General features: G+C 39.5%; 1 protein-coding gene across 1 annotated transcript; it reads right to left on the bottom strand.

The window, feature by feature from the left end:
- Nucleotides 1-16481: 16481 nt before the first annotated feature.
- Nucleotides 16482-61444, bottom strand: LOC124775897 (protein jim lovell-like). The gene is given in 8 exon segments (XM_047250731.1): nucleotides 16482-17206; nucleotides 24124-24255; nucleotides 28273-28345; nucleotides 28433-28618; nucleotides 47898-48089; nucleotides 51366-51683; nucleotides 57435-57606; nucleotides 61287-61444. Coding segments are annotated over 8 exon segments (1956 nt in total).
- Nucleotides 61445-124040: the final 62596 nt, after the last annotated feature.

The raw sequence follows: 124040 nt of genomic DNA, 5'->3' as shown, positions 1-124040 counted from the left end.
TCCAACAGTATTTCTCATACTAACAAAATGGATTTATTACCAAGGGGGCCTCTTGTTGTATAAGCTATATTGAAATCTATATGCAGAAATAAACATGTTCAAATATTTCTTTTTCATCCTCCAGTAGTCATGTGACTTTCTGTTACATTATTGGTTGTGTGTGTGACAGCTTTCATCCAACACTGTTTTCATTGTTATTTTTACAACAATGAAATGAAACAGGATATACGCTTGCATAATGACATAGGATTCAATTAATTACTCAACTCCACACTTTAATGTGCTGTATTTGTTATAAAATCCATTTATAACATTTTAATAAAAACAAAGAAAAGTATAGCAGTAAAAATGAATAATAAGTGCAGTTTCTGAACCATACCCTACAATACCCGTATATGTGCCTCACTTTAGAATTTACAAACGCAAATGGCATTTATTGCAGTTAAGTTTAGTAGACTGTAAAACATTACCATAGGCTAGTACCTTGCATTTTAAACCACATCCTTTTTTTGAGGCAACTCATCAATCAAGTTCACACCAACTTTTATCATGTTGTAAAATGTTATGAGCTCAGACTTTTTTGCATCCCCTGTATTTGTTATTGCCCGCAGTAATGGGCTCCACCATTCTTATTACTACATCCTATGGAGTATTGCTTTGTTATAATGTTCAACAGGTTGTTATCTGACACAGGGTTCTAAATTTACTGTATATGCTGTCTTAGCGTCAACAAAAGAAAATGTTTTCAGCAAAACATGACAGTTACCTCTAAATGCTAATAGTTGTACAGCTACAGTAAAGAAATTACTTAGAAAGAAGTGTTTCTGGACCTTATATGCTTTTACTCCAAATACTTCTCTTATGGCACCTAATTTATCAATTCTCTTTCTTAGGTTTCTGTCTCTTACATCATGCACACATAAGCATCGTAAGAGAAAGTGAAGTCTTTGTTCACTCATTGATAAGTAACATGATTCTATGCCATTGCCTTTGCAGTTGTCCCACATTTAATAATTGTTTTTGTTAGATAATCTCATTGTGCTCATACGAGACAGAAAACCCAACAATGCTCTGGTTTCTCTTTCATCCATATTACGGGCATTTGGTCCCTGCCAAAATGTGACCTGACCATTTCCATCTAAATACTCTTACTATCAGTTATTATTCTAATGACACTATCAGTATATAAAAACCAAAACAAGCCAGCTTCAGAATTTACTTATTAGGTTCTGTTTCTAGGTCCAGGCAGATTCACGATTATATTGTGTGCCCGAGTGTGTAAGCTTGTTGAGGGCTTCTGTTCCGGCCATTTTGTGGTCTTATCTTTACCCAAGAAATATCTTCCATTTGCACCATAAAATATCCTCTTTCTGATCCTCTGACATCTCTTCCACAGAAGATGAATGGTGGTCACTGAGCACTACGTTGTCTTTTTCACCTTCCGAATCATCATAGATGAGATTCTCCTCTACATTACGAAGTTTGTTAAACCAAGTCGACAGTGCTGCTGGGTCTGAAGTTTTCTCAACATTCTTCCTTTTATTTGACAGAGAAATTCAAATATTACCAGCAATATTTACAATCTACTTAACTTAACTGCAATAAATGCCTTTTGCGTTTGTAAATTCTAAAGTGAGGCACATATACGGGTATTGTAGGGTATGGTTCAGAAACTGTACTTATTATTCATTTCTACTGCTATACTTTTCTTTGTTTTTATTAAAATGTTATAAGTGGATTTTGTAACAAATATAGCACATTAAAGTGTGGAGTTGAGTAATTAACTTTGAGGTTCGCCAATGACATTGTAATTCTGTCAGAGACAGCAAAAGACTTGGAAGAGCAGTTGAACGGAATGGATAGTGTCTTGAAAGGAGGATATAAGATGAACATCAACAAAAGCAAAACGAGGGTAATGGAATGTAGTCGAATTAAGTCTGGTGATGCTGAGCGTATTAAATTAGGAAATGAGACACTTAAAGTAGTGAAGGAGTTTTGCTATTTGGGGAGCAAGATAACTGATGATGGTCGAAGTAGAGAGGATATAAAATGTAGTCTGGCAATAGGAAGGAAAGCGTTTCTGAAGAAGAGAAATTTGTTAACATCGAGTATAGATTTAAGTGTTAGGAAGTCATTTCTGAAAGTATTTGTGTGGAGTGTAGCTATGTATGGAAGTGAAACATGGACGATAAATAGTTTAGACAAGAAGAGAATAGAAGCTTTCAAAATGTGGTGCTAGAGAAGAATGCTGAAGATTAGATGGGTAGATCACATAACTAATGAGGAGGTGTTGAATAGGATTGGGGAGAAGAGATGTTTGTGGCACAACTTGACTAGAAGAAGGGATCGGTTGGTAGGACATGTTCTGAGGCATCAAGGGATCACCAATTTAGTACTGGAGGGCAGCGTAGAGGGTAAAAATCGTAGAGGGAGACCAAGAGATGAATACACCAAGCAGATTCAGAAGGATGTAGGTTGCACTAGGTACTGGGAGATGAAGAAGCTTGCACAGGATAGAGTAGCATGGAGAGCTGCATCAAACCAGTCTCAGGACTGAAGACCACAACAACAACAACAACCAGTAATCATGACTAAAGATTCAAAGGAAATGCAAAAATAAATAGAATTACAAAAACAATTATACAGTATTAATACAAACCCAATAATACAGACATTAAACACTGAAAAATAAATAACTTACCTATTCAAATAGGAACCAAAATGGTAACACGAATGGTCACAAGAGTGACAATTGTCAACCAGAGCACACAAGGTGGATAGATTCATTTTTGTACTCCCTAAAAATAGCCACGTTCGAACAACAATGGTGACATACTGACCTTTAAAGTGGAACTCAAAGCCACACAAATTCACATCTTTGTACAACCCATACCAGCGACAATATAACAAAAAAGAAATCACTTGGGATTTATGTCACCTACATGACTATTCGAGGGTTAAATTGGTCACTTTGTTTTACCTTTGTTCCCATGCACCTTTCATTGAGTTTCTTTCTCATCTACATACACTGTTAGGTACTCATCATATCCTTTACATTCTTGTTAGTCCCTTATGTTGCCCACAAGTCAGAGTATTTTTCCAGTGATCCATGGTATATTTTGACAGATGCCTCTATGTAAAAATAACAACACTTTTTATCACAGGATGTTGTGAAACGAGTAACAGACACTAGCTGAAGTCACACTGATTATTTGTTACACATTTTATTGTTGCTCATCACCATAGGATAGTGCTGCAGGGTTACACATGTATACAGAGCCTCAGAAAAAATTGAGATATTTCACTGGCACCATGACATGGTAATAACATTAACAGAGTCAGCGGCTTGCCATCTTATGGTTAGCAGTGCTTTCTCTTGATCTCCATGTCCTGGGTTCAATTCTCAGCTGGCTTGGGGTTTTCTCCAATGGGGACTGGGTATGTGTGATGTCCTCATCATCATTTCATGATTGGTGTGCAAATCATTGAAGTAATGTCAACTAAAAAGCCTTACACCAGGTGGCCAAATCCCCAGGACGGGGATTTCAACCACAAATGCCATATGCACATTTCAGCATTAACTGACAATCCGTATCTCTCATAAAAAGCACAGCAGTTATCTGAGAATGAAATGATTGTTTGGTGCTACTGGCATCAATACAATCATTAAAATATTTTGTAAATATTTTTTGTGACTGGAAATATTTTCACAAAAACTTATCTTACTACACAGTCATGGGCATTCTCAATATGTCACTCACACATTTAGTTCTGCGCTATAGTTCTGTCATCTATGCAGTTGTTTTGTTCAACAGCTATTGCATATGGTACTTTCAAATTAATAATTTTTTAATCTATTACCAGGTGTACCGGTATGAAATGAGCATTTTTTTTTTGTGAAAATGAAATACTAATTTTGAATTGAAAAGTAAAAACATTGTATTCAAAGTACTGACCATTGCTTTCTATACATTTTGACCACCTTTCTGGCAATTTGTGGACACCACGGCAATAGAAATGTTCGTCTTTTGAAGCAAACCAATCAGACACCCAATTTTCGACTTCTTCCTAGGAATCGAAGTGTTCCTCAGCCAATGTGTGTCCCATTGATGAAAACAAATGGTAGTCAGAAGGGGCCAAGTCTGGTGAATATGATGGGTGGGGTAGCAGCTCCCAGCCAAGTATTTTGATTGTATCCTGAACCAGTTTTGCTTTGTGTGTAGGTGCATTGTCATGTAAAAAAATTACTTTGCCATGTCTTCTGGCCCATTCTGGTCTTTTTTTTATCAATGCATAGTTCAAATTGATCATTTGTTGCCTGTAGTGATTAGTATTCACAGTTTCACTGGGTCATAGAAGCTCATGATACACCACACCTTTCTGATCCCACCAAACACAGAGCATTGTCTTCTTGCTGAATCGATCTGGTTTTGCAGTCGATGTTGATGGTTGTCCCAGATTAACCCAGGATTTTTCCCATTTAGGATTCTTAAAATAAATCCAGTTTTCATTGCCAGTAACAATTTAATGCAAAATTGATTTTATTTCATGTCTTTGAAGCAAAATTTGACAAATGGTTTTTCGGTTTTCCATCGTCTTTCATTCAGTTCATTTTTCACCCATTTTCCACACTTTGGGATCTTTCCCATAGCTTTCAAACGGTCAGCAACTGTTTGTTGTGCAACATTTAGCATTGCTGCCATTTGCTTCTGACTCAAAGTATCATCTTCATCCAATATTGCTTGCATTTCGACATCTTCGAACTTTTTTGGTGGTCTTCCACAGTCTTCATTTCTTACATCAAAATCATTATTTCTGAACCACTGAAACCATCTTTTGCATGTTGCTTCTGATAGAGCATGATCACCATATGCCTCGACAAGCATTCGATGTGACTCTGCAGCCCTTTTTTTCAAATGAAAACAAAAAATTAATGCTTTCTGCAAACCATCACTTTCTGGTACAAAATTCGACATTGTTAATAGGATGAAAACATATGATGTTTTTTCCATGACTTGATGTATACTAAATATCTTTAACAGATCTCATACCAAAGAAACAAACAAAAATTAAGGCTCGTTCACAACAAATGTTCCCTATCGACACATTTTTATCTTAACGCTCATTTCATACCGGTACACCTGGTATTTGTAGGACAGTGCTTCCCTTCCTCTATCCTTTTCAACTTCAGCCTTGCTTTCTTATTACTAAATTATGGCTTGTGTACTATCTCATCACTGTACACTTTAAAGTACAATAATGTGTTCCTAAATCCTCATCCAACAATGATTCAGTCCAGCTGTTACTATTCAGACCAGTAGACAATGAATAATGAAAATCATGTCTGTTAGAATACTCTGTCAACACATCTGCTCTCTGACTAATTATTGACATCAGGAGAGTGAAACATTTAAGAACTCAATACTTCATTACCTATATCTGTTTACAACAATGTTTATTGGTCTATATTTATAGGAAGTAAATAAAATTAGCATTTAATTTCTTATTGACCCTAAGGTCATTAGAGATAATAATTAGATTAATTAACCAAGCACTCCTTTGTGAATCATTTCTCTAATACCATTTTATTGATTTTTACTTATTTGGAGAAGATAGCATAATCATCCTGAGGCAAATATTATATAAAACATAGAATTGTTGGAATGAATAAGTGTATCTTGAAATTTAAATGCTGGTCATGTGAATCAATGGTATAGTTTTAACATAACAATGTACTTTTGGAGCAATAAATTTGTGTTTTGTCACACATGAAATGAAAAATAACTTTACATTTCTCAAATTAAAATATGTTTTTATTTGATACATCATCATAAATAGAGATTTTATACATTTGGAAATCATCGACAAACAAAATAAAAGGAAAAAGATAAATTACAAAACTGACAATCAGTATGACTCAATACAATACATACTTTCTTGCAGACCACTCAATTTAGTAACCAAGTAGTGAAATAAAAGCTAGCTATATTTCACATTATAATCATATGAGATCATCATCTCAACATAGGCTATTAAATAATATTGCTGATGCATAGTTTCAAATAACATTCATTATACGTAATTAATGGTCTTATATGCCTCCATTTTAACCCCATAGTCATCCCTCCTGTCCCTCTAAGATGTGCATAATAATGAATTCAACATAGATTGCATGATATAGTCAAGTATCAATGCCCTGCATGTCTTTGCTCCAATGCAAACAACCACTGTACAGGAACTACAAACCAATCACCTGTTTACTTTACTCACACACACACTTACATATGTATATCTATATACTGAGTCTGCTTCACCCACAATCGCAATTCCAGTACACAGTGACGATAAAACTAGACTGATATGAAAACATAGTTACATTTTATGAATGAGGTATGTATCTATAACAGTGACACACTCCCAACAGATTTAAGATTCTTTAACAATTTTCTGCTCCCTATATTGCCATTATGTGAAAAATGTTTTGATGCAGCAGGAGTGTTGAGGTGAAATTATGTGAAGTCTTAGCTAATCTTGTAGCAGACTTAGCATTAGTTTGGAGAAAGGAGTATTAAAAAACAATTTATCAAGCAACATATTTCTTCCAAACATCATCTGAGCCTTTCCTGTGATCTGAGACTTATGTTTTAATGGTATGGATAAAATATAACAATAACAGTTACAGAGAGAGAAGAAAAATCTTAAAATTTCCCTGCCAATTTTCTAAATGTAAATGCTGGAAATCTCATCCTCACAATGTATGTTTGTCGTAACTAACTTAATATTCTGATGATAATCGAAACAAGCCAGTTAAAAGCATACAGACATCTTAAACTGTTTCAAGTTCCTATTTTTGAGAATCACAGTGAAGCTATTGCACTGTTATGAGTGCAGAAAATTGTTAAGGTTATATAAATCACTATTTTTTTATGTGGAACATTCTTCTGGATTGTGCACAGCATTTTTTTCAGCAGTATCTTAAATGTTGTACGCTGATCACACAACTCCTGAGAGAAACAGGGTCACAATAAAGATATTTTGAGGGTGTGATTGGTTAATTATAGATAGAAAATACCCAAGTACAAAAAATAGGAAGATACTAAAATTTCTAGAAACAACTAAAATAAACTAAATCTATCAAAATCTGAGGAAAGGCCCATAGAGAGAAAGATGTGTTAATGATAGCAGTTTGGGAGGGATTATGGGAAGATGACTGCTAATTCATTTCATGTCATAACATGATTTTTAAATTTTTCATTACAAAAATTCATCTAGAATGTCTATACTAAATCTGATATGGCTATCAACAAGTGCAGTGTAAACCACTACTTTCTTTGTTGATTGTATATACGAAAATTTTCTGATATATTATTGGCATGAAATCAGACCAAAACAAAAAGAGTTTTAGAGATGTGAGAGGTTTCTGTCTGCCATCACAGTAATAAAATTAATGTACTGTATATTACTAATGCAATATGTGTTCTGGATGAAGAGACTCTACTGTGTATAAATTCATTCAGAAGAATGATAGTGAAAGCATTACAAATAATGCCGATACACCCAACAGAAAGATTGTATGGCTTCCAGCATATTTAGTGGCATGTTGTAGATTCTATGACAATGAGTTATGGAGCGAAAATAAAGGTTACATGTCACCTTACTAGCAATCTTCATTGCTCATTCATTGACAAATCAACATCGCACTATATGTATATTACATACATGTTACAAGAAGTTTTTCCAGCTGAGTGGAATCATGATATAAATAACATGAATGAAGAATGTCACAAACTGATTAAAGTAGGATGGCACTACAATGGAATGAACAATGACACTGAGGGAAAAAATCTTTCATTTATGTCATAAAATTTATGAAATATAATTTCTGGTAATAAACCTCTTTCTGCACTTTTGTAAGTACTGTCTTCTAGGAACTACTTAACAATGTCTGTATGAAACTAAGCTGAGGTAGAAAATCTTTATATAATATGAACTGTCTCTGCATGTTGAATACCATATTTCTTGTATATAGTGTGTGTAATCACCAACATTTTTGCTGTTGTAGCTATGTTATGATACATTTTATTTTTTTTACAGCACAGTTGTCAGCAATTATAATGTTATAAGAATTCTACAGTATATGAGATATTACTTGTCATTATGAATTTGGTACTGGCATTCAACAGCAGAGATTTTCTATATTTTATTGTGAAGCGTAGGAAACATTACAGTCTCAGCTGCTGTAATAAGTAATGGCAGTTTTGCAGGTTTCCACCTGATAAATATTTCTTAAACATTTCAATTACCTAGACAGGAAATAGGAACAGCTCTATGGCTACAGCAGAGTTCCTGAAATATTTCATGAATGAGTCAGAAGTGCTTGATGAATGTATTATTACTCTCAAATTAAGCAATGGCACAGAAGTAGTTCCTAGTTCATGTCATGAAAATGGAAAATAATCTATCTATTATTAAATATTATATACAAATACTCTGATGGACATTCTGTGTACTACTAATTTAAAAATATGTCCATAGCACTGCTGATTCATCAACAATTTCATAACAACACCAATAACAGAACACACATAACATGTATTCAACTGTCTTCCTATTTTACAATAATTATCACTAGACCAAATGTTAACATCTGCATACATGCTGAAACATGGGAAAAATATATAAGACAAAAAGCTGCATCAATCTGATGTAATTCAACTACATGCAGCTTCTTTCAATGACCTGATAATATAAAGTAGGAACTGGATGTATGTAGTATTTCATGGCAGAATGTTTCATTCAATACTCAGCACTGTTGAAGCATGGGCTGGTTTGTTAATCTAACTTCTATACAGAAACTTTTAAGATTATCTGTTCAACATCTATTAAAATGTAATTTCTTCTTCAGCTGAAGCAGAAGAAGAGTTAAAAGGAAATCTGTGAGGAACTTCACCATTTTCCATTAATATTAACACCCATATTTCTTATTTCCTTCATTATTACAAACATAATAATTTTCATTGAACTTGACTATATCTTGCAATTTTTGTAAAATACATGGGAAAGCATACACATTTTCAGTGCTTCATTAGTAACTAGAAAGTTACAAGGAGCTATAGACACCACGGTGTTCAAAACATCCATTGTGAATGGCAGAACCTCTGTGTACAGTTCTATGTTGATGATTAAAATACTTTAAAAAAATACTTGTTTCTGCTGTTAAATCATATAGAGGCAATACCACAATTTAATGTAAGATGTTTGTATAAAGAACAAACAATTAAACAGTGAACATAATAGAAACTGATGTAAGGAGATGCAGCAATCATATATTTAACATTGTAATTTCAGTGGATGGCAAACAGTCAAAAAAGAAAATCAGTATTCTAACAAGGTAAAATCGTGATATGTCTCAAAAATGTGTGCTGGTGCCTTGCGGATTCACAGTGATGTAACTTCATGAATCGACATGCCATTTTGGTCATGCTTGGTAATGCACCATAACAAAGTTTCTGGATCAAAGAACAGTTTAATAACCAGTAAATATCATGAAAGAGCGCAAAAAAATGTTAAAATGCAAATTACAAAATCTTATAGGTCTACATCATAACTGATGAACAGAACAATTTTATGGAGTGTTACATGAAAGTCAGTAACAAGCAAAAGATTACACTCCTTTAATTCAGCACTGTACTGCACCAAAAGTGGGAACATGATACACAAAAATAAACAAAAAATCCCTGGCTAACCTTAAAAGAAGAGGGCAGAATACACAAACAAGCTGAAATAAATTCAAAGGTTATAAAGTTTTGAAACACAGTTCCCAAAAGAATAACAGTGGTTTCAAAAACTGAAAATAATTGTTATGTAGAAGTTGGCAGTGACAACAAATATTTCAGTCTCTTGCATCCCTATGTCTGTCACAGCAGACAGATCTCAAAAAATTTCAAAATGGATTAGCATTTGTGACCTACTACTTAACAGTTTTTGTGAATTCCCTGTAAGTTCTACTGACTGTTAACAAAATCACAAAATGGTGTTTCTGTGGCAACTTCACAATTTCAGGACAACCAGCTGTAACATAGCTTATTACATAACTGTTTTTTCAGATGTGATATCTATTTTTTCTGTACTATAATTTTTCTTGGTGAGTATATGGTAACATGTATGGGGGTCTACATTATCTTCAGTTATTCAGTTTTATAAAAAGTAATTGACTTTTACTACAAAGCGGTAATAAATAAAGTAATGAAGGACTTACTTTTAACTTTTTTATAGTTTAGATAAAGTAATTTTCATATGCTGTGATTTATATGACAGGCATATTATTCACTTACTATGAAATTACTGCACCCCCTTAGCTATGTGACCTATCTCAAAAACAGAAGGGAATAATTACAATGTGGGTTGATTAAATCCACAAAAACTCCTTAAGCTTTAATGTTTTTTAATTGCATTTCAGTCTATCACCAATACTATGTTTTGCACAAATATGTACGTTTGTGGAAAAAAAGCAAACACAACTATTCTTCCGCATATGGCATTAACTTTCATTCTGTAATATCATACAATAACAAGTGGTTTGGCCATGGGGTCACTGATAATATTATCGTATATAACGGCAATCAAACAGGAGTCCACAGCTTACTGAAAATATGAGTAAATACCCTGATTCCGAGTCAATGGATGTGAAAAACAAGCCTCAGTTGATGTTGCAACAGTGTTGGTGTAAAAACTTGCAAGATGTCCTTTGGTGACGTAATTATTATGAAAACATGTGTACAAAATGATTCCCCTTACTGCTATGGTGTATAACACACAGAAACATTACAAAACAGTATTACACTTTAACTTTCACAGATTAACAGTTACTGCACTCTGGAAGTACATTGGTGTCATACTGAAACTGTAATATGTAACTGTCCACAGTATGTATATTGGGTTGCATTCCATTAAATAATTCACTGTTGAAAATCAATCAATACAAACCGGTAGAATGGATAAAAAAAAGTTGAATCATATTATCCGAGCATTTTCTGTGAAACAAAATAGACGCAGCTTACAACAATGAGGATTTAATGTCTGCCAGAGTAGATTTAAAGTTGCAGCTTATTCATTTTCACTGAATATGAGGTCCCTACTTGCTTATTAAGTGTCACATTCTGGAACAGCAGAAGAGATATAATTGTAAATGATAGCAATGACTGATAACCCACAAAACTGCGCAGCTGGATCAGTCCATTACACATTATTGCTAGCAGTATACATGCAAAACAATACCTTTAAAGCAGTTGTTTGCCAAATATGATAGAAATTAAATTACGTTAGAAGGTGCCGTAAAAACAAACTACAGAGTGGCAGCTAATGTTTGCATAAATTACATGAAATTCTGCCACTAAATGCAAATGCTTGGAATGTTTCATTTAATACTGTTCATTTAACACAAAAGACATGTTTAACATATTCTATTACACCTTTCCCCATAGTCAATATATCCAGAAACAAATACAGAACTGTAATGTTGTACTTATTATGTAAAGGAACTTTACAAACGTGCTTCATGCGATGCCATAGGATCAAAGTAATACAAAGCCTCATACAGATAAATTATAGGTAAATGTTTACACTCAGTTAAATATATCTACAATATATATTAAAGTGCACAACCTTTTATCAATCTTCACTAAGTATCGAATGAAAACAAAATGAAGAGGTATACAAATCTAAATGGACACCATGAAAACTTGCAATACTTTTTCATCAAGTGACCTGAGTGAACAAGTAACATAAGAAAACAAACACATTTTATTTATACTGTGCTGGGCAGTTTACACTAATAAGCAATCATCCATACTCAGAAAAACTGCCTTACTTCAGCTAACATTAATGGCCCATTTAAGAAGCAATAAATCATTAATGCAAATATACATAAATTTTCATTTATAATTACAATAAATATATCTTGAAATGAGAGCATAATAAATAACTATAGACAATTTTAAAACTTTGGTTAGTATCAATAAATTATTATTTAAAGTACTGTGAAGTATACATATAACAACGCTTCATATTTCTCTTATTTTATCAATATACAGAAATAAAAATTAGTGTGTTCAAATTAAGAATAATTTTAAAAAAAATGTATATACAAGTAACTGAAAGGCATCAAACTTACATAATAAAGTCAGAAAGCTGATGCCAAGACATCATCACTCTTGATACATGAAGTTATTTGGGGAAGAAACTTGGACAGCTGGAGGAAACATAATCTCCATTTTAAAACTCAGTAAATTTCAGCACTAATAAATCATGTAACTTGACTATGATAGGGAAAATGTCTACATCAATAGTGAATTACTGCCCTGTTTCACAGTAACTTGTATGCAATTACAACAAAACAGAATAGTGGAGAAAACAGCCTGTAGTGTTTAATGGGAAAAAAAGTTCAGAATACTCGGTTTCACAAATCACATGTAAATTAATGTGAAAACTTGAACCACACTTTTCAACAGTAAAAACACATCATTATTAATATAATCACTGTTTCTAAAATTGCATGCCCTTAATCTGGAAGCCTGAAGTAATGTCATGTGTAAAGTTCCTAGAACAGTCAACTAACATTACTTGATGTGTCATGTATTTATATACATACATATGCACACACAATGTACGTGTATGAAAAGCTGTTCCTTCTCAATGGAACATTACCCTGCAATTGTTTTGGGAAGTAAGTAATTAAAATATGTTATCCATGAAAACACTTCTAGATGCAGATTAATGTCTGTTCATGTGAAAAATCTATACCTCATATAAAATGTTAAAGCATCCCACATTTGAAACTGTTTTAATTGTCAAAAATATCCACATTAAAATTCAGTATTTACTCTGTACCATGATTAAAATTTTGTGTGAGAAAAAATTAATTTAACTGATAAATGAATTATGTCACAGTACATGCAATGTTCCTTCTATTTTGCAATTTTGTTGGCATCATGAATACTGCTTGTTTCTGCAGACGGAAAAACTGCAGTACATTGATGCATCTTATGTCAGCATACATTTTAAATCTCCTAACAGAATAAAATTAATGTTTCCATTATACACTGGTTAATTTACTCAATTTTATCAGCAACCATCCATACTTTTTTCTTGTGATAGTGAAGAATACATCCTCACATATTAACTGACATATTCAACTTCCTAAAAAATAGACTCCCAAATTGTAGTTCAGGAAGGTGGCAACACACAATTTTGGGAAGTTTTATATAATTTTGGTAATAGTTATGAGAAGTGATACTGAAAATCAAAGGATCACTCAATTTGCCTTCAAATGATTACACCAATGGAAAAGAAAATAAGGGAAATCCTCTTTGACATTTTCAGCCATTCTTTTACTCTGCAATAACATGTCCATTGCATTTACTGTGAAAACTGTCACAAAACATAACTGTCTCCTGAAAGAATAGTCTATATGGTATAAAATATGTTCTGTGGACAATGAAGTATTCAAATCAGTCACTATAATGCCAACATAATTTAATGCCAATCATTTTATCTCCCTTAAAATTTTAGCATATGTAAATTCTTATTGTGATTATTGATCCAAATTTCATCAGTTCTAGTTCTTTTTTTCATAAATTAAACCTGATTGTAGTGAAAGAATTTTAAGATTCAAAACATTCAACAGACTACATACAGTAATTTGTACAATTTGTTCTCTCAAATCTATATACAAAAGGGTTCAACAGAGGCCGATGTAAATCAGGCAACATAATACATGTCATATAAGCTTCTTGGAAAGAGACAATTTATTATTTAGTGGTCAGTTGTATATACTCGACCAAAATGTCAGTTTCAAATGCTTGAAAATTGTTCCATAGTAAAAAGAATATTTTCCAAACAAAATAGTTTAGCATTTAAATGTTTGTTCGTTGTAACAAAGAATATTTGAATTTAAATTTTTAATTACTTCTTGAACCACAATAGCTGTGAAACAAACATATGAAAATCTTGGATAAACTTATTATGTCCTCAGAAATCTTTATTAAAATATTCCTGAGACTATATAGCACTTTAAATAATTTGGCCTCTGTTTATGCCCTTATTTTACAACCACACACACGTGTGAAACATATTTTACTGTAAATGACAAAGAATTTGGCTGAAAAATGGAGGAATGCTGCATTTAAATACACGTCAATAAGCTGATTCCTTTTTTTCTTTTTTTTTAAGTAGAGCCTCATACTCTCAGCATTTTTCACATACAGTGAAATCCAAAATCTCACACTTCACTGCTGCCACTGAAGTGTCAAGAGACATAAATTAAATACCATATTTCATTTTCCTGCATACATACTGTGATTGTAGATGAAATGAAAGTAATGCATTTTATGTATGAAATGAGGTTTGTGTTAAGCCCTTATTAAACTGTACAATAAAACAGAACACATAACCTATTTCTATTTATCAGCCAGAATCTTCAAATTTTTAATAGTGGTATGAAACAGTTATCATAGAGAATCTCTTTCACCTTCACAACCACATAAACCTTAAGACATTTTATTGTTTTATATCACTTCGTAGTGACAGATTCAAAATGCTTAAATGTTGTGCTGGAAAGTCAAATGGTATTGGAATAGGGAATTCACATCACAGTGTACCATAATCCATAGAACAGAATGCAAGCTTTGCTTTCTGCACAGCTTTTCAGTGGCTAGCACACTTCAATATGACAATATGGATCATTTCATGCTATAACAAAAATACTAGTAGAGTAAAAGAGGAGCTCAGGTTGAAGAAATTAGAAGAGGACTGATAATGAAAAATCATCTTAATTCTGAACAATGCAGCATTTCAGTAGATGTACTTGAGTGTCTGTGTGAATGGGTGTGTAAAGGTATTCAATTACATTAGAAAAAAAGGTAGCAGCTTGAAAACTAATAAATTCCTTGTGCTGTCACAGATTTGTGTGTATCATGCATCACTCAACTACAGAATAGTACCTTCAGTGACAACAGTGTTGTGAAAAGCAGATATGTCCACATAATTAGCTAAAAAGATTTAGTTCCTTATGAATATTGTACTTTTAAAACTTATTATACAGCATTCAGCACATTTGTTCACCAAATACCTTGTCTTTACATTAAACTTTTTCAAAAAAGTGTGAATGTTGATTTTTTTCTCTCTGTGGGCAGGAGACAGATATCAGAAAGCAGATTTCCAGCATGGTCAATTTTAAATGGTACTTACATCTTTTAGTCATCAAAAAATACTCTAACACTAATGCTATTACAATCTATCATATTTTTTTAGCAAAACCTGGACATAAAAGAAAATTACTCTATGAATCATGGTACCTAAAATAATGTGTTTTGTGTATGTGTGCATATAAGCAATATTCATTTTCAGATGTGTTTTCCTATTTTCTAAAATGTCTATAAGAATTGCATTTGTGGGTAGTGTCATTCCATCCAAAATATTCACATAAGCCTTCACAATTGCCTATGGAAGCTTGTTCATATACCACAAGCTCGTGACATTTACAGATAAACTTTTTAGCACATGTCAAGTAACCACATTTTCTTGATACCTTGCTGATAACAAACAACAGTTTTACAGTTAAAGCAATGTTTCAGATGCTTTTATAACATTTATCACAACAGTAATAACGCTTCCGTTTCACTTGAAAATCTGTATTATCCATAATTATGGAGGAAAGATTCTGTTAATCATCCCAAGCAATATATTAGCACTTCCATACGCTGTCCAACATTTCTTAACAAGCTTTTTCACTTATCTCACCACAAAAAAACTAATATAAAAAGGATGTTACCTCTACTATGTATTTACTGAAGTATTAATATAGACTATAAAAGCATTTCATATTTGTCTTCAAACTTAAAATTATCAAATATTTGGTATAAATCTCTGCAGGAACTGTTGTTTCTGTTATTATGAATTAACTTAATTAGGATGCATTAATTATAATTAAATATAAGTTACTTGGAACATTGGCATTTGAAGTCAGTCTTGTAAAGTAAACAATCAACCATGGAACATGACAATTTCATGTTGACACATTTTCTATCTTTTTGTCTGATTGTGTGTACTTCCTAACATATATATAGAAAGCACAAGAGAAAGACAAAAATCTATCAAAGTGTTTCATGTTGCACCAAACCCATCACAATATTTCTGCACCTCTTATGCACACCATTTCTTTTCAGCACCCAAGTTTATTGTGGCTGTGAATAAGCTGGATTTCAGTCAAATGCAGAGACCTCCAGGTTGTGAGGTAGGCTCATAGATTAATTCCATTTAAGCAGAAAATGTACTTCAACAGCTACAGTAATTTCAAGACACACAGCATTCTGTACAAAAATGTGATGGTCTCAGTTTCACATCCAGGAAACATATCTTGAAATGACTGCCCTACGAAAAACAGTAAAATGGCCATGGGAGCACTCAGTCACTACCTAAGATTCTTAGTTTTGACCATTCTGTTCCACAAGTTGTGCAGTGTCCTCTCTTGGCGGTGGTGGTTGTTGCATCACTTCATGTTCTTCATCAACGTTACTATTATTGTTCTCTCTTGATTTGCGTCCACTACCACTTTTGCAGTCATCCTCCCTATTTGCAGCTGTGATGTCCAAGGGAAGGGGCATTGATGGGCCAAACAATTCACGGTTCTTTTCTGACTGAGGGAGGAGATGTATCATGCTGACAGGTACAGGAAATGATGCTGCAAAATCAGGGTAGAAATTTGCAGCTGTGTATGGGTTAAAACTCGGTCCTATTGAAACCAAGTCATGCTCTGAGACTGGAGGTCCCAACATGTCTTCTGGGTTGTTGGACTTACCAGAAGCATTATTGTTGTTATTATTATTGTTGTTGTTGTTTCCATGGCTTGGTCCCATAGGTCCAAGGCCTAAGAGTTCCAAGGGACCAGTTGGCCCACCAAGGCAATCTTTCTTGAGTTGTTCCAGTTTCAATGATTTTCCATATTTTCCACGAACATACATCAGCAAACTGTTATAAGGAATTCCAAAAATTCTGGAAGCTTGAGAGGTTGTCATTTTCTTGTTCCATACATGTTGCAGTGCTTCAGTTAATTCAGCATTCGTCCAAGAGCGTGGTGGTCCACCTCTAGGAGCACTGTGCTGCCCTTTTGGTCGGCCCACTGAATGTACACACAACAGACATTATTGTACTAAATTAAAGAATAAGCATCAAAGCACATTTTTTCACAGTTAAATAACATGCACAACAACATTAACACCTTTATGATTATAAAGAGTTTGGTGCCATTCATTGCAAACTTTACTCTTTGAAACAAGAATTCAGAAACATGAGATTATTAAAGATTTGTTTAACTATGGAGAAAGTACAATCCTTTTATTCAGGAAAATCACTGGCTATCTTAGCATGTTTCACATGATTATCTTGATAACTACTTTAGATCTATTTTTCTTTATCACTCTAAATGTTGTAGTAGACACAAAAGGTGCCGTTCTGTTTTCAGCCAACAAGTGAATCCTATGTATGTTAAGTATGATTTAGATCTCGAGAACATGTTAGCAATGACATGTGAGTAATTTCTCCATTAAATCATGAGTATTTTCATGTATGAAATAAAAGAAAAATACTAATAACAAAGCATACACCAAAACAAAAGTTGGAGGGTCTTATCCTCCATTATTCAGTAATTCTAGGGCCAAATTATATGACATGGGAAAAGCCCCCCCCCCCTCTCTCTCTCTCTCTCTCTCTCTCTCTCTCTCTCTGTGTGTGTGTGTGTGTGTGTGTGTGTTTGTAAACGAATTACGAATTCAGATCTGCATCAACACTCTACCATCATGATGTTGAAATGTTGTATATGTTCTACACATCTAGATACTGTGGTATTTTGTTATTAATGAGCCCACCTCAAGAAGCTAACACGGTCTGAGATCACTTTCAACAATATGTGAACATAGTTCACAGTGATTTACTACATCATGTTGCTATTTGCAAGGACTGATGCAGTGATACTGTATTTTGCTGTCCATTCCATTATGTTGTTAGAAAAAGGTAAGGATAATCCATCTAAAGTTGCTCAGGGATGATATTTCCCAGTCTTGTGTGTACCTTGGATTATTTTAAGGCTTGTCAACAGTCATAAAATCACATACTGAAACAGTCCATCACGATCTTCCATTCAACACAGAGACTGACCAGGTTTTATTCTATCAATAACATGCACTACCAAACACCCTGGTAAATCACATGGCTTAGGCCTTTATTAAAGAGGTAAACTAATTCAATAGTATCTCCAGATGAGGACTGCTATTAAGAAGTTAGCATGCGTAATATGAACAGCTGAATGTGATTAGGTCAGGCTATTACAGAGAAAATTATAGAACCCATCAGGAGAGCAGCACAGGCTGCAGTTAGATGCAGAAGATAATTATTCAGTTAGTTGGTTGGGAGATATCATTAAGTACCACAGAAGTAAGAGGTGTAAAAAACATATGAACTATAATAACTAAAAGCCCCATGCACACAAAAAATTACTATTAACAAGAGAGTAGCAATATTCATTTATGACTGTAATGAAACCACCATGAACCATGATGCTAAACGTTTGCACAGTGACCACAAATTGTGGTAACACAGTAGAGTGACCATGGGTCAGTCGGCAGAGGGGTTACAAGAATCTTTGAGGTACTGCCTAGATTTCAAATTCCAACAGTCTTCATAAATCACAAAAGAAGGAACATATTAGGAAATGTTTTCAATAAACAACTACGTAAGCACCAATGCTGACTACACACCATAATGATCTACAAATAAGGCCTCAGATAAGAGATGGTTCAACCTAAGAAAGCAGGAGGAATACATAAACTACGTTAAGAAGAGGTATATAAACAGTTCACTAAATGGAGAAAGTAGCTACAGTTTTCAGTGTCTGGGTTGCTAAGCTGAAACTTAGATAGTTTAGTACATGAGTAATGGTACGTAATCACGACAGAAAATATTACATGTATGCAAACACTATTGCCATAAGACATGGGGTCAGTTTGGACACCGAAAAAGACCACAGATAATTAATGAAATGAAAATATGCATAAGCACACATAATATGAAGAAATGCCACAGCATAAGCAAGCACGCACGCACGCACGCACGCACACACACACACACACACACACACACACACGACTGCAATGTCAGGCAACTGAAGCTACACTGTGAGCAGCAGCACCAGTGCATGATGGGAGTGGCAAATGGGTGAGGGTGATGAGGAGGCTGGGGCGGGGAGGAGGAGGGATAGTATGGTGGTGGTGGACAGTGAAGTGCTGCATGTTAGACGGAGGGAAGGGGAGAAGTGGGAGAGCGGGGGGGGGGGGGGGGGGGGGGGGGGGGGGAAGTAGAGGAAATGGAGAAAAGTAGAAAGACTGGGTGTGATGTGATGGTGGAATGATGGCTGTGTAGTGCTAGAATGGGAACATGGATGGGGCTGGATGGGTAAGGACAGTGAATAATGAAGGTTGAGGCCAGGAGGGTTACAGGAACGTAGAATGTATCACAGGGAAAGTTCCCACCTGCGCAAATCAGAAAAGCTGGTGTTGATGGGATGGATCCACGTGGTACAGGCTGTGAAGCAGTCACTGAAATGAGGGATGTCATGTCTGGCAGCAGGTTCAGCAACAGGGTGGTCCACTTGTTTCTTGGCTGAAGTATGGTGCTGGCCATTTATGTGGACAGATGGCTTGTTGGTTGCCATGCCCACATAGAATGTAGCACAGTGGTTGCAGGTTAGCTTGTAGATCACATGACTGGTATCACAGGTAGCCCTGCCTTTAATGGGATGGGTGACATTCGTGACCGGACTGGAGTAGGTGGTGTTGGAAGGGTGTATGGGACAGGTCCTGCATCTAGGTCTATTACAGGGGTATGCCCCCAAGGTAAAGGGTTGGGAGCAAGGGTTGTGTAAGGATGGACGAGTATATTGTGTAGGTTTGGTGGACGGCAGAACACCACTGTGGGAGGGGTGTGAAGGATAGCGGGCAGGAACAACAACGAGAGGTAGTGGACAAAGTAATTCATTTGCTCCAGTCCTGGGTGGTATTGAGTTACAAGGGGAATGCTCCTCTGTGGCTGGATGGTGGGACTTTGGGAGATGGTGGAAGACTGGAAAGATAAAGCACGAGAGATTTATTTTTGTACAAGATTGGGAGGATAATTAAGGTCTCTGAAGGCTTCAGTGAGATCTTCAGTGTATTTTGAGGGGGACAGCTTGTCACTGCAGATGCAACGGCCACTGGTGACTAGGCTGTATGGAAGGGCCTTCTTGGTATGGAACGGGTGGCAGCTGTCGAAGTGGAGGTACTGCTGGTAGTTAATAGGTTTGATAATGGACAGAGGTACAGATGTAGCCATCTTTTAGGTGGAGGTCAACATCTAGAAAGGTGGCTTATTGGGTTGAGTACAACCAGGTGAAGCAAATGAGGGAGGAGTTGTTGAGGTTCTGGAGGAATGTGAATAGGGTGTCCTTACCCTTAATCCAGATTGCAAAGATGTCATCAATGAATCTGAACCAAGTGAGGGGTTTAGGATTCTGGGTCTTTAAGAAGGATTCCTCTCAATGGCCCATGAATAGGTCGGCATAGGATGGTGCCATGTAGGTGCCCATAGCCCTACCCCAGATTTGTTTGTAGGTAATACCTTCAAAGGAGAAGTAATTTTGGGTGAGCATATAGTTGATAATGGCAACTACGAAGGAAGTTGTTGGTTTGGAATCTGTTGGGCACTGGAAAAAGTAGACTTCAATAATGGCCTAGCCACACCTGGTCATCACATCTGTAGTGACCAGCAGTCCCTCTCAAAATATACTGAGGATCTCACTGAAGCTTTCACAGACCACAATTAACCTCCCAACTTTGTACAAAAATAAATCTCCCATCCCTTATATTTCCAGCCTCCCACCATCTCTCAAAGTCCCACCGTCTGGCCACAGAGGGGCATTCCCCTTGTAACTCAGTACCACCCAGGACTGGAGCAACTGAATTACATTCTCTGCCAGGATCTTGACTACCTCTCGTCATGCCCTGAAATGAGAAATATCCTGCCCACTATCCTTCCCACCCCTCCCACAGTTGTATTCCACTGTGCACCGAACCTACACAATATACTCAATCCATCCTTACACAACCCCTGCTCCCAACTCCTTACCTCATGGCTCATACCCCTGTAATAGACCTAGATGCAAGATCTGTCCCATACATATTCCCACCATCACCTACTCCAGTCCGGTCAGGAACATCACCTATCCCATCAAAGGCAAGGGTTACCTGTGAAACTAGTCATGTGATTTACAAGCTAAATTGCAACCACTGTGCTGCATTCTATGTGGGCATGACAACCAACAAGCCATCATCTACATAAATGGCCACCGACAAACTTCAGCCAAGAAACAAGTGGACCACACTGTTGCTGAACATTCTGCCAAACTTAACATCCATCAGTTCAATGACTGCTTCAGAGCCTGTGCCATATGGATCCTTCCCACCAACACCAGCTTTTCTGAATTGTGCTGGTGGGATGGTGGGAACTTTCCCTGCAATACATCCTACGTTCCTGTAATCCTCCTGGCCTCAACCTCCATTAGTCACCATCCTCACCCATCCAGCCGCTTCCCTGTTTCCATTCTAGCACTATACATCCATCATTCCACCATCACACGCAGTCTTTTACTTTTCTCCTCTTCCACTACTTCCCCCCATCCTCCCTACTTCTTCCCTTCCCTCGATCTAACCTGCAGCACTTCACTGTCCACCCTCCCCACCATACTATCCCTCCCCTCCCTTCCCCAGTCTCCTCCTTACCCCCACCCAGTCACCACTCCTATCATGGAATGGTGCTGATGCTCACAGTGTGTTTTCAGTTGCCTGAGACTGCAGTAACGTGTGTGTGTGTGTGTGTGTGTGTGTGTGTGTGTGTGTGTGTGTGTGTGTGTGTGTGTGTGTGTGGCATCTATTGTTGAATAATGCCTTAATGGTGTGGCATCTATTGTTGAATAATGCCTTAATGTCCGAAAGTTTTATTTGTGACAGTGTTTTTGTTGTGCCTATCTGGGACCTAGCATCTCCGCTATATGGTTAGTAGCAACTCTGCTATCTGGTTAGTAGCAACTTTCCTTTACATAGTGTAGTCTGACTTTTAAAGAATATGTTAACATCTGATTTCAAACAAGAAAAGGCATTGTTAATATGCTTCAAAAAGGTAGTTTTTGAAGAAAGGAGGAAAGACCAGTGTTTAATGTCCTGTTGACCACAATTTTTTTTTTTTTTTTTTTTTTTTTTTTTTTTTTTTTTTTTTTTTTTTTTTTTTTTTTTTTTTACATGGGGGAAGGAAAAGGGGTACACTCTTTGCAAAGGAACAATAACAGCATTGGCATGAAGTCTTTTAGAGAAATCAAGGAAATCTAAGATTGGGTGGCTGGATCCATATTTGAACCATTGTCCTCCTGAATGAGAATCTTGTTTCCTAACCACTACACCACCTCACTTTGCTATCGTTTCTGAGAAATTCTGGAGTTCAGTTTGGTGAAAGTAGACAGATTCACAGAAAAGCATTATCATTAAGGACCACAGTAGGCATTAGGAGATAATTATGAGAACTATACATAATAAGCTTAATTTATTCATTCTGGTGAACTGGCCAATAAAGTAATATACCTCTTGTGACAGAAAGAAAATTTGAAGAAGTGCTTGTTGGTAATCAGTTTGTCTTTAGAAAATATGAGGCATGCTGACAGCAGTTTCCACTTTCACAGAGAATTTAGGCACATCTGGTTATGAGATAAAATTTGCAGGCCTTAGAAAAACTGTCAGTAATTCCAGCACCGACATATTTATGATGAGAATAGGAATAAAGTGCATCAGAGGATACATAATTTACAAAACCTGAAATAACTATTAAGAATGATAAAAGTGGAATATGTTGAAAGACAGCTTTGAATTCAGGTAGTGTCAAGGAAATTTTAATTAACCTGTACGTTGAAGATAGAATGAAGGAAGGGCAAAATATGTTCAGAATAGGAATGAAAATTAATGTAAAGTCCACCAAAAACTGCCAGTCCATTTTACACATGACTCCAGATTTTCTTCAGTGATTTTCAGCTCTCAACAGTCATTCTATTATCTATTTAATGAACAAAATGTAAAAGCATATGTGATAGTTCAAAGTAGCACTGTGTTTAACAGATCATAAAAACCTCTCTGTGGTCCCAACATGAGGCTATAAGACTTAAGACTAGCGTTGTTAGTTGCAGAAGTAGCAGCATGAGAAGTTCATCTTCATGATTTTGCACACACATAATGTGTGTAGAAGTATGAAAGGAAGAACTAAGTACCTGAAGAGTAGAATTGTTGAAAGAAATCATATGAACTCAAGCTTTTGCCCAAATATCACACTTACCTGACCTTGTGCAATCTGCAGCAGCCCATAAAAGTTCAGAACTGATCTCAGAAAGCACTAAATGACAACAGCAACTGAGATGGTTCACACAGTCTCATTGCAAGGCTATTTTATTTTGTAAGTGATCACATTTCATCTTAAGGATTAACTGCAACGTTTCCACTATTTAAAAAATGGGCTCTCTGAGTAGCATTATTTTCTCTCTGAATTTTTATTTGTTTCAGTTATTTCCAACATTACATTGACCATTTGTCATGAACACTCACTAACAAAAACTTTGAGTACCATAAACTGGAGTTTTCATTACATAGCAACTTACCACTTTGATTACGTGTAACAATTAGTAATCTGAAAGTTTGCAATTAAAGTCCTTTTACTTAAGGTGATGCTCTCCTATGCCAAATCTTGTGAGTGTGTGTATGTGTGCGTAAAATTAATTGTTCCATGGTTTGGATTCTACACCTGACTATATGTATGTCTATAACTGGTTGACAAATCAGTTCTAAGACAGAAAGAGGTGAGATCACATGCTGCTGATTCTTTTATTTCTTCTTATTATTCTTTACATGAGAAGGAGAGACAGACAGAGAGCAAGAGGGAAGGTATCAGTATGAAGTTATACATCATAGCTACACAAATACAAGAAACATGATTGTCATTACTTACACAGGTATTTGCTCTTCCTTTTGCCCATTATATGGTGGTTTTCCGTCCTCTGTTCTGGAATATCATTCAACAGAGGTGTCCGGCAACTTTCAATCCCAGGAAAGAAACCAAGTTGAGAATCAAGAGAAAACACTGGAAGGCAAAAGATGTAAAGGTGGGTTAGTTGTATATTGCTGTACAAAGTGCAAATAATGTGTAAAATGTACATAACATGTTGATGATCATAATTACTGAAATATTAAAGACCAATCCTCTTAACATTTTACAAATCTGCCAAAAACCACTTTATACAGGGTGAAGTGAAATTTGCACACTCAGGCTTCACAGACCAAACCCTCAAATGCTAGTGATAAAAAAATGTCTCTCACAAAATTTTGTCTGGTGAGTACATCCGGCAGAAAAAGGACGTTAAAGAGTGGCAATCTGGCAACACTGTAACCATGTGTGTGGTAACTACCTCTGTTAGCACATTTCAGCTGTGCAGTATTGGTGCAATGGATAGAGTTTTGGGTTAGCATGTAGGAGGTCGATGGTTCGATCCTGGGTTGGGGTGCATTTTTTTTTCTTTTTTTTCCATACTGTAATATACACTATTTCTTAGGTCACATGTATAAATTTACAGCATTTTGTAATGCTGAACATAACAAATATGTGGTTAGACAAATAAGAAATAGACAGTTGAAACAAATGACCTTCACAGGACAGAATAACTACAAAAACAATATCAATTTTGAGATGCTAAAAATGATAGCACAGTACTTTTTATTTATACTACATGTAATATAAGCACTAAGATGTTTCACATTAACAACCAGTGAAAATAAAAGTGTCCATATTAATGATTGCATGACCTTCACAACAGAATACATTGTAACCAGAACAACAGATGCTCAAAGTGACCTCCCTGTACATCCAAACTTTGTGCAACCCACCAGATTATACAGCACCCTTCACAGCAAAGCTGCATCCACAGTAACAAGAGTAGCATGAACACATGCTACCAATTCTTTCACATTCATTGGCGGAGTAGAGAACACGAGCTCCTTCAGGTGTCCCCATGGGAAGAAATCCAGGTGAATGCGGTGGCCATACAATTGGACCTCCACGTTCAAGCCATTTCCCTGGAAATGTTTTGTCCAAATACTGTTGCATGTTAATTCCAGAGTGTGGAGGTGCACCATCATGTTGGAACCAAATCCTCTGCCAAATATGTAGTGGAATATCTGCCAGCACATCAGGCTGATAGTTTGAGAGGAATACATCATACCTTCGTGCAGTCAACCAGACAGACAACAAGTAGGGACTCAGACACCTGTCGCCCAATATTCTGGCCCAGATGTTGATACCAAAGTGAACTTGATATTAACAGTTATGGGTGATGTGCGGGTTAACCTCACACCAATAGTGGGCATTGTGCATATTGAAGACACCCTCACGAGTGAATGCTGCTTCATCTGACTGTATTACGGTGTTCATGAAGTCACTGTTGGCTTCCAGTTGTTGTTGGAACCATTCACAGATTTGTCTCCGCTGATCGTAATCTGCAGGATGCAGGTGTTGCGTGAAAGCATAATGATAGGGGTCCAGCCCATGCTCGTGCATCATGTTAATGACCATGCCTTGTGAGACACGTCACTGCCTTGCTATGTTACATGTACTTATTGAGGTTCTTGGTGTATGACCTCCACAATAGCTTCCTCAGTAGTTGGAGTACAATGCGTCTGTGGACGACCACTGTCACATGATGGTGGAAGGAGAGAATCTGACTCCCAAAGGCGCAGCCCCAGATGACGAAACACACTTTTATCTGGATGGTGTTGATGAGGACATCTAGCAGCCCAGTTATCAGATGCACCAAGGACCAGAAGCATATCCACATATTCATCGTTTGTGTATGCCACACATCTGCCACATGGTTTAGAGGTTTACAACGAGAAAATTTGATATGTGTACGCAAGTATGCTGGAGTCTGTCACGGGCGCATTACTCCACTCGCAACAAGTCCCTGTCTGGTGGACAGTGCATAAAGTATAAACACACTGTCAGTCCTATGCACTGTTCCACCTAAAGTGCATTACCCCTCTGACAGATACTGCTCTGCATGATTCATCCCAACACTGCTAATTGTGAAATGTTTGGTTTCAAATTACACTGTTTCCCTAATGGTAATAAATGTGATCTTTCCACTATCCCATTGATAGAATAACAATTACAACAATAATAATAATTCATCAAGATACATGCTAAACAGTATGTGGTTACCAGACTCAATGTTGAAAGGCATAATTAGTGGGACCATGATGATAACGTGTACAAATAGTAACAGAGTTTGGACATTATTTACAAAGCACGTTGCTTGTCCTACTGGTAACATAAGGCCCTAACAAAATGTAGTGGAGCTGAACGAGGCAAGAATAATAGTTGGTAACAATCCATGGGACCATTGGAGGAGGGTACAAAGAAAACATAAATTCACACCCACAAAGTGGAAAGGGCTTCTTTCAAAGCTGACCAATCCTCCATTTCTACGACTGTAGTATGTTTTCTAGAACACCCACTGCAATCGCTGTTGATGATTGAGATGCCAGATACCGTACTACCAGGACTACATTTACCAAATAAAAAACATATACCTCAACCCAGGATCGAACCATCGATCTCCTGCATGCTAACCCAAAACTATATCCACTGCACCAACTGTACAGCACAACTAATGTGTACTGACGGAGGTAGTTAACATGCATGTGGCTACAGTGTTGCCAGATTGCCACTCTGTAACGTCCTTTTTCTGCCGGATGTACTTGCTGGACGCAATTTTGTGAGAGACATTTTTATATCACTGGCTTGGGGGGAGTCAAGCTGTGAAGCCTAAGTGCATGAAATTCGCTTCACACCGTATATAATTATTACACATATTGGTAAATCACTAAGGAAAATTCAAAATGTGGAAGTGAAAATGGAATATGAATATTATATGGAACAGAAGAAAGAAAGGTGTGCACAAACCCATGTGCACGCACATGGCCACACACACACACACACACACACACACACACACACACACACACATGAACAGATAGTTGTTTAAGCGCTAACTTGTGTAATACACAGGCAGACTCTCCATCATAAAAATCAGGAAGATAGGTAATACAAAAGAAAGTTGAGGCTTAACACATTCATGTATAGAAGAGAAGGAAAATCTTTTCTTGTCTGTAAAATAAGATGTAGATTTTATTTAGCTAACAATGAAAGTGTGTGTATGTGCATGTAAAATTAATTGTTCCATGGATTGGATTCTACACCTGACTATATGTATGTCCATAAGTGGTTCTAAGACAGAAACAGGAGAGATCAACATGCTGCTGATTCTTTTATTTATTTCTTATTATTCTTTATATGAGAAGGGCTCAAAAGACAAATTTTATAATTAAAACTGAGAAGAAAAATCCTAACATTGCTTGCAATGAGCAATATTGGAAACAAGAAGAAAAACTAAGTAAAGGATACAGTAAAATAACATGCCTGTGAAAAGACAATAAGTGTATATAAACAATAAAATCACAATGTCAATGGAGTAAAGATACTGGTATGGGACTTAAGGTGAAGAATGGAACAACTGAACTGTGTTTGAAATTAATGTGCCAAAAAATTCAAAACAAATCTGTTTATTGTTTGTGTGGCAGTTAAAACAATTTAAACATGCTTTGGAAACTTTAGATGAATTTTTAGGTATTAGTTTTAAAATTAGGATATTTGTTGCATAGACATTTTCATTACTGATTACCACCTCAACTGGTAAAGAGACATACATTTTGAGAGTTTACATCATGCTTTGTTATTTTTGATGAGAAGTTAGGTTGTTTTTAACTTACTTGACAAATGAAATACTTATTATCAGGAAATTTGTTCTCTGACTTTGCTTCTGGACTGATAAAATCATGAAATGTTTATTTTAATTCTTCTTATCAAGGGCACAATTGAATTTTCAGAGCAGATATTTCAGAGAGAGCTGCATATAATTTCATTACAAAGTTTTGTGAAAGATGACACTTTACAATAGGATTTAATTTCAAAATGAGAAAATTTGTAACAGTCTGCCACTAGAACTAATATATTTATTGCAGCTTGAAAAGAATAATATGCACTTACTGTGTGGTGGAGTTAAAGACAGTGCAGAAACAGATGAGAGTGGTGGGAAACTAGAATTATCTAGTGATGCATCCTGAAACAGAACATGTAAATTCAAATATCAATAAAAATAAGGAAAGAAAATATTAGTGTTTCCAGGCAAGTTTAATAATCTACTTACTGGCGGTGGTGGTGGTGGTGGAAGATTGACAGATTCAGTGCTGTTACAGAAGTCAAGTCTATCCCGATCCCTTTCCCTGTCTCTTTCTCTCTCTCTTTCACGATCTCTCTCCGGAGTGTGTATCTCTAAACGGCTGCATTCAAGGTTTTGAGTCTCTTCACTTTCCAGTTTGAGAGGAGGTGGATGCTGCAAAAAACAAATAAAACTTTCTGTAAGATTCTGCTTAAGTAGTGTTACTTCAGAACTGAGACAGTTATATATTTCACAAAAAGAAAATTTATCATTTTGCTGATGGGAGACATTTATGGAAAACTGCATAATATATTTCTATGATGTTGGAGAGATGCAGAAACATGCACATAATGAAGAATAGAAATATCTTTCAATTTTAGGTGCTTTGAGTTAGCAAGCAAGATAAAGTAATTTCTATCATACATAAAAAGGCTAAAATAACTAGACAGTTCAATCAGAATGCTTACAATTTATAACTAGTGTACCATAAATCAAAATATATTTAGATACAGTGTGGTGGATGTATTAACTTGAGAGTAATAATAACATTACTTTATGGACAAAAACTGACAAATAGGATAGAAAGTCTGTAATTCTCAAGTATACCACCATCTAATCATTTGACATAGTATAATTTGTTCAAATGAGTTAAAGAAACCACAATGAAAACTAAATCCTTGTAAATTTATCTGCCTACATTCACTCATTATGTTGAGAAAGGGAGGAACATTGGTTGAATAATAACTGAATAATAACACCTTGTCATAGGTTTCAGATGTTTCTGAAAGGACTGCGTGAATCAGATTTTAATAATCTTCCAGAGAAAAAGAGTAATCTTGAGTGAAGATTAACTGGAGTGGTAGAGAACAGATAGAAGAGATGAGGAGGGAAGAAAAGTTAGGCAAGGACATGAGGGAGCTCTTCTTCTAGTGTAAGCAGATATTATCATGCAAACAACCAAACATACCGATCAACAGCTGTAGGTGGGTATGTTGGATGTCGTGGTTGTGCCTGAGAGTGTGTACTTATACTAGAAAAAGAGAGGTAGCTTCAAAGCTACTTATATCCCTATGCTGTTATGTGTGTCTATGCACCCCACCTAAATCAACTAGAAGTGGGTGCCACTGTGAGATTGATTTGACCAATTAAAAATGCAGAACTGCCTGACATCATCAATGTTGACTTCATACTGTACAGCAGCCAATCAACACACAAGTTTATGACAACAGCGCGAGTTCAGCTGATTTCAAATCACTCATCATCGGGGTAAATTGACATTGTAAGTATTCATTAAAATATGTGACAGTGAGTTATTCGACAGTGTTTTAGGTGTTGATGGACACGGAGTGAATATTGTGAATGGACATGAGAAAAATAGTGTTCTGATGGAGAGAATGGAGCAATTTCACTTGGTGGGTAGACATAAAGTAATAATTAAAAACTGAACCTGAAGACAATAATGGACATAAATCCAGGCTAGGCTTATCTTTGTGTGACAAACTGGATGACAGATCTCCACTCACTGCTCACTGTAGTGTGAATGAGGAAGTGAACAGTTCTGTATTGGCTGAACAAGTTAATGTCGAACAAAAATTGCATGAGGGGAGTAGTGAGTGCAGTAAAGAGCCAGTAAATGGGAATTTTCATTCCAAAATGTTGAAGTTAATGAGAGAGCTAAATTCAAAAATGAACTGAGCTAAAAGTGCTATTAGTAAATTCAAAAATAGATACAAGTAGTGGTGACATTAAAAAATAATTTTAAAAAGAAATTAGTAAGTAACAGATTGAAATGGAAGACACTAAGAAAAACGTTAACGTGATTAAACTAATCTTATGAATTTGGATAGGAAAACTAAAACTGTAAAAATTGACTTTGAAAATAAATTAAATGAAGTAGCACAAGACATAGAAGCTAAACTGAATAATGTTAACGATAATCAAAATATCCACGGGTGTACTGCCGGTCTACAGTGTCCAACGGGCACAATATTTCAGCGATCATACATGTCGCCATCATCAGGTGAACTGACGGACTGAGCTCCTGTGAATGTGCCGGCACGGAGATCCGTACGCTATGGCTGCTCAGAGGGAACTGGATTTGGTCGCAGCGACAGCCGATTTAAATACCCTCCGCCCACGGCGCACGCCGTCCACGCCCTGCACCACGGTCGGGCGGTGGAACAGATTGCGACGGCATTTGAGATGACGTCGGTGTGATGGCTCTGTCCGCCGTGGTCGGCACAACTATACGTTTGCTTGATTTACTCTTGATTAACCCAATCGCTGCTTCCCAAGCCTTGCTAAGATTATAGCCACAGTCACGGATTATGAGGTCGTCATTGGTGCGAATTTCGATGGCCTCTCTAACAACGCTGTCCCAGTATCTCGACGTCTGTACCAGATCCTCGTGCGTTCATACTCCATAGCGTGATTTTCCGACAAACAATGTTCAGCGACCGCCGACTTTCTCGGATACATCAGTCGAGTGTGCCTCTGGTGTTCACGGCATCGATCCTCGACGGTACGCATCGTCTGACCAATATGCGACTTGCCACATTGACATGAAATCTGGTACACGCCGGCTTTCCTCAAACCAAGGTCATCTTTGGCGCTTCCCACCAGTGCACGAGTTTTATTGGGAGGACAAAGCTCAGTTCCTACCCGGTGTTTCTTCAAAATGCGAGCGATTTTCCCCGAGAGTGCGCCTGTATATGGAATAAACACAGTGCCTACCTCCTCCCTCGTGATTTCATCCATCTCCACAGGTTGTGCTGTAGTGGTTGGGCGGAGAGCACGTTGAATCTGCCACTCTGAGTACCCATTTTTTCGAAATACAGTTCTCAGATGTTCCAATTCCTGGGGTAGACTCTCTGTGTCAGAGATAGTGCATGCCCTATGTACTAGAGTTTTAAGTTCCCCATTCCTCTGTGAAGGGTGGTGGCAGCTGTCTGCGTGCAAATACAGATCAGTGTGCATTGTCTTCCGATACACCCCATGACCTAGGGTGCCCTCAGCCCTTCTCTTGACCAAGATGTCAAGGAAAGGTAATTTACCCTCCATTTCAGTCTCCATAGTGAATTTTATGTTGGGGTGTATGGAGTTTAGATGTGTAAGGAAGTCAAGGAGTTTATCCATACCATGTGGCCAGATGACGAACGTGTCGTCCACGTAACGGAAAAAGCAAGTAGGTTTACATTCGGATGACGACAGGGCTTCCTCCTCAAAGTTCTCCATGTACAAATTCGCTACCACCGGTGAGAGTGGGCTACCCATGGCGACTCCCTCCGTTTGTTCATAGTATTCTCCATTAAAAAGAAAATACATGGAAGTCAAGTCATGCCTAAAAAGTTCTGTGGTCTTCTCATCAAACTTTCGACTAATCAATTCTAGTGACTCTCGCAGGGGTACCCTTGTAAACAAGGAAGCGACGTCAAAACTCACCATCATATCTGACTCATCCAACCTGAAGCTATCAAGGCGTTTAACAAAATCCACGGAATTACGGATGTGATGAGGGCATTTACCCACATAAGGACTTAATATTCCCATCAGGTATTTGGTCAACAAATATGTAGGTGCCCTGATGTTGCTGACAATGGGGCGTAGTGGTACCCCCTCTTTGTGAACCTTCGGGAGTCCATATAGCCTAGGCGGTACCGAACCTTGGGGTAACAATTTCTTAGCGTCACCCTCCGGCAAATCTGCGTCCTTGAGAAGCAACCTCGTCTTGTTCTCCACCTTCTTTGTAAGGTCAATGCTGATCTTCCAGTAGGAATCGTCATTTAACAGGCTCTGCATCTTATCAGTGTAGTCCTTATGGGAGACAACAACTGTAGCATTGTCTTTGTCAGCCGGTAAGATAACAATTTCAGAGCCCTCCCTAAGATCACGAATGGCCGCCCTCTCTTTACTGGTGATATTTGACTTCATTGGCTTGGATTTGATCAACGCATGACAAGTTTCACGACGTATTTCCTCAGCTGATTCAGGCAGAAGTCGAGCTGCAACTTGTTCAACAGCACTGACAATTTGATAGCTTCAGGTTGGATGAGTCAGATATGATGGTGAGTTTTGATGTCGTTTCCTTGTTTACGAGGGTACCCCTGCGAGAGTCACTAGAATTGATTAGTCAAAAGTTTGACGAGAAGACCACAGAACTTTTTAGGCATGTCTTGACTTCCATGTATTTTCTTTTTAATGGAGAATACTATGAACAAACGGAGGGAGTCGCCATGGGTAGCCCACTCTCACCAGTGGTAGCGAATTTGTACATGGAGAACTTTGAGGAGGAAGCCCTGTCGTCATCCGAATGTAAACCTACTTGCTTTTTCCGTTACGTGGACGACACGTTCGTCATCTGGCCACATGGTATGGATAAACTCCTTGACTTCCTTACACATCTAAACTCCATACAACCCAACATAAAATTCACTATGGAGACTGAAATGGAGGGTAAATTACCTTTCCTTGACGTCTTGGTCAAGAGAAGGGCTGACGGCACCCTAGGTCATGGGGTGCATCGGAAGACAATGCACACTGATCTGTATTTGCACGCAGACAGCGGCCACCACCCTTCACAGAGGAATGGGGAACTTAAAACTCTAGTACATAGGGCGTGCACTATCTCTGACACAGAGAGTCTACCCCAGGAATTGGAACATCTGAGAACTGTATTTCGAAAAAATGGGTACTCAGAGTGGCAGATTCAACGTGCTCTCTGCCCAACCACTACAGCACAACCTGTGGAGATGGATGAAATCACGAGGGAGGAGGTAGGCACTGCGTTTATTCCATATACAGGCGCACTCTCGGGGAAAATCGCCCGCATTTTGAAGAAACACTGGGTAGGAACTGTGTTTTGTCCTCCCAATAAAACTCGTGCACTGGTGGGAAGCGCCAAAGATGACCTTGGTTTGAGGAAGGCCGGCGTGTACCAGATTCCGTGTCAATGTGGCAAGTCGTATATTGGTCAGACGATGCGTACCATCGAGAATCAATGCCGTGAACACCAGAGGCACACTCGACTGATGTATCTGAGCAAGTCGGCGGTCGCTGAACATTGTTTGTCGGAAAATCACGCTATGAAGTACGATCGCACGAGGATTCTGGTACAGACATCGAGATACTGGGACAGCGTTGTTAGAGAGGCCATCGAATATCGCACCAATGACGACCTCATAAACCGTGACTGTGGCTATAATCTTAGCAAGGCTTGGGAACCAGCGAGGGTTAATCAAGAGTAAATCGAGCAAACGTATAGTTGTGATGACCACGGCGGACAGAGCCATCACACCGACATCATCTCAGACGCCGTCGCAATCTGTTCCACCGCGCGACCATGGTGCAGGGCGCGGACAGCGGAGGGAGCGCGCCGCGGGCAGAGGGTATTTAAATCGGCCACCGCCGCGACCAAAGCCAGTTCCCTCTGAGCAGCCATAGCGTACGGATCTCCGTGCCGGCACATTCACAGGAGCTCAGTCCGTCAGTTCACCTGATGATGGCAACATGTATGGTTGCCGAAATATTGTGCTCGTTGGACACTGTAGACCAGCAGTACACCCATGGATATTTTGATTATCAAATATGCCGAGAGAAACTCCAGAATCACATCAATGTTAACAATGCTTGTGCTGATAACAAAAATATAATTCAGAAGTATGAGGAAAGAAAATGGTATCTGTTGAAAATTTGTGTAAAAGTAACAAATAGCAAACTGAAATCTGTCATAACAATAGAGATGACCTTTAAAGTCAAACTGATCAGCTTAAAACAGATATGGAGGGCAGATTTGAAACAGAAATAGAAAATAGATGTACAGCTGTTAGTGGAAAGCCTAAGCTTGTTGAAATTGAAAAGAAAGTCAGTAAGGTGCAAAGTATTAAGTATGGTTTTTGTACTGTGTCTAGTGGAGTTCCTTTTGCTAGTTGTAAGAAATTTAATAGTTTAGAACCATCTGGTGATGTGCTGCCCCTTAACTTTATTAAAGAGTTTAATGATCTACTTGAAAGTTGGGATGATAAGGAGAAAATGTCTACTGTATAACGAGTTTTGAAAACTGATTCTTGTGGTTGAGCATCTGAAGTTGCAGAATCTTGTTGTTCATGGGAAGAGTTCCAAAAATAGTTTTTGAATGAATATTGCTCTAAGGATGAGCAGCAGAGAATTAGTCAGTTCTGGGGTGGTGTTCGATATCATCCTAGGAGAGAGATTGTTAAAGGTTTAAGTCAATTTTGGATTAACAAATTAAAGTATTTAGATAAAGAAGAGGGGAGTGAGTCAGTGATTATGGGATTAGAAAACAAACTTCTATAGACAATTAGAGTGTTGCTTTTCCCTAGAACTAACATTAATAATTTTTTGAACTATGTGGGAAAAGTAGAAAAGAGGTCCACAGGTGAAGATAATGGGAGAAACTTTGAAGATGGGAACCACTCAAATAGAGACCACCATGTGAATAGAATAAATAGAGCAGATTCAGGAATGACTAATGGTGGTCCTAGGAATAATTGGGTGGACAATGGTCCCAAGGAAAATATAAGGTGCAGGAGAAGACGTAGAGACATAAATGTGGGAAATGATGGTAACTTTGGATCAGATAATTTAATCTAGGATTTGCTCCAGTTGGGGCTCGCACTTCAGCAAGACATAGGATAGACCCATTTGTAAATAATTGTACTGTAATTATGGAGAACGTTAATGTAAATAGCAGTAACAAGGTAGGTGAAGAATGTAGATCATGTTATGTTCTGAGAAAAAGTGTTTCTAATACTGTAAATTCTGTAATACAAAAGGAATTAGGCACAATAACAGACCCAATTAGTGAAGCAGGAAGTGTTTCAACTCTTCAGTGTATAGAAGATTACAGGAAAGAATGCCAAGAAAAAATACACACAACTGAAGAAAGCAAAGCAAATCAAATATCTTTCTTAGTGGTCAAAATTGGTATTTGAAGTACAGCAAATCCATACTGCTGATAGTGAGAAGGTGGAGGTTGTTACAGAGAATTTAGGTGTATATACTTATACAGATAAGGATAGTGGAACAGAATATGTGCAAATAGTGGATGAGTCACTGATGATTGGAAATAGTGAAAAGGAGGAGCTCTTAGTTGAGACAGAGGAGTTAAATGAGGAAGGTGTAAATGAAACTGAATAAATGTGAACTAGTGTGAGCAGTTCTGATTAACAGGCAGGTGTTAATGTGACTGTTGAAATCTTGAGTGACAATAAAGCAGAGTGCATGCAACCAGTGAGTGATGTTCTTGCCAGTGTATACGACATGTGGATGAGTGTCAGTTTGAATAGGAATGTAGAACTTCAGTAGTGGACAGTAATGTCAATAAATTTCAGATAACTCAACCTGAGGTTATTAAGATTGAAACAGAATGTATCTCTATGGTAGGTGAAGATGTACACTATGTGGTAAAAAGTATCTGGACATCCCCAAAAACAAATGTTTTTCATATTAGGTGCATTATGCTGCGCTACCTACTGCCAGGTACTCCATATCAGCGACCTCAGTAGTCCTTAGACATCATGAGAGAACAGAATGGGGTGCTCCACAGAACTCATGGACTTTGAATGTGGTCAGGTGATTGGGTCTCACTTGTGCCATATGTCTGTATGTGAGATTTCTATTCTCCCAAAAATCCCTAGGTTCACTGTTTCCAATGTGATAGTGAAGTGAAAATGTGAAGGAGCACATACAGCAAAAAAGTGTATAGGCCGACCTCGTCTGTTGACTTACAGAGATTGCCAACAGTTAAGAGGGTTGTAACGTGTAATAGGTAGACATCACTCTGAACCACCACACAGGAATTCCAAACTGCATCAGGATCCACTGCAAGTACTATGGCAGTTAGGTGGGAGGTGAGGAAACTTGGATTTCATGGTTGAGCAGCTGCTCATAAGCCACACATGACACCGGTAACTGCCAAACTACGCCTTGCTTGGTGTAAGGAGCATAAACATTGGACAATTGAACAGTGGAAAAATGTTGTGTAGAGTGAGAAATCATGGTACGAAATGTGGCAATCTGATGGCAGGGTGTGGGTATGGTGAATGACCGGTGAGCGTCATTTGCCAGTGCGTGTAGTGCCAACAATAAAATTCAGAGATGGTAGTGTTATGGTGTGGACATGTCTTTCATGGAGGGAGCTTGCACCCCTTGTTGTTTTTCAACACGATCGAAGATCTGTTCATAATGCAAGGCCTATGGTGCAATGGTTACATGACAATAACATTACTGTAATGGACTGGCCTGCACAGAGTCCTGACCTGAATCCTATGGAACACCTTTGGGATGTTTTGGAATGCTGACTTCATGCCAGGCCTCACTGACCAACATTGATACCTCTCCTCAGTGCAGCACTCTGTGAAGAACGAGCTGCCATTCCCCAAGAAATCTTCTAGTACCTGATTGAACATATGCCTGTCAGAGTGGAAACTTGTCATCAAGGCTAAGGGTGAATCAACACCATATTGAATTCCAGTATTACCGATGGAGGGCGCCATTAGCTTGTAAGTCATATTCAGCGAGGTGTCCGGATACTTTTCATCGCATAGTGTAATTAGTACATGTAGTGTAAATGACGGTTTTGATCAGGAAGAGGTTTAGAATGATGCAGATAAAGATGTGAATGATTCTCTTGGGAAAGTTGATGGCTTATCAGAGGAAGAGGACATGCTTTTCATTAAGTTGAAAGAAGTAAATAAAAATGTGAATGAAGTTTCCAAATTTACCTTGAGTACAAAATCAAATTATATTCATAATCTGGTTATCAAAAGTACTCAGAAAAAAATTTTAATGAATTATACAGTAACACTTTTCTGTGCAAAGTGTGCATAAATGTTGGAGATAGACTATTTACTGATTCAATGTGGAGAAAATTGGTAGTTTTATGCAAAAGAGTTTATCCGAATTGGTGGAAGGAAAAGTTGATGAAATTTATAACTTACATAAGAGAGAAGTAGGAATAAATAAAAATGTGACTTATTTTTGGATAACTCATGTAATGACAATAGTAATATAAGTGATAGTACAGTACAATACAGTACATTTATCGTTTTCCATGGATCTCTTGGAGAAGAGTCTCTAGGAAGTGGAAAGTGTACAAACAAAAAGGAAAAGGTGGCATAAGATGTGATAGTGGAGTCAGTTTTAATAATTGACAGTAAAGTAAACAATTTGCAAAAGGTAGTATCCAATATAAATGCATAGACAGTAATTTTTAGTGTGCTGCCAATGCTCACTATTTTTGTGATTACGGGATGCAAAATGGTCAACACAATCATATCAACTGAGGTAGAATGTACAGAAATTCTGTTTTGTTTTGTGCTGATCTGAAAAATGTTGTGAAAGATGAACTTTGGCTTTCAACCAATAACATTAAATTATATGGAAAAGTAAATGACAATAAGCAAGTACAAAGGTACTTGGAAAGCTTTGCAACACTATGCAACAGTAAGTTGCAGGAGTCTGATTGTTGCTGTGTTCTGAGAATACTTCATACTTGCATTTTAGGATATGTGACAAGTCTGTGAGCACAGTCGTTCACTAGCAGGGTTAGTTTGGGGTGCTTGCAATGGCATCATGGTCATGAAGTGAGATTCAGACAGTTTTGTGGTACAACTTTGCTCCTAATTTAAACTTAGACCAGTGGTTTGAAGAAATGACTTGCACTCGTTGATGAGTGTCCACATCGTACAACTATATTCAGGTGGTGCAGAAAATTACAAAGAGGAAATACCACTCTAGAGGACACTGAGAGGATGGGAAGGCACCAATCATCAGATAAGAAGGAAAACATTGATGCTATGAGGAAAATGCTAAACAAAGACAGGTGAGTGACCTACAAGCAGATAGAGGATGCCTTAGGGCTAAATGCAGCAGCAATTTGTTCAATTCTGCATGATCACTTGTGAGTAAATAAACTTTGTCATCTCTGGGTGCTGCATAGACTGACACAATGTGTGGCTTGGTGCCAGGAGATGTTAAAGAAGTCTTCGAAGGGAGAATCTCAGTATGTGAATAGCATCATGACAGGGAACAAGACTTGGCTGTACTATTATGACATGCCGACTAAGACTCAGAACAAAGTCTGGGTCTTTGAAGACAACGACACGCCTGTAGGAAAATCCCTATCAGTAAAGAAGAAAATGATAGCTGTTTTTTTTCTTTTCTTTTTTTTTCAAATGGAATGAAACTGGGGACCATCACAGCTAAGTAGTACACAGAGCAGTGTTTGCCCAAAGTCATCCAATCTTTCGAAAACTTGCAACCAATGTCAAGAATGGACACTTGGTTCCCCCATCATTCAAGCTCACTGTGCCAAAGCATGCACAAAATATTTGTGAGGTATAGGACTGAAGCTTCTTGAGCAAACTCCTTACAGTCCAAACTTTCTCCTTGTGACTTTTCACTTTTCCACATGTGAAAATGAAGCTGAAAGGAGTGCAGTTTTGAAGTGATGAGGGCCTCCTGAAAGCTTGGGACAATGAGTGTGCCTTACTCCCTACAGAAACTTGGGAGAACTGGTTTATTGATTGGTTTCAGAGCATGGAGAGGTTTATTTAATGGGCAAGAAGTTACTTTGAAAAAACTAAATAGATAAAGCTGTATTTCAAAACTTCCCTAGTACCCTTTAGGATGTTTAGTGCTCTGTATTGAATTCATTATGTAGTGGTAATGCTTCCCCATGCTGGGTGATTTTATTCTTCCTTTCATAGACCACTCAATCCTCTTCTACTATTCTGTCTGTAGATTATAAGTGAACAGTAATTACCTTCTACACTGCTTAGCTTAAATGTATATAAATGTTCACTATTTTGGGATTGGATTTTTGTATACCAATAAGAGCTAGAATAGAATGAAATAATGTGAAGCATATACAGTACAGGAAAATTTTGCTAAATTTTATGAAGTTTTTTTTTTTCAGTGCATAGTAATAGCAAGGAGAATTTTGTGTCAATAGTAATAAATTTTGTTCAGCAAAAAGGTAACATGAATGGAAAATGAGAGGTGAATCAGGATATGTGAGAAACATGAAAAAATCTGAAAATCATATATAAAATCAAAAGTTAATCAGCTAATGTGTTGAACCAGTAGGAATTTGTGCAGTGGCAGAAGTAAAGAAAGAAAGAAATAACATTTTGAGTATTTGGTTTAGTACTATAAAAAGTACGTACAAAAAGTTTTGTACTCAGTGCAATCGGTTATGGAGAGGTTTGCTCATATGCATTAAACTGTGTCAATAGTATAGCCCTTCTGGCATTAGTAAAAGAATACAGTTAAGAAATAGCTGCCTTCAGTAATGTATATGGAATTAAAATGCAAGACCTGTATATGTGTAACTCTTAAGCCTCACTTTAAAGTAATATGATGGAATCCAGTGAAGTGATGATTTCAGCAACTGATATTTTGTCTGGTATGTAATGTGCGTAAATTTTGTATACAACACTAGGATTTGTTATTGCGGAGTGTAGCTCTGTAGGTTCATTTTTTGTATGTGATGAGCAAAGCAGGTGCTTATTTCTTAGATAATGGAGTAATGAGGTAATAATCATGCAAGGATATAAGGTATAATGATGCATCTATAATAAATGCAGTAGAAATGAAGTAACAAGCAGAAATGTATTAGGTAAGGAATGAATGAGTAGGGAGCCTGACTTTGCAGTAGAATAATTGTTGATAACACATCTAACAGGGTTTTTACAAGAAATAAGAGTGAAAGCAAATCAGTACTGCTGATACTGAGCAGTAAATGAGAGAAATAACAGGCATAAGTAAGTATAACACGTGAATTGTGTACAGATGCATATGGCTTTTGTGCAATGGAATGTCTTTTATGAGTGAGGCAACATATTTTGTATATACTCTTGTATAAAATTGAATACAAGAGTAATATTTTGATGTAGCACTAATCATGTTTTGCTGCATATTCAATTTTCTTGCCATTAGTAATTGCTATTTGTGTTTCCAATAAGGATAATGATCAGTAAAGGACAAAAGTTCCATTAATTGAGTAGCTCACTGCAATGAGTAAACATTAATTCATACATGCTGACTGGATTTGACATTAATGAAATAGAAATTGGGGTACATGAAATATTTTGTAAATTGGACTTTTGAGTGCAGTGAAGTGAGTAAGTGATTTGAGTTAAGGTATAGGAGGAGATGAAACAGATTCCATTCTCTATACATTGTGAAAGGTGACCTGTTATGTCAACATGAAAAATTAATACTTAAGTATATATGTAATGTTACATGATGGATGTGTCTTTAAAAATGAAACATTTTGTTATAGATTCAGTTATCATAATTATTTGTGTACTAGAGTGGGATGTTTTGTTTTCCTTTCCACATACAATAATGGAGAATAACCACCTCCAAGGGCATTGGTCAAATTAGAGGACATGGGACAATCATTTGGAGCTGAAGGAGGCATGGACCAATCTTCAGCTAAGTACAATAACGAAAAGTGTATTGGTGACCAATAAGTAGTGAAGTGACTGGAAGATGGGAAGTTCTTCCTATTGTGAATAATGAAGAGTGTGTAGACTTCCCAATTTGTTTTCTTTTGCTATTAATTTCTGACTTTCAGAGCCACTAAAACAAAAATCATTTGAATTTAAAAAGAACTTTTGATAATTAAATATGGTTTCTCTTGTATGGTGTATGACACAGTATTTGAATGTGTTTTGGGACAGTTTGTGTATCTTTGGATTGTGCATAATGGTCAGTTTTGATAACCAAACTGATTTTGAATTTGAATGAGTAAAATTTTTTGTAAACATTTTGTAGCTAATTGTCCAGATATTGGATTATATAGTTAGCTATTTAATAGTACATGTCTACAAAGCACAATGCGGGTGGCAATGAAAAAAAGAAAGAATATTCCTTCCAATTTTTATGTTTCCTCCCATCTGGCAAATACTGACCCAGGGCTTATCCAACTTAATTTTATTCTCTGTTACATTTCTTTGGTCATCATGAGTATAATGAACTAGTTAGTTTGCCAAAAAACTATGTTTATTACAAAATATCAGTAATTTCAGATTTTGCTATCATTGCTTATACGTAAATAAATGGTTTGTTACTAACTTCCTGATTACATAAATGAAAAAGCTACATAAATAACTGAAATATCTCTACAGCTAATCATGAAAGTATATTAGCAACACCTGCACTCTCTTAGTTTCAGAGTAACTAAATTATGTAGTTAAAATATTGTTACTGAAATAGAATCCCATATTTTGGCAAACTAACCAGTGTAATTCAATTGGAACTGCTAATGTACCTGAAAGTTAATTTTCAAATGAATATCCATTCACTATTCGGTTACTCAGAAATGTTAATCTATAATGGTAATTTATGAAAATTCAGAAAACAATAATAGACAAATTCAGTTTCAGTTATTTAAAAAGTATAAAGGATGCTTGTTCGAAGCCATTTTAGTCAGTCTGCAGAGAGCTATGAAACGTACATAATCTACGTTCACCAATACTGTGAAACATATCACAGATGAATCAGTTCAAGTTACAAATCAGAAAATGTATCTTGTTTCATCAAATAACAGGACTTTGTTCAATGATTTATTGACTGTTTAAATGATTAATTGGGAAGTGAATGTTTAATTATTATTGCAGAGGTTGTAAAGCTTCAATTATGTTCACTGTGACAATAGGATCAGACTGTGAACTGTGTTATTTCCAAATGATAATAGAGCATCTACTTAAATTCCTCTGCATGTGTCAAGCACTTAACAGTTAAGTTTTTTCCATATTGGTCTCCTGCGGGTCAAATGAACCTGCCATCATTCAGGCTGCCCTTCATTGTGTACATTTAATACCGTCTTTTAATCTCATTTTGTCTGGGTCCCACACATGCAAGCAATAACCAAGGACGAGCCAACCATGAGTTTTGTTAAGTATAGTGATGCCACTAGACATCACTATGAAAACTGATTAGCTGACACTATATCACTGTTGACTACCACAGTGCCACTATCCAGATGAAACTTATCAGCAAGAGCGTCCTCTGATGGGGCCACAAATACCAGAATCCTGCATACAAGCTGGCTTGAGCCAGTCTGAACTACTTAATTTTATCATTGTGTTGACACAGGGAAAGTGTGTATCTGTCAGTCTATGGTTTGGTTCTCAGTAAGTATGTGGTTTATGTCTGGCTACTCTTCATATCATGTAAGTAACTGTACAAACTGTACTTCATTTGGATTCATACTTAAAGGCTCTGGGGAGTGTCAGTAACATATATCAATTAGTCAAATAAGCCAGAGGAAGTACCCATTAATTTCGTAGCACACCTTTACAAAAGCAAGCATCCTCCTTTGCAAACTCATTAAATTTTTCAATTACCCTATCAACGAACCATATCTGTCTCCTCCTTTGTCTACGATTGATCCTAAGTGATCATATCATCCCAAGACTGTTACACTCAGGTACTTGTATTAGTTCATGCCAATTTTGACTCATTCATCATAGGATGGCATGTGTGTGTGTTTTGTGAAGTACACAATTTTACATTTCTTAGCATTTAAACCATGTTAACAATCTTAGCAAAATTATGAAACATATTAAAATCTGACTGCATATGTGGAGCTGTTTTTCGATAATCTTTCATTATAAACAGCTACATCATCCACAAAACTCTTGAGGTTACTATTAATATTGACAAGGCCATTAATACCCTGCATTAACAAGGGCTCCAACACATATGGAGGCACTGCTGAAGTTACTTCTAAATGCTATGGTTATGGTTATTTTATAACTAGATTCCTTTTTCTTCTTCAATTTTAACTTACAGTAAGAGTCCTCAACATATTTCTATTCTTATTCATTAAAATGAAAGCAAATTCTTAAAGTCTCAGATATGCTCAGTAATTTTGCACTGGCTTTTTAAAATATGTACACAAGAATGAAAATATAAAGCATGCAGTGTGCTGTCAGTATGTTTATAATATTTTTTTTTTAAATCTATTATTGTGCAATGCATCACTCATGCTGAAATGTACTATGTTTACACAGTTATGGTTATTTTGTAACTACCGTATTTACTCGAATCTAAGCTGCACTTTTTTTCTGGTTTCCGGTTTTTGTAATGCAGCCGGCCGCAGTGGTCTAGCAGTTCTAGGCGCTCAGTCCGGAACCACGCGACTGCTACGGTCGCAGGTTCGAATCCTGCCTCGGGCATGGATGTGTGTGATGTCCTTAGGTTAGTTAGGTTTAAGTAGTTCTAAGTTCTAGGGGACTGATGACCACGGATGTTAAGTCCCATAGTGCTCAGAGCCATTTTGTAATGCAAAAAACCGCCTGCGGCTTAGAATCGAGTGCAAAGCGAGCGGAAATTCTGATAAATGTTGGTAGGTGCCACCATAACTAACTTCTGCCGTTGAATATATGTAGCGCTACACAGGCATGCTTTGCGGGCACAAAGATAAATACTGGCACCAAAACCTCTGCGTCAGTAAATAAATTTAAAAAAAGGTGGAAGACGAAGTTTTTTCTCCTCCCCGAGTTTCGACCACTGCATTTTCATACATTATCCAACGAAGTAAATACAAAGTCCGTATTGTTCATCTTCGAATGTAGCAGCATTTCAATGCACTACGAAAATCCACTGGCAAGACTGTCTGGGACGTTTGACAATATGGCCAACTCTATGTTCTGAATTTTTTCCTACCTGTGAGAAGAGATGGTTGCTAACAGGAACTTTTATGAATTATGAATCACATGCAGTATTCTCTTCACCGTAAGAATAATACGAATATAAACATTTTGCCATGTATTGTTTCGTGTTTGCTGCTATCTCATTTAAATCCTGTCTGCCTAATAAACTACAAAACTAGAGTGAGACAACAGCAAACGCAGAAGAATATACATATCATGTCATGTTTATATTCATATTATTGTTATGCTAAATAGTGATAGTTAGAAATGAAGCATGGCAACTAACTAGATTTTTGAATCTAAGATGACTAATTTCTTTGCAGAATGTAATGTACTAAAGAGGCGCCTGCAAAGATTTTCAAACGGAGAAAAATTTTCGCTGAATTCTTGTTCAGAACATTTTCTATCACACGCAGTCTATTATTTGGTTCTTGTTGATCATTATCAAAGAAAGCAGTAGTGTAAGTAACAGCAAATAGCAGTCTCTTGCCATTGTTTCGCTAATGAGACAAGTCCTCTTTTTTTTTATTACAAGCGGCGGCAGCACGCACTAAAGCAACTAAGCAAGCCATGCCGCGAGCGGCAACAGGTCGTAAGCACTCATCATCAGAATGCGACAAACAAGGATGACACAGTACAATAAGGCATTTTCAGCTTAGAATGACGTAAACACCTATAACAAAGAGAACGGCACTTATCAGATCAAAGAAAAATAAGCAATGAATTCAAACGAGAAGAAGCACGTGAAAAAGGAAGGGTATCCGTATAAATATGGACAGAGTGCCTGACACATAGCAATGGCTACCTGGTAAAGCTTAACTGCTAAGCTTACGTCTCGAACCAAACTACTGTAGCTGTATCGTCATTCATTTGACTTAAGTTGTGTCTCATATTACAATGGACCAACTTTGTTTCGATTTGGAGGTGCAGCCATAAACTCTTCTCTCCCCTTGAATTTCGAGTCTCAAATTTCAGGTGTGGCTTAAGATTTGGGACAATTTTTTTTCCTTGATTTGGAGTCTCATTTTTCAAGTGCAGCTTAGATTCGAGTGCGGCTTAGATTCGAGTAAATACAGTAGACTCCTTTTCCTTTCTCTTTTTTAACTTACAGTAAGAATCCTCAGTTTATTCCTATTCTTATTCATTAAAATGATAAAAGTTCACAAATGGATGGTAATTTTGCACTAACTTTTTAAAATATGTAAAAAAAGAACAAATGTGCTCTCAGTACATTTATAACAATTTTTTTCCCCTCCACCACATGCATGTGTTTTACATTAGTTTTATTCAATTGTTGACAAACTACACTTTGCTTTGCCAGGAATGTGTCAGTTCATAATAATTCATTTTTATCCCTACTGCCCACAATACAAGTAGCCGTAATATTGCACTTCTGTAAAATCATTACTGTTACTGCTTTTTTGTTCCCACCTCAAACTGAAACCAAAAGTCAGTAAATAAAAAGTTGTGGTCCAGATGGTATTTGTTTATTTATTATAACTTCTACATCTTTTGAGATGACTCTCCATCCAAAATAACTTGCTATGTGCTATATCACTAAATCCTCAGTCCAGTCACAAACTTCCAAGTGATCATAGTGCATTTAATAAGTGTTGGCAAGATAATGAGCCACATGATCTTTGAGCTCTGGAATTTCTGCATCTACCTGATAGTTTTCAAGATGTAATGTGAGAAAAGGATGAAATGGATTTTGAATGTTTTTGGAATCCACAGTAATTGGCATGGAAGAGGTCATCATGTTCAAGGTAAACCATTAGGTTGAGCTCAGAATATGATCTAAAATACTATAACAGATGGAAATTGATGACAGTGGATGGTATTTTAAGGTTGTAGATGGGTGTGATGAATTCATTTTTCCATCTACCAGCCAAAGGCTTTTGTTTGCACTATATTATGGTTAAAAGTGGGGTTAACTCCACTGCAAATTCCATATGTAATATGACAGGGATTCCTGATGCCTTGTTCAATTTTAGCAGTTTTTATTGTTTCTCTCTACCACTGACACTAATAGGTAATTATTAAGCTATGCAGTGGTGTGAAAATTGAAGCTTTGACAGTCCTCCTGTATCTTCATTTGCAGAGGAACCTATGAACATGGGAGTTCAGCATTTCTCCTTTTGGTTTTCTACCCTTAGTTTTAGTTTCTATACCATAAACGAGTATCTGGACAGTAGCTTTGGTGCCACTCACACTTTAATATATGATCACAATTTCTTTGGATTTTGTGAGAGGTCTTTTACAAGATTCTGGCACAGTCATTGAAGGCTTTACACATTGCCTTTTTGACAACTAATCACATTTCATAAAGACTCTCTTTATCTATTGGTCTACACTTTCTTTTACACCTATTGTGCAGTAATCTCTGCTTCCTAAGCAGCTTCTTTATGGAGACTGTCTACTGTGGAAAACCCCTGTCTTCATGAACTTACTGTTCTAATATGTACATGAGTGTTTGGTAAATTATTCTTCTAAAATCGAGTCACACTTTTTCTGTGTGCTCCTGGCCCGAACTAAATATCTTGAGTTCCTCCTTGCAATATGACACTACCGCCCATGTATGTAGTTTACTAGACACATAACTCTTCTTACTTATTCTGGTTTTTGCCCACCCTTGATTCTGAGTCTTGCCCAAACAATTTCACATGCAGCTTCTAGTACTCTTTTGGTGGATTCTAGTTTCTTAACTGCTACAGTGAATACATGGCCTCTATTTCTCATTAGCCTGTCTTTTAAAAATACAGTTAGATTTACCCCAAATATCTGACTGCTGTAGATTTTGTGTTTTGGCCAGCTTTCTGTGCCTAGTGATACATGAGCTCCATTACTGATCAAGAATGCTCTGGTCTTCTTTGGCTGTCGGGCACACAGTTTTAATCTGCCAGGAAGTTTCATATCAGCGTACACTCCGCTGCAGAGTGAAAATCTCATTCTGGAAACATCCCCCAGGCTGTGGCTAAGCCATGTCTCCGCAATATCCTTTCTTTCAGGAGTGCTAGTTCTGCAAGGTTCGCAGGAGAGCTTCTGTAAAGTTTGGAAGGTAGGAGACGAGGTACTGGCAGAAGTAAAGCTGTGAGTACCGGGCGTGAGTCGTGCTTCGGTAGCTCAGATGGTAGAGCACTTGCCCGCGAAAGGCAAAGGTCCCGAGTTCGAGTCTCGGTCGGGCACACAGTTTTAATCTGCCAGGAAGTTTCATATCAGCGCACACTCCGCTGCAGAGTGAAAATCTCATTCTGGAAACATCCCCCAGGCTGTGGCTAAGCCATGTCTCCGCAATATCCTTTCTTTCAGGAGTGCTAGTTCTGCAAGGTTCGCAGGAGAGCTTCTGTAAAGTTTGGAAGGTAGGAGACGAGGTACTGGCAGAAGTAAAGCTGTGAGTACCGGGCGTGAGTCGTGCTTCGGTAGCTCAGATGGTAGAGCACTTGCCCGCGAAAGGCAAAGGTCCCGAGTTCGAGTCTCGGTCGGGCACACAGTTTTAATCTGCCAGGAAGTTTCAGGATTTTAATAGTCTCATCTGAGGGGACATTTGTTTGGATCTTATACTAAATCTTTGGTTTCCTACACCCTACCATCGTCTGGACTGAATGGATAGTTTACAGACCAGTCAATTTTTTCTTTCTGTGTGTCAGGCAAGATGTGTGATCCTGTGAATATTGAAAATTCTACATGGCAATATATCTTTCATGCAAGAGTTATAAATAATAAAAAATGACAAGATTTTGAATTATAAATGAGTAACGATGACTTACCACTTGATGTGGTGAAGGAATAGATGCACCATGTTGGACTGGAAGAGCCGATGCACTAACATTGTTACTAAGCATGTGGTTCACAGGTTTTTTCATTGACAAATTCTCTGCAGTTTCTAATGGTGGTGATGCTGTTGTACCTTTAGTCAAATCTTGAGCACCAAAGTCTCCAGATCGTCTTCGAGGCCGAGCCTGATAGAAATGAAATGTAAACTATTTATCAAAATTATTTAGAACAAGTAAAGCTAGTGCTGCAAAAAAGAAGTCTAAAAACCAAGACATGATTGATTATCAAATGAAAATATAGATGGAATATTATTTTAAACTTTCAATAAAATATGGAATGGGTGGGGTATAAAATGTAGATAGTGACTCTGTCCTGCTTTCGTTACAGGCACCAATGTCAGCCTTGTAAATACTAATTCACAAAGAAAAGTCCAACCACATGTACCAGCCAGCTGCGAAAAAGCAGTACCCTTGTACAGAACACCACCCCAGATTGTGAAAACTTAACCACATCCTCCATAAAAGCTCCTACTACCTATCAAAATGCCCTTGAATGGGAAGATCCTTCCCAAGACCCTTCCCACCTCTTTCAAAGTTACATTCTGTTCTCTATTCAGTCCTTGAAATATCCTCCTCTATCCTTAAGCCAGTCAACTCACAATCTGTCACATGAGTCACACACATGTGACAGACTCAGGTGCAAGGCATGACCCTTGCACAAATGCCAGTCCTATCAAAAACATATCCTGCCCTATTATAGGCATGGCCAATTGTGAGGAGTCATATCATGTAACAAATTAACTGCAACTTCTGCACATATTCACTGCAAATTCTGCACATATTTTTATGTACGTATGACCACCAACCCATTGTCCTCTCGAAGCGATGGCCTCTGCCAAATTATGGTCAAGAACAAAGTAGACAGTCCAATGTCAGGGCACGGTTCTGAGCTCAACATGTTCAACTTCAATGACTGCTACACAACATCTATTAATCTACATTCACACTTCCTCCACAATATCCCTCTACTTCTCTTCTATCTTGCTCACTATCCCCCTACAAAAACATGTCTCCTATTGCATTGTGTACTACAGATGACATCCATCGCCTGCAGGAGGGTGAGCTCACTGGTGCAACACACCTATCTAATTTCTTTGCTACCCTTCTCTCCTTCAGGCATGTTTCTCCCTTTCTAACTTCTTCCTTCCTCATTTCTCTCATCTGCTCCACCCATTACACTTTACACAACCTCTCACCGCTGTGGGATCACCACAATGGGGCAGTGTAGTTGCATGTGTATGTGTAAGTCTAATGCTAGTTTGTTTGTTTTTAGCTAAAACCTCAATAAGATGTTCAAAGATGTTCATTTCGTTTATGTTCCTGTATATCACTTAAAATCCCATCTTACAGTGAGTGGTTATTTTTACTCTTTCCATTGTTTGTGTTCTTTGTGACCCGCCAGAGTAGCTGCGAGCACTAATGCGTTGCTTCCTGGACTCGTGTAGGTGCGCCGGCCCCAGACCGAATCCGCCTGGTGGATTAACAACAAGGGCCGGTATGCCAGCCAGCCTGGATGTGCTTTTTAGGCGATTTTCCACATCCTGCTAAGTGAATACCAGGCTGGTCCCCATGTTCCACCTCAGTTACACAACTTGCAGACATTTGAAAAACATTCACATTATTCCATGGCTTACACTAGACACAGACAACTGGGGTGCATTACTTTCGTCCTGGGGTGTTCGGGGTGGCGGCAGGAAGGGCATCCAGCCACCCTCTGCGATTAACACTGCCAAATCAATAGTAACACAGCCGACCCCACATGATGTGGGACAAAGGCCCCAAGAAAGATAGAAAGTTTGTTTGTGTTCTATGTTGTGATTCAGTGTCATATTAATTGGAAAGAGATCTTCTTCATTTTTAGTTGTAACTCTCAAATGCAAATTTGTTTTCTATTTCTGTAACATTTCTCCTGTAAAATTGTTTTATTTCTCTAACTAATTGGGTCTTATTAGTATAAAATTAAGCCAAAATATAGCATTACTAATGATTCAGTCTTGAGATTCACCATTTCTTCCTCAGCAGCAACACTGAATGTCTTTCTGTTACTGAGTAATATGAAATGGGAACGTTGTAAGAAGAGAATTTTGGCTGTTAAGAGGATTGGCAAACATAAAATATAGCATCATTACATGTTTCACTCAGGGTCTCAAAAAGCCTGCTGGCACTTAAGAACGTTTTATCTAGTCTAGCTGACAGTCTGTTGCTATGACACCTTCAATGCCCTGAATAGTGTTATTTGGTTACTTATTATCCAAATTAGTATCAAATGTACATCCTGATTCCAACCATGGTACTTTTCTGTGCTGTGTAAATATTAATTTACTACTCACAGAACAGATGTCTGACATATCAACATTCATTAACTCCAATATTTCAGACAATGAAGATAGACCACACCTGCAGAGCTTTTATATGGCATCAATGGAATAACTAATGTGTACTTAAGAGTAAGTGACTATAAATGAAAAGTGTTCAGCACTAAATGATACCATTTTATTGCCAACGTGCTACATACATATCAAGATTTTCATATCTTACAAGTTCCTTCATATCTTTTTGGTCACAGTACCAGATCACTATAAATTTGTAACTAAAGAAATCTCAGGCAGAAGAAAAGCAAACTGCATTTTGTTTGCCTGTGGCAAATTACCAAATATCTTCCAACTAATCTGCTGCTGATCAGTCTGTCACTGCAGCAAAGATTTTCTCTCAGACAAAATGATTAACAAAAACAGACATGTGCTAGTACATAACTACCACAAATATCAGTACCAAAAACATCAGCACGTAGCAAATGCAAAGTGAAGAAATGGCCACCCCCACAGCCGAGTGATTCATATTAGCAGCCTATAGACATCTCCTCATTTGTCACTGGCTACCTGTATAAAATTCCAGTTGGTTGTCTGTAACTGAAACTGATGATGTATGGTTCACACCTCCTCTATACTATGCAGTAATGGAGTAAGTAAACATTCCTCAGTCAACTTTGTACATTTATTTTTTACACCTTTGCCATACATTATTTTAATACAGAAATAATTATGCAATTTTCTGTTTTATTCTTCCATGGAAGCAGATTATCATCTTCAAAACTTGAGAAAAACATATGAAACGGATGAACAATATTCCTTATATAAAACAGAGCCCAACTGTAGCATGTCACAAACCATTTAATGTATGTTGCATCAGCCAACTGTTTAACCGTGTCAATCATGAACTATTTTATTAATATTAATTTTTCCTATCTGTCTTTCTCTCAAGGTAAAAATTTCGAAAACTGGATTATTTCTTTCTCTTTTTCTTCCCCTTCTTATCTTTGTACATCAGCCTTTCTTCTCTCCTATCTTTTATTGAATTATTAATCCAAATTTTCATTGTAAGTTAGCAGGAAAAATAACTCACCTGTTTCCTTCTTGGTTGAGGTGAAGGTGGATTTTCAGTAAACGATATATGTGGCATGTGAGATAACTGAGGGAGTTTCAGTGGTGACTCAAAGTGCTGAGGTGGACCCTGCAGTCCTGGTGACAGAGAAAATGAGTCTTTCTCTGTTGAATGACCTGTGGAACTTGAGAAATTACGTGGTGGTGCTGACGCAAATAGTCCCAGCTTCTCCAGTGGAGTAAGTGTAGCCGATGGAGGTGGTGGAGGAGGTGGTGGTGGTGACGTATGTGGCTGATCCTTTTCCGAAACAGCATGCTCTGTGTGAGCCAGACCACGCACCTGGAAAACATATTTAACAAAATATGTATGCACAATATAGTTCAACAAGTTCAGTCATAAGTTTCTTCATTTAATTTATTTTTCCAGCAATATATCTAATGAGTATACAATATTAAATGAAGCTGCAAATGGTATAAATTATATACTCAGGTTCTAATAATGCTTCAGCTTACAGTCCAAATGTAACACATCTTCAGACAATGTTATCATTAGCTCACTGTTAAGAAGTTCTGAAGCCCCTCTTTGGTCCTAGGATTTTGTTCTGTCTCTCATCATTTTTTTACTTCTTCAGTGTTTTGGGCATAAGAAAACTGTCAAGTAGGCACATGGTTTAGAGCCCATGTGGAACTGCATGTCCACCTGTAACTGGCTATGTGTCAGTTCATTGGTGTACCATACATATACCACATCCAACAGTACCATTCCTAGTAAAGTACTGCAGTATTCAAAGCAATCTTTGGATTCAGGATAGCTTCAGCTAACACACATCAGTGAAACCACAGTCTTTTTGTTAACAGCTGACTCTGTCCCAGTGACCATGCAGACTTACATAATATTACTGTGCATGTAAATGTCATTCTTACACAAATATGATACTAAGATGGCAGTGATCCCAATAAGGGTTAAATGTTTTATAAATAAATGTTACACATCTCAGACATGTAGCTAACACTAATCAACTACATTTTAACACCAATTGCCACTCTTAATACAGTCATAGTGTGACACAGTCTAATTGCCAATTTGTTGACACCAAGTACCATACTGTAGTTCACACAAGAATGCCATGTAAAGTGGACACATGACCCGCCATGTTCAATTTTTTATTTTATTTATTTATTTATTTATTTTTGTGGCACCACAACTGAGAAGGCCTAAGGACAAATCATGAGACTACAAAGACTTTCACAGTGGAGTCCTCTGATAACAAGTGTTCAGTATACTTGCCAAGTTAAATTCAAATAAAATTCCTAGTTTCTGACGACTGCCTCTATTGTCATCATCAGGGGCTAACTCTGATAGTTGTGAAACTCATGAGCCTCCCATTTACTTTCATGCTCTGAGGATGTCATCTGATCAGATGGATTACATTACCATCTGATTAGCCAGATTACTTCACCATCTGATTGGGAGGAATACATCACAGAAATTGCACATGCTGAGGTGGCACCCAATGTCTCCATAGATTATATTTGTACTTTCTGTTCAGTGTCACTTGCAATACCACCACTTACATCAGAGAAATCTTCCTCTGTGCTCTTTTTGTATCAAGTTCACACTTCCATGCACTGCTAAGTGTATAGCTTATGATGATAAATCAGCTAAAATTTTCACTGTGGTTCAAGAAATTGTGTAGTTGCACAAGTTTCTTCCATGTTATGGTTGTGATCTTCAGACCAATGACTTGTTTGAGATTAAGCCTTGGTCCCCTTCTAAAATAAAATTTTAATCCTCCCCCCCCCCCCCTCCCCCCAAACACTTCCTCCATCACCAAATTAAACATTCTTTGAGGCCTCCAGTCGTGACCTGTCAACCTTTTCTAAGGTCAAATTGTACTATAAAGATCTTTTATTCCCAAATTCATTTAGTACTTCTTCATTGCTTTTGTAACACCACATTTCAAAACCATTTGTTTTCCCTCTTACCTGTACTGTTGATCATCCATGTTTCACTTCCATATCAGGCTACACTTCAGACAATACATTCAGAAAAGACTTCCTAAAACTTAAATTTGTATTCTACATTACGAAACTTCTCTTTTGCAGAAAAGCTTTCTTTGCTACTGCCAGTGTGCATTTTATATCTTCTTTACTTCTGCAGTCTCTACCACTCAAGCAAAGCTCATATACCACTTGTAGTGTCTCATTTGCCAATCTAACTCCCTCAGTACCGATTGATTTACTTCCACTACACTCCCTTATTTTATTGTTGTTGGCATTCATATTATACCCAGTTTTCTATGCAATATTCATTCCAAACAACTGTACATCCAAATGCTTTCCTGTCTCTAACAGAATTACTATTCCGTTAACAAATTTGTGTTTATTTCTTTTCATGAAAATTCAATGATTTTCTAAATTTCTCCTAGGTTTCCTTTCTGCTTGCCAAAGGTACAGATTGAATAACATGTACGATACACTACAAACATATCTCACTTTCTTCTCAATTAATGCCTCATTTTCATATACTTTGACTCTTATAGGTGCAGTCTGGTTTCTGTACAAACAGTAGATACCTTTACAATTTCAAGGAGTATATCCCAGTTTACATTGTCAAAAGCTTTTTTCCAAATCTATGAACACTATAGAAGTAGGTTTTTCTTACTTCAACTACACTACCGGCCATTAAAATTGCTACACCATGAAGATGACATGCTACAGATGTGAAATTTAACCAACAGGAAGAAGATGCTGCGATATGCAAATGATTAGCTTTTCAGAGCATTCACACAAGGTTGGCGCTGGTGGCGACACCTACAACATGCTGACATGAGGAAAGTTTCTAACCGATTTCTCATACACAAACAGCAGTTGACGGGCGTAGCCTGGTGAAACGTTGTTGTGATGCCTCATGTAAGGAAGAGAAATGTGTACCATCACATTTCTGACTTTGATAAAGGTCACATTGTAGCCTATCGTGGTTGCAGTTTATCGTGTCACAACATTGCTGCTCGCGTTGGTCCGAGATTCAATGACTGTTAGCAGAACATGGAATCGGTGGGTTCAGGAGGGTAATATGGAATGCCGTGCTGGATCCCAACGCCCTTGTATCACTAGCAGCTGAGATGACAGGCAGCTTATCCGCATGGCTGTAACGGATCGTGCAGCCATGTCTCGATCCCTGAGTCAACAGATGGGGACGTTTGCAAGACAACAACCACCTGCACGAACAGTTCAATGATGTTTGCAGCAGCATGGACTATCAGCTTGGAGGCCATGGCTGCGGTTACCCTTGATGCTGCATCACAGACAGAAGCGCTTGCGATAGTGTACTCAACGACGAACCTGGGTGCACGAATGGCAAAACGTCATTTTTTCGGATGAATCCAGTTCTGTTTACAGCATCATGATGATCACATCCATGTTTGGCGACATCGCGGTGAATGCACAATGGAAGCTTGTATTCGTCATCGCCATAGTGGCGTATCATCCGGCGTGATGGTATGGGGTGCCATTGGTTACACGTCTTGGTCTCCTCTTGTTCGCATTGACGGCACTTGGAACAGTAGACGTTACATTTCAGATGTGTTACGACCCGTGGCTCACCATTTCATTCGATCCCTGTGAAACCCTACATTTCAGCAGGATAATGCACGACCGCATGTTGCAGGTCCTGTACGGGCATTTCTGGATACAGAAAATGTTTGACTGCTGCTCTGGCCAGCACATTCTCCAGATCTCTCACCTATTGAAAACGTCTGGTCAATGATGGCCGAGCAACTGGCTTGTCACAGTTTGCCAGTCACTACTCTTGATGAACTGTGGTATCATGTTGAAGCTGCATGGGCAGCTGTACCTGTACACGCCATCCAAGTTCTGTTTGACTTAATGCCCAGGCATATCAAGGCTGTTATTACGCCCAGAGGTGGTTATTCCGAGTACTGATTTCTGAGGATCTATGCACCCAAATTGCATTAAAGTATAATCACATGTCAGTTCTAGTATAATATATATGTCCAATGAATACCCGTTTATCATCTGCATTTCTTCTTGGTGTAGCAATTTTAAAGGCCAGTTGTGTATTTTCTAAGAAAAGTCACAAAGTCAGTACAGCTTCCAGTGTAATTCTATTTCATTAGAATATTAACTGTTTTACACCACGTCAGTTTCTACCAGTCATTCCATACTTCTGTATGTAATCCCTCAGAGTATTATGGAGACATGACTATTTAAAGTGATGGCTCTGTAATACCCACACCTGTTAGCACCTGCCTAGTCAAGTATTATGATTATTACATTCTTCTTGATGACCGTCTGTCTGAGGTATGTCTGTCTCGTATAGCCTACAGATGAGGTAGAACAGTTTTATCACACTGGGATCTTCCTAGGATTGTAATAACTCTTAGGAAATTTTGTCTAATCCAGGTGCCTTATTTTGACTAATGTCTTTCAATGCTCAGTCAAATTCTTAAGTATTGCATTTTGCATCTCATCTTCATACTCTTTCTCTTCCTCACCATAATATTGTCTTCAAGTTTCTTTACTTTGAATAGCTCCTGTATACCATATTTATCTGAGTACAAGATGACCCCTTTTCTTAAGAGGCATGTTGAGGAAATATTATTTTTAACATGCTATGGCTAATCAGAATTACAGACTATTTTATCTGTATAAAGTATCAGCCTAAAAAAGTTAAAATTCTAGATATTCCAAACATATAGCATTCATTATAGTCTACATCTTGATAATATAAGGAGAAATAAAATAAACAAAATAGAAAGGGTTTACATTAATTTTTACTTTCGTATCCTTTTATGATTACTATCTAAGCTTATTGTATGTGGTATCACTTCATCATACTTGTCACCATCATCATCATCACCTGTGTAATTATCTGGGATGATAGTTTCATATATCCATTGAGAGGTGCGAAGAGATACAACATATTTGTATATAGAGGAAGCAATGAAATTTGTAATCGGGTCTGACACAAATATTTGGCTGTTTCTTTTCAATATGTTGCAATTTCCTATGTTGTGGTTATTGTGAGACCTGAGAAAACAGCTTTCAAAACACATCATTTTGTTTTCATCATACTTCATTGCGAAGACTGACAACATTGCTGCATGGAGCATAGAAGTATGCTAATGGGCCCTATCTACATTTGTACCATCTCATGCCAAAACATAGACTATCATTGAGTAAATGTGAAAGTGCATTTAAATATCCTGGAAGCACAATAACTAAAGACTTGAGATGTCACCAGGAGGTGAAAACTCGAATTGCCATAGCAAAGGAGGCATTCAACAGAAAGAGGAGAATCTTATGTGGCAAATTAGATAAAGGTCTATGGAAAAGGCTTGGCAAATGTTTTGTCTGGAGTGTGGCACTATATGGGGCAGAAACATGGACGCTGAGATGAGAGGATGAAAAAAGGTTAGAAGCATTTGAGATGTGGATGTGGAGGAGAATGGAGGGAATAAGCTGGATGGAAAGAGTGAGTAATGAAAGAGTATTGGAACGGGTTGGTGAGAGAAGATATGTGCTGAAGGTTTTAAGAGAAAGGAAAAAGAACTGGTTGGGACATTCATTGAGAAGGGAGTGCTTGCTAGCAGATGCTTTGGAAGGTTTGGTTTGTGGGAGAAGACTGAGAGGTAGAAGGAGATACAATATGATAGATGACATAAAGGGGAAATTATGCAGACCTGAAGAGGATGGCAGAAGACCAGACAGCCTGGAGAACTACCATGTGAAAACCTGCCTTTTGCCAGAACACATGATGATGATGATTCAGAAGTGCTAGTATAGTGAGGCATGCACGAGAATTTTGGTTAAGTTTTGAAACTAGATGAAGATACTGGAAAAACTGAAACTGTGATGAAAAGTTGTGAGTCATACCTGGACAACACAACTGGGCAGACTTGCCTACAAAGGCCAGATTTTGTATCTTAATCCTACTACATACAAAATGATTGATTGTGAAATAGAAGAGAAAACTGAACAGTGTCAATTATGCCAATTTCATACAAAACACTAAAAATAACTATCTGCAGAATATGAAACCAAAAATATAATCAGTTTAATGTCTTACCTGCAATGACTCAGCAGCTTTTATAAGCGATGTTAATTGTTCTTGGATGACACTTATTTCACCCTTATACATGAAGTCTACAATTGCTTGGACTTCCCATCCCCGCAAGTCCTTCAGCACAATGACAGGATGCTTACAAGGATTCTCTGAGAATATCCTTTGGAAGTAGGGACTGAAAAAGAAGAATTAACAAAAAGTAGGTCAAAGGATTATCGTGTGCCTGTATCTGAAAAACAAACACTAATACTCACGATATTAGAAATGCTTAGAATATGGTGCTCAAATTCATTCACATTTTACTAATTCTAATGTCAAATGGATCAGTCAGCTAGGACTACAGCTTGATAAAGACCACAGGGAAACTACTGCATTACCCCCAAAACATACAATTCATGTAACATATCTTTTTAGATTTGCATGCAGATTTTTACAAAAAGCCACTGAATACAATGTAATTTTAATGCTTTGTGAAGCATACAATAATTACATCAAATTAGACATACTGGCACGAAATTTGTGTAATGCAAGTACTTAAACACTGATGCAGGCTCCTATCTTGTCTGCAGTTTATCATCTTTGTATTATTCTTTTTGAATTATTTTATGTTTCACCTAACTTTTTCCTCACTGATTTCATTTCTAGAACTGTAAAATGTTTCTGTCCTATGTCAGTGCTCCCCCTGACTACCAAATCCAATCCCTAGTCCTCCTTAATTGCCTTGATTTAAAGCTGAAGGATTGTCACTTGAATGTCAAGTCTATTTTCAATTCTCAATAAATTATACTTCTCCTTGCTTCTTTTTACTATTATTTGATGCACTGAATAAACATCAAACAAAGTTTCTAGATGGTCATTTAAGATGAGAAAAGCAAGTCAACCTACTGAACACAAGGTTGAGTCAATATTCTTATGTCTTAAGAATGCTTAGGGACTGCTGAAACACTGAAACAGTAATACGTTCTTACTATGCAGATGTGTGTAGCCTGTTATAGAATGATGTGATGTTACGGGGAAATGCAAGTTTTGCAAAAACAGATGTCTAAAATTTAAAAATGAGCAATAAAAATAGTGAAAGGGGTTACTAATAGAAAATCATGCTGAAACATTTTTAAGGAATTTAAAATTTTGGCCTTCCTGGATTGTACATATATAAAGTGGGATGACAAGAGATTGGGTTTAATATCCTGTCAACATCAAGGTTATTAGAGACAGAGCACAAGCTCATATTGTGTCAAGGATGGGAAAGGAAGTCAGCTGTGCCCTTTCAGCTGTGCCTGGATTGATTTAGAGAAATCTCAGAAAACCTAAATGTGGATGGTCAGAAGTGGTCTGAACCATCATCCTCCTGAATGCGAGACCAGTGTGCTAACCTCTGCGCCACCTCACTCAGTACACATTTAAAGTGTGTTACCATAAAACACATATGGAATTTTCAGTATTAAACAGCCAAGTTCACAATTATGAAGAGAGACATAAAGAAAAGTATACTACATAAACCTAAAATAAACCATATTGCATTGCCAGCAGGTTAGATATGATTAGGACAAGCTGTTAACTGTGGCTGCATTCATATTTCAGTATTTTTATTATGATGAGGGACAGTGACTAAGTAAACATTGTCCGAACGGGCCATGAAGGCCCAATGATACCTACTGGCCACTGTGTCATCCTCAGCTCTTAGGAATCACACGATGCGGATACAGAGGGGCATGTGGTCTGCACACTGCTCTCCCATCCATTGTTGTCAGTTTTCATGACCAGTGTCACAACTTCTTAATCCTCCATCTCCTCAATTGGCCTCACAAGGGTTGTGTGCACCCTGCTTGCCAACAGCACTCGACAGCCCTGGACGGTGACCCATCCAACTGCTAGCTAAGCTTGGCAGCACATAATTTTGGTGATCTTACATGCCAGTTTTATGTTGTGTTTGACTAGTAATCAATACATCCTAGGTCCTGGTTCAAACACAACCAGTACTTAAATTTTGAACAAAAAATCATAAGTAATGGTGGCTGTATGCTTTTGGTGTAAGTCACCCTCATTCTGCAAAGGGAAATTGTCCCTAAAAGGTCGGAGGCTCTGCAATTATCAATGGCATGAGGATGCAGAAGGTAATGGAAACTAATGCATTAAAGACACACAATGTGTACACAAAGGACATGTAGCCTGTAACTGAAAATGTGTCATGTGTCAGGGTACAGAATGTCAGAAATTTGAATATGTTATGGGAGCTAGAAAATCTGAAAAGGGAAAAGCTAAGGCTCAGTCTAGATATAATGGGAGTCAGTGAAGTGAAATGTAAAGAAGACTAGAATTTTTGGTTGTACAAAAACTGGGCAATACCAACATTAGAAGAAAATGGTGTAACAGGAGTAGGATCTGTCATGAACAGGAATGAAGGACAGAGAGTGGATTACTGATGGTGTTATTCTCGTCAGAAGCAGGATTCAAATCCATAGTAAAAGGATGTGAATAACAAGATTCACTTATATATTGCTATCCTCAGTGAAAGTGAAGAGAATTACAGGATGTGTTGAATGGAACAAACATTCTGATGACCACAGAACATGGGCTGGCAGCAAATCAAAGAAACACGAAAGCAATGGTAAGCAACAGAAATGAGAATAGCGAGAAATTTAACATTGGAATTGGTGATCATGAAGTAGATGAAGTTAAGGAATTTTGCTACCTAGGCGGTAAAATAACCCATGACGGATGGAGCAGGGAGGACAGTAAAAGTAGACTAGTACTGGCAAAAAGTACATTCATCACCAAAAGAAGTCTACTAGTATCAAACATAGGCCTCAATTTGAGGAAGAAATTTCGGAGAATGTGTGTTAGGAGTACAGTGTAGTATGGTAGTGAAATATGGACTGTGGGACAACCATGAAGAAGAGAATGAAAGCATCTGAGATGTGGTGCAACAGAAGAATATTGAAAATTAGGTGGACTGGTTAGTTAAGGAATGAGGTGGTTCCCCACAGAATCGGTGAGGAAAGGAATATATGGAAAACATTGACCTGAAGAAGAGAAAGGGTGACAGGAGATCTGTGAAGTCATCAAGGAATAACTTCCATGGCACTAGAGGGAGCTGTAAAGGGTAAAAACTGTAGAGGAAAACAGATATTTGGAATACATCCAACAAGTAAATGGAGATGTATGGTAGGTTACAAGTGCTACTCTAAGATGAAAAGGTTGGTGCAGAAGAGGAATTCATTGTGGGCTGCAGATAATGGATTAGAAAAAACTGTATTTACACAGTGATCTGCAGATGTATTACTTATGAAGACAGAAAAAATAATGTGAAATAGCAGATGGTTGCTTTTATTATTCAAAACAGGATGAGAAAGGAGTGAAACAAGTAACTGTAACAGAAAGGATAACTACAACAGAACACTGGGTTGAGAGAGAAACTACAGTCATTTTGGGATGGAAGACAACCAAAGATGATTTTGTTTGTTATCAGTGCATGATACTAACTAATTAGTTTCTAAAACTAAAAATTGAGTGCAGTAATATTCATGTAAGGAAATCAATTTTTTTTATTACCCATTAGAGGCTGTCATATTACAGGTAACAGCTAAAATTTGAAAATTACTGTTTTGTGGAATATGGGATGGAATATAGGCAGCACATTTGGTTAAAAGGCAGAAAAAAGCTTTTTGTAGATTTGAAGCTCTGATCTACTAATATGTCCAAATGAGACAAAAATGCACATATTAGACAGAAATGTCACAAAATAAGGCAGGAAGAATTGTTTATCAAGCAACTGTCTCCTACTAGTGTCATTTTTAACAATCATTAGAAATTTTACCTTCCTTAAAAAAAACAGTACTTATAAAAAATGCTTACCTACAAGCCGACAGAACAACTTTATGTGCTCGAACACTTGTCTCTTCACACACGAGAGTGACATCCACAAGTGTTTCATTTTGCAGCAGTGTGTCAAATGCGTTGAGGATGTGGTTCTGATGGTTATTCCATCTCAAACTGTAGTGTGGAGATGCCATGGCAGATTTAATTATAGGACACCTCTCTGCAACAAAATTACCCATGTACATTAATATATATACCATACAACGCTTCAGTATTTTTGTGATTCTGTCAATAAACACCTTCAGTTTTTAATAGTTCTCTAGCAAATTGCTACAGCAGTCATTTCTTATGATTTTACAAAGAGTTGAACTATATAACCCCCCCCCCCCCCCCCCCCACACACACACACACACAAACACACACGCATCTTAATGTATCTTACACTTATATGCCTGTATATTTACCTAATAATGTTGTTTTTACTTAATAGTTAAGAGTGAATTTAACATGAACTGTTCAGCTTACAACCACAACACTAAGTAAAAATTATATCCAAATAATCTATATATTATCCATCTCTTGGGATCAAGTTGAACTTTTATATTCTGTTGAAAAAACCTGTAACACACTGCAGGAAGGAAACTGGAAATTCTCTGATACCAGTATTTAAAAATAATTAACAGTGCCTCATTGGTTAAGCTTATAGTTTAAGCAAAAATTTTGGATTCATGTGATGCAAATCACTGCTAACAGCAATAAGCATGTAAAAAAATGTTTTTAGCTTTCAAAATACATGAGTTTTCTCAGATCAATAAAATTACATAAATGCTTAGAACAAAATTGTACATAAAAAGCAGCAGTTCAGTAGTGTCAAGAGTAAGAACATAGGCATTTTTCAAATTAACTTCTTGTCACCTAACTACCTAAAAGTATTCCTGTAATTATCTGTGTAAGTAGATATGCACTCACCAAAATTTGTTACTGTACATTATGAACGTTTCCTACTGTGGTTGCTTTTATCTGTCATTCTGCACCTCCATTTGATCCACAAACCTGTGAAGGGTCTCCTTCAGGATGGCATTTACAAAATGCAACGAATGACTGAAGGGTGTGTGGGGGGGGGGGGGGGGGGGGGGGGGGGGGGATGTGGGGGAGGAGAGGTGAGAGAGAGAGAGAATGAATTGTCTGTACTCCGCACGATGTGACAGTGATCACTAATATTCATATTTATTATATAAGAAATGCTATATGCCATTTCACTATCTTCAGTGCTATATTTTATAGTAAGTGATATATCATTTCAGGTAATGAAAACTGCTGATTTGTCAAGGATGCATTTCACACTCCTGTATGACGTGATGACAGCTGCTGCATGAAGTACACATAGGTACATCAGAAGGGGGACTGACAAGCATTTGGAACTACAAACCCCATAAACAAGCACTCTTAGATCAGTACAGAACATCTTTCTAAGCTCTGGGAATTGTTACAAAGTCTCTGTGTAACTTGATTTTATATCTTGACTATGGACTACTGAATTTATTTGAAATCCACCAGAGTTCCAAATAATGAACACAACAGGGGTGGCACTGGAATGTGATTCCTAAAGAAATCTCTAAACACATTTCAGGTTATTATAATTCTGGGTTTGTATGCCACCAATTACTGTATGTTGTACAGTTTGCCAGCAGAGATAGTGATTTACTCCATATACTACTTTATTCTGTTAAGGACACAGTCATAAAAACATATCAGTATTTAACGGCATTCATGTAATAACAAGAAGATGCACCCAATGCACTGTCATGCCACCAGATATTTAAAATGTGTAGCTGCTTCTAAATTCCAAAAGTTGCTTCCGTGAAAAGTAAGTGATATGACACTACCTTACTGAGATGGGCAAGTAAGAAACAGTTGTTTACATGGAGTACTATAATACAGATGAGCAGTTCGTAGTGGGCCATATAGACCTTATTGATATTTTAATGGAAAAATTTGAAGTTTCCTTTTGGTAATGAAGCAAGATGTTCCACTTATTTAAAGACAATGTTGGAATGAATGATGAGAAAGTATGGTCAGTATAAAAAAAGAAAAGTGCTATTGGCGTCATTTCATTTTAATTTAAAAAATTATTTAAATATAAATAGTTGAATGCAGCAAAAGCATTGACAGTTCCATACTCTATTCTTCTAAAATTAACATACATTGAAAGAACAAGAACGAACTACAGAGACAAATGAAAGATTCGAAGTATTACAACCACATCAAGCAGTCACGTTTCCTAAATGTGTGAACTGCAACTGTTGGTGAAAATAAAATTGTCTACGCATGTCTTAAACATGACAAACCACAGTAACAATTGTTACTGATAAGCAGTTTAATAAGCTGGAATCTGAAGTCTGTGCTGTAATTGCATTAGGGTGTATACTAAATTTAAAAACAAGGATATTCCATTGCTTATGTTTATAAAGCGAACAAAACGAGCAACCAGATTTAAAGTAAAAGGTAGAGTTGACGAAAGCGTGAAAATGTGGTCAATCTCCGGAGATTTTCTACGATCTCCAGACATGCACGGCTAATATCTCGTCTGTCCGGTGCACTATATCCCAACACAAGGCTGTCTACTGTAGCTACAAAATAATTTTGCTTTGTAAGCAGTCGATGTCATGCTAATAACTGGCAACTTTTTTATATGTTTTAATATACAGTTATTAGAACAAGCGCAAACGCGACGCTCTGGTAGGAGAAAAAGCTATCACGAATTACAGTTTGGAAACAGTCGGAGTGCGCGTTATTATATCTTTCTTCCACGGAAATACAAGTTTCGTCTGAGAAGTTAACAATGTGTGGGGCTTTGTAGAAAAGTGAGCAACACTGTTTCGAAGAAAAACTACGTGTGTTCTAGTTAATAACAACAGTGTTAAGTGGAACATGGTTCTCTGTATAATTTTTTTTTACTATTGAAAATATCCAGCTGTAATAGTACTGCGATCACAAAATTGTCTAAAGCCAAAAGAAAGTTTGCTGTCGTTCAGAATTACAGCATCGTTTGGGCTACCGTGGGAACAAGTGTTCGTATCATCAACAAATACACATTTAAAAATTTCGAAAATAATTACGGATAAACCTTAATTTAGTTCTATACATTATTTTTTATCGAATACACATTTTCAATGGAGATTTGTCTCTCGAGGACGCAGCTCAGAGACACACGAAGTTGTATGATACAAATTGGTATACAATATGAGCTATTAAAATTAATACCTTCGGTTTCTGCAGTAATTATAGGATCCATTTGCTACATATTAAACGTTACGTTGTGACGGTCTCGCCTCCTGGAAAAAGAACATGCGATATCAAATTCACGCAAGGAACTGCTTTTAGCATAAATTTTAAGATTATGAATTGTCCACGCAGCGGCAAGAAAAACGTGGGATTTCATTGTTTGTTAAAAAATGTGCGCGACGGCTCTCTAGCACGGGCAACAAACGTAGTACGACAAATGAGACAATCGCGCGTTTTTTTGTTTTTTTTTTCAGTTAAATTTCTAAAGCAACTTAAACGCAAATTGAAGCGACGCTTGACAAAAATACCGCTATGTGGAATGTTAATTCAACAGCGAAGAAAACAAAACTTGAAGATATTCAATATACGTACGAGGCAAACACTATTTCACTCAAAGGCACAAAAAAATTCTGTTTTTCATTGGTTTTCTTTTTTTTTTTAAAAAAAAGCGCGGTCTGTAGTTATTGACATACAACGATAACAAGCATTGCATTTAATTACAGTTTCGCTATTCATCTTCAGCAGCTTCTTTTTCAGAATAGTAATTCTAATCCTATAACAGTGCTATCTTCGTTTGCTAGTGACAGAGATTTTCCTTGCACTGCAACAATGCTCAGTTTACGTCGCTTGTTTCAAAGAGCGCGCAAGGCGAAGCTGCGACAATTTCGGAGAAAAGTCTTATCTTATAAACAAATGGTCAGCCCGAAGTATTATGGAAATTTCATTGTTTTCCACATCACTTGTAACTAACTTATCAACACCCCTGCATATCAATGATCACGAATTCATTACGTGCTGAACAGAATTGTGTGCGCCGACGTAAACAATAGACGGAAACGTCACTACCGGCAAAACAAGGTTTACAAACGCGCGCCGGTTCTGAGTATCAGAAACACTGTTCATTCTTACCTGTATTAAAACTATAGTACGACATATCACAGCCAATGCACGAACCACTTCACCATCACTACAGTATATTTGTGGAGCGTCACATCACAACACAACGCACGTCACTTCGTCTTGCCTCCACCGCATGCCGCGGCGAACTCTCTCTCTTCCCCCGAAGAGCCGAGAAAGCGCGAACGAAGAGCACGGGGATTCGGCTGAAGCTGTGCGTCCGTGGGGATGGAGGGGAGGGTATACTTCAAGGACCTGGAGGCGCATATGTGCGAAACGGAAGTTCTTTCGTTTCCCGTTCCCCAAAGCTGCGCAAATGTTTCGCCAACTGCGTGAGAAATGAGCGGGGGCGCCCTGACGCAGCGTAGAATTGATCAATAAACACAATCTTGCCGAGCGGCACGGCATTCCGAGCGGGTCTTGCTGGCCACGGAGGTTTGGATATACCGCCGTCGATTAGTGGTGGGGGAGCGCCACGCATATATCCTCCCCACCACTTCTCTCCCCACCACTGTCTCGATTCTCCCCTCCTTGCGCGCCTGTGTACCTGTTCCCCCTCCACCAACCTCCCCGCCAGCTATTCCACAGTTCAGGCCGTGTCTTACGAATGCAGAAAAGGAGAGAAAAATCAACTAATTTTGCATATACGTTGTAGCGCAGACATTGTCACACTCAGGCGCCGCGTGTTCAATTATTATGCTAAGTGTCAAATCTTAAATTTGTGAGTTTGAGAGGTATCAAGATTGAAAGCACATCGCGTAATAATTGCTCATTTTCTTAACGTGAGTAACACAAAACAACTGTCTGCTCTTTAACTCTCGTATCTCGAACGAAATTTTACATGCCAACTTCTACGGAAGCATTTTGTATAACCTCCGTACGCATTACTCGATTAATTAGCAGTCGAAAATGTTTTTCTAGTCTTAGATTGTGCGTTAGAGAAAGGTACCGATATTGCAACATATGTAATAACGCCCATTCTGAAAAGAAAAACATAAACAGTCTTTTCGTATAGTTCATAGTAGTTGAAATACATGGAATCAAAGTCATTGTTTTTCAAAAGGTAAGAGGCGTACGTAGTTCAGATGTCCTTAGTGTAAAGTATAACCTACTCCAATATTCGGTAGAGTTTAAGTTTGAGAGACATTAACGACAGCAGAACGTTACAAGTGTTTTTCTGTTGACAGAACCAGATACTGAAAATTTATTAGGGCGACGTCGACGAACTTAAAAAGTGAAAACATTATAGGCCTAATGACTTGATTAAACAACAGAATGAGTTCCACGAAATGGGAGACAATATTCCATCTAATTACCTGACAGCAACCCATGAAGATTGTACAATTAGCAAAATAATGTTAACACAGCATAAAAATAGTTTTACTTGTGATTTATCGAAGCAGAAAATTTTCCACATTGCTCCGTGGAATGCAAATGCTATTAAATGGCATCAACTGGTTTTTTGCCATGGATGACAATCTTCAGCTATACATATCCAGTTCTACATAAAACTGTGTTATATTACACAATGATGGCAACCGTGTGTTGCGGACGAATTATCACTACCACAGACTATTGTAGTATTCATTCATGTATTCTTCTATTTCCCAGAAAATGTCTTCTTTAGTCTTGATTTGCAACTCGGATAACATTACTTGCTACTAAACGCGTCCTGACACTTCGCGACCACTACATCTGTGGTTTGTCGAAATTTCTTCGGCTTCTTTCTTAGTTTCCTTTATCCACGGTGTAGCTGCTTTTAATTAATAACGTAATAAACGCTTGTTTGCATCCATTATTGCTCAATGACGACAGAATTGCTACTTCCAAGTTACCGTTTTATCAGTAATCTTTTAAGTATGCTTGTATAGTCCTCATTTTACTCCTTCTCCGATATATTATATGAAATTTTATGTAACCTAATATTTTTTCCCAATATTTCAAGATTTTTTCTCTCGTTTTTTGCATCTCCTATGTATTATTTGGTTGAAGACACTTCGGGGATTATAGTTCCACAGTTTCCACCACCGCTCTTTAATCTGTGTTTTGCTCTTTTAAAAATGCCTCATCCGGAACGCTAATTTCAATTTTTTGGCTCTTTCTTTGCTTGTCTTCGTCCACTCATTGACTGAGATCCATATTTCAAATTATGTACACTTTTAAGTTTCCCGCGACTAGTCTTGACGTTATATCCTTGAGTAGCCTACAATTCGTTTATTAGCCCTTTGCACAAAACTTCGTCCCGTTTTCTCGGCAGTTTCATCGAATAATCAGACCGAGTAGATCGTGTCTTGTCAGACATTCATTAATCATAAGAGCCGATTGTGAGTTATTTGTATACATTAGAAGATTGACATTGCTTTTAGTTCAATTCGAAAACGCAGTCACAGCACCCAACATGAAATGTGTGAAGTTAAGGGACTTTATGAAGTATAGTGTTTGGATTTCCAATTCAGGTGGTGATCAATTCGTAGCCCTAAAGACTAAATGCTATTTAATTCTTGTATTTCATCGTTTCGACAGATCTTAGATACAGATTTTGGAATTCTGTGAGAAATACTGAATTTATAAGCACAAGTCCTGTAAAAAATTAATGGCAATCCATTTACCTTGAAGCTTTTGAAAATATTTCATTAGCTGCATTATTAGTAAAATGTCTGACTTAACGCTGAATGTTCCTAACCGAAATTGAGCAGAAAACAAAAGAAGCCAGAAGAGTTACTATGTGCAGTTTTATACTTCAGCGACCATCTTCCTCACCTTAACTAAAGCTTAAAAAAATAGATGAAAATAAAAAATATCTACTGCTTTTAATCAACTGTAACAGTTATCAGTATGTATGGTACTATATTTGTATCCACCAGTAGAGAAAAACAGACAGTGTTTCTAAATGTAGGATCTGTTAGAATCAACGGAGATAAACTAATAAATACCGCAGTACACACGTCGAAGCTACAGAATGTATGAGATTTTTACCAAATTTACAAAATTAAATGCAGTAAGCCTGCTCAAAAAAAAAGTAAATTAATTTCTTATGGGAGGCAAAAATTAACAGTGTTTTTGTTACTGTCTGTACAGAAAACAAAAATTGAATTTGCAGACATATATATAGGCTCTTAAAGAAAATTAGAAAGTACAACTGTAGTAAACGAAATGAAGAGACCTGCAAACAACTATTAAGAAAAATGAAATGACACACAATAAAAAGAGTTAACTGGCCAGACAAGAATGTGCGACTCTATTCGTAAAGTGTTACAGTAGAATAACTTTCTAATTAACATATCAGAGGGTGTTATTCTCGGTAAGAAAACAACAGAGCGACATCGCTAGATGATGATTGAAGAAATTAAAAGGAAGACGAAAAAATTGTAGCGATTGTTACATCAATACGGAGGTAGTTTCGTACATCACTTTCTTTGCGAAGCACACTACAGACCAGAATATGGATTCGGACGTAATGAACACAACTTACGTGAAACCAAACATAAACAGTCGAGACGAATATGTTAGCGCAGAATGTGGGCAAGCTCAAGTAGTTTAAGGTTTGGTGTGTAAGCGGGAAAGTAAGTAAGATCAGTTACTTTTATTTCATGAATTCACGACGTCTGAGCGAATTATTGATTACCTTCCCGTCAGGAGGACTGAGATAAACCTATTCTTAAAATCTTGTGAATGTGTCACGTTACTGACTAAACAAGAGAAATAATAGACACCAATGATTCGGGAATCAGCCTAATTTAACACTTTCTTGCATTTTACTGTCGCAGCAGCTGGGCCATATGTGAAAGAAACATACTTTTTCGTACTACGTCACGTCTCAAGCCTCCATAGGCACTATCAGTCCATTAGCATTCAAAAATGGTTTTATGTACTTGTTGCATGCTATGACTAGCATTCGGTTCTTTTTTTGTTGTACGAATAAATTTACTTTCTCAGGCTTACCTGTTAGAGGCCTATCTTAATTTTTCGCGGTTAATAATTTGTTGGTTTTCTGTTATCGCTCATTGCGGAAGCAAAATTTACAATGTTCGTTTACGCCAAACGCTCTCCCCCTCTCCGCTTTTTATATCCTGAAGCACAGCCAGCGTCCAGAAAACACTGCAATTGTAAATGCCTTTATGTGTTTATTTTAAACCATCATATGTGTACATTTAAGAGTTTTCTGGGGCTTAAAACCATTCGATTATATTGTGCAAATAAACATGCTTAAAGAATCTCAGAGGCTCATAAATGTGTACAATAAACGTGCTAAAATAATTACGTAAGGCTACCGACAATACAGATTAATTTTCTGCCGCTGATGTCGAGTTTTGGAGATTAAAAGTTACACGAGCGCAGTATAAATAGAGTCGCAGTTTTTACTGACGCAAGTGGTGATGAAATAAACCGAACGAATTGATATATCGAAGTTAGAATTTCGTCATATAACAGCAATTCGTGAAATGAATATAATTAACGATCTATAAACACTTTGAATTCATAGAGCGAGAAGACAATGAATATTAATGGGAAAGGAATTTATCGTTATTATATTTCTATTGCTGGATGCTATTTCTGCCACCAAAATGTCATTTCTAAAGTAAAATAGGAGGGCTCCGTACACGCCATTTGCTTGCGAGTCGATAAATTCTGCCTCTGTTTGTTGTGTTTTGAGACTGTGGAAAGTACTTGTCCGCTGTGTGCATAGACGAGAGGGGGAAATTGCCTGAAACGGGGTCCAGGCTGGCCAATCTACCAGACCAACGATCTCTGGTCTGGCGCGCGTAGCAAGCCGATCCGAGTCAGGTTCACTTTCGTATCCCACAAGGTAGCTTGCTAAGTGTTACACTCGAATCCAATTTACAGTACGACCCTGTTGTTATAAAAAAAAACCGAAAACACTGAAAAGAAAGGAAAGAAGGTAAGTGTTTAAAATCCAATTGATAATGTGATCAGGTGACACGGAGCTCGAATTAAGGAAGGATGAGAAGGGAAATCGGGCGCGAATTTATACCGTCGCCATCTCGAAAGCGAATTCAGTGTGCTAACCACAGCGCCACCTCGCTCGCTCAGAAAAAAAACCGAGAATTGCGTCGTTTTGTCAGTTGAAGTCCATAAGCAACAATACATATTTGAAGAATCGACAATGTTTCGAAATCTGAAGCAAAGGGGATTCAAATACAAAATAAAATGAAAAAGCTACAAACTACCTACTGCAATCGTCAATATACGCAAAAAACTTTAAAACAGCACTGTTATTCAAACTAATGCTAAATTGAAACAAACAAAATCACACTCAACTGCTCGAACTGACTGCCCCAAATATTACAATGAGAGTGGTACCCACTTACGACCGAGTGTCTAACCTGTGATTAGGATTCTGGTCTCACATTCAGAAGGAGCAGACTAAATCCCCGCTCTGTCATCCGATTAGGGAGTGCTGGGACAGTCCTTTGAAAATGTTATGACCCTTTTCCTTCTGCACCCTTAGTGCATTCCAGCGTGCACCCCTTCCCTGCAAGCGCATATTCGACACCATTACCTTTGTAATATTTATCGACTTACGCTTGAAGATGTCTCCATAGTATGGAGGTCCCCACACGTTGCTTTTAGCTAACAGACCAACACCTAGTCTGATATGTAGTTGAAAATTTCCGCGGGATAATGAGTATTTTAATGAGTATTCTATGAGATTACGTACTAAGCAGATTCAGAAGGATGTAGGTTGCAGTAGGTACTGGGAGATGAAAAAGCTTGCACAGGATAGAGTAGCATGGAGAGCTGCATCAAACCAGTCTCAGGACTGAAGACCACAACAACAACAACATGAGATTACGTAGGAAACGATATCCCTATAGAGGTCGCCGATAGTTCTTAGTTCTTACAAGCAGAATTCGTCTGGATTGCAATGTGGTTATTATTTCTTACGACTCATTTCTGCCGTAGCCATTATTAGAATTGACAAGCCACGTACGAAATAATGAACACATTGCTATGTAGACAAATTCTGTGCATAAATTTTAAGTACTATCACCGACCTCTATAATGATCTCCTATCCTGTTCAGTGAGAATTGTACCTGGTAAAGCTGTTTTATGAAGTTAAAAGGAACATAATGAGTTGTATTAAGAGAACTAAATTTAATACGTGCTGTCTCAGCTCGAAGTGATTCCCAATTACACAACAATTTAAGCTCTAGTTCCTGCAAACTCCCCAGAATACAAAACATAGGCTCGAAATTACGTTAATCAAAAGTGAAATCAGAGCAGCATGTAGGATGAAAGACAGTATTCAAAAAGATCTGATGATGGTATTGACGAAACGTGTCATAGAAAGTAATAAGTACACTACGATCTCGACAAGTTTTGTGTGTAAGTATTCCATGAGATTTCGGAACTGGAACCGGATGGTGAAATCTGACCTTTCGGCTTACAACGAGGCATCCGTCTTCAGGCCAGTTATACGACTCGACATTACTAGTGCGCATAGCTATATTTGTAGCACAGTTCAGTGTGATGTCGCCCGCCACACAGTTTTAATTTGTCGGAAAGTTTCAAGTCAGCGCATATTCCGCCGAGTGGAAGCTTATTCTGGAAACAATCTTCCCAGGTCGAGGCTAAGACGTCTCTCCGTATTATCCTTTCTCCCAAGAACGATAGACCCGCAAGGTATGCAACAGAACTTCTGTAAAGTGTTAAATGTAGGAGGTGAAGTACTGGCGGAAGTAAGGCCTTGATGGCGAGTCCTAAGTCGCGCTTGGATAACTCACTCGCTAGAGCACTTGTCTGCGAAAGGCAGAGGTCCTAGGTTCGAATCTCGGTCGTGCATATAATTTTGATATGCTAGGAAGTTTCAGTTCATAGACTGCTTTTATTGTGGCGTACAAGCAACATCTGCGCAGCAACTACGGTGGCAACTTAAACTAAAACTCTTAAACAACAGATTTGCAGTCGACCAGTCAGTCGCGAGCAGGCAGTGTTAAGTAGTGGGCGAACGACTGTAGTGTGTCAACGTTTTTGTTCCACGAAACGTAATGGAGGAACAAACAGAACATTTCTGTATCAAGTGTCCCAGACATTCTCCAGAGCCAAATGAAGCTACATGGTTCCAGAAACGTTTTCAAGTCACAATTATCTATGATGCGTACATTCAGACGGAGGCAACGAAAATTTGTACCAAGGCCACGATTCGAACACGGGTCTCCTACGGACCTGCCTGTTGAGTAGGAGACCTCAGAAGTTTGGAAATTTGTGGTAAGGACTATGGGACCAAACTGCTGAGGTCATCGGTCCCTAGGCTTACGTACTACTTAATCTAACTTAAAGTAACTTACGCTAAGGACTATACACACACCCATGCCAGAGGGTGCCTCGTGTAAGGAGGAGAAACGCGCACCATCACGTTTCCGACTTTGATAAAGGTCGGATTATAGCCAGCGCGATTGCGGTTTATCGTATCGCGACATTGCTGCTCGCGTTGCTCGAGATCCAAAGACTGTTAGCAGAATATGGAATCGGTGGGTTCAGGAGGGTAATACGGAACGCCGTGCAGGATCCCAACGGCCTCGTATCACTAGCAGTCGAGATGACAGGCATCTTATCCGCATGGCTGTAACGGATCGTGCAGCCACGTCTCGATCCCTGAGTCAACAGATGGGGACGTTTGCAAGACAACAACCATCTGCACGAACAGTTCGACGACGTTTGCAGCAGCATGGATTATCAGCTCGGAGACAATTGCTGCGGTTACCCTCTACGCTGCATCACAGACAGGAGCGCCTGCGATGGTGTACTCAGCGATGAACCTGGGTGCACGAATGGCAAAACGTCATTTTTTCAGAAGAATCCAGATTCTGTTTACAGCATCATGATGGTCGCATCCGTGTTTGGCGACATCGCGCTGAACGAACACTGGAAGCGTGTATTCGTCATCGCCATATTGGCGTATCACCCGGCGTGATGGTATAGGGTGCCATTGGTTACACGTCTCGGTCACCTCTTGTTTGCATTGACGGCACTGTGAACAGTGGACGTTACATTTCAGATGTGTTTTGACCCGTGGCTCTACCCTTCATTCGATCCCTGCGAAACCCTACATTTCAGCAGGATAATGCACGACCGCATGTTGCAGGTCCTGTACGGGCCTTTCTGGATACAGAAAATGTTCGTCTGTTGCCCTGGCCAGCACATTCTCCAGATCTCTCACCAATTGAAAACTTCTGGTCAATGGTGGCCTAGCAACTGGTTCGTCACAATATGTCAGTCACTACTCTTGATGAACTGTGGTATCGTGTCGAAGCTGCATGGGCAGCTGTACCTGTACACGCCATCCAAGCTCTGTTTGACTCAATGCCAAGGCGTATCAATGCCGTTATTACGTCCAGAGGTGGTTGTTCTGGGTACTGATTTCTCAAGATCTATGCACCCAAATTGCGTGAAAATGTAATCGCATGTCAGTTCTAGTATAATATATTTGTCCAATGAATACCCGTTTATCATCTGCATTTCTTCTCGGTGTAGCAATTTTAATGGCCAGTAGTGTAGTTATATTTTATTTATTTATTTTTTACTGGCTACCAGCTTTTAAGCAGAGATACGTACACGGAATAGAAGCTACCTGTCGACAATTCTTGTCTCGTCACGGTCATGAGACTAGAGGCTATCAACACGTACGTATTACCTTACCAGGTGGGATTGACGGAGGACATCGAAAGGGTATAAAAAAGGGCAGCTCGTTTTGTATGATCACGTAATAGGGGAGAGAGTGTGGCAGATATGATACGCGAGTTGGGATGGAAGTCATTAAAGCAAAGACGTTTTTCGTCGCGGCGAGGTCTATTTACGAAATTTCAGTCACCAACTTTCTCTTCCGAATGCGAAAATATTTTGTTGAGCCCAACCTACATAGGTAGGAATGATCATCAAAATAAAATAAGAGAAATCAGAGCTCGAACAGAAAGGTTTAGGTGTTCGTTTTTCCCGCGCGCTGTTCGGGAGTGGAATGGTAGAGAGATAGTATGATTGTGGTTCGATGAACCCTCTGCCAAGCACTTAAACGTGAATTGCAGAGTAATCACGTAGATGTAGATGTAGATGGAAGTGCAGAGTGGGCCTCTTTTCCGTTCGCTTAGAGCGAAGAAGGTACTAAGGTGACCTTCGAGTTGAACATCACAAAAAAGGACTTTTCTGACAGTTTCACAGGGTTTTAAGAACGTTCTGTGCGTTCTAGTCAAGTGCGGGAAGACTATAGAACACCTGAAGCATTAAAACTACCGTCTTGACTTTTCTGCGGAGACGAATTTGACCCGAAATAATTGTACTCATTCGTCGAATTTCCCTCGAAGACTTCGCGACGAGAGCTAAATGACGTTCAGTTGGGGTCTTTGCTTGTTGGATGTGAGCACCGCTGCTGTGGCGGTGCCGTCTGCAGCCACCCCACGCGCCCCCTCGCGCCGCGCGTGCGTGCCCGCTGTCGGTATATACGAGCGAAGACGGAGAGTGCGCAGGTAATGCGCGAGACAATAGCCCGCCGCCTTCCCCTCGGCGTAGCCTCCCCTAAGCGGCCGCTGCCGCGTGCTAGGGAACAGAACGGCAGACTTCACCCCTTGCCTCCCTCCGGCAGCCCGCCGAGTCCTTAACTTCGAAGTGACCACATGCCCGCCCGGCCCTTTGTGCTATTTCCAGGGGCGTTTGTCACGGTCATGTCGGGTCGCAGGTTTCCTGGCAACGCTCCTCCGGTGTGGCACGTGTGGTCGCGGGGAGCAGTGGGCACGTTCCACAGGCACACCTCTTCCGCGCCACCGGACGTGCTTTTCGCCGAGGCCGTGAGTGTGGTAGCTCTGCCCGCGCTCTCACACGAAGCGTGAAAGGAAAATCTTTCAGTGTGCTACCACTCCTGTCCCGCATACCGTCGCGATACTCCACTGGGACAGCAGCGCGCCAAGCAGTCAGTAAGCTACACAGAAGGAAGAGACCTTAAACAGTACTACGCAAAGACCATATCGCAGTGATAAAAAGTGACCCCAAGGGTGAATACTCGCATTATAATGATCAAGCCACATTCACAGTTCGATCTCAACCCTTTCTTTAAAATTTGAGAAATTTCGATAGCAGCGATAGTCATTGACCCGTTTCGATCAATGACTATAAAGTGTTGGGACTGTACTGTACAAGTGGCTTGACCACTATAACGTAAGTATTCAGTCTTGGAGACACTTTTTGTCACTGCGATGTGGTATTCACGTATAATTGTTTACTGTCTCTTTCTTGTATTTATTCATATTTGCGCCTGATGATGTAATTTAAATTACGAAAATGGACGTGTCTCTGATAAAGGATTTACAACAGCTTCCGCAGTTTTTATTCAACATGCAATTATTATTCGTTATTCCGTCTTAAGGGGATTCAGAACGGGAAACTTTTTTTTCACATTTTCGGGTTTTTATCACATTATAAATTTTGCAATTTTCCGAATAAAACGATATATATGCTAAAATAAGCTTCAGAAAATCATCAACAACAAATATAAACAGATAAACATCTTGGTGTTGAAGCTCTTTTCTTCCGTGTTTGCTTTGACAACATGTATGTTTTTGGATAGGGTACGCCTTTAGCAAAACCCATTTTTTGTTTTTTAACCCAAACATGTTTCACTGCAGTTGCGGTCACTGTAGAAACACAACACTTCAGAAAAACCACACCATGTGGTAAAAAGTTATGAATTCGTAATTTATGTGTTTTTTTTTCAAATATCTGTAATTACGATTTAAAAACTAATAGTCACATGTATACAAACAGCAAAGAACACTCTTTATCTTTAATAGATGGAAAATAAAAGCCCACTGAAGATGGTGCAACTACAGTAAAACATGTTTGGGTTAAAAAACAAAAAAATGTGTTGTGCTAAAGGTGGACCCTATCCAAAAACATACAATATAAACAGAGTTTGAGGTTTCAATAGAGCTGAAGTTGATTTGTTTTTTCCAACCTGAACACCATTTTCGGAAAACATGCCGTGTGCGTATTTTGATACATGTTAAAATAGTGAAACGTGTTACATTCTTAGAACAGGAATTTAGTTCTGTCTGTATTTCATACTGTAAGTTTGTCGATATTACCCAGGTAGTCGGAGGTGTACCGACAGGTTGCAGACTTGAGAAAATGCTTATGTAGCTCCAAAGGTATTCAACATTTTTCGATTTTTCTTGTACAGCTGTGCGTCGAAGATTCTTGGATCCCACGGGGTCATGGAAGTGACAGATTCCAAAACAAAACAAAAAAATCTCTGAAACTGCTTGTGTGTGTGTGTGTGTGTGTGTGTGTGTGTGTGTGTGAGTTAGGGGAGGGAGAAATAGAAAGAGAGAGAGAGAGAGAGAGACAGATTAGACTGAGGGTGCAGAGAAAAACAGCGTTTTCTTTCTGCCTCCTCAGTCTAATCTTTCTGCATCTCTCTCTCTCTCTCTCTCTCTTCCCTTCTCCTCCACACACACGCACGAGCGCGCGACATTTGTATCTGTCCTCTGTAAATTAAAAGACATATTTGAACACATGGATAATATTAATGGAAATGAAAAGTTGTCAGGGATAGTGTACTAGGAATAATAGATTACGACTAAATACTAAACACATGTAAACTATCGGACGCGTTAAAATTTCTCGAAATGCGACTGCACATCAAATTGACAAAGAGCGAATGATGATCAGTAATTTCCATGATAGTAAAAACAGACCATTCCGCTGTCGTTATTCTTTTCAACATCTATGACATTAGATACTTTTATATGGAAAATACTTTTATTGTCAAGTGTGAATAATTTTCGGATAGTGACATGGAGAACTGCTTGTAAATCTAAATTAGAATCAAGTCATTGTAAAATCAGGATCATATTTATCAGAATTATTTAGATTCCGCTAGTCTGCCATCTCAGCTCGATGACAATGAAATAGAAGCGTTATACGAGAACTAAACGGTATAGTCGTCTTCTCATTCTTAGTTGAAGAGGCAGCAAATCGCTAGACTGGTAATCGCAAGAAAGAGAGCTCAAATCGTAGTAATTCGGGTATTACATTTTCAGTGCTTCTCTTCTTAAGATAGAGGCACGTCTCACAGACGTGATACGAAAAACAGGTCGCTGAATCTTGTAAACTCTCAACTTCTTCGAGTGGAGCCCCGCGCCGACGAGTAGAAGGTTAGTTTCCGGCGTTTCTGTATTCCCATCTTGTTTATTTTCCCGTCAGTCACTCTGACGGCAGCTTTATTCTGCTCGTCCGACTCGAGTACTGCTAAACATGCTCCCATGAAACGAGGCTACTAGAGACGTTGAGATACTCACCGAGGACAAAATGCTTTTTACGGAACCTACTGGCAAATAGCTGTGACATCAAAAAGCGCAACATTTAAAATATTAAAAAATATTTGGAAGCTACAGTTGCTCACAGTTCACTAAGTCAACGAATAATTGATAGTACTTGCTTACTCTTTCGTTGTGTAGTCAATGCATGTTACAGAAATTAGTGCGACTTCTAACAGATGCTATGTACTTTGAAAGAATAGGTACTTGCGTTCGTGAAGAGCAGAACTGAGAGGGCGATAAATAGTGGCAAAACTTTTGAGGGACTGGTGACGACTTGAGCAACACAATGTAACAGACCTATTCTACAAATATTAGCCGAAAATTTCTGGCTTTATTTTACAAATATTTCTCAAAAATGCTCTCTTGTTGAAAATAAGCAAAATATTTATTCGTGAAAAGAAAATACTAGTCAATGCTATTTTGTCAAAAACTGACATTCCGTGGCTGTGTACTAAATATAGGTTGACTCTCACATAGAAGATTACAGCAACCAGCCACTTTTTAAAATGCTATTTATTTCTTAAACAGCGCCGTTACCGGTTTCGAACCGACGGGTTCATCTTCAGACGGCTTGTTCACGTTTTACATTAGCTTTCGCCTTTTGTTTCCCCAACTGACGAAATTTCCTGGGTGGTGGTGCCCTACAACCCCATGGAAACTTCGTCAGTTGGGGAAAGAAAAGGCGAAAGCTGATGCAAAACGTGAACTAGCCGTCTGAAAATGAACCTGTCGGTTCGAAATCGGTAACGTCGCTGTTTAAAATTAATAAATAGCATTGTAAAAAGTGGCTGGTTGCTGTAGTCTTCTATGTAAGAGTCTACGTATACAAATACTAGTCATCATATACGGTCCAGTTGCCTTAACGTCGCCATTGGCTATGTCCGACGTCAACGTGCTGAAACCACTTACGGACAACAGGTGGCAGCGCTAGCAGTCGCAGTTATATAAACCGTATAGGAAGGAGGGAGGGAGAAGAGGGACGCCGAAAACGGCGCAGTCGTTGTCGTGACGCACAAAAGGGCATTATCGTTAGTTTTAGGGTCAAAGGTGGAGGCATTTCCGAAACCTCTAAGTTTGCAAACCGTTGGCGTGTCGCTAAGGTTGAAGCATATCGTTCATAGCTTTTTTTTGTGCTTGAAAGGTATGTGCTGAGATTCGATCAGGATAGAGCCAGTGAAAAATGTCGATAGTTCCCAACCGCAAGGTTGAACGAGTAGTACATCTTCGAGTAGTAAGATCTTTGACAGCTAACAGAGCTAGGTGCACGCGGTATAAGTTTGAGTAGTGGTGAGGAGATGCGCAGAGACAGCAGACGTGTTTCGAGTCGGAGCTAGATGCCTGCAGGAGGCAGCCGGGTCGTGTCAGTATCAAAGTAAGAATTGGCGCTACGCACATAATAAGCTATATATTGAGCGAAACTCGGCACATACCTGGGGAAACTAGAAAGAATAATTAATAAAATAGGTTTTCTTTGGTTAAATAATGTCTAAAAGCTAGATAGAAATCCCATTTTTGATGCAGTAAGCGTTTTGTGAAATTTTCTCGTAAATCCATGCTGTAGAAGTTTTTTTTAGTTTTTCACATGTGCCTTAAAAGTTTGAACAATGAATATTTTTTAGATAAAATTAGAGTTTCATCTCACACCTTATGTCGTTCTCCGCATCCTGTGCTTGCATTGAACCAAAAGGTACATTAAAGTAAAGTTCCCATGAGTAAAGCTAATAATTTCATTTATCAGAGTAAAATAATCTATATGCCATTGCACAGTTGACAAATTATTCAGATCAGGACAATTGTTATTAAGTAACAAACAGGGCCAAAATGAGTAAAGTTATCTAGAATGACAATTTTATACCATTGCACTACGGCTGAGTTGAATATATGTTTTATTATCGGCTAAACGGGAAGGAGTGCTCGACCTAAGTCCACAGACGCAGTCAGATGCAGGTTGGTGACTTTCATTTATTTTTACCAGTAAACTTTCATGCAGTCAGATGTGTATTTTGAGTATTAATTTTCCAACAATATTTTCATGCAGTCAGATAAAGTTCAATTCAGTTCAATACGCAGTCAGATGCAAGTTTTATTTAAGACTAAAGCAGTCACATGCAGTTCAGTCAAGTTTAAATAGAGAATTTTTATTAACAACACTTTCATGCTATACAAAACCAGCGTCGAGGCAACTGTGGTGTGCCACGAGACATAGGTAGATGACAGGGGTGAACAACGGCTGCGGAGATGTGTACGGGGGAATAGGCTTGCAATTGTTGAGCCACTGACGCCCCTCGCCCCCTCCCCCGGTGAACCAAGGTGCTCCCAAAAGTATCTCCTCAACGACGGTTCACCAATGGCGTGTTGAAGCGAAATTCGGTTGGCATCCCTGCAAACGCCTGTGTTTAGCGTGTAACCGCAAGAAGTTTCATTGTAGTAAGTCTCTTAGTTATTGGTCATTGCTGTAGTGAGTAGAACGTTGTGTCGCACAGTTTGCGAATTTCGAAATGGCAGAATTTTGCGTGAAACTCAACAAAATCCTTACAAAGACATACCAAATGATGCAGGAAGATTACGGTGATGAGTGTTTCAGCCGTATTCTGTGTTACGAATGGCTCACACGATTTAAAAACGGCCGGACGGAAGGATGACTCGTTGAGGGCGTCTACAGACGACGCTCGTATCAGCAACGTCAACGAAATTGTGCGTACCTTTCAAATGTTGACTGTCCGAGAGATTGCAGAAGAATGTAACATACCAGTTGGATAATATCGTGAAATCCTGACACAGTATCTTGGAATGCATCTGTTGCTGCCAAGTTCGTCCCATAGCTCGTGAGTCAAGAACAGAAAGACCTTCGCCTCGCCATCTGTGGATGGCTTTCGGATCGCGCAAATGAGAACGAGATGTTCCTTGAGAGATTCATATCATAACTGGTGACGGGACATGCGTCTACAGTTATGATTTTGAGACCAGGGTTCAATCTTCACAGTGGGTCGGGAAAGTTTGAAACGTCCCCTTAGAAAAATTTATGAATGACTGTGCTGATAAACCTCTTACATTATTTGATTTTCAAACAGCTGAGCAGAACTGAACGTACTCAGACATTTCGCTCTTTACCTATTCTGATCAACACTAAACTGACACACAATATTTTTAGCGCAACGCAATCTGACTTTCAAATATCCCTACAAAAGAATGGCCCTGACTAACAATAACCTATACCTTTCATGAATCACTTACCTCACAAAAATCTTCGCTACTCGAACTACTACAATACAGCGAGCGCCACTACTGTCAGCTAAATAAAAGATTCTAACTACTGAAGGCACTAACTAATGACAGGCATAGTCAGCAAATGAAATATTTTGATAGAGAACAAACAATGTATTTAAATTAATAATGTTCCAAAGTCATCACATATATATATCAGTTCATGATATCCAATATTACAAATTTACTCTTTCTGATGGACACACGTTCAGATCGTCCGCTCTCAGAATTCTGCCATTTCTCTCCCCACATTCACCACTGCTGGCGGCTCACCTCCAACTGCACAACGCTACGCTCTGTTAACAGCCAACTGCCCAACACTACAATAGCAAATTCCAACAATGCCACCCAGCCACAGCAAAGCCAGTGATTTCATACAGAGCGCTAGTGGCGTTACCAATATAAAAACCTAAACAGCCTACTTACAAGTTTCTCCGAGACACAAAAACTCGTCAGCTCAAGTCGAACGTTAAAGCCATGCTAATAGTTTACTTTGACTTTTAAGGATTAGTTAATCATGAATTCGATGGTACTATCGAAACGTATTGCGACGCTTGCGAGAAGATGTGAGAAGGAAACAGCCTGAAATGTGGCGAGGCAATTCATGGCTTCTGCATCACAATATACCCTCACATTCATCCCTTTTGGTGCTTGACTATTGCACAAAAAACGAAATCACTGAGCTGCCTCATCCTCTGTACTCCCCAGATCTGGCTCCTGAGGATTTTATTTCCAAAGTTGAAACCCCCTTTGAAAGGACGAAGATTTGCAACGATAGACAAGAAAAAAGAAAATTCGCAGACGGCGCTTCGCGTGATCCAGCAAGAGCCGTACCAAGACTGCTTCCGAAAGTGGAAACGGCGTTCGGGAGCGGTTATCAGTTATGGAGGAGAGAATGTCGTAGGAGACAACGCACATTAAGTAAAGGGTAAGCGGACAGGTTTGTGGACAAAGTTCCTGAATTTTTTGAACAGACCTCATACGCGTGCTGGTGATCGCGACCACAGAAATAACCGTCATAACTACCATAATCAATTGACCAGTGTTAACTTCAAACGTTTTAAGTGCATTTTCGTCAAAAAACCCGTTCACAGCGCTATGTGTTCTCGGTACTTATCGCTGTTCTTGCACCAAGTGACAAATCATGGAGACAACGTTTCAAATTCCATTACTAGGTGACGCATGCTGTTTGTGCCAGGCAGTGCTTCCCCTGGAGTTCCAAATGCCATGCGCCAATGTCCCCTCCATTCAGTTGAGGGATAGTTTGTGTGGTAAGCAGAGTGCTTGTCAACATTTTTTTGTATCAATAAAACATCTTTGTAAGGGAAGGAGAAAATTTCGGTTTCAAAAAAAGCAAAAAAGTAAAAAATAAATAGGATGAAAGTGTCTCTTACTCAACCATCTGAAACAACTATTAAAAATTCTTACTCACAAACAGAAGAATGGAAAAATGTCAAGGTACTCGAAAGAGGAAACAATGGCTGATGCATGTCATGCAGTACTTCATCTGAAAGAGCACCAATATTTATCAGCTACAAAACATAAATGTCTGTTGGCATGTTGCCATTTATTCCCAAACAGCTGGCGTAAATTCCGCAACTTCTGACCCCAAAAATGGAGGAGTGTAAAAACAGCAGACAACACAGAGATCTTTTTTTGGATTTAATTTTGTTATTCTCTTGTAAAAATGTGAAAGATATGGGAGATGGTTTCTACGTAAGTCAGTAAATGTTCTTAGGCCAAATTTTTCCACAATAATTATTGTTTAAGATATGTTTACGTTTCACAGATTTGAATAAATGATCCCACCGATGATGCCAAAAGGTACTGAAATATATTTGAGCATTAAAAATAAGGATTATTTTATCGTAAGTACGAATACATAAATGAAAATGGATGACTGTGTGTTGTACGAAGTTTCAACAGAACTCTTGGACGCCTTTCAGCCAGACTTGGTACATGTATAACAAACGTGGTACACATATGACTTATCCCTAGGTGACAGTGGGCGTGTAACAATCATAAACAAGAAGTACATAAAGCGATATATACATAATTCACAAAAGTTCATAATGAAATTCAGAAAGATTTCCTTTATTAATAGTATCCAAGACAGAGCTGGGGAAATTTCAATGCACGCAGTACGCATATGAGTTACTACCTGAAAAAAATTGGTAGGATACAATCCTAGAACCTCTACAAGAAGATTGGGGGAGGGGGAGGAAGTTAAACGTAAAAACAATCGCTAACCATCAATATAAAAGGGATAATTTCCCGGGTCGCTAGGCAGATAGGTAACACTCCCAGTGAGATTTCTGCCATGTTAATATTTTAGTACATTTCCAAAATATTAAATTTTATGCGTATTGTACTACTTTTAAAAACATGTCAATAGAAATATTTTGACGTTACCCGATAGAAGAGTTGATTCCTTTTGTTACCTAATGGAAGGTAGCGAAATACCGGACAATCAGGATTTTTTTTTAAATAAAAAAAGACTAGTTTCACGTAGTGTTTGACTCTACAGCCCGTTTCCTTCGGCAACGAATAAGACATCCGTTGGGAAGATTCTAATTGCATGTCATTGTTAGCTCCTAACGACATTTGTTTACTCTGCTTCGATTCAAAGCTTTCCAGGTTCTTTACGCATTATGGTGGTGCAGTTTGTGGTAGCTAGGTGAACGCAAGATCCTAATGGCAGCCAGCTTTCTCGTTTTGAAATATTCACTCACGATTTGCTTCTCAAACATTGCGGTATGTAACTACACAGGTCCTCTGCGGCTATTTGCCACTTTCTCACTTTGGTTCCGCTGAAGCCTGAAACGAGTGCCACTACTGGAATGTGCCGCTCACTACACAGCAACCGGAACGCCACCTAGATGGTGCAGATCCCACCAGCAAGCGCTGTGTTTAGCGTCTGGAATACTTCACTTTTTTTTTTGGCGTTGCAAACAGAAAATACAGCCTACTAGTGTATTCAAGATATGACGACAAGGGGCAGCACGTAGAGACGGAAGTGGAAATGGTGACAACTGGAGGAAAGCCATGTAAAAGTAACTTGCAAAACTGTTTACAGAATGCCTTCGAAAGAAAATAAAACTCGAAAAATTTGTAATTATTCTACTTCACAAGAAAGGAGATAAGAGACACTAAAATCTATAGAGCAAGTAGCCTCCATCATGGACGTACAAGACACCATGTAAAGTTATCACATATCGCATGTAAAAAACATGAGGTTTTAACTGAACAATGAAACAAGCTGACTCGAGAATTGATTTGTTACCAGTTTCGAAATATGATGAGAAGACAAGGGCTTTCAGTGGGAAGGACGTTCAAAGACTGCCCTTTTCTCAGCGAGCAGTGGATATATGCTGCTGGGAATTACCAAACGAGGCAGGGAAGCAAAATAATTGGGCTGAAACAGACTGTAGCAGTAGACTTAAAGTGGATATACGAGTGATATTCTTCAGGCTTTGGAAACATACTGAAATCCGTGGCGATATCTCTGAGTAACACCCGAAGAACTGAAGCTTTATTGATTTCTTAAACAATGTTCATCGGGAGATGTTTTGAGTTCTGCTTGTCAACATTTAAATAGAACACGGGACTCGGTGTCTCAGCAGTGAAGTAGAAGACCTTAGAACCAAAGGTATGGAGCTCTAACCCCGATCAGTTTTCTTATCTGTCAGTTATCTTTCCTTTCACGTCTGGCAAGTTAATGTGGAAAATGTCGAGTTGAACTTTTGTTTGGATGTCACCTTAAGCTGTAGGGTCCCACATAACTGGCCGAGTAATTCACTTCAAAGGTCTAAGGAAGGCTAGGGCATACCATCTCCTAAAGGACCATGCCTAGTAAAACACTGTGTTCAATCCAAATTTTTTTAACAAAATCGCGTTTATCAAGCGTGTATAAGAAAGGCATCAACGTTACTTCGGAGAATCTACAGTTGATGACACAGTGGTCAAGGAAGAACGAGTCATTTTGCAGAAGGTGCTTTTTCTTAGGGACTCACAGTTGACAAAGAACAGTTACCACAAAACAGCACCAAAATAAAACTGACGAAGAGCAGTCTACTGCTCGGCAGTAAGGTGTGCTAACAGTTCTCGGATTCTTCGCACTTCGTTGAGAGTGACGCATTTTTTTTAACTTTCTCTTCTGGACGAGCCACCTATTTATCAACAGAACTGAAAAGAAGGGAAAGCTATTATTTTCAGTCTGCGAGACGGACCTGAAGTGTCGTCTTCAGTTGTTGTCATGTGTGTTGAACTAATAAGATGGACAGAAAGAAGTGACTTATATTGAAGGTAAGTTTCTTCACTATTTGGTACGGTTGCAAATACGTATGAAACAGATGCTCGTATCAGAACAGGACAAGACTGCTAACAAACCTCTTGCGAGACCCATCTTCGAATATTTCTCAAGTGTGTGGGATACCAAATATAACTGACAGGGGATATTAAACGTATTCAAAGAAGAGTAACACGGAGGTCACAGGTTTGTTTGATTCACGGGTGTGCGTCACGGAAACGGCGAAAAATCTGAACTGGGAGACACTTGAAGATGGACACCTGTTATCACACGGAAATTATCTTATAAAATTTCAAGGACAAATATTAACTGGAGATTCGAGAAGTATACTTCAGCTCCCAACATATCGCTCCCGTGGAGAATGCATACGAGTACAAAAGTTGAGGCTATTTACGGCGCACACGGAGAAATTTAAGCAGTCAGTCTTCTTGCGCTGGATACGCGATTGGAACGAGAAGAAATCCAAACATGTGATACAATGCTAATTCCCCTCTCCAGTGTACTTCACAGTGGTTTGTAGAATGTGTATGCACATGCACAAAAACTTTGGAGGACTCGTAGCAGTGTTCATCTGCGAACGTCCAAGTCAATAGGACATGAAGAAATTACTTGACCACTGCGTAATGCTTAGAGTCACAGAAGTACGAGTATTATGTTGATTTTACGTAACTGATTGTTTTATAGTCCAATCCGATGATGCCTAAATAAAAGTGAAACGCATCATTGGGAAATAATAAAAAAAAGTTTAACACTGCAACCAACGTTCTTGCTTCTTCATATCATACGTACCACCCCATAATGAACTGAAAAAGTTTGTCAGGAAACTGTCGAGTCGCAAGCGGCTACAAGCTTCGCGTCCCTTCAGAGAGCGCCCTGGCGGCAACGCAGCCTGGCGGTGGATCACGGAAGCTCGGGGCATTGGCGACGGGATGCGCCGCTACCGGCGCGTTTATTGTTTCTACTGGACGTCTTGGACGCCATTGTTCGCACTGGGATTGTTTCCCATGAGCACCACCACCTCTCTCCTTTCCTCCCGGATGCGGCCGTCATATGTGGCTGCCACAGAGCTTAGCTGTAGCAGCCGTGTCAAAAACGTCAGGCGCTTCGAGAAACTTGACGCGAATAGCTCCTGACGTCTTTCGCAGACGAAACCAAATTTTTAATTCGTCTGAAACGACTGATGCTGTTGAGTCGCTTACAGAAGAGCCCTTTCCGCAACTTCGAGGTTGTGAAGCACTGAACTGTCTAAAGTTAATCCTTACAACCAGCCAAAACAGCGATTCATTAGTATCAAATAGTTCCGTTACCAGTTTCAAGCCAATATTTTCATCTTCAGACGGCTGTTCTTATTTAAAATCACATTTAGTTCACGCTAAATCCGAGATGTTGGTCATTTTTCTTGTGCCGAAATTTCCTTGTGGTGCCATCGAAAATCCTGCGTCACTTTATGGTCACGTGATCGTTCTTGTCAATCGTTTTATTTGCACACAAACATCCATATAATCGAATCATTTAGGCGTTTGTGTAATACTCTATGCGGACCGTTCGCCAAAATACAGTTAATTGTTGAACGTGCTCATTATTTCGCGAAAGATGAACTTCTTCATAAACAGTCAACAATGCCAAAAAAGAAGCGCGATTTTCGAAGACATCACCAGTCCAAGGAACAACGAGTAAGAGCCAATATTTAGCATAAACTAAATTAAATTATAAACGTGAACAGCCGTTTGACGCTGAACTTGTCAGGTCGAAACTGGTATTGGCTCTACTTGTTCCTAAAACTAAACTCCTCCCGAACAGGCCATGAAGATCCCTGTGTCATCCTCAGCCCATAGGCGGCACCTGATGCGGATATGGAGGGGCATGTGGTCAGCACACCAGTCTCCCGGCCGTATGTCAGTTTCCGAGACCAGATACTTGTTCCTAATAAATAATATTATTAACAATAGCTGTCTGCTGTTTTTATTTTTTTGTAAGAGCTAACCGATATCTTAACTGCACCAGTTTACGTACCTAGGATCTAGGTTGGCATGGGAGAAAGGAAAGTAACTCATAATTTCGTAGAAGAGGTAGAGGAAACGAATCACAAATTCCTACAAAATGAAACTCAGAACTACTGAAAAACTGTGCTCGCTGATCACCAAACATACTAATGCTAGCGCTGTATAATAGATACTATCTACAATGTATTTCATTGAGAGAGTATCGTTTGCATGAGATCCGTACTTATTATTTTTCTATCAGGCAAGTAGCATTCAGATAGGTGCGCATACTTTCTGTATTCACATTTTTAGGGGCTTGTAACAAAAGGAGTAACATCGCAGATTGACACTTCACGGTTACTGGAAGCTCTTAGAACGTTGAAATGCAATGAGAAACTTGGCGAAGCTTTAAGATTTCTTGATCAATGGCTCTGAATAGACATATAGTCAAAAGCCATTACCGCTCCCGGCTTCCCTCAGACTGACACATCTGTGAAGGGATAGAATGGCAAGTCGCTTTGAGAAATTCACTTTTATCTGCGTGGGGGAGGGGGAGGCAACAACTATCCTTCCTGACCATAACTTTGTACATCTTTGTACTCATTCGACATATCACTTAGCAACGTATGCTCTGAAGAATACGGTAGATTAATAGTTGCAATGTGAGATAGCTTCGAGAGTAAACCGTCTTCATTTTTCAGAAAAAGCGTCCCGCATCAATGTTTTTGTTCACTAAGCGCAAACAACGTTATTTGTTGTGCGACCAAGTGTGTACTACATTTTGCTATTCTTCAGTCCTACACAATCTGCCGCTACAACAATGCCAGCTTTTCAACGTCTGCTGAACCTCAGTGAATGATTAATTTTGCGATTTGATCTTTGTTTTGCTATGCACATTGAATTTCCGCAATATTATTTTTACGGACAGCAGATTCCTTGAAGTCTTCAAATTGTTCAAACGGCTCTGAGCAGTATGGGACTTAACATCTGAGTTTATCAGTCCCCTAGAACTTAGGACTACTTAAACCTAACTAACCTAAGGACATCACACACATCCATGCCCGAGGCAGGATTCGAACCTGCGACCTTAGCAGTCACGCGGTTCCTGACTACAGTGCCTAGAACCGCATGGCCACCGCGGCCGGCCCTTGAAGTCTTTTTTTATTTTATTATTTTTTTTTAATTTTTCATTTGAGTATTTTAATTATTATTTTATTGTTCTTTATTATAGTATTTCATAACACGTGTTCAGTACGCAATAGAATATATGCGGCAGCGGGACATCCGTTGCCATCTCGGATCTAAACCTTAGGCAAGTATTTTACGTGCTAGATGATTGGAAACTGCGATTCGTGTACGAAATGGCTGCTTACAATATACTTGTACGTCTTACTCAATGTATGTATGCGATTAAGGTTAGATTAAACGCGTAACACACATGCTGAAAAATACCGACTGGAAGATGTCGCATGGTTACTGTATATTGCGAAAACTGATCCAGAAAATACTAAGTCCCATTTTCGGGACTGAAGCTAAGAATATTCTTCAACTTCTGTGTGTGATTTCAGCAGGAACAGTGTAAATAATATGAGATTCAGTGCGCATACCGTATATGCGATCATTCTTCCCGCGCTAAATCCGTGAATGATACAGAAGGAAATCATGATACGTAGTACAAAACATACCGTCCGTCAAACTCTCTATAGTTTCGTGAGGCATATACGATGTCTCAGGTGTTTTCGGAGGGATTAACGTTGTGCTTTTGAATGACCGCTGGCCGGAGTGGCCGTGTGGTTCTAGGTGCTACAGTCTGGAACCGAGCGACCGCTACGGTCGCAGGTTCGAATCCCGCCTCGGGCATGGATGTGTGTGATGTCCTTAGGTTAGTTAGGTTTAATTAGTTCTAAGTTCTAGGCGACTGATGACCTCAGAAGTTAAGTCGCATAGTGCTCAGAGCCATTTGAACCATTTTTTTTGAATGACCAGCTAAGTTGCTGTTTCCATTTTCCTGATTGATGTTTCGGCGAATGACCAGTAATTCTCCTCAGGTGCTGGTAGCTGTGTTATTATTTGGGCTGCAACTAGGGAATGAGCACACGTCATACCTCTAAGGAACATGAAAAGGTGGTTCTCGGAAAATTGTACAGAGAAAGTAAAATAACAACTCGACTGAACATCCGAAAGTACGACATTTATGCAACGATAGAAGATCGTAGTTGCTGAACTTGCTGTAGCTCCCCTACCCTCCTTCCCCAACAATATCTCATTCAAAGGTGGCGATTTTTTATTCAAGCTATAAAGAACAAAATACAACCTGCGAAGCAAATTTAGCATAATTAACGAAAGACGCTTAATTAGCAAAAAAGATGCCTGTTAATTTGTTTTATTTTACTACCCTGTGTTTCACGGCGAAGAACCAGTCAGACTGCATACTAAAATACGTCGCAAGACTCAGCCCGTCCGGAGCGAGGTGTTAAAGACAGTCAGCTGTTTTCTCAAATGAGTGTTTGTGTTTTCGCGGAACTCATTCGTGAGTTACTGAAGAGGGTAATGAACATCGCCACCCAAACAGGAAATTGCCAGCGGAGTATTCGGGATCTACGATAACGGCTACGGACACTGTTGATCTATTTGAAAGACGGGAGGGCAGCTGCGGTTCGCGGCGACGAGTACGACATTTGGCCGGGCATGATTCACGCAATCGGAAGATACCGGTCGCCGGTGGATTAAAACGCACGGCGCGAGCCCGCCGCCGCCGCTCACGGAAGCCATGTGTAACGCCAGTGGAGATGCTATCGATAGGCAGTGCGCCCGGCTCGACCATTAGCGCTTACGCGATCCGGCTGATGCTGGCAGATCGCGGAGCCTATCAGGGGACGCACGGCGCACTGCAGATGCGCCGCGATATAGCGGAAAGTGCGTTTGTCCGTGTACACGCAGGTGCGGGCCCGTGAACGAGGCCTTCCGCTGGACATGTACTGGAAACAATAGCCGCAATAATTACCACCGCAGTCGCCGCTCGCTCGCTGAGGACAAGCTGTGTGTATAAGCTCTGAAATGGGAGCCCAGGTAGCTGCCATTCTGCCGAGAGTTAAAGGAGCGGCAGGACACGATTGATACGGAAATGAGAGCAGGAGACGGTTGTCCGGCAGTGTCAGCGAACAGGGAACGACTCTAATCTTACAAAGAGACCATCAGATCTGTTAATCACGGATGTTGAGTCTTAGCTACATTGTAAAGGGGCCTGCCCTGACTAACTGTGTAGTTTTAGGCGTAGCTTATGTACCTGTAACTCTAGTAATGTTTTGAGTATCTTTTTTTCGTTTGGGACCAAGTGCGGAGCTAGTGGTCTTGAGGTAGCGTTCTCGCTTCTCGAGCAAGAGGTCCCGGGTTAGATTCTCGGCGGGGTCAGGGATTTTTCACCTGCCCTGAGATGACTGGGTGTTGTGTCGTCTTCATCATCACCATTCATCCCATTACGGTCGGAGGACTTTGACTAGTACGGCGGCGCGAGTCTCCCGCATCGTTCCCTTACGCTCTGTCAAGAATCGTGGAGCTTCATTTCCATGGAACCAAACTGCTGAGGTCATCGGCCCCTAGTTGTACACACTACTTAATCTAACTTACGCTAAGGACAACACACACACGCATGCCCGACGGAGAACTCGAACCTCCGACGGGGGGAAACCGCGCGAACCGTGTCAAGGCGCTCCAGACCACGCGGCTACCCCTGGTTCGAGTAGGCAAGCGTAGTGCAGCAGTTACGGTTCGCGGCTACCACACTGGCGGTATGAGTACAAATCCTGCTCGTGCCCTTCTTTTTTTTCCATTTTCATGACTTCGAGGGGAAGATGCATATGCTTTAATTCTGCATCAGTTTAGTGCACCTGCTTTCACAGGAATGGTTCGCATCGAAGTTGATCGAAGAAAGGACAATCTACTTAAATTTAAGTGGACCATGTTTTCTGGTATCGGCTTCTGATAAATCCATGTGCCTACAACGGAACAGCTTTCATTAAATGTGCGTGATGTTCTAAGAATTTGTGTTTCGGTTGCTTCTACGACAAACACTGTCTGGAATTCTCTTCTACAACAGCAAGCGATAGCGAATTTAGACTTGTGCATTAGCAAAAACAGACATAATGTCGACAGGGATTCCGCAATCACTTTTTTATGTAATGTTACTTATAATCCGTCTTGATTGCAAAATATTTATTCACATGACCGGTTTCGGTTCCTCTAGAACCATCTTCAGATCTGCAAATTTGGGTTACAGAAGTAACCCGTCCACATTCAGCAATCTTCACATGCTGCGTCACACATGACCGGTTTCGGTTCCTCTAGAACCATCTTCAGATCTGCAAATTTCGGTTACGTTGCTTGACGCAGCATGTGAAGGTTGCTGATTGTGGACGGGTTACTCCTGTGACCGAAATTTGCAGATCTGAAGATGGTTCTAGAGGAACCGAAACCGGTCATGTGAATAAATATTTTGCAATCAAGACAGATTATACGTAACATTGCAGTTAGACGAGTCGGTAATCTATTATATAAGAAACAGAATACAATTTTTAAGAAGGTTTGCTTCTATGAATAATTTATTAATGAAATTACTAAGGCTACGATGACTATTTTTGAATAATTTTGCATGGCATATGCTATTTAATGATATTCTGTACAACGAAATAAAATAAGAGTACACGGGCAGGATTAGAAGCGTACCACCAGTACGTTATCCGAAAACCTGAGTCGTAGCGCTACGCTCCCCAACATAGGCCCTACACATAAAACTTCAATACTGGCTTTCTCGGAAACTAGAGGCCGTCGCACGAAAAACAGCTAGCCTGGTACTCCGAACAGGTCCCTCTACAACATACCTAGGACTCATCAAAACCCGTTATTAACGGGTCTGATGATTCCATTGCTGGTGCAGTTCTTTGAAGGCCATGAGGGTAGGGAAAGGGGGGGGGGGGTATACCACACGGTACTCTTCTTGGTCCACTGCTTTTCTTAATATACGCAATTGAGACGGAGACCTTAGCAGTAACGGCGTGATACGTAAACCCAGTGGGTGAATGTATTTGCCGAGAGATGACGTGGTGGTATTCCCAGTTGCACAAGCGGTTTAACAGCTTCGCAGCGTTGTCTCGCAGCGCTGTCCTCATTTCTGGAGAGTTGTTTCCGCAGTTCGTTGCATGATGGATTCTTCCCGATCAGCACAAAGAGTGATTACCCAAGGGAGCGTGCTTCATAAATTTATCGCATGCTGCAAGAGGTGTACGGAGAGCAGTGTATCGCATGATGCACGGTACTCAGCTGGTGTCAGCGTTATGAGGCTGGACGTGTAAACATCCAGGATATGCCACGGCAGGTGCGCTTTCTCAGCAGCGGTGCCACGCTTTTGGAACTTTCGGAGCTCACGCGGACGAATCGTTGCATCACCACGTGTGACATTGCTGTTGAACTGTCGATGAACGAAGAAACTGTGCACCACAAAATCCATGAGATATTTCAATATGGTACGGGACAGTTGGTGTGCAACCGGTGCCCAAGAATCTTTTAGATAATCAGAAGGCGGCGACTATGGGTGTTTGCCAGATCCAGCTGTTGAGAGAAGCGGAACGGAAAACGGATTTCACGACTCAGAGAGACAAGACATGGCTGATACAGCACGTTATCTTGGATAGAGTATCACTGACAGATGTAGGATTAACTTCGGCAATGCGGCAGACGAAATTTATAGTGAAACTTCCTGGCAGATTAACACTGTGTGCCCGACCGAGATTCGAACTCGGGACCTTTGCCTTTCGCGGGCAAGTGCTCTACCATCTGAGCTACCGAAGCACGACTCACGACCGGTCCTCACAGCTTTACTTCTGCCAGTATCTCGTCTCCTACCTTCCAAACTATACAGAAGCACTCCTGCGAACCTTTCTTTCAGGAGTGTTAGTTCTGCAGGTTCGCAGGAGAGCTTCTGTAAAGTTTGGAAGGTAGGAGACGAGATACTGGCAGAAGTAAAGCTGTGAGGACCGGTCGTGAGTCGTGCTTCGGTAGCTCAGATGGTAGAGCAATTGCCCGCGAAAGGCAAAGGTCCCGAGTTCGAATCTCGGTCGGGCACACAGTTTAAATCTGCCAGGAAGTTTCATATCAGCGCACACTCCGCTGCAGAGTGAAAATCTCATTCTGGAAATTTATAGTAACCATAGGCCTTTCGCAGATAATGGAGTTACCAATAATGAAATACTGTCTGCAAAAAGCTAGACAAATATTTATATCTAGGTAAGATTACGAAGGGGTGCGAAGATCAGCAACGCGGTTAAAGTGCTCAAAGGTAAAATTGTGCACTTTACAAAGCGAATATGTAATATCGTATGACTTCAGTAACAATGAGTCATAATGGAGTCAGTCAACTCGTACAAATACTCTTTGTAACAATTTGTGGGGATATGATTCTGTTAACTGAGTATAGAAAGGAAAATTGCTTACAGTTTTAGGATATTTCTCAAGTGTTTGGGATCCGTAGCAAATAGGAGTATTAGAGGCTACTGGTATAAACAGTGGTTAAGCTATAGGGAAAGACAGGTAACATACAAAACGTACAAGATCTAAGAGAGAACAATAAAAGAGGAAGACCAAGAACGAAGTACTTGAATTAAAAAGGATGTAAGACAGGGATGTAGTCTTTCCCCGCTTTTGGACGGAAATAAAAGATAGTTTAAAGTGAGGGAATAAAATTCAAGGGTGAAAGGATATCAATGATAAGATTCACCGATGACATTGCTTTCCTCACTGAAAGTGAAGGAGAATTACAGGATCTTCTGAATGGAATGAACAGTACGGAATACGGACTGAGATTAAAAAGAAGAGAGGAAAATAATGCGAAGCAGCAGAAATGAGAACAGCGACAAGCTTAACTTCAGGAATGGTGATGGTGAAATAGATAAAGTTAGGGAATTCTGCTACCTTGGCAGCAAAATAACCTATGACAGACGAAGCAAGGAGGACATATTCTTGCCCAAGAAGCATCGACTAGTATCAAACATAAGCCTTAATTTGAGGAAGAAATTTCTGAGAGTGTACGTCTGGAGCACAGCATTGTATGGTAGTAAAACATGAACTGTGGGAAAACAGAAGACAATCGCAGCATTTGAGATATGGTGCTACAGAATGAAATGAAATGTCGTGCGGCTAGGGCCTTCCGTCGGATAGACCGGTCGCCTGGTGCAAGTCTGTTGAGTTGACACCACTTCGGGGACTTACGTGTCGATGGGGATGATATTATGATTAAGACAACACAACACCCAGTCCCTGAGCGTAGAAAATCTCCGACCCAGCCAGAAATCGAACCCGCGCCCCTTTGTATGGTATTCTGCCGCGCTGACCACTCATCTATCGAAGAGGACAGAAGATGTTGAAAAGTAAGTGCACTGGTGCGGTAAGGAACGAAGAGGCTATCCGCAGAATCGGTGAGGAAAGGAATGAAGAAAATACTGACAAGAAGAAGGGACAGGATGGCAGGACATCTGTTAAGACGCCAGGGAATAACTCACATAGTACTAGAGGACGCTGTAGAGGAAAAAAAAAACTATAGAGGAAGACGGAGACTAATACCAGCAAATAATTGTCAACGTAGGTTGCAAGTAATATTCTGAGGTGAAGAGGTTGGCGAAGGTGAGGAATTTGTGGTGAACCATCAGACCAATCAGAAATGGAGACTCAAAAGGCTACTGTGTACAAAGGGGGGCAGCCCACATGTTCACAGGTTTGCTTTGTAGACGCTTGAGGTTAGACGCCAAGTATCTCACGGAAGCTTACTTAAACAGTTTTAAGAATTTATGTTAAGTGAGGGATCTCAGAAAAACCTACGCGGATGTTACCTCCCCCCCCCCCCCCTATCTATACCGGTTCAAAAATCATCACTTCTGGCCAATGTGATCAGAACACAAGACAGTCGCAGATCTGAACCATATTATGTTGGCGTGTACTAAGTACTCTGCCGTACAGGCAATCTGGTAAGAAAAGTCTATATATTGACGGCAAGGGGCTAGCCCGTCACTACAAGTGTAAATGCTTTATTTCACCGGTTCTTTATATGTAGGTGTTATTCGCTCGCGAACTATTTAAAAGGCGCCGGAATCCACCTTTGATCCACAAGTTGGGCGCACCTTGTCCTCACATGGAACCAGCCCCGTCCGAAAACTGGAACGTCTCACTGTATTTTTCTTTGCATTAAGAATTTATCTTTGTAAACAACACTGTTTACAGCTTTCAAAATGGCTCTGAGCACTATGGGACTCAACTGCTGAGGTCATTAGTCCCCTAGAACTTAGAACTAGTTAAACCTAACTAACCTAAGGACATCACAAACATCCATGCCCGAGGCAGGATTCGAACCTGCGACCGTAGCGGTCTTGCGGTTCCAAACTGCAGCGCCTTTAACCGCACGGCCACTTCGGCCGGCCAGCTTTCAATTATTGTAAGTTTCTGTGGTTGTCATTCTCATCCGGAACTTGTGCGGTTCGAACCCTGGGTCTAATTCTGTGTGTGTTTGTGTGCGCGTGTGTGTGTGTGTGTTTTTTTTTTCATTTTTATAACGAACTTATCTTTGTACTTCACACTCTTAACATTGTTCTTTTGTAAAAACTGCACTAATGTTAACTCGGTTTTAACTACTGGTGGCTGTATGGTGTTCATCTTTTAGTGTTTTTATTTTGCATTAAGAACTTATATTTGTACATCAAACTCTTTTTATTGTTTTTCTGTGAAAACTGTAATTATCTTGACACGGCAGTTTTGTAACTACTGTTGACTGTATCGTTTTTGCTGACCAAAGCCAAAAATAGATAAATTAAAAGAATAGGAACAGCCTCCTACGTACAGTTTCGTAGGTATCGCGAAGAAAAGATTAGACTAATTAGGGCTCGCGCAGAGAGAGTTTAAACAAGTACTCTTCGAGTGCGAATGTACCTGGAAAAGCCCTGATAAGTAGCAGGAAGGAAGTATCCTCTGGCATGCCTTTCACAGTGGTTTGCAAAGCATTGTTGTAGATGTAGATGTAAATTTAGATGAAGGTATGGAAATGAATGCAGCTGAAATTGTCTGCCTGTCAACAAAAAGGGAACAAATCTTAACTAGAATATTGCTGAGTGGACGGTTCCACACGGGACTGCACTCTGCACACTGATTTTCTTAGTACGTAAAAATGCTGTTTCATTAGACATGGCAGATAATTTAAGATGTATTCTGCTTATGGGAAATTCGTCCTTTTGAAATGCGTAAAATGTAATTTAAAGAAAATAAGAAATTGCGCGGCTGCAAAAAAAAAAAAAAAAAAAAAAAAAAATTGACAAAAACTTGTCATAAGAGTGGCATGTTATTTTCAAATGACGATAAAATATCAACGAAATCGAATATTTTAAATTAGTTGGACGGAGGTCTTCCTGGACGTACTGTGTTCAGTCTCTTGCGTATATACGGGGTGCTCTTGTCTTAAGTATAATGAATATTGTTGATTGTCACCAACATCTTAAGGTAAAACGTGTTTTAATTACGTATTTTCAATCTTTTACATTCTATGGTAATAATTCCAATTCCAAAGAAAGAAGTTGCTGTAAGGTATGGAAAATACCGAACTATCTGCTGCAAAATACTAATAGGAATTCTTTACACTGAAGAATGGAAAAGCTGGTAGACGCCGACCTCGGGGAAGATCTGTTTGGATTTCGGAGACCAGTACGAACATGAGTGGCAGTACTGACCCTACGACTTATGTTAGAAGATAAGTTAAGGAAAGGCAAACCTACGTGTGTAGTATTCGTAGACTTAGAAAAAGCTTTTGACAATGGTGACTGAAATAGTCTCTTTGAAATTCTGAAGGGATCAGGGGTAAAATACAGGGAGCGAGAGGCTATTTACAACTAGTACAGAAACCAAACGGCAGTTATAAGAGTCGAGAGGCATGAAAGAGAAGCAGTGGCTGAGAAGGTACTGGGACAGTATTGTAGTCTATCTCCAATATTATTCAATCTTTGCACTGAGCAAGTAGTGAAGGAAAGCAAAGAAATATTTCGAGTAGGGATTAAAGGTCAGGGAGAAGAAATAAAAACCTTGAGATCAGCCGACGACAATTTAATTCAGCAAAGGACTTGGAAGAGCTATTGGTCAAAATGGAAAGTGTCTTGAAAGGAAGATATAAGATGAACATCAACGAAATAAAAACAAGGACAATGGAATGTAGTCGAATCAAATCAGATGATGCTGAGTGAATTATGTTAGCAAAAGAGACACTTAAAGCAGTAGACGAGTGTTGCAAATTGCGCAGCAAGATAACTGATGATGAGCGAAGCAGAGAGGATACAAAATGTAGACTGGCAATAGCAAGAAAAGCATTTCTGAAGAAGAGAAATTTGTTAAAATCGAATATAGACTTAACAGAAAGTCTTTTCTGAAGGTATTTGTCTGGAGTGTAGCCGTTTATGGAAGTGAAATATAGGTGATATACAGTTTAGACAAGAAGAGAACGAAAGCTTCTGCAACGTGTTACAGAAGGATGCTTAAGTTTAGATAGGTAGATCACTTAACTAATAAGGAGGTACTGAATAGAACTGTGGAGACAAGAAATTTGTGGCAAAACTTGACTAAGAGTATGGATCAGCTGATAGGACACATTCTGAGACGTTAAGAATCACCAATTTAGTACTGCGGGGGGGGGGGGGGGGGGGGCGTAGGGTAAAAGTCGTAAGGGAGACCAAGAGATAAATACATTGAGCAGACACAGAAGCTTGTAGTAGTTATTCACAAATGAAGAGGCTTGACAGGATGGAGTAGCATGGAGAGCTGCTTCAAAATAGTCTCTGGACTGAAGACCACAACAACAACAAAGTTCTATAGTATAGTAATTTGGTGAAATTCAGTAAATTGCAATTAATATTCTTAGGCAAGAAAAAAGAAGGAAGGTTAAGGTTTAACGTCCCGTCGAAGATGAGGTGGTTAGAGACATAGCACAAGCTCGAGTTGGGGTAGGGTGATGAAGAAAAACGGTCAAGCCTTTTCAAAGGAATTATCCCGGAAATCGAAAACGCCTTAAATGAATTTGGGAAATCTCGGATAACCTGGATGCCTGGACGGGGATTTGACCGCTGCTCTCGAGTGCTTTCCTACTGCGCCGTCTAGATTTGTGTGAGAAGAAAAAGGCTGCCTATCGGAACGTAAACATTGTGAGGGGAATTGTTGAAGTGCCTTGGTATTCCAAGTCTGCCATCCTTGTACGTAAACTCTCTAATTCGATTTATGGGTTCATCCAGGAAAAACTGTTACATTCGCTATGTAGCACGATGCAGAACAGCTACTTGTACTTCGATAATACAGTCTCCATAGAAAATTGTACTCTATTCTCGTGGCGCCTTGATCTCACTCAAAATTTCTATGTGAGATACGTAAACTGCACACTATTGTATGTTACATTACCCCATCCTAATGAGAAATATCCTGGTTACGTACAGTCTTAAACACGTATCAGTTCCTTGCCTACACACTTTCTCATTCTCTGTTTTCTTTCCCTTCAATTATTAATATTTTGGGTCGTAGATATTATAAGCAATACAATACTGTAACAGAAATGGGGTAGATGTCGACACGTATTGCCTTTAATTCTTAGGTACGTCTATGTTGTAAAATTCCTTGAAAGAGGCTGTCTCGAAGTCTGAATTGGACGGCACAAACACAGGAATAAATAAAAATAAATAGTCTGCATTTACCATTTTAGCTGGAGGAGGGAGGGAGTCAGTATAATTGAAACACTTCAATGATAAAAACCACATTTTAAAATTGTGTTACCCACTAATCTGCATGAGAACTTGGCATGATGATTAAGAGCTTTCCTCCTTATTTTACATTACGTATATGCATATAATATTTTAACAGCATTCTGTTAATTTTGTGTATGGTTACTCGTACCAAACTACGCTTCGAGAGATCTCGACAGAAAGGGGCAAAAATAAATAATAATAACGATCCCACATTCTACAAACAAACATATACGACGTATGTATTTTGATAACAAAAATACCGAACAGAGAACCCTTCATAACACGAATACCAGCTTTGCAGACGTCATACTATAGCTATGTATCCATAAATTATAAATGTAGGCAAATGTCTTCACTCCCCCAATAGCGTGGATGATAAGAGCAACAACTAGAACAAAGTGAAGGTATAGAAACAAATAGCACAACAGTTTAAACCAATAAAAGTAGTTTGAGAACACATGCAAGAAGGAACGATTGGCGATGCTGCTGTTGTGATGAAACATGTATGGATGACATAAAGGAAACTGCAGTCTGCATAAGGGACCCTGCCATCTTTGGGTTAATTTTCCATGGTTTCTGCGAATGCGGTAATGGATTCTTGTGGTGAACTACATCAGCTTTATTTCCCTACCCTTGTCCGTCTGTGATAGTACTTCATCTCTTCAAGATTTTTCTTTCGACTCTGCGTTAAATTCTAACCATTCTTATTTTTTCTGCTGTAAGTTACTTGTTCATAACATGATAGTCTTATATGTTCAGTTATTCTTAAAGCCATTTTGTGTCTGATAAAACAGGAATCTCAAACTTCATTTACTGTTGTATCTTTTGGGTATTGTGGCAAAAAACATTTTCGTACAACGCCAAATTTCTTCTCCGAGAGCGGCCGCGGCTTTAACTTCGGAGCGGCTCTCATGTAGCCAATTCCTTTGCAGAGCGCAGGGAGGCAGGACTGCGAAGACCCACGGGTAGCTCTGGAAGTTCGCTGTTGCCTCGAGTGCGTGTATTTCGCGATGTATGTGGTTTGGTTGCTGCTGCTGCTCGCTTTCGACCGGGCTGCCCCATTTCCAATAAGACAAAGTTCACGACTAACTTCTACACGCAAATGCTTCCTATGGCTGCCTAAATGGGAGGACGAATATCGTCGAGTATCCTGTGTCTAACGCAGGTTGCATGATTGCTGCGCGCCGAGTATACCAAACAAGAGAGATTTAAGCACTCGAGCCAGAACTGTTTTTAATTTTAAACCTCGCCTTGCAATGAACGCAACGATATGGTTTATGAATATTTCCCACAATACAGACCACTTAAGTCTGCAGCGGTCCGGCCTGGCGTGCTTGAATATTTTAGACAGCAGTTGTATGTTCACTGACAGTAACAGCATGACTTTATCAAATGCCAAATATGCCCGCGTACTCCAGTCAAACTACATACACTTCGGGACACAGAAGCATACACATGTCTAACGATGTACAAAATATATCGCTTAAAAATAAAGGAGTAAAACGGAAGATCCTCTATTTTCAGACTGGTGCACTAGAATTCTCCAGTCAGTAACGCAATACAAACGCGAAAGTATAGCATCTGTTACATATCTTTCCAGTCAACACACGGAGTTTCAATCATCGCCTTGAAATACGAGGGGCGTTCAATAAGTAATGTAAAACATTTTTTGGCTTTATTTTGGATTCCAAATACACCATATTATTCCCCACTCTTTAGGATACAAAACTGTATTTTTCGACTTAGTCTCCGTTCAATGTGACGGCCTTACGCCACGTGGAAGGGCCTGTATGCCTGAATGGTGCCTATCTACTGGTCTACGTTCGAGTCAACGTCATGTTGCATCAATAATCTCCCCGTCATTCACTTCCCGCGGAGAGCAGCCTTTGTTGCGCCAAACTGATGGAAGCCGGAAGGTGCTATTTATGGTCTTCTATTAGGCTGGGAACCCAGCTGGCACACACAATTGAGTAGCCCAGCTGGTAGATCAGTATGTCAGCACTACTGACAGTGACGTCCAGTTGAGCAGCGAAGTGCTTGATTCTGACCGGGCGGCCGGCTGCTCAGCTCCAGTTGACGGCCGCGCGAGATTGCCGAGCGGTCTTAGGCGTTGCAGTCATGGACTGTGCGGCTGGTCCCGGCGGAGGTTCGAGTCCTCCCTCGGGCATGGGTGTGTGTGTTTGTCCTTAGGATAATTTAGGTTAAGTAGTGTGTAAGCTTAGGGACTGATGACCTTAGCAGTTAAGTCCCATAAGATTTCACACACATTTGAATATTTTGATTTGATTCTGACCCATCGATCACCTCGAATGAGAGTGTCCACACGTTCCAACAATACAGAAGCCACAGCTGTTGAGGCCGGCCGGCACGCAGAAGGTCGGACAGCTTTGCGCGACCTTGTTGCAATGGCGACAAACACCACACTCAACGACTCACCGTGCTTTTGTCCACTGCCAGGTCTCCGAAGACATTCTGCAAGCGCCTTTGAATAGTTACGATGCTCTGGTTTTCCTGCAAAAGGAACTTAATGACACCTCTCTGCTTGGAACGCACCTCCCGAGACAGACGCCATTTTGAAAACCACGAATAGCGCCGCCACCTATCGGAACATCCTGAAACTACAGGGGCTCAAGCGGGAATATTCAATCATGTAGGCATTTTTTTTTAACCGAAATTGGCCACAAAAAGTGTTGCATTACTTATTGAATGCCGCTTCTATAAGGTTATGTGATTAATTTTTTGTTTGTTTGGAGCTACATTGCTGCAGTCCCGGTAACCATTGGAGCCTGCGCACCACATTACCACAGCACGCCGCTGAGGAACCAAAACAAAATCGAGCTACTCATTGATGAAGTGGAGTATCAGGCGACATTTCGTTTCCTGGATTTGAAAAAGGATAACGCTGAACAATCCGTGCTGAGTTGATGGATGTGTACGGCTAGAACGCACCGTCACATGTCACAGTAGGTGGTCAAACAATGCTGAATGACGAAGAACGAAATAATAAACAATATCTCTTTGGAAAACCGAGACTCAGGAGAGAAGTGATGGCCCTGATGGCCGACATTTCAAATTCGAGGTGATACGGGAAAACTGAAAATAAGTAGTGTGATAGTTTTTCAACATCTTGTACGATAATTTGAACACGACAAGGTTCGCCACCCACTGGGTTCCACGACTGCTCACACCCGTTCAATAACTCCACCGAAACGAAGCAACAGCGGGAATGTTGCAGCTGCGTCAGGCCAATGCAGATGACGTCTTCACCCAAGTAGTTACCGTAGAAAAGTTCGAAGTATATGGCTCCGAGGCAGTTGAAACGAGTATATGCTGCACTCCAAAAGTCTTTGGCTACTGAAACTATCAACAGTCACATAGGGGGTCATCTTGTAGACTCTGCTGTGTCATCATCGAGCGTCACTACCGTCCAATCTTCGGTCGTTTCAGACTGTTGAAAGCCCTCCACGTTATCGGTTGGGACAGCTACAGTGTTATTATTCATAGGCTTGCTTGTGCCTCACATCTTCCTCCCATTCCAGTCTTGGGCCGAAGTTTCTTAGTGTCTCACCAGTCCACCATAGTGACTTAGCCAGTTTCTGCTCCTCCGTGATACATTCTTCTTTTTCTTATTTACTCTCAATCCATATTCTATTCCCTGTAGATTCTCCATCTTAATCAACAGCTTCTTTAATTCTTCCTAATTTTCACAGAGAACAGTAACGTCATCAACGAATCTAAACATTGATATCCTTCTCTCAGAATTATAATCTCACTTCTGAATGTTCCAATTACTTCCTTCATAGCTAGTACCATACACAGGCTGGTCAAAATGAAACTGGTCCAGAAAAGCATCATGCAACGCAACTGACTTCATTTGCTCCATATGTGGATAATGTAAGCTGAAATGCCTGACTTAAGATGCACGAAATTTTTCCTGGATCAGCTTCATTTTACCTGCTCTGTGTGTGTTGTATATTGTCCGTTTTTCTCTATAGTCTATACTTATAGGTTTGATAATTTGCAACCCCAGCACCATTTTACCTTGACTTCTTTTTTACGTCGACAGATCCTGTGGAAGTGTCTATTTTTCTTAAGTCTTGCTTCCATTACCTGATTCCATTACCTTTCCTAAAGCCACACTAACCGTTACAGTTAAATTTTGTACTGGGATACGTTTTCGCTGAAGGCCATAATCTTCGATTTAATCAAGAAGCGCACATATGAAGGCCAGTTTTGTGCGCTCTTTTTGAATAACTCCGGACATGCAGCGAAAACGTATCCCAGTGCAAAATTTAACTACATTAAATTACGTACTTAAAGATCCTGTTCATTTGTTATGTAAGACTGACAGTTTGCGCATAGCGAACGAGAGAATATGGAAATCTCACGTGTGGTTTCAGAAGGCATTGCAGATTGCGTAAAATTCGGTCAACTGAATCACCCCGCATGTCTTGGTCGGTGTAACTCATGGCGCACTAATACCACGATTTTATTATTTCATTATTTGAGCATGAGAGCATTTGCTGACTTGCAACAAAATTTACACGTAATTTCAAACCTTTGCGGAAATTTTTCTCGCCGATACCCTGCACAAACGATGAAAGGAAAACAGTTTGTTACTTACTACATTTTCGCCTTGATGTAGTAGAACTGGCGCTTCAGGTATGATGTTTAAATTTGTTACTTATTTACTACTGACGCTTTTTGCAACATATTTTTCGGGTAGTATCCATATACACCACTGAATGTACCTCTAAAATTTTATCATTGTACGACAGATAGCTAAGGAGTACGACAGGTAGTTAAGGAGAAATGATGTAAACATTGAGAAGCCTGAAAAACTAACTACGCTTAAAACGGAGTGCAGGTTACCCGGAATACACTCACCAAATGTTTGACAATGAGAGGACTTAGCGACTTCCTCCAGACTTTAAACAAAATTTCCAATATTTTGTAAACATTTTCTCGCTTACATGCTTAACGTTAGATATTTAATGTATTAACTTATTTGTAAATTAACAAGAAGTTTAAAGCTGCCTCATACATAGGACTTCCATTCTTGAATGAACAGGGGATTACCAATTGTAAAGATTGTGCTTAATCGATGTAGTAAAATCTGAGCTTAGACTTTCCTCCGCAAATGGCCTCGTGTATAAATACGTACGATAGTTCACCGAACTACTCGTTCATGTGTTAAGTTCTGCACTTAAAATTGTTCGGGAGCTAAACAAATATATTCCGGCTGACGTTTCTTTCTTAATGGGTAGCCACAATACAGCAAGCGTGTGTCAGTCGCGTATTTAATGTCGTATTAGTTTACGGCCCTGCGGTTCAGACTTTCTGATTATTTGCATTTCATAATATTATTTCAAGCTTGCAGCAAAAACTAATGTTACGAAGTCACGAACGACACGTCACTTAACCATAGATTATAGCCGCAGAAATCCGCGTGCCGAAGGCAACGTGACCTCTGCGGTGGGCCACAGCTATAAAACCTGTGACAGCTTACATGGGTTATACTTCACTTAGCTAGAATGATTTAGCGTTTTGCTGAATGGCATGTATAAACAAGCAATTGATTGCCAGAAACGTATAAAAAGACAAAGTAAAAGAACACGTGGAAGAATAATTTCTGCTTCTTTTTCAAACATAAAGTTCTTCGTCTTGTTTTCGCGTGTCGGAAAAACAGACGACATTCACTGTAATAGCTTGGAGTCTTAAAATAATGTGGAAAAAGGGACCGTTGACCGTAGCAGGCTGGTCCCTATAATCCCACAAACCAACCAACCAACCAATCTTAAAATAATGACTCAAAAACTGTAGTTGTCATATCTGATTTTTCTTTTGTGTTTCATCAAGTACGTACGTGCACCAAAATGGTCATAAGGTAGCGTAGCGTACAGTCCGATGCGACCCATTCGCCATATACTGTATACTAGCGGACTACGTATGCGTGTGTATTTGGGTGCTAGTAGAAGCAAATCTGCATTCAGTGGACCGCATAAGTAAGTCATGGAATGTATGTTCACTTAAGATGGAGATATGCATTACTCATTACTCTGTGCTATTTGAAGTGAGAAGTGTTCCTCCTTTTGTGTAATGTACCTGTATTGTCAATGAATGGAACACATACAAAATTGCGCGCTTCATTCTCGCTGTTTGCAGCACAAAAGTTTTTATGTGCAACATTAGTTTGCGATTGTTTAATGATTTGTATTGTCTGCCATAGACAACAAGCTAAAAAAATAATCTTGTCAAAATCAGTTACCTCGTGTTTCGAGTAGTGGAATGTGTCGAACCTTTCCTCGTGTTTAAATTCAAAATGTGAAAGCTGTTACCGTGTTTTAAGCACCAGTACGTTTAGCTCTGGTGTCCGGAGCAAGCTACAGCTGTTGCTCCAAGTTTGGGAGCAGCGAAAACTCGCACGAAGGCAGCATCTGTTACGTTGCGGAATTATACGTGAAGGACTAAACGAGAATAATAAGAGACAGATATGCTAAAGTACTGATTTTTGTCTTCGCTCATCCTCTCTCAATTTCATTTTAGTCGTGTTCTGTTGTATCAGATAAGACTAACTGTCTTTTGGCGCTGCCTTGCAATGTGCAATGCTCATTTAATTGTGATAGGAGAAGCGTTTCGCCCGCTTGGCGGTACTTTTTGCAGCTGATGTACGTCATATGCACACAATATGCACCTAAATTCTTGTTGGAGATTTCTGTGTTATATAGTACAAACCTTTTTGAGTGTAGCTTCTGACTGTAGTCATTTCTAAAAGAAACGGCGTTGAATATTGAGAGAATGGTGGCAAAGACAAATTGTGTTCGAAATCGGAAATAGCTGAAAGAAACCTAAAGCTGGTTTCTTATGAATCTCTATAAAAATGTGAGTCGAATAAGGAGCGAATGCTGCCAATGACGATCTTTACCGATCAATTTGTTACCACAACTTCTTATTCACATTAGTGAGATCACCAACTCACTACATGGAAAAAGTGAATTACTGTGCACTGTCAATAAGGAAACTTGAATGACTACTTGCATAAAAAGAATTATAATACTTAAATTTCTGCAGCTGGTAACTGCCAGAACGAACGAACATCTAACAATAGAAATTAAACTAGTGGAAAAACATTTTAGGTCGCGATGGTTGTTTTGTTAAAGTGGCTGGTTCGGCCTTTGCCAGCACGGTAGCTCAGCGTGTTCGGTCAGAGGGCTGCTCGCCCTCTGTAATAAAAAACTGAGTAAAGGAATCAACGATCAACTTGAACGGATGTCTTGTGACGTCCACCCAGAACAAACACAACGATCAATACCGAACAAGACGAAAAAAAAAAAACCTGACAGTACCATCAGCAGCAGTTGACGATGCGTTGAACAGTCAGTTGACCTCAGTCGCTGAAACTAGAAAGTAGTTATCTAGTTTGTATGGAACACGCTGTCCAGTTGAGAGGATCGTCACCAACTCTTCATTATGAGATCGAAGTGTGGAAGATGAAGGCCGTCGACAGCAATGAAGTATCTGAGAGGTGTGTTCCAAATACTTATATAATTTAAATCACTTAAAAGTGACTGGTCTCAAAAGAGGTGTGTTCCAAATACTTATATAATTTAAATCACTTAAAAGTGACTGGTCTCAAAAGTCTGCCACACGATTAGCTAACTATGGGACTCAACTTCAAGCAGTACATTCTTTTAGTATTTAAATAACTTTAGTAACGCTTAACCTAGGTGGAAAAATATTGCTCGTAGAAATTATCAATGGTTGGGGCTGGCGTTGGCCTCCACATTGTAACTAATGTCGCTCGGTAGCGAGAATGGGGGAAAAAAAGAATCATTAATTTTAGCTCTGTGCTTTCATTTGTGGTTCACTAGTGGTCACTAATAACGTAACGAGCACCGAAAAAGTCGCAACAACGCACGTGTGACAGTATTATAACAACGCACACGAAATCAATCTTCTTCGTTTCTTCGTTGCTTTTGCCTGTTACGTCCTCTTGTTATGTTCTATTTCGAGAGTTTGTGCGTCGTTGCTTTTTTCATTCCCCTCAACTCCTTCTGGATGTGCCTAATGATGATTTACCTATTGGTCGATAGTACATAATTATTTTGATTATTCTGGTTCCTTTCATTTTGTCGCACGGTCGCTCCAACTATTTCTTTACTTTTTAATCTATTCTAATAATTTCATCTTTAAATTCTAGTAAGACTATTGTATAATTTTTTCTGATAGCTTATGGTAAGTTACTCATCTGAAAAACTTCATCTCTGCAGCTTCTTTTCTTTCATTTCTACGTGTTATTGTGTATGTCCCGTAGCAATATAATATGCCCATAACAAGATATTTATTAATTTTTCGGTACACGTGGTGACAATATACAGGTCACGTAGATAGTATACGTGGTAATGGTAGCGCCACACGGTCCCGCTGGTCATCAATAGGATTTCTGGATATCGTTTTAATCCTTCATCTAAGCGCAACGTTCTATTTTTATGCACATAAATACCTTCCGAACGCGCAGCAATTTGATTGTCCTGATATATGTGTGATGATGAAGCCATTAGAATTTCTAAATCTATCGTAATAAATGAAAATCATCAAGTACGGGTGTTTGGAATTAATTTCTCAATAAAGAGAATAACTTAATTCTTCCGTGCAACATAAGTATATCATCTGACGTCTCCATCTCTTGAGCAAAATGGAAATTGATAGATACTTATGGTAGTATCACCATAATCTTTAGTAAAATGTTTTATTGCACAACGACCGCTAATTACTGTAACAGATCTACAGTACCAGTTTTGTCACGCTATTGCCATCGACAAATGGGTAATTTTCACAAAGAAATTGTTTCGTCCAAAATTGTAGAAAATAATTGTATATTATCGTCGACGTTGAAGTAAGCATATGTGTACTTATTTTTTACCACTTTGGATGAAGCAGTTTTGGTGAATATTCCATCTGCAGCGAAAAAAAAAAAATTAAAGTGTGAACCAGAGCAGATGCTGAGCCATCACGAGTTGCGGCTCCTGATTTGGAATCGCGCTGTTTGCATCTCGCTTTTTATTGACTTAATCGATTTCTCAACTTCCTGTTTAATTTTCAGATGTCTCTGTATACTGGTCCCATAACCGAGCATAGAGCCAGTGGATATGTTTTCAAATTTTATGACAACGGCTGGGCGTGCACAAATACGGACCGTTCAAATCATTCTGTGCCACTGTACGAAGCCTATGCATAGGCGCATCTGAAGATGAAACTGGAAGTTTCGAGACCGATTATGTTAGTAAATAAAACTAAGATCTAAATTGCGTTCAGTATTTTATCCATCTTCAGCAACTGTAGTGGTATATATCGAAATAACCAGAAACCAGTTGCATAAAAGAAGGTTATAACTATCGCATTATTTGTATCAACAATAAGATGCATGCAGCCAGGGGATTTTATTTTCACCGTATAAAACCCGTGCGATTAAAACAGACAATACGTGATGATTCTCTAGCAAAAATGAGTACTGAGAATCTGCCGAAAGATGTTTGGGAACTTCAGGGAAAATGTGGAGATACAGAGATTCACGACTATGGGCCAGACGATAGCAACAATGACAGAAAATTCTCATACAATGCGCTTATTTTGTCGCAGTTACACGATGAGGTAATCCATCCGCGCAAATAGGAAAGCTCACTCATCATACATTTTAGTGTTACACATTTGCGCAGTTTTGTACCTGTTGGTGTGCGCATGTGGAAGGGAGGTGTGCAGGTACAAGAGATCGTCTGGTTTTCGGTCCACCGGCCACGTGGGTCACTCTTTCATTCATGTCCGTGGCAGGCCCTGACCTAGGACGACGTCGGGCTAACGGACCGGAGGGACCGGGTGGGTCGCTTTTCCTTTCGACTATCCTCTTTTTTCCTCCTCCTCCCCCCTCCCCCTTCTCTCTCTCACTCTCAGCCTAGAGATCGGAGGTCGCCGCCTCTCTCTTTCTGGGACGAGCTGCACTAGCAGTCTCGTGGTGGGATTTCATCTTTGGAGTGACGAGCGGATGAGAACAGTGAGCTTATGTTCCTGTCGTGTTGACGCTATACACGTGTTAATGTATAGAGCATGGTGGATGTTACTTCACAGCAATAAAGACAGACTGGCTTCTCGGAATATCTGCTTTGCTTGAATGCAGTCGAATGAAACAATAAGAGTCGTGTTAGCAGTCACTGTTTACTTATTACCACAACGTGTTTCGAAGGTTTAATCTTCCATCACCCGGTGAAATTATATGCATTAAAATGGCATGTATGTGTTGTGTTACGACTCTGAAGTATCTTGTGGTACTGTCCACACTAAAAAAAAATTCCAGTGTCACAGACTCCTTTCCTTGCCGTGAAACGTCACGTACACCATCACACTTTGTAGACAATGAAGGATGAAGGAACAAAGATGGCTTCTATAAGCTAAGTGCAAACTATGAACTACGTTTTCAAAGAGTGTTTCGTTTTTCTCTATCAGACAGTTCCACAGTTTACTCCGAAGTCGTAACACATCACGTAAATGCCATGCTAATCCATATAATTCCTCATGATGATGGACTTTTAAGCCTTCGCGCTGTGGTAATAAAAAATCAGTGATTCGGAACAGTGAACGTGTTGTTTCATTCAATATCAATAATTGTTACGATAAAGCCGAATCAAAAATGTTCGTATTAAAAGAAGACACAGTTGTTAGTAGTTCAGTAGCCTGAGTAACGAAGAGTACGTCAGTTGTGGCGCACACTCCTTGAGCCAAAGTACTAAGAATACCAGCGCTTTCGTACTATGTACAGCAGCTCGTTGAATGTAGCTGCGCAGGTTTACGAACAGCACTATATGCCAGAATTCATTCATTCCTTCTGCAGGCATGTTCATCAAAAACTGGAAGCATTACATCACTCTTAACTTCAACCGCAAACCTAACGATTGGAGAATACTCTTAAAATAATCCAAGATACGAATCCGGTAGCAAATTTGAGAAGAATCTGTGTTTCCAATGTCTGCTGCCGCTACAACTTTCGTTTTCTGTTTTCACGTACCCCAGCACATGCCCCACGACACTGCAACTTTTCTGGTAACGTCTTCTGTTGTATTCTAAGTCTAGTACTCGTTAATTTCACACTTTGTCCACTCACTCACTCACTCATGCAGTTTTAACAGCTTCCTAAACAGTCGTAATCCCGATTTACACGAGCGACTTTCAGGTCAAAATCGGCTATTCGTGGTGAACGCACATCACATGCCAGCGTGAAAAGAATTCGCCAACCACGTCGCGAGTAGTCAGTGACTTCAGTGATCAACTGATAGTGCTGAGTGTAGAGTTCTAAAATGTTGAGTATGCTCAGGACGGAGTAATGCATGGAAGCAGAAGGCTGTTGTTTCCCCTGTTAACAACGAATTTTTTTAACTTAGCCCCGCCCGCTCACTCATGATGTGGTCATGGATTTTATGTCTTCTTAATCTCAATTTTATTGTTTGCTTTGTTTTCTTGACACATCGAAAGGCTGCATGAGGACTTGTGTTCTCTCCCACAAGAGGGCCCAAATATCCGGAAGCAAAAGGGTACTTAGTTTTTACAATATTTGAACAAAGAAATAAGAAAACAAATTATGTAATAAAAACCGCTTCAACAGCGAAAAAGTCAGATCTTTTGAATGACAATAATTGTTTTCGATGTTGTTTCAGACTTTGAAAGTACACAAGACGCAGCAGATAAAGTAAATCAAAATCTCGATAAGGGTGTGCAGGACTCGCGCACCGAGACTTCCGTACATACTCTGTTATGTCTGTAGTCAGTTCATTCATCCCGGGAATCATGAATATCGACGATTTTTCCCTGTAAGCGACATCGATACTGACAAGATACAGGTGCCGGGAACTTCAAATACTTCCAGAATGAGAAAAATGTTTTTTTCGTTTTATATAATTGCAGGTTAACAATTTTTGGATTGTTTCCTTTACTTGTACTGTGAAATTTTGCTTCCTGCAAAAATTTCACGATTGTAGGTCAACGGGAAAAGCCCTATAGGTTTTGATAAGTGAGTTTGCGATTATCGAAGTATGTGACATAAAAGACCGTATCTTTTGATTGCATTGACTTAGAAGGTTAGGTTTTTACACCTCCAGGGGACCATAGACCATAGTATGTAATTTCAACTTGATACTGAACCCGCTCCTGAGTAAAAGCGATCTTTACAGGACAGACAGACAATCGGATAAAAAAAAGTCGTGAGCTAGGATTCAAATTAACAGTTTTCGTAATTGTTCCTTTACCTGTACTATAAAACCTTGCTTCTTACCAAATTTCATGATTATGGGCTGTCGGTAAGTACTCTACAGGCTTCGACGAGTGAACTTGTGAATATCAAAATATGGGACATAATGGCTGTATCTTTTCATTACATTGATTTAGATGCTTCAGTGTTTTACTCCGCCTAGAGACCGTTTGTAGACCATTAACATCATTTTGCTGTGTACTAGGCGGATGACAAATATACTGCTCAACACATTTGCTTAACTTGTTTTAAATGGGACAATTTATATCATGTTAAGCAAATGTGTTGAACTGTGCATTTGTTATCCTATAATGTACACAGCAAAATGACGTTACTGTCCGACGAACTATGTATTCGATAATGGTGTTAAAGCCAAACTCTAGATTTTACACAACAAACATACAGAAATATAAAGTCAAATGGCGGTGTATTATAATAAAAAAAGTACTGCATGACTCTGGCTCAGCACCATCGAAAACTTTTTACTGATTCTGTAAGGGTTTCGTTTTTACCAACTGACGTGCTGAACGAAAAAAGCACTGTTTACTGCTTGGCAATATTGTTTGATGTGTCTGTATGTGTCTTCTCGAGAAAATTGTTGGATGATACATTTTCTGTGGTTCCAAGCAGTGTGGAGAATTGTTCATATGGCCTTTGCAAGAATAGCCACTATGGTAAAAAGTTTTGGAAAAATGATGCCCCTAATAACCTCACTTTCGCCGCTTGTGCTAAGCATGGTGACGTTCTGTTGATGTTCAATCTAGAGTGAACAAAGGACTGTTTAACGGTGACGTCGCCCTACCTTCCGTTAATGTCCAGTGCTAGTCCGTCTTGAGACAAAAAAATGGTTCAAATGGCTCTGAGCACTATGGGACTTAATTTTGAGGTCATCAGTCCCCTAGAACTTAGAACTACTTAAACCTAACTAACCTAAGGGCACCACACACATCCATGCCCGAGGCAGGATTCGAACCTGCGACCGTAGCGGTGTCTTGAAACAAAACGATAAAAATATTCTGCTTTGGAGTTCTTGCATAGACACGGTAGGTTATTTATATAGTTACGCAAATCTGTAGATGAGCGAAACTAGCCGTATTGAAAAAAAAATGCAACTGTGGCGATAAATTGTTCATACATTGAATTTTTAAAGAGAAAAGACGCTTTACTGCCCGCGAAAACCCAGCCAGTAGATCGGGTCGCGCGGTGCCACGGTCCCGCTCCGCGCGGAAGGCACCGTGTGTAGCAGGCTGGCAGCCCCTCGCAGGTGCTGTAAACACAGCAGCAGCGGCAGGCGGCGGCGGCGGCGGCGGCAGCACGCAACCATCCTCCTCGTACCTGCGGTGCGCCCCTGTTATTTCCGGAGAGCCGGCGCGCCGCCCCCCAGACCTTGGGCCGGCGCGTAAGAACCTCGTTAAACTGTGACCGTGCCTAACAGCAGCCGGGAGAACTTCGCACGCCGTTTACCTGCTCAAGACAGGACGTCCAAATGAGCGGAAAAGGCGACCGCCCTGCAACCTGCCGTCGGATTTTCCCCGCTGCTGCTGTAATGAACCGTAAGAATGATCAACACGATTAATCGTGAAGGTCTGAATAACAGGAATCTTTCCAAATGTTCTAGTTCACGAATTGCTGTAATTGTGGAACATTTGGTGTGACGCAGTGGTAAAGTACCAAAGTGCCATTCGGAGCGTTTGATTTCGATCTCTGGTCAGTCCTACGTCTTCTGTCTGTCACAAATCACTTCTTTTACCTCTGACAATGTTTGTGAATATGGAAAATACTGAGTTGCACCACGGTTAGCAGTCCATTGCAGGTCGTCATATAACTGGCAGGGTAAATTAATCTTTAGGCCTGAGGGGGGCAGTGGCATATGATTCTACTGTAGTGATTTATGTAGGTATTGAATTTGTTGCGATTTATTGTACAATTAAATAATTTTCGAGTCACTGCATGCTCATCATCAGACAGAGGTGTTACAGCTCTTCCGGCATAGCGACAAGCGACGGTACGGAGATGAAGAAAGCAAGAGCAGAGAAGGCTGTGAGACGACGTCAGCCAATATCATGCTGACAAAGACCGCATCACGACAGGAGCGGCCTCTACCAAAGCCTTCTAGATAGTCTAGGCGGTGTTGCCTCTACCTGAAGAGAATATAAGCGCCGCTCCTGGCAGCCTCGGGCGGACAGTAAATGACGGACACTAGCAGATGGTCCTAGAAGTGCAGTGATAGTAACGATAGCAGTGACTTATGAGCGAGTGTGAATACATGGACATTCTGTGTAGCGAAGGACAAGGCATGTCGCCCATTGCTTGCGACAACTCTTTGTAGAGCGAAGTTAAGTATTGTCAATCTACTCTATTGTAATGTGAATTACTTGAAATGTTGCATAGCTATCCGAAAAATCAGCATCCTTTAGACACCTTGTAAGAGATGAGTTGGCAGGACCCCACAACAGCAATATTTCTTTCTGGATCATGAGTAGCTACATGTTGCGGTTGTGATGACTACATTGGCTCTTGACATTCATGAAAAGTTAGTAAAAAGTAAGAAAGTAATTCAGTAAAGTAAATTTTTAGCTAGCACACACACACACACACACACACACACACACACACACACACAGAGAGAGAGAGAGAGAGAGAGAGAGAGAGAGAGAGAGAGAGATTGAGATTGTATAAGTGCACTTGGTTTTACACCGTTTCTGTACTGTAATATTTAGTGGATCTATATACTGTGTTATTTTGTCAAAAACTGACATTTTGAGCCCGTGGCTGTGTAAAAAATGTAGGTTGACTCTTACATAGAAGATTACAGCAACCAGTAACTTTTTGCAATGCTATTTATTTAAACAGCGCCGTTACCGGTTTCGAACCGATAGGTGCATCTTCAGACGACTAGTTCGCATTTTACATGAGATTTCGCCTTAATGCTATTTTGTCAAAAACTGACATTTGTATACATACTTCCATGTGTGAGTGATGCTTTACATTATGTGCATATTTATACACAAAAAGTGCATTATACAGTTTTCGGTGCTGCAAGATGGTAGGTAGCCTACACTGAAACATAATGGCGCGGATTCTTCATCGGCATCACCACCCCATGGAAATTTCGTCAGTTGGGGAATCAAAAGGCGAAATCTGATGTAAAACGTCTCTACCCTAGTACATAACTGCACATAATGTTCTTGTAATACCTCCATCTGATGATGAGCCTGCAGTAACTCGAAAACTACTTAATGTCAGATTAAATCGTATCAAATTCCAAAAGCAACTGGGTTCATATTACACTCTATAAACTGCCAATTAAAATCGATGGTGTAATTCGTCGTTCATTACAGATATAATGAAGAATTGTGGCGTTCAAGCCTACCTTCTGGTTGAAGACGGCTTTACCGTTTTACGCACATCTAACGTGTAAAGGTGGCATTTCAGATGCCGTAGTAATTTTTTGTAAAGCCGGGAATTATCATCAGCCCGAACTTTACTTTGAATGCCATTTTTTTTCTCTTCAACAGACGTGTCTTTTTCTTCCTACGAAGTGAGAACAACTGACTGAACAGAATCAGACCAGATATTACTCATGAAATGACAACAAACTTATAACTCACATTGCAGTACGTGCTGGAAGATACACATTCAGATACATGGTAATAAAGTAGTAGACATCAACTAATTGCTCTGAAATTCTAGCCTATACGTCTCTGGACATGACAGTATTTTACGGTAACTGCAGTGATCCTCCTTGGCAACCCGAGACACCGTGAGAAACAGAAAATTTGAATGACATATCAACTCACTTACAAAGAGGTGTTTTATTCACTAATGCAACTTTGAAGCACATGTTTCAGGCTTCATTACTATGTCAACGTAACAGAATCGCATGCCAGACAGAGATTAGAGCGTATTCAAACAGAGAAATTCGTAGAAATGACTGTCTTGTAAAGAACTTTAACTTGATGCTCTCACGTTGACCCCAATAAGTTTCGATGCTCTTGTTCCCCGGAAACTTACTTTACATGTCGTTCCCTCAATATGCTCCTCTCCATCAATGATTTCGCTGACAACTGAGCATTAAACGTTACAATAATTAAACACAGTTACTTCTTAAACGCCGGCCGTTGTGACCGAGCGGTTCTAGGCGCTTCGGTCTGGAACCGCGCCACCGCTACGGTCGCAGGTTCGAATCCTGCCTTGGGCATGGATGTGTGTGCTGTCCTTAGGGTAGTTAGGTTAAAGTTCCAAGTTCTAGAGGACTGATGACCTCAGATGTTAAGTCCCATAGTGCTTAGAGCCATTTGAACCATCTACGTGCCGTGCATTCGGCGTTGCTACTGTGAAACGAACCGTGAAGAACAACCTCCCGTTTAGGAAACGTCGCCGAAGGCGTTGACCTTGTTGCAATATTACTTCCACCCAAGTAATGACGAGTTAAATAGCACTTGAATGTGGGGAGTGGCTGGTCACAATTTTCGAACGATATCCTCACCTAGAGCCAAGTCGACCACACGCAGTGGCACTTGTGTACCAAAAGCCGCTTGCGTCACTTTCTTTTTTGCTTCTGCACTAATGTAGAGTGTATGACTTTCAAATGCTCTAGTTTCAGAGAACTATGTGATAACAATAAAGCTCAGCATAAACATTTGAAACAGGGATGAATAAGATAAATTTTCTACATTGTGCAAGATTTGCTTGATCTGTGATGGCCGGATGGTGATTTGAGCACAACTGATTCCGAATGGGCGTCCATATCAGCTGAGGTACCAGGCGAGGCAGGAAGTTTTATTGTTGAACTCTCCGATTTCCTTTTATTTTCGAGTTAACAATATCTTGATGCTTCAGGTTGTGTCCTATGAATCTATTCCTTGTTTTACACATTGTGCCCTAAAGCTCTTTTCTCCCCAGTTGCATTCAGTACTTTCTCATTAACTACTTCCCATTTAATGTTCAGCATTCACGTTTCAAAAGCTTCAGTTCTCCTCTGTGCATTTATCGAACTTGTAATCTTCTTTAAAAAATTTTAAACAAGGGCTGCGCTTCAACAACGGTGCACGTAGAAACTTGATAGGCTTGAAAAATAACAGCCAAGAATAACATACTGACAATAAAGGACTTGGACCATAAGGTTCTTATATGGTACAATATTCATGTCAACCACAAATATCAACAGTTAAACATCGATAACTGAAGGTAGTAGCCAAATGCTGTAGGGCTTTGTCGTAATACTTTTAGAATAAAACAACGTGCCACTGAATCCAGCTGTCTTTTAGTAATTAGTACTTACAACAAGCCATACTAAATGTCGGCTGGATACAATGGCGTTTGTGTTTTAGTGTAAACGCTTGAAGACAAAGCTTTAAAGAATTAGGCTACTACCCTCAATTATGCATTTTTAACTGTTGATGTTTGAGGCTGACATGTACATTGTACCATCCGTTTATGTCACTATGTGATTCTATGAGTCCATATCCCTTTTGAAGACGACGAATTTATATTTGTCTGAACCATGGCAGAGGGTCGGTGAGCCTTTAATTCTGCAACTGAGTGGATGTTATTTCCCATTCCTATCGAACTTCTTAATGGAACTATAAATGCTTTCGGAAAAGACTATCTAATAACTGAATCTATATTGTAAATTAACAAATCGTTTTCAGAAACGCTCTTCTTGCTAGTGTGCAGTCTGTATTTTATATCCTTTTTACGCCTGTCTTCGTCTCGTATTTGACTGCCCAGTTATTAAAACTAATGTACAAAAAATTTCTTACAAATCCTTTATTTTTCAGTCTGATTTGCCCATTTTCTTTACAGTATGAACACTTTCAATCTCCTTAGGTCATCCTCAGATCTATGTAGTTGCCTCAGTAACCTATTGTTTCTGTTTTGATTATAAATAACTCATCTGCTACCAGTCACGATTTTCTTTATTTTATTTTTCGCACGACGCGTTTCGGGAAATAATTCCCATTTTTTCCCGATGTAATTCCCTCAACATCATTCGCACTTCGTTACCTTTGTATTATTTTTGTTGATATTCATATTATGAACTATTTTTAAGACACTATCTATTCTGTTCAGCTGACCTTCCAAGTCCTATACTGCCCCTGACAGTATTACAGGGCATCAACAAATCTGTATTTCTTCTCTCCCCCTTCCCACCGTATTATAATTCTTTTTAGAAAATTCTCCTTGGTTTCCTTTACTGCTTACTGTGCGTTGAGATTGACATGGAAGACACGCTACAAATCTGCCCCATTTGTCCGTCGACTCTTAGAACTTCTGTCGGACAGTTGGTGCTTGCTTTACATGGCAAATGGATAAGGGAACGATCAGAACAGACCCCATAAGGGCATAATCGTTCTTAGCGAGCAAACTGGACAGTAGGTACGCAGGCTCTGCTAACGCTCTGCGTGTCTATTCATAGCTGACTGAGGATCTAGGTTGTCACCTCATTCGGCTGTAACAAAAGGTGAAGCAAGTTAATGTTAGTGCGTTGCTTCGCTTGCCATATTTCTGAGAACTGCACCAGGCTATAAATCGGACGCTTCCGGCCGTGAATACGAACGTGCAGAGCGAAATGGTGGCCACGGCGGCTTGTGTAGCAGCACAAAAGTGGCCGGAAGTAGCGGCAAATATGCGAGCGCGTGCGGCAGAATGCGCCTCGACCGCACACGGCTTTCCACTTAGGTAGGGGGGCGGCCTGGCCCTAAAACTGCGAAAGCCGCCGACACCGCCGAATACCTGGTCGGTGTGTGTTCTGGCTCCACGTAGGGGCTGCAGGTAGCCACCTGCGCTGGCTCATATGTGGCGCAAGGTGCTGCGCCGGGCCTCCCAAGGTTGGAGAACAACCATCGAGTCGATACTAGCCCTGCTGTTCAACAGGGGACCAGCAGATGGTTGTGATTGGGAAAACCCTTCTTTCCAAAACGAAAAACCGCTCTTTGGAAATTTTAAGTACTAAATTAGCAGGCAGCCAACTTGTGAAACTCGGGTTCGCCCTGCATCTTCCGAGATGTAGAAGGCCGCAGTCAACAGTGCCCAGATTATTGCTGAGTTACTTCCGGAAGACAATCGATATAATTTCGTCACACTGTCGCCGAGGAGAGTACCACTAATTTATAAAATATTGGACCAACTTTGACTTTGGATTGAGGCCTTCGTAGCAGAGAGAACATCCATTTTTATAGTATGCATGGATTAACGCGTTAGCGGATGGTTTTCGTTAATCTAAGATAATGTGATAGTAGTTCGATTTGATAAGCGGTAAAATTTCTTCTACAAACTGATCAAATATTGAGAAAACTCAAGTCTGCTGTGGAGACTGGCATCTAGCTCGAAACATTCCTTCCGTTCGTCCTCATAGCGCCCGTAATTTCGCGCTAAATCACTCCGCGACTGCGGCCCGAATCCATCAGCTCTCAGGCGAAATCTGAATGCGAGACCAAGATGTGACGTAGTACTCAGCGGATTTAATTGGAAGCGTTTATTAGTGGACACGGATTAGTCGTCTGCACTGTCACACTACCAAATCAATATAAATAACTCCCGGTTTAAACCGCTAGACACGGTTGACTCTCAGAATTCAGAACTAAGTAATGGAAGGCCCTGTTGCTATCAAACAATTTACAAGGAAAGATTCCCAGGTCCGAGCACTAGAATGGAATATATTCATCTCTAACAGTTCAGTGCACCACCTTGGGCTGGCTCTTAGCAATCGCCGCCGATAATCACACCAGCAGAACGGAATACAGTTAAAACCCAACAGGAAAATAACGCGCATAACAGTACATTACTCTCAAATTTGCACGAAAAATGAAATTTATTGGTATCAGTTAACTCTGGCCAAGTCCGTCGATTTTACCTAACATCACCACAACCTAGCCATTAGCTTAATGCCCTGTACTGGGCTTTCTCTCTTTCTCGAACAAGTCCACGCTCACTAATCCGCCATACTTTCCGCGAAAAACAGGAATGTGCTGAGCAGAATTCCACGTCCACACCGGGGAACGCACTTCGCATTCTCTAAGTCTCGAGCATTGCTCAAAGCCACTTCGTTGATCACGAAGGATCACCTACTCCCGACCTCTGCTGTACGCAATGTAAAACACCTCTACATCACGCGGATCGCACCCCGACTCGGCGATTGCGCGAGCTTCAAATCCGCTCCAAATAATTCTGTAACACACAGTCCTTGCAGCCAATCAGAATCTGGAGCAGAATGTAGGCAGTCTCATTGGCCACCTGCTGCTACTTACAGCGATTCTGTGAGGTTCTGCCTCTGCAACGGTAGTTATGGGGAAATACTCGCCGTGAACATCCGCTCAGTCTGCTCTGACCGCTTCCCTTAGAAGGTTACGGAAACCGTTCCCCCTCCCCCCTCCCCACCATTGTAAGATACTGGCTGCAGGGACTACAAAATCGAAAAGGGCTAGCAAATACAGATCGCCACAAAATGGTATGTTGTAAGCTAGAGTAAAACATGATAAGGTATTATACGAATAACGAGTCACGTTCGGAGTCAGTCATGTCATACACGGCCATGACTTAATTCGTGCTTAGCAGGTCCTTCTTTCATCCTAGTGATGACGACGACGCATAATGGAGAGGTTTACAGGGCACAATGAGAGCTTTGGGTATCTGTACTGAGCTATACTCTAGCGCCGTCCACTACTTATACTGATCGGCGCGTGCTGCGTCGAAAGTGAGAACATCTCGCTCGGTGGCTCATGTATGCTCAACAGTAGTTTGTGACAGTTGTTCACTAAGGGGTGACCCATGTGCGGAGATGGAATTTGTTAACGTTCCTACGCAGCTCAAGACACTTCAGGTATGATTTACACATGTTGTTGACCATACTGAGAACACGCTCCAATTGCAATAATACAGTTCCACACGCATCATCTTTAGTGATGTACCCATTTTTGCTCCTGTACTCCTTATTGCTGTTATGGATATTTTATTTAGCAAGTTTTACATATTTGACAAGCCAGTGTGGAGCTGTGTCGACGAGACTGACGTGTAGTTATATATCTGGGAGATCTGAAAATCTGAAGATGATAGCTAATTACTGTCGAAACTATTTCACGTCAAACGATTCCACTTTCACGTTCGTTGGTTTTGCCAGCCCACAAACACACTACCTGCGAAAAGCTTCTAATCCCAATAACAGACACAGGCTCGGCAGAAATGTCGCCCACCACACAAGTGTCACACGGCACATGTGTTCCATCCCAGCACAACAGTGCGATTGTGAAAGGGTGACAGAGCGGTTTTTTGAGGGGAGGGGAGGGGGGGGGGGCTGCACGAAAGAACCTTCATGATCGTCAATGTTCCTCAAACGATTAAGACACATTTCAGAGGGGATAAGGTTGGTGATAGATGTCGCTGACAAGACGACAATCACCAAAGACATTAAAGTCTTCCGGCCTTGAATATCGTACGATCTCTCAGTCCATGAATTTTACATTGGAGCAAGTTGCAGCGTCAGGTATACTCATACCATCCCCCACACACTGGAAGAGTTGTAGCAGATACTACTTCGACCTGTACAGTGACCACCCCTTGCGTCTTCTGTAAAGAACTAGTCTCATGCGAGCGTGGGATTCAGTGGCCGTTGTCAACACAACACTTTCCTTATATGCAACCAGGTCGACATGTTTGTTTGTAAAACCAACTTTTCCGCCACTGTTGCGGCCTTCATCAGATGACTTGCCGACTGAACATAAAATAATGTATTAACTAAGTACGTCACCCTAACGAAGGCCACTTGTACAGTCGCCGACTGTTGGTTTTTGCAGAAAAACGTGACAATGCTGCCACTTGCCAAGAAAAGTTTTAATGTACTGTTCATGCTTTCACTAACTGGGATAACTTATTAATAACTTCCTGCCAAATTTTAATCACCCTGTGAATCTGAGAAAATATGTCCCTACAAGAGTGGAGAGAAATATGGCTTTCTTCAACATACATCGCACGTAACGACAATGGAGATAAATTTAGACTAATTTCGTAGGCTTCCGCGGTGTAATAGGACTAATTATAGGGTAGTTAATGAATAAAAGTATAGCAGATTGTATATCATTGACATTATTTCAGTTCATTTAACCGTAATTAACAGAAAGTTATAACTGGGTATAAAACCTGATGTGAGTTAACATACTGTCGTATATTTCAGCTAAGTTTATAATTTTATTCTCGTGATTGCATTGTTTCACTCCCACAGAAATATTAGGAGAAATATGCGTCTTATAGTTAAAGCAATGATTAATTAGCAAAATTCGTAAGTTTCAACTTACCTAAAAACTGACTTTTGGAATATTTGTCAGTCATCTGATGTATTTTACGTGACTTATGCGTTTTATGTCTATGGTGTCAATAATGAAAAACCAATTAGATAAGTTGTAATTATCTTTTTCATTAACGATTCTCGAACATTCTGATCTAAGCACTATTGATTTTCAGTCACTTTCATGGTACGAAACTATCACACAGAATTTTAACCTGAAGTTATGTTTTGGCATTTTGTACTGCACCTCAGTTAATGTTAGCAATAAAATCTAAAGTGTAATCAAGATGTAATTAACAATTTTACGAAAGGTATTGTTATTGTAACTTCATAACCAAATTTCCACACAAAAGTCCAAAGAACAATATTTAAAAATGTATTCAGAATGAATCATTTATTGTCTTTAAAACCGCATTAACAGTTTGTTGTAAATCATTAACTTATCATTACAAATAAGTACATGTAATTGTTTTTGACAATAGGCCAAAGAACATACATTGTTAACGTAGGATATATACTGAGCGGTGCAAAGCACTTGCAGACAGTCGCAGTTTGGCCAATTTAAAGGCGCAAAGTCTGTAACGGTTGCTGTATTGTCATGTTGGTAGAAAACAGTTTATGTGTGAACATCTTTGTAAATGTTTACGGAAAATACATCTGCTGTTAAAAGGATTCATCAGTGTGTCGGAAAATATTATTTTAACATCCAAGTTTTCATCGTGTCCGAAATCCAGGGGAATCTGCAATATACATCTCCTAATGAATTTCATTGGTGGAGAAGATTCGATAGTTCAAAGCTAAGTATTCCACTGCAAAACTACATCTCTCTTACTAAAATGAATTTCTCGTAATGAGAAGTATTTTGGGCAGAACTACAGTTGGAGTAACATTAGAACGGCCAGTGTCATTTTTAACAGAAAATTTTTTGGGTATTAGATCGCGTCATTATAAAACACTACAGCTATTGAACTGACGTTTCGACCGACTTTGCAACGATTCTCTTCAGGACGGTTAACTGCTAGATTTTGGTGAATGTCTTCCTCTGTATAATGAACGCAAGTAAAACGAATCACAAGATAGCTGTGATTGGTGATTTCGTTAGTGTCACCACCGGTTTCGCTGCATTAAAGCAGTATCCTCAGGTGAAAACAGTGTCACCTTAGCGCAACAATGCGCCCCCAACGTTCGTAGTCAAAAATCGAAACCCTGGAGAGGGGAAGTCATGTTGTACCCTTGCAGTCACCACTGGTACGCCACCGCAATATTCGCTCCGATCTCCTGTTTTATTTATTTCGACGACTTCTCCTCTTCAGGGATTTGATTTTGGACTGCGAGCGTTCGGCGCGTCTTGGTGTGCTAATGAAACATATTTTCATCTGAGGATGCTCTTTTAATGCAGCGAAGCCAGTTGTGACAATTAAGAAATCACTAATTAGAACTGCCTTGCTGTTCATTTTTCTTCCATACACTAGGTATTTTAGCGGCTGTGGCTGCCCCAAGACAGAGTTCTACGGGTCCCTGTATAACATCTATTTTGGTTATCTGGTGCTTGTTGCCTACCGACCACCACTTCTTATAACCTACCAGATTACCACAGGCAGTGCCTTACCATATAGGCACTTCAGTCCGTAACAAACTCTCATCAAATTGCCCAGTGACATCTCAGATATGCGACGTCCGTACCATCAGATAACCAGACTAGGTCTATATTGCAGAAAACATTCACGGTATTCAGCAGTTAATTGCCCGAAGAGTATCACTGCAAAGTCGATCAAAATGTCGGCAGTCCAATAGCTTTACTATTCTGCAATGACGCGGCCTAACACAAAAAAATATTTTATTAAAAAAATTAGAGAGATTGTGCGAACTTGGAAGTTCGACGACGTCAGCGACTGGGGTAGGAAGAAGCTCACTATGCACTCTCTGCCGTTCATCGAACAATGCAGAACAGATGCTGATGTTGAATGTTTCCTCACTCAGTCATAAACTCTTCAGCACATTAATGTTTACGATGCATTTCGAAAATCAAGCCATCATCATCGGCTAATATGAATTCAACAACAACAAATGCTCCAAAAAAGTGCACACACAGTTCTTGTCTTCCTGTTTTCCGATGACACTAAATTGATATCCGAACCGCGTTTGTTATGTAATGAATGATCTGTGACTGTGCAGTTACATCGTGTGGTAATGGAATCCAACACAGAACACAAATCTCCAGCAACGTTTGGCCTGCGAGACATTCCTCCTCTTACACTGAAGTGTCACTGCGTATTCAGGAACTGTGCCTGTGTTCATGGACACGTGCGTGAGAGATCCACAACTAGTAAAGGACTAATAAA

Source organism: Schistocerca piceifrons, chromosome 2 (genome assembly GCF_021461385.2).
Source record: "Schistocerca piceifrons isolate TAMUIC-IGC-003096 chromosome 2, iqSchPice1.1, whole genome shotgun sequence".
Taxonomy (NCBI): Eukaryota; Metazoa; Arthropoda; class Insecta; order Orthoptera; family Acrididae; genus Schistocerca; species Schistocerca piceifrons.
This window is presented reverse-complemented; position numbering and strand designations above follow the sequence as displayed.